This window comes from Lutjanus erythropterus, chromosome 19 (assembly GCF_056507025.1).
Source record: "Lutjanus erythropterus isolate fLutEry1 chromosome 19, fLutEry1.hap2, whole genome shotgun sequence".
Classification (NCBI taxonomy): Eukaryota; Metazoa; Chordata; class Actinopteri; order Lutjaniformes; family Lutjanidae; genus Lutjanus; species Lutjanus erythropterus.
In genome coordinates, this window is record NC_139335.1 from 29,252,432 (window position 1) to 29,370,041 (window position 117,610).

The 117,610-nt window shown below is 40.3% G+C and overlaps 5 protein-coding genes and 1 long non-coding RNA gene across 8 annotated transcripts; all 6 read left to right on the forward strand.

Annotated features, from left to right (window-relative positions):
* Nucleotides 1-430: 430 nt before the first annotated feature.
* Nucleotides 431-37,298, forward strand: trpm4a (transient receptor potential cation channel, subfamily M, member 4a). Of its 3 annotated transcripts, none has more exons than XM_084743644.1 (28): nt 432-577; nt 8,375-8,436; nt 9,180-9,357; nt 9,866-10,046; nt 11,850-12,019; nt 14,206-14,383; nt 16,045-16,109; nt 17,656-17,883; nt 18,964-19,066; nt 19,867-19,985; nt 20,141-20,443; nt 21,061-21,162; nt 21,803-21,931; nt 22,395-22,524; nt 22,690-22,835; nt 23,031-23,143; nt 23,449-23,556; nt 23,694-23,740; nt 25,387-25,619; nt 25,919-26,034; nt 26,236-26,368; nt 27,417-27,591; nt 29,307-29,472; nt 30,361-30,542; nt 32,521-32,653; nt 34,248-34,320; nt 35,220-35,313; nt 37,179-37,298. In XM_084743644.1, exons 1-28 carry the CDS (start codon nt 509-511, stop codon nt 37,202-37,204), a joined length of 3,762 nt encoding a protein of 1,253 aa, XP_084599770.1. In that variant the 5' UTR covers nt 432-508; the 3' UTR covers nt 37,205-37,298. The 3 variants fall into 3 exon arrangements, with proteins under 3 accessions (XP_084599771.1, XP_084599770.1, XP_084599769.1); XM_084743643.1 differs by having other exon boundaries at nt 35,220-35,348; nt 37,179-37,261; XM_084743645.1 differs by lacking the exons at nt 30,361-30,542; nt 32,521-32,653; nt 34,248-34,320; nt 35,220-35,313; nt 37,179-37,298 and adding an exon at nt 29,612-30,354 and having other exon boundaries at nt 431-577.
* Nucleotides 37,299-44,696: 7,398 nt separating this feature from the next.
* On the forward strand, nt 44,697-53,979 carry LOC146310075 (uncharacterized). Its single transcript, XM_084743785.1, has 6 exons — nt 44,697-45,352; nt 50,715-50,816; nt 50,995-51,063; nt 52,392-52,443; nt 53,564-53,600; nt 53,686-53,979. Exons 1-6 carry the CDS (start codon nt 45,146-45,148, stop codon nt 53,723-53,725), a joined length of 507 nt encoding a protein of 168 aa, XP_084599911.1. The 5' UTR covers nt 44,697-45,145; the 3' UTR covers nt 53,726-53,979.
* On the forward strand, nt 45,533-47,276 carry LOC146310076 (uncharacterized). The gene is made up of 2 exons (XR_014772409.1): nt 45,533-45,656; nt 46,144-47,276. It is a non-coding gene; the product is annotated as an uncharacterized LOC146310076 (long non-coding RNA).
* A 3,161-nt stretch (nt 53,980-57,140) lies between the features above and the next one.
* On the forward strand, nt 57,141-83,074 carry abcc1 (ATP binding cassette subfamily C member 1 (ABCC1 blood group)). Its single transcript, XM_084744578.1, has 31 exons — nt 57,141-57,330; nt 59,206-59,382; nt 61,051-61,179; nt 61,748-61,885; nt 62,099-62,224; nt 63,947-64,008; nt 64,256-64,387; nt 64,682-64,909; nt 65,232-65,409; nt 65,647-65,808; nt 66,667-66,759; nt 68,165-68,368; nt 68,632-68,778; nt 70,327-70,414; nt 70,562-70,631; nt 71,043-71,169; nt 72,163-72,339; nt 73,488-73,655; nt 73,820-73,994; nt 74,157-74,217; nt 74,470-74,593; nt 74,699-74,906; nt 75,864-76,174; nt 76,307-76,506; nt 76,658-76,784; nt 78,583-78,684; nt 79,750-79,896; nt 80,073-80,231; nt 80,988-81,154; nt 81,719-81,913; nt 82,819-83,074. The coding sequence occupies exons 1-31, from the start codon at nt 57,283-57,285 to the stop codon at nt 82,925-82,927; spliced, it is 4,539 nt and encodes a 1,512-aa protein (XP_084600704.1). The 5' UTR covers nt 57,141-57,282; the 3' UTR covers nt 82,928-83,074.
* Nucleotides 83,075-90,533: 7,459 nt separating this feature from the next.
* On the forward strand, nt 90,534-101,838 carry scaf1 (SR-related CTD-associated factor 1). The gene is made up of 6 exons (XM_084743913.1): nt 90,534-90,728; nt 93,373-96,928; nt 98,431-98,513; nt 99,836-100,144; nt 100,592-100,720; nt 100,947-101,838. Exons 2-6 carry the CDS (start codon nt 93,472-93,474, stop codon nt 101,103-101,105), a joined length of 4,137 nt encoding a protein of 1,378 aa, XP_084600039.1. The 5' UTR covers nt 90,534-90,728; nt 93,373-93,471; the 3' UTR covers nt 101,106-101,838.
* A 1,326-nt stretch (nt 101,839-103,164) lies between these two features.
* Nucleotides 103,165-112,048, forward strand: snrnp70 (small nuclear ribonucleoprotein 70 (U1)). Its single transcript, XM_084743805.1, has 10 exons — nt 103,165-103,369; nt 103,731-103,884; nt 103,983-104,045; nt 105,057-105,111; nt 105,201-105,265; nt 105,369-105,431; nt 105,938-106,019; nt 110,287-110,388; nt 110,592-110,691; nt 110,780-112,048. Exons 2-10 carry the CDS (start codon nt 103,738-103,740, stop codon nt 111,513-111,515), a joined length of 1,413 nt encoding a protein of 470 aa, XP_084599931.1. The 5' UTR covers nt 103,165-103,369; nt 103,731-103,737; the 3' UTR covers nt 111,516-112,048.
* The last annotated feature ends 5,562 nt before the right edge of the window (nt 112,049-117,610 follow it).

Below are 117,610 nucleotides of genomic sequence, written 5' to 3' on the forward strand. Positions count from 1 at the left end.
GAAATAGCTGAGAGCAGATAGCTGCAGTTACTTCCCATCCCTGTCAATCATTAACAATAATTGGGGAAGCAACTGATTAAAAAAAATAATGAAGTTGAATTTTCATGAAAAACTTGAGGTCAGCACGATGGTACCAGTATTTTTTGTTAAAGAGCTGCAACAATTGATCAATTAATCGATTCTTATTTTTGATTAATTGGTTTAAGTCCTTTTTTAAAAAAGGAAGAAAAGTCTGTGATTTCAGCTTTTTAAATGTGAATATTTCCTACTTTCCTCTCTGAAAGGAAACTGAATATTTTTGGGTTGTAGACAAATCAAGGTATTTTACATTTTACATTTAACTTTGTTTAGCTCTATAGTTCTCCCAGGAGTGACTGTCCGCCCGTCCCCCACGTTAGGGAACCATCAGTGAGCAGACTAGAGCCTGATGTGTGTGCGTCTGTGGGCGGGGCGGCAGGACGCACAGCTGATCCGGATCTGCGCTCAGTGTACCCGGCCGCAGCGCAGGATGAAGGAGCTGGAGAAGGAGAGAGACGGCGGAGGTGGAAAAGCTGGAAATAAGAAAGAGAGAGATCAGGTATGTGAGCACAGATGATGATGAATGTGGGGACAACAGAGCTGAGGGTAAACTTTGTAGGACACTGATCCGCAGTCTGGTGGCGGAGGATACAGACTGTGTCATGCAGCGAAAGGTTTCCTAATGTCTCACCGGGTGCTGACATTAAAATCAGAACATTTGGTTGTAAACGGGAGGTACTCTGGTCATGCTTAAGTTCCAGTTAAGACTTGTAGTGAGATGCCTCAGGCTGCTGTGCTGGTATGAAGTCTGAGGGGCTCTGACTGAGAGAAGACAAACTTCTGAGTCTCTCACTTAAACAAAAACAGTAGCTACACCCCCAAAAAAATGCATTTGATACTTATGAATAAAAATTAAAGAAGTAAAGGCAAAATCAGTGGCTCAAAACACAGTACTGGGACCTGTCATTGCTCTCAATAGGTAAGGTAAGGCTGTCAATTTTTGCCACGCACCAATGGGCACCCAGCCCTCATATCCCTGAGAACAAAACACAGCAGCAAAAGTATAAGACAAACAACCTCAAAACAAAACCAGACCTCAAACCTGCTTTGCCATAAATTGATTGAAGTGTAACAAACGTCTTATAATTACATCTAGCCTATTTATTAGGGTGTGTCTTCAACCATTTTCCTTAATCCATTCAACCTTTATTTAATCTTGTGAAATCATATATACTGTGATGTCTAGAGTACAAGTTGAACAGAAAAATACAAGAAAATATATGTATTAATCAATTAATACGATTAACAGACAACACAAACAAACATACAACAAACTATGGGCACTTTTAAGTCCCAGCAGTGAAATTTTGGATTTATGTAAAAATTTCTCATATGATGCCTGATAAATTTATACACAGTGTTATTTAACATATTGACAAAAAACAAAATAAGTAATGTGATTTAATGATGTGTTTAATTCATGTCCTTATCAAACAGTTTTCTATTTGTGTAGAAATTGTGTATTATGAACTACATTTTAAAAATAACTTGAATAATGGGGACAATAATTTTGAAAATTGGTCCGATATTGAGCTTGATTGCATTGTAGTCCAGCTATTGTCAAGAGTAGCTTAAAGGTCACATTATATAGTGTCTAAGTCATGCCTCTTCCAGTGGACCACCATGGGATCCAACTTCTACAAAAAAAGTATGAACTGTAGTCAATGGCAACAGACAAAAGTAGTTTTTGATCCTGTTTGAATTGTGCCATGAATCAACATGATGTTTGTCGATTTAAAAGATAAAATTTCAAGTCAGGACAGTCGCAGTTTGTCGTAAAACTGCTGATGTATCCGACTGTAAAGATAACGTAATTAGAAAAACTATGTACCCAGATGTTGTGTTCAGTTACGAATTTAGATCCCAAGAGGCACACTGGAAGAGGGTGTGTCTTAGTCTCTCTGTAACCATTAACAGTGTGTCATTACCAATACAAGTTGTCATTACTGCTTTATTTTAGTTATTAATATGATTTTTATTTGCAAACATTACTTTAATACTCAAGTAAAGATGATTTTCAGGTTAGAACCACAATGTCTGTCCTAAAAAGCAATACATTTTCTTTTGTAGCATCTAAGGTAAATTTTCTATTGAGAAAATCATGAAATCCCATTTTTTAAAATTGTATCAGTATTTACAATGATGCATAAAGTTTGATGAAAATGCATTCATATGTCTTAAAATTCAATAGAAATGCATTTTGTCCTTATCACATCATTATGTTGAAAAACCATGAAAATAATAAACATATTCCAGATTAAAATCTTAATGTCTGTATGCAATTTGCAAACTCTGATGCTCCTCAACCATTAATGCTTTAAAATATTAATAAATGCTTCTTTATAGCAGCTGACATTATGTTCAGTGGTGGAAGAGGTCCATCCATCTTTTGCTTAAGTAAGAGCAGTAATACCACAGTGTAAAAATACTGTTACGTGTAAAAGTCCTGCATTCAAAATCCTGCTTAAGTAAAAGTACAGAAGTATTAACATTAAAATATCTTGAAGTACCAAATGTAAAAGTATTCATTTTGAAGAATGGCCAATTTAAGAATAATATGCACTATATTACTGTTTTATAATTAATGATGCATTAATGTGTAATTAATGCAGCAAAAAGGTTCTGAGTTCTAGTCCCCCAGCTGGCTGGGCAGTTTGTGGCGGGGCAGGACCTTTAAATGGGTTAATTGGTCATTCTGAATTGTCCATAGGTGTGAATAGTTGTTTGTCTCTACTTGTCAGCCCTTCGAAGACCTGGCCTCTCGCCTAGTGTCAGCTGGGATAGGCTCCAGTCCCACCATGACCCCTCAAGGATAAGCGGTTACAGACAATGAATGAATAATGTGTTAATGTTGTCGTGGAGCTAATTTCAGCTGCTTTTTATACTGCAGGGTAGAAACCTTTCTGCAATAATAGATCATGTTTTATTAGTTGATTTATATGCTGCATTAATAATCCTAATCTGTAGGTAAAAAGTGCCTAGAGTTATTAAATAAGTGTAGTGAAGGAAAAAGTAGTACACAATGTAAATACTCAAAAAATAATCAAAATTGTACATACTGTAAGTACAACATGAGTTAATGTTCTTACTTATTTTCCATCATTTTAATGTTAACTGACACAGACCAAAGCAAGCCTGCATTTTAATTGTAAGCTCAAGGACAACAAGTTAGAAATATAATTCCTATCATGAAAGCGCCCTAGTGCATTTGTTATTATGGAAGGGAAAAGAAAAGTCAAAGCCTAAACACACCACCACACCACACCCTATACACCCATAAACAATTTCTTTTTTTTAAACGTATTAGAAACATGCAAAACAGAAGAACATTCAAAAAGGCAGGTAATAAATAGAAAAATAAAACCATCAATAATGACAAACTAAAACCTGAACAGGACAAAACTATATAGGACCATACATACCATACAAATAAGTCTACAGTAAACAGAAATATTTGTTTGGAAGTCAGTAAACATAACAGGTCATGTAAGGTTTCTGGGAGATGACCTTTAAGATTCCATGTGGTTTGTTGTGTGTCTAGAGATTATTAGTCTCAACTAGGCTTTACTTTAAACCCCTCTGTTTTTATAATAATAAATGGAACAGGGTGTGGAGCCTTCATGTTGCTGCAGAATATTCTCAATTATTCCAATGAAAAGGGTAACCGATATAGTTTCATTTTATTTTTGTGCTCTTAAAAGATCAAGCACATTTTGAGCGATGATCAGCCACAATTATCCTGGATTCACCACATAAGCTCTGCAGCAGCTCTGACTGCCACAAATGGCAGGCAAGACGGGGCAGGTTGGCTGGAAAACAGGTGTAAGGCAAAAACTGGCAGGCAGGCAAACATTAACATCAGGGAGGACAGGCAGGCGGATGTGGAAGACTACTGTGCTGGAAGTGTGGTATGCAACCATGTTTGACACACTGAACCGACTGGGACTAGCCTTTTGTCTAGGCATTTGCAGCTGAATTGTGTTGGCTTGTTTGCGGTCAGGTGTGCTGGCTGAGACTGATGATCAGGTCTGCAGCAGGAGCTGAGGAGGAGCTATGTCCGTAAACACAGACAGAGAGAGAAGACAAGCAAACAAACAGAAAAAACCCAACCTAAAATCAAAGGAATTCCTGGATGAGGGCGGGGTCCATGATATTGCAACAGGTTATCGAGCATCTCTTCTCCAGTCTATATCCCTCTCAGTCAATCAGGCATAACAGACCATGGCGGCGAGAGCCCATCAGATGATGGACAGTGAGGGTAACGTGGTCATGTATGATGCAGATCAATTAGCAGACTAAAGGAGACAGGTGTGGTTGATGATTTTCTCCAAAGGTAATCTTGGAGACAGTTTTTACAACTGTCTTTAAAGGAAGAGCTTGAGCTTGGACAGATGGAACTGAGGAAAAGCAAAAGTTCATATCCATATAGTTAGTGGGATGATGACATACATATAGCAGTGAGAGGCAAGGTATTATGGGCATATACTACCCAAGGGAGTTGGGATACCCAGGTGGATGGGCTGGGGTTGTGTGGGTTGTGAATGAAACCCAGAAGAAAGGCTGATGGTGGCACTGATGGCAGAGCGGAAGACTTTCCAGACAGCAGAGGTGAACTGGGGACCATGATCAGAAACAGTGTCACAGGGAAGACGGGATGCAGACCACTTCGCTCATAAGCAGATCCGTCATTTACTTGGCAGATGGCAGTTTGGAAGGCAGGAAATGGGCTAACTCACTGAAGTGCTCAACAACAGTTAAGATGACAATCTTTCCATCTGAGGCAGGCAGACCGGAGACTAAATCCAGAACCCAATGAGAACAAGGACAATGAGGGATGGGCAGTGGGTGCAGGGGGCTGGCACCAGGTGCTTATGGTCAGTTCAGATTACAAAAGATAGCTAATATCCTTCCAGCCAATGCTGCCATTCCTCCAAAGCCAGCTTTACAGCCAGGAGCTCACAATTGCCCACATTATAGTTTATTTCTGCAGGAGGGAGACGGTGAGACAGAAAAGCAGAAGGATGAATCTTACCATCCTCTGAGGAACATTACATTAGGACTGTCCTCACTCCAGTTTCAGACATCACGTTTTCGGCTGAATGATGATAACTCCAGAGGTGAAATGGTTCTTGAAAACCTGCTTCAGAAACTGTCTAGAGGCGGAGGTTAGAGCTGATACAGGGGCTGCCATGTGACTGCCATTTTTATTCAGACATGGGCCTGATGGATGAAACAAGTGCAGGCAGACTGGGCTTTGATTTAGTTAGTTAAGGTGTTTCACTTGGGAGAAACCTGTTGTAGAAGCTTTCTAATTTGTTACCATTACACAACACAGGGTTGTACAACGAAATATGAGTTGTAGATCCTTCATGCTACACATCAATACAACATGCATACATGTTACAAGTTTTGACATCTGTGAAACTGTGCTTCAACTTTGACTGCATTTGAGCACTAAGTATCACTTATAAACAGAGTCCTTCTTTCGTCCTGCCAGACTCTTGCATGTTACGTCTCTGGTAGGTCTCTATAAGACCTGGGCACAACAGCCTCTGGTTTTCCATTGCTTGTCCAGCCTTAGTCCCATTTCATCCGTTTCAGGAGTAGCAAGTCCCAACTGCAGCACAGCTCTTATTCCTTTCCTCCTCCTCTCTACCTGGGGTGGCCCCCGGTGGTGCATCCAGCCCATCTGGCAGGGTGTTTGAAACATCTGATTGTATTGTTGATCATCTCAGGGTCTGCAGCTCATTAGTACAAACCCTACACTTTCTTATCCAATGCTTACGTGTGTATTTCTGTCATGGATGATAAGTGTTTCAAGGTCGAAAAAATGACAATAAGAAGAGGAAGTTTGAAGGTGCTACTGGCCACAGCATCTACACAATGATTTGTAAGTCAGGGGTGCAAGTAGAGTTCTATTAAGTGTGTGAATGTGGACTGTGGAGATGTGAGTGTGTGGACAAGAGAGACAGTTAAAAGCACTCCCTGCAAATAACTCCATAACTGCCAATAGGCAGACAGGTTGAACCAGTTTTCGATCAATGAGTTAGCAGATTATTTTTAAACTTCATCCGCTCTCTATTGTAGTATCTTTCAGTTTGAGTTGGAGCATGATTTTTTCTTTTCCATAGTTGGAAAAGTAACGCTCTCTGATCTGCGGGCAGTTCAATAAACAGTGTTTACCATCAGCTTCATGGAGCGTAACCAGCGGTTTCACTTCATGCCTCAACTTGATTCTCTCGTCACTCATTCCTGACATTTCTCTCATGCTCTGCTCAGTTTTCATCTCGTGCCCGCTTCAGACTTCACCTCATTTGTGTCCTTTTGTTTCAAATTTCCTTGCCTGCTTCCCTCTCCCATGGGTTGCTCTTGTGTTTCCTGCTGCCTTAATCCTTTCTCATGATCTTAGAGTACATTCCACCCTAACCAGTTCCACATGGACGCACCGCAATGCCCTCACATTCTCACACACAGCTTCTGATGAAATTCCAAGGAAAAAGATCTAGAGATTGATGTTGAAAAATGTCCAAATTGCATCTTCCAAACACTAAAGCTGGTATCAAAGGACAGGTTCAGATTTTCATACCTCCATGCGGGCCATGGCCTGAGGCATAATGTTTTGTGGTTGTCAAAGGTAGGACTTAACTAAGTACAAATACTTTGTTACTGTACTTAAGTAAATTTTTTTTACTTTTACTCCCTATAGATATCTGGGCTTTCCACCCCTTACATTTTTAAAACAGGCTTGTTACTTTAGTTTGCATGCATTTTAAGTGAGTAATTAATTATTTTTATTTAGTATCATTTTGCGCCGCCTAAGACTGGTGTGTCCATCAGTGCATATCACGCACGACAGATGTGACAAGTTGACGTAAAAGACATGACAATATGAAAAATGACACATAAAAGTAACAAAATGAAAAATGATGTAAAAGATGAAAAAGATGCAGCAACACAGAAAATGATATAACGAGATGTAAAAAGATGAAAATGTCATAAAAGACATAACCAGACAAAAACAGACCCAATAAGATCAAACAGATAGAGAGACATGACAGTGGAGAAAAGGTGAGGTTGGTTAGCTTTGCACAGAAACATGAACACAGCATATTTCTCACTGGAAATTATTTAATAGAATCACACACATCAATATAGTGAACTCACATCTAGCCAAAAAAATATCCTTGACACCTGCTGCTAAAAATATGATTCAAAACAGACATGGATTCAAATTGCAGCTTGACTGGTTAGTGGAGGCATATAACCACAAGGAAGTAATGTGAGGTTTCAAGTTCGTCTTGATAAAACACCCTCAGGCTTATGAGCACATTAAAAGAGTTATTGTTCTTCCTCTTCATACTAGAGTGTAGACATCTTTTCCTGTTGTGATGACACTGGAGGCAATGGAAAAAAACAAAAACCATTCATTCTGTACAAAACTCATGAGTTCAGATGTGGCTAATATGAGTCAACTACACAGCAGTGTAAGTTAGGTTAACTGGTCTTGTTTTATTGGGGCTAAAAGCATGATCTACAGGTCATTTTTGTAATATATTTTTGCACAGTATGAGGACTATGGATTTTGTACTCCATTGGGCCTTTTCTCCATGCCGAGCCAAACCACACCGTGCCGAATTTCCATTGTCGCTTTCAGTGCGCTCAGCTGCGCCTAGCTGCCCCAAGCCACACCCGAGATGGACTTACTCTGGAGTGTGGCCAAAGCAAGCCTGACCCTCCTCCAAGAGGGCTGCAGGGACGTCTTGCCGGCCGCGGCCAACCTGTGATGAGCCTATATTTCTAGTCTCCACCTCTGGGTAACCAGCTTTCTTGGTCAGTATAGCAGCAGTTTAGCAGGAATTTAAAGCTTTAATGGACCACATTTACCATCAACCTGCAGTGGACATCCACATGAAAAGTGCCAAAGTTTCCCTGTAGTTGGCCGCTGGCTAGCTTCACAAACACAATCAGCTTCACTGGCCAAGTATGTGTACAGATTCAAGGAAGCCAACTCTGGTTTGTAATTGCTCTCAAAGTTATGCACAGTTCCAAGACCAATTATCAGGAACATAGAAATAGACAAAGCTAAAATAACAACAACAAAACTATAATGCACATACAGTAGTTGAAAAAAGATGATAACAGATGTAGATTATATACATGAACTGGGTGGTTATCTACAGTATATACATGTATACATGTCTCAAGTATATACAGTGGGCTTAGTTTAATCATAGTGACAATGTTTCCCATATGTCTTTTCATTTCTGCTTCTAATGAACTGTTTTCCTTCTCACAGAGCTGGGTTCCCAAGATCATCAAGAAGCGAGTGTGCACCACTTTTGTTGAAGACTCTTTCAGGTAATGTCTTCTACTCTTTATTTTCTAGAATGCAAAAATATTGGAGCCTGCCTGATTTTTTTTAACTTGAGTTCTGCATTTGATTTAGTAGATAACTGCAGCTTAATTTTTTGTTAAAAGACATTGGAGTTGCCGTCACCGCTCTCATATGGTTTATCTCCTACCTCTCAAACAAAAAGCTTACCATTACTTAGGGCTGGGTGACATGGCTGTTAAATAATATCTCAATTTGTTTGGGCTTATCCGCAATATACAATATATATCTCGACATACGCATTTTCTTTAAAATAAGACACTGTTGGGTACACCTGTAGCTTAGTTGGTAGAGCATATTCCCCATGTACTGAGACAGTCCTTCAGAGCAACCTACATTCCAAAGTAATGTAATCTTTATTTTCCTAAGTGGCAGTTACACAGACCACAGACTGAGAAACAGATAAGAGAGATCATATAATCTCAATTTTATCTTTACTGCATTGACTTCTATTGTTTTTTGAATAGAAAAGCACTGCATAATATGACTCCATCAAATAATTATGAGCCGTGTGTCATCTGTTCAAAGAGATGCTGGAGTGAGATCTGAAGATCCGATAATTACATGAGTCTGCATCTTGCACTTCTCACATGTGTGAACTGTATCATTGCCTCAGATGGCTCAGGGCATTAAAGATACTATCAGTCACAGAATAACAGGTTTGTTGGTGTGTGTGTGTGTGTGTGTGTGTGTGTGTGTTGCGTTTCAGTAATGGAGCATTGTGTCAGTGTGGCGGTGTGCAGGAGGTGCATGACTCGGTGGCAACAGGCGACTTCTTTGGAGCGGCTATCGTTACCCAGTGGGACAGCAGGCAGCACTCTTCAGAGTGTCCCACCGACGCCTTTGGAGAGCTGGAGTTTGCTGGCGCGGGACGTAGACACAGCCATGTGAGTGGCACTGCTAAACTCACACACAACACTCACTCACAGATACACCAGCATGCCATGTGGTGGAGGGGTTCAGCCTCAAGATTGATGAATAGGACCCACATGTCACCCAACAAAAAAATGAAATCATGAAATCGACTATAGCCCACTAACTGCCATTTAGAGGTTGTGTGTGCTGCTTTTTATTATGTATTTTGGTTGCTACATAGCACATGTAATGTGTGTTGCTACATCACACATCCACTTGGGTGTGTTAAGTGTGTGTTATGTCAGTGGTGTAGAAATCTGCATTGATTAAGTTGGAATTCAGAAAAGCAATGAAAGCGTAAAATGGCACTTTCTGAGCATCTTCGTAGAGCCCACTGCAGCTCCAGGTTTACCTCCCAGGTACACTGAAGTCAGACAGTATGAATGATCTCATGGTGTGTTTGCATCTTCGTTTGCAGTATTGAAGTAAAATCATTCTTTTTACTGTGAGACACTGCAATCCTGTCTTTGTCATCTCTAGTTCCTGCGGCTGTCATGTGACACGTCGCCTCAGATCGTCTACACCCTGATGACGGCTCACTGGGGCCTGCCATCACCCAACTTGGTGGTGTCCGTGGTCGGGGGCGAAGGCCATGAGAAGGTCAAAACGTGGGTGCGAGATGTCCTGAGAAACGGGCTGGTCAGGGCTGCGCAGAGCACAGGTAAGAAGCCCGTCAATAGAAACCACTGAGCATGCAATATAAAACTATTTTTTTGTTTTCAGCTAGATGATCAGCTCCTGAGATAACAGTGAGATTTTTTTTTTATTTGTTGTAAAGTTGTCTCAGTGGTCAAATTAAAGTCTTGTTGCTCCATACAGTTGTGTTTTGCTTGAAACCTCTGAGACACCTATGAGCTCAGCAAAAGATCTGCTTTTCTTTTATTTTGGTCCTTATTTCTCCTAAAGGGGGGTGGGGGGTGGGGGGGGTTACGAGAAACAGATGAGACTTTAGTAAGCTCAAAATAACTATTCATTTATTTCTCATGAGAGGAGAAAAAAGAGGGTGAGAAACAAAATTTTCCTCTGGGATGTCACTCTACTGTCAAATATTTTGCCTACCATGGCAAGACTGAAACCCCGCTCACCCACAGGAAAGCTTTTCCAAACCAAATAGTTACTTAATATTGTGTCTATTTGTACTCAGGTCATTTTCAGCCCACCATTTTTTCTCTCTGTTCATCTTGTCTTTTTTGTCTTACTCACATCTTCTACCCAGTACCCCTCACTGCAGTGTGACACTTCTCTAATAGAATTTTCCCAGAAGCCATTTATCACTTTATATGACCAAAAACATGTGACTGTGGTTTGCTATCTGCTCACTGCATTCTCTCCAAAGTTTCCTTTCTTTATACTTACTTTGTGGTGTCTTAAAGTATCAAATTAAAACCTTACATCAATATTCTCACCAAGAATTTGAGTTAGTTGTTTCATGTTTACTTTTGCACATTTGTTTCCTATCAGCTGAAGACACATACATGAAAGTTCATTTTCTTTTAACATTGACTGTAAGGGCCAATTCAAGAGGTGTATGTATATTTGTAGGATACTAAATTGTCCACTAGGTGTCACCATTGTACTTTAGGTCACAGGTCTACTTAGGTAGGAACTTTTCATCAGGCGACAGGTGTTGCTAGATGGAGGAACGCAAATAGTTTTTAGACTTGAATATAGCGGCTAAACCTAAAACTTTAGTTGACGCACTTGCTGTGCACCGCTTCATTGTGTCTTGTGAAATAACAACGTCCCAATTCATCGTCATTGATTTTTCTGGATAATTTATTGCTCACCGTATTGGTCTCAACAACACAAACCAGCATGGCGGCATGGCCAGCATAGCGGTCAAAAAGCTATTTGCGTTCCTAGCAACACCTGATGCCTGATGAAATGTTCCTACCGAAGTAGACATGTGACCCAAAGCACAATGATGACACCTAGCAGACAACTTAGTGTCCTACAAACATGCATACACCTGAAATGGCTCTTACATTGACATAGATTTGTTTATCTTGATGGTTATGTATAAATTTAGCCAGTTAGTTAGAGTGTTACTAACATTAGCTGTCAGGTCTAACCAGCGAATTTAGCTGGTTTGTGTTTTTCTACAGAGCAACACCCTAACTACCTAACAAGCAATATACTCTGGCTAGCTAGTTAGCAAGTGTTTTGCTAAGATTAGCTTAAGATGTGACCATGTAGCTTTTATGGGTCCCCAAGCAAAGTCTTTGAGCCATCTTCAGAATTCAGTTTTCTTTGCCACATAAAGTAAAGTACACAGGAAACAGGAAAGGAGATCGTTGACCAAGGTTCCAAAATTGTAAATTGTTCACAGGGTGTACTGAACCATGGGCAAACACTGTGTACAAAATACACGACACCCCTGGTATATATTGTACTGTAAGCTGAGTTACTGAAAACATCACCTTCTGTGTCGTACCTCACTACTTGTGTGACTCCTCTTGCCCAGGGGCCTGGATCTTGACCGGGGGTCTGAGGGAGGGCGTATCCCGCTGTGTGGGCGAGGCGGTGAGGGATCACAGTGCCGCGGCTCCAGCTGTCTCCCAGAAGAAAGTGATTGCTGTGGGACTGGCACCCTGGGGCCTGGTGCACAACAGGCAGCAGCTTGTCAATGCACAGGTACTCATTACACAGTATGCATACCATGAGCTTGTCCCTATATTCCCTGGGGTTGACCTCCTCTTGAGACTAGATGCAAATACTTAAATTTGTCACACTGGATTATACATTTTGCATAAAAAATCCACTGATTGATTTTTGTCCAGCAACACACGCCAGTAAACCCAAAAGGTGTAATGTTCCTGACAGTCGTGACAGTCCTTACAACTTCACAACTAGCCTTTGATTTTACTTTGCTCCGGCCAAAATAAAACGGGAAATTCTAGAAAGATGTGTCATTTTAAAAAGTGAACTACACTTTACTGTAAAGTTTCTGTTAACCTGATTGACTTTTGCATCTGTTGCACATGGCATATATGACAAGTATTTTATTTTTAAAAGAACAAAATCTTGTAAAAAAAAAAAAAACAAAAAACACAAAGTAAGAGTAACAAATCACAGTGTAGGCCCGAGTCTCAATTTGAACGGGCTCAAACTGAGACAACAACGTAGAACACGCCCACTAACTGACACAGCTGTGTGCCATATGTTTGAAACAGTGCTGGGTAAATATGTTATTCTGCATCTTTCCCTTGTCTGTGAAGCAAGGAGGCATGTTAGTTACACCAGCATGCTCCATGATCAAATTAGAGGTTGAAATACTTCCTCAAAATGTGTTCAGTGCAGTTAAAGGGACATTTTGGCACTTTCCAGGTGGATGTCAAGTGACTGTTTATGGTAAATGTAGGCTATTGTAGCAATGTTAAGAAAGGCAATCTCAGCTAGGATTGCTAGTCTCCTCCTGGGAAGCCTCACAAGTGTGCTAGATCAGTGTTTTGGCACCTAACACCATGTTTTGCAAAATAATAGCTATAGGCTAGGGTGGTGATTCTCAGCAACATGGGTGTGGGTGTCAAAAGCTTATACGCTTCATGGTACATGTAGGCACTGCTGCACGCCTCCACAAGCAGGAGAACTGAGCACTGAGGAATTTATTGCTTCAATTGACAACCACATCCACATGAAAAGTGACTAAATTTCCCTTAAGCATATGCTAGAGGAAACAGAGAATTAGACAAATTACTTTAGTTTTGACAATAATCTGAAATTTCAGACAAAAGTCTGCAGTCGAGTGCTAATTTATTCTCAAAATGTTTGAACTTTGTTTAAAAGGAAGACTTAATAACTGTTTCATTGTTACATTCCATGGTTGGAAGAATGTAAAAAATTTTCATAATGTAACTATTGCGAAAGGACTTTTTCTTTCTTTAGTTCAAACTGACTTGCTTGAAGAATTTGCCATAAATGAGTGTGTATGACTTGAAACTAGAAAGAACAAGGTGAATCACTGCACTGGGAAAAAAGACAAATGAAACTTGAAACCGCATTGGTCAATATTTTCACCTCTTTGTTAAGGTGAGAATAAGGGCTCACATTACAAAACAGACTTGATGATAGATAATAGAGATGTTTGCAGTGGTGATGTGGCAGTCAGAGCACAGAGAACACAGTGAAGTTGAGAGAAGAATAAGTGGATCATCACCTGTAAGCAAACACTGCAGCACCCCACCTTCTTCACACAGAGAACCTAAAGAACACAATGCAACCTAGTCAGTGTTATACAAGTTCAGACTTAAAAAGAGCGGCTCAAATTTCAGTTCACAGTCGCAAACATAGTCTAGTTCATGTTAATCTCTTCTTTCATGTTTTTTAAAATTTAATTTGAAACAGAACTTCCTCCTCCCTGGGACTCTGGAGTCTACATAATGATGTTATACTAAATGGTGCACAATATTCATGTTTTTCTTTTTATTTTATTAATAAGTGTAGAATTAGTTTGAACTCAATTCAAATAATTAAAATCATGTGACAGTAGCCCAGCATCTTTGAACACAGATGATGCCTGACATCTAAAAGAATTCAAACCACACACAAAAAACTTAAGTAGATTATTAGATACAGCAGTAATGTGATTACTTTGAGGTGTGCTTATATGAGATATGTAAAGTGTTTTTTCAATGTTTCAACGCCACTCTTTGAACGTGTTCATGCATAACACTGAACCTAGTAAACATACCAAACGTTCTGACTTAGAACATATTGTTGATTAGATGCTCCTTCGCTGAGGTCAGCAGAGCAGATTTCATTCCCTCCCTGGAGATGAACTCTCCCACATTCACCCTTTTTTTGTGTGTGTGTGTCTGAAGGGGAGTTTCCCCGCTCGTTACTACGTCCAGAACACAACCCGCGACTCCTGCTGCCTGGACAACAACTGCCAGGCTTTCCTCCTGGTGGATGATGGGAGCATTGGCCGCCGGGGCGGAGAGACAAGCTTTCGTGCTGGTCTGGAGGACTACATTTCCCATCAGCGCACTGGCATTTGGGGTGAGACAGAGACGTACAGAATGTAAACATGGAATCTGTGTTATTGCTGGTTGTTCCAACTGTTGAAATAATGTCTTTTGCATTAATAAGTTCAGTATTCAGTTAGTTCACACATGACAGAACCATTACAGGTAGAGGTAGGTAGGGACGCCATGTTGGCCTTTAGATGGCACGTCAACATCGCTGCCACATTGAAAGGGGCAAGACTGACCTGTAAACAAATACATGTAAACAGGGGAGTTGTAGTTTTTATGGTCACAGATTGCCTCAGCCATGAATTAAAAACATCATTTGCAATATTTTCCATGCCTTGATTTTCCAGTTGCACTACACTCTTGGAAATAAAGTTGCTAACTAGAAACATAAAGAGTTCTTCGGCTGGTACACATACCATTTTTTATGTTGGGTTCTAGGTAGAACTCTCTAGAACCTTTAAAAAAGGTAAAAAGTGCTGCCTTTCACAATGGCTGGAATCTTTATGTACCTAGAACCATCTGTGACAGGTTTCACCCAAAACCACCGCTGAGCGGTTCTGTAGAGATGGTGTAATGTTGCCCCCCAAAACCCTGGTGGTCCTATCCAGAACCTTTCTGCCTTCTAAGAACCCAACCAGAGGGTTCTGTAGAGAGCCGTTTTATATTCCAATGGTTTTATCTAAAGCTCACTAAGGGGGTTCTACCAAGAGCCCTTCTATGTTATGTGACAAAGACTTGACGAACCCTTGACAAACAAGTTTCAGAGGGTTCCTGGTTGAAAAGGACTCTTAACAGAACCCTTAGTCTTACAAGGAACATTTGACATTCAAAAATGGTTCTTCAGAAGCAAATGGGAGTGGGTAGAACCTCAGCCCCTCAGGAGGAACTCCTTTGGAACTCTTATTTCTAAGAGGAGTAGACTCACTCTTACCTCAATAATCCACCAGTTGTCTAAACAGTAGGGCTGCAAATTGTAAGAACTTTCCTTAAATAATCATTGGTAAAACTCAGGATTGATTAATCATTATTTTGAAAAAAACATAAAGATTTCATTAATACCAAACAATATTAAATGTGTTTATCTCCCTCATTCAAAGCTTTATTTCCGCAGAAACATATTGCATATTCTCACAGCATTATGAAACCTATAAAGACATAAAGGTCTAAATATTAAACACATCTATTTCTGTATCAGAAAACATGCAGAGCTCACTCATAGAAATAATCTGTTGTAGTTCAAATCTAGTTTTGATTAAGTAGTAGTTTGATTAAGTTTTACTCAATTTATCAAATTGTTATCGGCCAAGTAATCAATCATCATTTACTCTGTATCATCCCTCCTACATAACAAGGGTTAGGTTAGAGTTTCCATAAAGCTCACAGACTGAGATGTGTTTCCATGTTTATATTATGTTCAGCTAACTGTCAAACCTCCAAATCACGAAATCCCCTGACACTCTGAAGCTCAGCATGTGGTACATTATGATTGTTGTTAATGAGTGTAGTGCCATCAGAGCTATGGTATGTAGAGGCTGAGTGTCTTAATATTTGCCTGCCCCCCAGTGGTGAAAGTAATAGTTGTACAGCATTCCACACTGAATTTCAAACCAAGTTTCAGTTGTTTCAGTTGTCTTTGTCTTTTAAATTGTCTTTATCTTCTAACTTCTTATCTTGGTCCGACAACAGGTAGTGGCAGTATTGAAATCCCAGTGCTGTGCATGCTCATCTCTGGAGATGCCAACATGCTGGAGGTAAGGAAACCTGTCAAATACATTCTCACTGTACACACACCATAATAGATTTTTTGATTTTAGCTAACTATTGCAGCCATATTGTCATACCACAGGTCCTTTTTCCTGTTGTCATGGAGATAGTAAAAAATTAACCCGACACGCCAGATGGTTTGTTACACAGAACCATCTAGGAAGTCATCCTTAGAAACTGTTTGGAAAAGGGCAGGCACTTAAAAAAAAACACTTGGCAGGTGATTGGACCATCTGTCTGTTACGACTAACATGGGCTAAATTCAACCAATCAGATCAAACCCTTGCTGAAGCCGGTCGGGAGAAGAACGAAAAACATCTTTTCCGCAGAGACAAAACCTCCATACGCTGACCGTCAGTGTATCTGTGTATCTTTTGGTCAACTGATTTTTTCCTTTTAGAAACAAGTATTTAAAAAAAAAATAAAAAAGACAACAAGACGTTATTTTGTGATTCTATGCAATTACTTGCTAATATATTATATATGTCCAGTATAGCCAGTAATAAGTTGTTTTTTAAATAATGAAATAGAGAAATGCATTGAGTTACACTGTAGATTTCAGAACCTGACTGATATTTAAGGGAGAGTTGGGTACAGTATGTCAGAAACAGTGTCTACATTGTAACATAATATATATTTAATGCTTACCAATAACAGTTTTAGATTAGACTTGCTGTCATTTAGGATGGAAGAAACACGTAAACATACAGCAGCACACTGGCTGCATGACAGTTACAGTACAGACACATAACTAACTTTTTCACCATCTTTCCAAAACTCACAAGGCCCATCGTTCCACAGCAGCAACCCTGACAGATGTGTCAGAAGACATTATTGTTTTGTTTTTTAAGTCAAAAAGCCAGATAATCAGCCCCATTAATTGGCTGACCGATTAATCAGTCTATCACTGATTTACATGACAAGAGAATCAAATGTGCTTTTGTATGTTGCTTTTTTCTCTGCAAAACTACTCTGATATGATTTTAAGTATTGCATAACAAAGCCTGTCATCTGCAGAAATCTCACTGAGCTCATGTGAATCATTGTTTATCAAGCCAGTAACTCACAACAGGAAAAAGGGCCTTTTTTTCCTTTCTGTTTGCTTGTGATTTTATTTTTGTTATACAAAATAGAAAATTAATCATGTTTTTAAAATCCATTTCTGAAAGGAAACTCCAATGACCAAAAGCTACACTGACAGTCTAGTGGCATGCTACGCATGTTATAGAGTTAAGGCCAAGTTAAAAACTGAGATCAATGTCAAATTTCAGCAAAAAGATATTCTGAAATTAAAAAATTAGTACTGTGAATATGCAAATACAAAATGACAATAATACTGACTTTTGCTTGACAATGGACGTAACTTTTTTCTAACCAGCCCCTGAAACTGTACACTGATGACAAAGTCTTATTAAAATGTCTTATATTTCATGTCATATTATTTAGATGAAATACTTAACTTTCTGACTGTGTGACTCACTTGTGTGTCCATCTCACTGAGACCATTTTGTCTCCATATAATTCCCGGCTCAGAGATTAGACACTTCTCTGAAGAAAGCTACGCCCTGGCTGATTCTTGCTGGTTCTGGTCCAGCTGCAGACTTTATCACTGAGCTGCTGGTCAGTCTCCCCATCGTGCCCCTCAGTCCCACCTCTCCTGCAGCAGAGGGCGATGCTGATGCAGAGCTCCGTGACTGGGTCCGTGACAAGGTCCAGAGACACTTCTCAGCCGAAGCTGACCTGGAGAAACTGGTGGATAGTGTGAGTCAGACAGCACATTTTTGAGTCTGTGTGTGTGTGTTAATGTGTATGTTTCTTTACTTGTAGTGTAGCAAAGTGAGTGGTGTTGCAGTTGCTGTCTGGGTCACATGTGGTGCGTGCAAGGTAACAGGGTGGATCCAAATGCAGATGACAAGGGCAGATTCAATGATTTAACATTCTAACGGTGGAGATACATGAGCTTACAAGATCACGAGGCAGGAAAGATTTAAAAGCAGAAGGCAGCAGTCCAACACAGGCAAACAAATCCACAGGACACAACCAGGGTCAAACAGTCAGGCCGAACTTAACTCCTGCTGTCTTTCACCACTGCCCAGAGGAAAAAATTTGTTTCTCATTATCTTGTTTTCTTTGTCTTAGGAAAAATAAATGAGATTCTTATTTTGACCTTACTGAAGTCTCATCTGTTTGTCCTAACCCCCGCCGGAGAAAAAAGAAGCAACCCAAAAGCAAAGTAGGAGGTGTCTAAGAGGTTTCTCCACTCAACTGGAGCAACAGGGCTTAAATTTGACCATGGAGACTAATTTAAGAATTCACTTGAGACCACCAAGATTTTAGATCTCACTGTTATCTCAAGAGCTTATTATTTAAGACACTTCATATCAGTGCAGTGACACGCGGAAAAAAAACAACTTTTTTTTTAGATCTTAAATTGGGCTCAAATTAGTCTGAGATGAGACAAAGCACAGAATTTAAGAAATATGAGAAAATGGTCAGATTGGTCTTAAATTGAGCTCATTTCTGTCAAGGAGATGGAGGCTAGACAAATATGAGATCTCATTTTGAAGTTTTCCTTTCCTCTGGGTATTTCTGAGGAGCTGAATTTAAGAAGTAGGAGAATAAAACGTCTCATAATGGACTTATATTGAGCTCATTTATGTCTAGGAGACTGTTAATTAATTAATTAATAAGATGAAACCTGACAGCCTGATCCAACTCTACGAACGTTGCTAACCTACAGATCCATCAGCAGTGATGAGTGTAATTGTGGAAATGTTTGTGATGTATGAATGAAACGTATTCCAGCATTGATTTGCTGCCTCAACCTCTGTGTGCCTATAGGCTCTGAGTATTTATCAGAACAGAGAGCTCATCACTGTTTTCCACGGGGAACAAGAGGGTTCTGATGATTTTGATACAGTTCTCCTCAAAGCCCTTGTTAGAGGTAAGTTTATTTATATAGCACCTTGAAAGAGCAGAACATCACAAAGTGCTCTGCAGTAAGAAAATATAATTCAGACTAACATTGGGGTGCAGCACATCTCGAGTGTAGACAGCTGCTTGTCCGTGCAGCAAAAGGGAATTCGTAAGAACCTTGAACTAAAATCTGAATTTGTTGGAGTCAGCATGGAGATGTTAAGTTTTTGGACCACTTTTAAATGATACAAGGAGCTTTGCTGACACAGGTAAGGAGGCAATTGCAGTAGTTGAGAAGAGACAAAATAAATGTGTGAATAATCATATTCATCTCAGTTTGAGACACAGTAGGCCTGTATTTCGCAGTGTTTTTCTGTTTGGAGAGAAACAGGAACAAATCAAACCCTTAACGAAATAAAAATTCAGTCGTTATCTACTCACCCTCATCCCAATTGAAGGTCGGGTTTAGTTTTTCAGTCCACAAAAACACTGCTGGAGTTTCACAGAAAAAGAGAGTTGCAGAATCTCCAAAACAACTGAAGTGAATGGTGACCAGTTTTCAAACATAAAACAGAAAAACAGAAAATGTCTCAGTTCTGCTCATCTGGTGTAATCCAGGTCTCCTGAATCTCCACCAAGTTGACTTGAAAGACGTCATTTACATTAGGTTTTTGGCCTAAATCTTCAATCTAGATCTTTAGCTTGGAGCCATGTTCAGGTTCATGTCGTATGATGGTGTGAGCATGCAAGCATGCCATGCTGAGCATTATTTATCCAGTGTCCTTTGTTGTACCATACATGTTTCTGTGCGTGTTTGTGTGTGTTAAGCAAGCAAACGCGTGTCCAGTGACGCCAGTGAGTACACTGAGGAGCTGAAACTGGCCGTGGCCTGGAACCGAGTGGACATCGCCAAAGCTGAGCTCTTTAATGGAGACATACATTGGAAGGTCAGAGTCAGAGGGGACGTTAACTAAAAGTCTAAAGCCTCACCAGTCTGCAGAGGCCACAGTGTAGAGACCTGATCTTGTTTTTTCACTCATTGGACTGCAAAAGTACAGACAGTGATTACAAATGTATGCTGATGATGTGATCCTATTTTCAGTATGAGGACCTTGAAGACTCCATGACAGATGCACTGATCAACGACAAGCCCCACTTTGTGCGTCTCTTCTGCGAGAATGGTCTGAACATCCTGGACTACCTGACGTACCGCCGCTTGGAAAGCTTGTACCACTCGCTGTCAGACAGCTCACTGGCCTACACTCTGCTCCAGAGGCGGCTGAGCGAGAGACAGAGCCTGGCTGGATCCCTCCCAAACCTGGATGGAGCTTTGTCAGTACCTCCAAAGTGTCCCCAGAGTGCGCTAACTGGACCTGCATCAGCAATGGAGCTCAACCTGTATGAGGTGAGGAGGAAGAGGGGAGGATGGGCAAAAGGATAGCATGAGGGAACCTTTAAAATCTGTAAGACAGGATTGTATTTTGACCAGTTGTGTTAAATTGTTAGAATTAAAAGAAAAATAGAGCTGAGAGTCATCTGCATAAAAGTAGAAACTGATGTCGTACATAACGTATAAATTGAGAATAATAAAAGGACCAAAGACTGAGCCTTGAGGAACTCCATAAAAGGTGATATAGCAGATGCATCTTCTTGAAATACAGTGTAATGCATGTCAAGAATAAATTGAAATGCCATTTTTGCTAGAAAAAGCTGAAAAGCAAGCAATAAGGCACAGCAAGAGGAGACAAGATATACTAGTTCTTTAACGGCAGTGCCACCAAAAGCAGCATCACTTTGACATCACTCGATGCAGGAAGTATAGCAGATTTTTCTGTCAGTAAAAACACGCTTTTATGGCTTCAGTTGACTACATTTACCATCAACACTGACTGGATGAACACATAAAAAGTGCCAAATTTTCCCTGTAGTTGCTTTTGTTCGCCTGATTTATACTGAGTGTTACTATGTGAAAGCATCCTTGGTCTTCACGCAGTAGTTGTGATGTATGTGGTGATGCTGCAGGTATCCCGCCTGCTGTGGGACCTGTTAGGTGATGTCTGTCAGCCGTTCTACTGCGGACCTCTGGGCCTGGACCCCAGCACCAGCACCAGGAAGGCTATCAAGGTCAGTGAGCAGGGGACGTCAAAGTTTATTTACACGTCCTTGTATAACGTTGTATAAAGTCTTTTTTAATGTGAAAATGAAAAAAACCTTGGGGTGTCCTGTGTTTAACCCATTCATCTTTCATGTCTTCCTATTGCATGACTTCCTAAAGTCTGTCTTCTAGAAAGCTTTCTGGCACTTTTGCCAGAAAACTCTGGCAGGAAGGTCTGAAGACTAAATTCTCTCCATACTGCAAGAACAGCCAAAGTGGCCATTTTGACCATTTTCATGTTTTTTTATACATGTAATTACTTTGTTGAATTAAAAAATACAATGCTGCTGGCATTTGCGAGATTTTCCTTAAAGTGTCTGCATTTTCAGTAAAAAGTGCTAATGTTTCCAACTTTTTGGGGGTTTTATTTTTGTACTCATTTCCAGCCATAGGCTATGGTTATTTTTTGTGTTGTTCTAGGTGGAAATTTGTTATTATTCATGTTAAAACAATAAGATTATTTATATTAACATCTTTCACTGAGAACAACAGAAAAAGCTGCTGGCACAGTTTAAAATAGGTGTAATAATGGATGGTTGGATGTTTGTCATCAGTATGTTCAGACCTGACCGCCTCTCTGTCGGCTCTTGCATCTTGTCTTACCTTCAGCAAATCAATAAGATGCTGCTGGGGGACTGTACGTACCGGGACCAACGCTGCCTCTCACCATGGGCAGCCCTCTTCATCTGGGCCGTCCTGCAGAACCGCAGTGAAATGGCTATTTACTTCTGGGAGATGGTGAGAGTTAAACTGTTAATGTGCATTAAGAAACAGGCTGACCAGTATGTGCATAGTTTTTTAGGCAGACATTAAGATCTTCTGCAAGACAGGCCTAAGAACAAAAAATACTCACAAGACCTCAGTGAGCAAACAGAACACAAAAACTACACAATCACAAGAAATTAATAAAAACAGTTACAATCACAGAATCCTTTAAAATCTCCAAGAGGAATGTTAGATGTTAATTTGAGTTCTGTTCGCCATTCATTACATTTGAAATATGCATAATACCTGAAACCACTTCTGCCAGCATTGTCAGGTTGGGTTATTACTGGATCATGTAGTGTAGCTAATATTTATCAGGCAGATTGAAGATGGGTCAGGGTCTGGGCTGGGGTGGCACCTGGCATGTATAAAATTGTATCATCAGCGAAAGGATGGACTTTTATCTGCACACTGTGGTTCTGTGTTCCCTCGTCAGGCAGGGGAGTCAGTGCTGAGCGCTCTGGGTGGATGTAAGATGCTGAGGGAGCTTTCGAAGCTTGAGAGTGAGACTGAGACCAAACTTGCCATGAAGGAACTGGCACAGAAGTTTGAGAACCTGGCGCAGGGTGAGCCAGACCACAAGCTGCTCTGCTCCATACATGTGTGGACTCCTCCTTTAATTAGACCTTTAAAGGGATAGTTCATCCAAAAATGAAAATTTAGTCATTATCTAGAGAAGAAGAAAAAATACTAACATTACTGTTTGTGTTCTGTGTTGTTTGTGTGTCAAGATGTATTCGGTGAGTGTTATCAGAGCAGTGAGAACCGCTCCTTCACTCTCCTTATAAGGAAGTCTCCAGTGTGGGGCGGAGCTACGTGCCTTCAGATGGCCACAGCGGCTGATGCCCGACTGTTCTTCAGCCACGATGGAGTTCAGGTAGAGATGCTTCCCTCCTGCCAACTGTGGGGTTTAACAGACTGGTAAAATGTCAGAATCAAACAAATTTAAAAAAAGTCTAAAAGTTTTGGGTATAATGAATTGATATTGATTCAGTGAGTATAGATGAATGTCCTCAGTGAGTGTGATGTTGTTTGGGAGCTGTGGTGGTGATGGTACTGCTCTCTGCTATAGTCTCTGCTGTCTCAGATCTGGTGGGGTGACATGGACAGGAGTACTGAGGTTTGGAAACTGATTCTCACCTTCTTCTTGCCACCCCTCCTCTACATAGACCTTATCAACTTCAGGTCAGTGATGTCTTATTATTGTCTTATGCTGTGTGATTATACCGGTTTGAGTGTGGGTTTACAATATGATTCCATCCTGGTTTAAGGGCTTATTTTTTTTGTGTGTATGTGTCAGAGCAGAACACATTTTTGAGAATCTCCTCTGTGTTGTACCCAGATCCATTGATTTGACAGGAGCTGAGAATAACACATACAGTACTGCATCATCACAACAGAAAAAAACAAACAAATTAAAGTCAAGAACATTTTTTTCCTTTGAATTCATATTTTTTGAACATGGCAGGTTGTGTGCGTTCATGTTTCAGGGAACAAGAGGAGGAGGTGAAGTCTGTGGAGATCCACCACAGCAGAGACACTGAAAGTCTGGATGGGAATGATGTCACTGTCTTCTCCCTTGCTGACATCGTACAAAAGTAAATACAAAAATACAATATAAAATTATGAATATCAATATGTACACAAGTATACAAAAGTTATTAAGGTTGCATGATGGTTTTCCTTCTCAGTTTTAAACAAACAAACATTCCTGGTTCTTTGTTTGGGCTTGCAGTGAAGAAGATGCTGAAGAGTTAAGGGGTCTAAAAGAGAACTTGAAAGGTGGGTTTGGATCGCTGTTCTGCTATTGGTATTTGAACTCAGTGATTCAACTCTTAGGTACCACTGGCTTGCAGAAACTACACCCCTTATTCTAAAAAAGTGTATAAATGTATATATATAAATGTTAATAAAAACAGAATGCAATAATTTGCAAATCATTTTGACCCATATTCAATTTAATACAGTATAACAAGATATTGAGGGTTTTCTGAAGTGTTCCCAAGCCATGTAGTAATGGTCTCACTGAAAGTTAGAATACTAGTTGTGCTCCTCTACTCTACTGGAGCTTTTCCAGCTCTTTTGGCAGCACTTGACCAGGTTAATGAGCAGTGGTCAGTTTCGTTGATTGTTGACGCCTGGGTGAGCCCCAAAAATTTTAGCCCTACTGACCTTCTACTGGGAGTTCGTCTTGATCTGGGATGTAGTATATTTGTCTGCCTGGGGCATCTTGTGTGGGGTACTTAAGGAGAATGCGATGCTGGAGCTGTTGCAATTCATCATCTGGTGCTTGTATAACCTGTGGTTAGGGCCATGGTACTTAAACTGTGGACTGTCCTCATCAGGTTGAAAGTGAGTTTCTGCCCTAAGTGAAGAATGTCTCAAAGTCCTACTCATGAGTGAGGGTAAGATGGACTGGGAGATGAATAAACAGATTGAAGAGGGGGCAGAAGACACGATTTACTAGTTGATATTCACTGATCATCCACAACATTGATATATTAGCCAGCAAGTGAAGGTAGGTGAAGGTGTTTCCGGTATGCAGTGGTTAGAGCCTACCAAAACTGGTCTAAGGAAGGACAACTGGTGAACCAGTGACAGGGGCAGGGGCACCCAAAGGTCACTGATGCTTGTGGTCAGGCTAAGCAAGCCTGTATGGTCCGATTCCACAGAACAGCTACTGAGCTCAAACTGCTGGCCTGATGTTAAAAAGATGTTGCTTTGACTCAATCCAGTCAAGCATATGTGGAATAGCTGGAACAACAAGTCCCATCCATGGAGGCTCCACCTCACAACTAATAGGACTGGCGGCATAAGGGAGATCTCCAGAATATGAAACAGGTGGATTAAATGTTGTGGCTGACTGGTGTATGTTCCAACCAATGTTCATGAGCGTTGGGTAATTACTGATAGGATGGGATATGAGGGGATATTCATTTGCATCAGATTTGTTTGCAGGGTGCCACTCATAGGAACAGTTTAAGGAGCCTGGACAAGCAGAAGGATCTCGAAGTAGCCACTGCTCTTTGCACTGAAAGGAGCCAGTTTATGTGGCTTGGGCAACTGATCAGGATAACTCCTGGATACCTCTCACTGGAGGTTTTCCGGAGCACATCCACCCTTAATTAGCCTGCTGCCACCAAGACCTGGATTAGTGGGTGGATGGATGGATGGATGGATGGATGGATGGCATTATTTTCTGAACAGAATTGCAGGCCAGCTTTTCCTAAGATGCTCGAAGCATCACAAACAGTGACATACAGTCAGGCTGTGTGTCATAGTTTTCCCTTTTGGGCAGAAATGAATGTTTGCATGTTCTTTATCAGGCAAGTGCACCTAAAAATGTGGTCACTGAGTATATGTTATAATATATTTTGTATGATCTTTGAATCATTCCTGTTTCACTCTTTTACTTCTCTTCACTTCAGACTCTTCATTCTCCAGCTCCAAGAGACCATTTATTGTGTCACGGTGGAGACAGTTCTGGTTTGCCCCTGTCACCTCATTTCTCGGCAATGTGCTGATGTACTTCCTCTTCCTCTGCCTGTTTGCCTATGTCCTGCTGGTGGACTTCAAGGGCCCGCCCCCCCACGGCCCCACCACGCTGGAGTTTGTCCTTTACTTTTGGGTTTTCACATTAGTATGTGAAGAGCTTCGGCAGGTTGGTTGTTAAGACACTAGCATGCACATGCATTAATTTTACACCAATGTAAAATAAATAGTAGGTTTTTTCAAAAATAGGTGTGACACCACATGGTGACTGATAAACCTTCCAGCCCATTGATCTGTCACTCTAATTTACATGTCAACACACTTCACCACTTTTTTCAGCCTGATTGCTAATTAGTTGCAACATCACCTAAACTGCACATTTCTCTCAGTGACACAGACACAGTGTTCACTGTACAATGTGCAGATCCATCCACATACAGTACTGACTCTCATCTCTCTGGTTCACAGACCTTCTTTGTGGGCAGCACTTTTGTCCTCCAGAGGATGAGGAACTACATCCAGGATGTGTGGAACAAATGTGACCTCACAGCCATCACTCTCTTCACTTTGGCTGTGTGCTGCAGGTGACTCCTCTGACGCACTGACCACAGCACCAGAGGTTACCAAGGCAACTCTGGGGCCAGTTTTTCATGTATTTGTTCTGTTTGGCTCAAAAGCCATTAAATATTTTCTCTTATTTTTTCTTGTATTTTACTTTCTTATGTTTATGATGTAGATTAACATATTATGTGACCAGTGAGTGTTTGTACTGTTTTGTTTTACAGGATGTTTCCCTGGTCATATGAGTTTGGCCGAGCTGTGATGGCCATAGACTTTATGGTCTTTACGCTACGTCTGATCCATATCTTTGCCATCCACAAACAGCTCGGGCCCAAGATCATCATTCTTGGCAAAATGGTGAGTGCACACAAATCTCATAACCTGCAGACACACAAATGACTAAAAGTGTGAAACAGAAACATCGGTCATACCAAAGAGTTGTATAAAAGAAGGCTCAAATAACAGACAGTGGTGGTGGCAGGTCATATCACCAGTTGCTACTTAACATTAACTTTATGAGTCATTTATGTAAATATAAATACCAGAGTGGCCTTGTTAGAGGCACATGCCCAGTATTAAAGGGGAAGATCTGGATCAGCTCAGTAGAGCATTTGAGTCCTCTGCAACAGCCTTGGGTTTGACTCCCACCTGTGGCCCTTGCTGTATGTCATCCTCTCACTGGTTCTGGTTTCTTTACTTCTCTCTGGCAGCAAACTGAATATCTCTAGGTTGTGGGTAGAAGAAGACATTTAAAGACACCATCTTATGTTTAGTGAAACACTGATCGTCATTTTTTCACAATTTTCTGACATTTTATGGACCAAACAACTAATTGATTAATCAAGAAAATAATCGAGTGATTAATTGTCATGTGACATAGGCCCGCTAAATATGTCACTCAGGGCAGTTTATTGATACATATATTTCAATCAGGAGAGACTTCATAGTGTACAAAACTGTGAAATGTGAAAAGTCTTGAGTGATTAGACTCCATCATGACATTATCATGTACGAAGGGGGGAATGAAGCTGTGATTAGTGAAGAAAGCCTCCATCTCACCTGATGGAGTCTTGACACTGGTGGTGGTGGTGAAGGGATGGCTGATTGAACTTAGATTGAGCTTAATTATACAAAAGCACTTAAGACTTTTGGAAGTGATGAAGCCACACAAGTTTTATATTTCTATGATTTTTATTGCTTCATTTTCTTAAAATAATTTGATATGAAATGAGTAGCTTGTGAGTGGCAACATGTGCTGAGATGCTGGTTATATGATTCTGCAGTGCTACCTGTAAAATGTTCAAAGACGAGGTCAAGTCCTCATGTCATACTTAGTGCAGTAATATAGATAAAATAACAATCATTCCACATCATTCATCTCTGTTGTCTCTTTGCTTCCCCCCAGGTGAAGGATGTTTTCTTCTTCCTTTTTTTCCTGGCTGTGTGGCTTATGGCCTATGGAGTGGCCAATCAGGCGCTCCTCTACTCGTATGATCCCCGCCCTAATTGGATATTCCGTCGAGTGTTCTACAGACCATACCTGCACATTTTTGGACAAATACCCATAAACGAAATGGATGGTGAGTCTTTTGGTTCCCCCATTCTCCTCCATGTTTGAAGCAGGCAAAACTAATTTTATTTAAAGTCATTTCAAAATTCGAACCTCAGGACTGACAAAAATGCAATTTTACTTTTTATGACTTTTCAGTTTATTCATGTCAGTTGATTGAAGATGACCTTATACATTTGATGATATAAGATAAAATGGTGCATAAAATGGCACAAAATTAAAATTATACATAATTATTATCTAAAAATTTCCCTGCTTGAACATATAATGGATAAATGTTAGCAGGACACAATGTATATTTTACACATGCAGCCGGAGCGGATAGCTTTAATCATAAATGTACTCACTCACTCAGTTGCCAGATATAACAATAACAATTATTTGGTTAAATAAACAGTGGATTAATACATTACAAACCAGTCCGATACAATAATCCCTGAAGCCTGTGTTTGTAGTATAGGCTTGTATTGTGTGTTTTCAATGCAATCCACAGGGTGGCCATGTTGGAAACACTAAACATAAACCTTGCAACCAAACTTGCACCTTTTCCTGATTATTGTTGCTCAAAATGGTCAATTTTGGTCAGCCAAATATAAGGTTGTAAGAATAGCAAACTATTCTGTCATTGATTTACTTCCAAAAAGTCCAAGTCCAAATTCCAAAAACCTTACATATTCAAATGGCCAAAATGGTCATTAATGAGCTGATACTGAGCCTGTCTCACCATCCACACACTATGAAACCTTTGTAGCATTTAAGGTCTTCAGCTGTATATCGGGCTGGGATAGGCTAAAATAGAATTCAAAATTATCAGGTCCTCCTTCCAAGACGAAGGAGCCATCTTGTCCAGATCTTCATCAGCTATTAGTACCTCAGTTTCTCAAAATGTTGCGCCCTTTCTGGCTGACCAAGTCATTCTCTGTAAGTTTTAGAAGCTTCCACATATTTTCCTGTACTTTTCCTTGGTTTAGACATCCTTAAACTGGCTTAAAGTGATTTATTCTGTTGTTTACATCCTAGTATCTCCAACATAGCCTCACAAATGGTTACTGACCAAACAGTGACATTAGTCCAGACACACAATTGGCTAGAATCTTAAACTGTGGTATGAGGACCACTGGTGGTATGCAAGCTCCCTCTAGTGGTATGTGGAGGAATATCAGAGATACACATTTCTTAAATGAAAAAAAATAATTTAACAACATATAACGCTATAATATAATATAATGCTAAATTGTAAGGAGATTTGTCTCGAGTTACATTCAGTTGGAACAGAATTTATTAGGAAAAATACTGCTTTCTGAAAGAACGGCCCATAGCTGGACAAGGTTTGCCTCCACTGGCCTGTTTTTTCAACCATCATGGTGGTACTCAGAGAGCTAAATATTTTCTGAGGTGGTACGCAGTGTAAACAGTTTGAGAAATGCTGCTGTATTGCATGAAATGCAAAAGTGTGACTAACATTTGCCCATCGCTGGGAAACACATTAGAAATACATTTCAATATGATCTAGTACTGCAACAGCACCATGAACAACAGCGGTAAAATGACCACAGAATTGGATTAACGTAAAAGCACACTGTGTAGCAGTGGTGGATCATACAGTGTTTAATTTGGTTCAATTCACTGGCAAATCGGTGTGTAAGATCAGCTGTTGGTGTCATTCCTAGTTAAAATGGATGTTATTCTTTAAGGTGATTCTCACAAGTTGTTTCTTCTATCTAGCTGATAAATTGGGGGAAGTTAACTGTACGGACGACGCTGCACGGATTGAAGCAGGAGAGGAGCCCTGTATGAGCACCTACGCCAACTGGCTGGTCGTCATCCTCCTTGTCATCTACCTGCTCTTTACCAACATAGTACTGGTCAACCTACTCATTGCTATGTTCAGGTACACTTTGAGGGATTGAGAATAAATTGTTTGGTTCTAGTGCTGTTTTACTTGTTTAACAGAAGAAATTGTATGTATGAACACACACCGATGAGCCACAACATTAAAACAACCTACCTAATATTGTAATGTTGTGTAGGTCCCCTCGTGCCATCAAAACAGCTCTGAACTGTTGAGGGGTGGACTGCACAGACCTCTGAAGGTATCCTGTGGTGTCTGGCACCAAGATGGTAGCAGCAGATCCTTTAAGTCCTGTAAGCTGCGAGGTGGGGCCTCCATGGAGATCTGAGAAATTTGGACGCCAAGTCAATACCTTGTCAATACCAGGCCACCTCCATGGTTCAGTTCTGATGATCCTGTGTCCATAGTAAGCACTTTCAGCGGTGGACAGATCCCCATGATGCATTGTGTGTTCTGACACCTTTCTATCATAGTCATCATTCATTTTTTCAGCAGTTTGTGCTGCAGTAGCTCCTCTGTTGAATTGGACCTTCGCTCCTCAAGCCCATCAGTGAGCATAGACCCCGTCACCAGTTCCCAGCCTGTCCTTTCTTGGACCACTTTTTGTAGGTACTAACCACTGCATACTGGTAACACCCCAGAAGACCTGCTATATCTGTTCTGACCCAGTTGTCTAGCCATTACAATCTGTCCCTCACCAAAGTTGCCCAGATCTTCACACTGCCCATTTTTCATTCTTCAAACACATCAACTTGAAGAACTGACTGTTCACTTGCTGCCTAATGTATCCCACTCACGGACAGGTGCCATTGTAATAAGATAAGTGCTATTCACTTCACCTAGCTGTGGTTTTAATGTTGTGGCTGACTGGTGTTGGAGACCACCGCTGTCTACACACACAATGACATTTAAATCTACTGTCCACAGCTACACCTTCTCAAAAGTACAAGAGCGCAGTGACACCTACTGGAAGTTTCAGCGTTACAACCTGATTGTGGAGTACCATTCAAGGCCCTGCCTGGCACCGCCATTCATTATCATCTCACACCTCCACCTTTTCATCAAGAGATACATCCGTCAAATACCCTCAGCCAAGAGCAAGCACTTTGGTAAGAAGTTGTATGTGGAGCATGAAGATGGGATATGAATGAGAGGAGGACCAGAATTTAGCAGGGGAAGGAGGGAGCAGTAAATAAAAACTATGGTAAAAGGGTAAAAGACAATGACACAAGTAGGTGCTAAGTGATAAAAACACATTGTAGGAAAAACTAGGCATTGTGGCCCCTGGTTGTCAGACAACGAATTAGCTCTTGAGTTTGCCCAATCAGTCTAGATGTGTTTAGTGTGTGGTTGGGGTGTCAGGACAGTTGGTCCAATGGTCCATTTCTAACCAACAGTGAGCTGTCTCGGCATTCTTAGCAAGAAGTCAGCTGGTTGTCAGTTGATGTGGCACTCTGCAAAAGCTTCATTTTGTCAGCAGATTTGAACCTGTTTCTCGCCAGATTTTTGAGCCACACAACTCATTCTAGAGCTATGTCAACTTTGTTGGGCTTTGTTTGCTGTGCAACATCGAGGAGGGAGCGAGGAGGACTGATCAACTTTTATTGGACATTGAATTTCTTACATATCAGAAATTTTGGTCAGCTAACACACCACATCACCACTTGAGTCCATATATGCTATCCAGGGGCCAACGTGTTGTTATATATTGTTACAGTTTTTCATGCACAGTGTGAGCACGTAAATCGCAAGCTTTGGCTTTACATTGCAGTAGGAGTTGGAATTAAACAATGTTTCTAAAGTAGTACAGTGAATGTCTAACTTTAGTGATTTTTCTGTCATGGTTTAGGTTTTTTTGTTGTCCTGTTTTATTTTTTAGTCCTTGACTTTACTTCCTGTGTATGTCCTTTTGGATTAGCATTTATTTCACCTGTGTCTGGTCAGTTGCTATGTCACACACTGTGACAGTACTGTGAATTAAACAAGATGTCAGACCAAAAATTGCAGACAGGGGTGAAGCATAAGCAGTTCAAATGTAACCCAACTTTTAAATGTAATTTAACCGACTTGCTGAAAAGAGAAATAAAGGGAAAAAAAGAAGAAAGGGAGAGAAATATCAATCAAAGCACACAAGCATATGGACAGAAAGAGGTGAGCCTGTATACCTAACAATTATTGGATGTAATACAGTATGATTCTGTGGTTTATCAGTGAAGTGTATGAACTACACTGCAGACTGGAGTCACTAACAGTGTCAAGTGCAATGACAGCTTTTGTACAGTATGAATGGATCCAGTACAGGCTGAATGTGCCAGTCACCAATGGTCAAAAGCTTTGGGTAACCAACAAAGACTTGATTGCGGTTAAAATTAGTTTCTTTTGCAGGGTGTTTGTGTTTACTTTTAGGCCAGGGTCCTACTCAAATTTCTGTTGGAAAACACTTCACATCTCTGACATGATCTATTTCGATGTTAATGCAGTGTGCACACTTTAAGGGAAAACAACAACAAAGGGTAAAAATGAACAAAAATGTCCAGTGTGCCAGATTTAAGGGGATTTATTAGCAGAGTATGGTAGAAATTGAATATAATATTCAAAAGTATGTTGTCATTAGGGTATATTCACCTGAAAATAATAATTGTTGTGTTTTTCTTATCTTGGAATAAGTCTACTATGTTGTACTGCAGCCACTGTAGGTTTTCCTACATGTTAGGAAGGGGAGGGTGAGACAAGGTTTGTGCAATCTGCAGGCTTACCGGTGGATGCCACTAAATCATACACAATGGTCATTTTAGGCCTTTAGAATAACGATTGATATGACCCAGATATGTTCCAGGTGAGGTTACAAACTCAGGAACAGCAACTTGTTTTTTTGCGGGACTCAGTGGAGGTGGTCTGGGCATCTGTCCTGAATGCCTAACAGACTTACCTGCAGTACCTTCACTGATAAAAGTCTGTGTGTTTTTTTCTGGGCACCATGCTTCAACTCATGGATCTCTATGGATATTCATGTGCACATGCAACCATGTGCGATCATGTGCACTACTCTTCCTTTTCAATCTCTTTATTGATCATCTCTGTCCTCAGTTTTGGAGCTGCGGGGCAGAAAGGCCAGCCGCCTCAATACGTGGGAGGTTATCCAGAAAGAAAACCTCCTCTCGGCTCAGAATAAGCGACAGAGGGAGAGTGACACAGCGCGACTCAAATGTACATCTATCAAGTAAGTCGCCTCTGCTATTGTTGTGTCTTTATATAATGTGAAAAGATAAATATGTGCAAGAGCCATTTCTTTGTAAAGGTTAGAATTAACTGTTCACCAATTAAATTTTACTGACAAAAAGAAATGCAGAATATACAGCCCAGCCAAAAACATCAGCATAGAATTACATATTTTGGGATTTTGTTGATGTAGTACAGAAATTACTTTTAAAAGTACCTACATGACAAGATTACTGCCATCAAAAAGTAACTTGTTAGAGTACTTTAGTGTTACCAAAAAATGAAAAGCACTTCATGATTCCTTGTGTATGTTGGTTTGGTTGGTGAACTGGGCGGAGGCATGTCACACATATATCCTACAGTACAACATGTTTCAACCTGTAGCTAATGAACCAGTTAGCTCTTCAAAACAAATGTCTACATACAAACTATAAAATTGCACAGGCTTTTCGAATCACATAGACTCACCCAGCCAATGTTTTTCAGAAGGTATTTTGCATTGTCAGTTCCTGATGGGACCTGAAGGCTAGAGAGTCTCTCCACACGTGCACTAGTCTGGATGGAGTTGGAGTATTGACTCGAGGAATTTGTTAAATATATCCATCTTGAGACCTGACAGATCAGTAGCTATGTTTCCACCACAGGAATTTTCCCCAGGAACTAGGAGGAACTGCTGGTGCAATTCCACCGCTGTGACCAAACAAACCCTAAATTAAGTTTCAGGGCCATTATTTTACTCTCCAAAAAATCACTGCTTGGGGATGTAGTAGTAGAAGTAGAAGAACTTTGGGTGTGGGGCTTGCAGTGCTAAACATTTCTGAGGACAGAAGCTAACATTAGCTACATGCTAATGCCAACTGCTGATGTCAGCTACTAAGTGCTTTATATAGTGTCATTGTTGTTGTATAGTCACATGAAAAAATGACGTGTAAAAATGGCCAACACTTTTTCATACGTCAACGGACTAACTTGCCTTCTGACAGTGATGGAACCGCAGACAACAACAGGCTAAAAGAAAACTTTACTCTCTTGAAAAGTAGTTCCTGGGGCTAAAAGTTCCAAGTACTTTGGATGTAAACGTGGATAGTGATTTCAGTATCTACTGAGACTGTAGGCTGTCTGTCCTACAGACAGTCTCAAATGACAAAAGTCACCCTCAGAGTCTGCTCCTGTGACAGGTCCAGGCAGTGGTACTTCTTGCAGAGGTGAAAATGCAGTAAAATGACTACTGATTTGAAAATGTAACTAACTAAAAAGTAATCTGATTACTGTAAGACATTAACACTGAATGACATGTACTGTATGTTTGAGATACAGTGTTCCTTACATAGTCCAATGACGGTGACAAGTTATTTTCTCACCATAAAATATTGTGCTCACGACAAGCAATATCTTGTCCGTAATTGTTTTTTGTGAAAATGTTTCTATTAAATATTGGTGCTTTTCAGTTCAAATTTTCATTTGTTTCTATTCTATTTATATAAGTTTCTGAAGTCCTGAAGTTGAGCTTCAGGCTTGTTGAACTGAGCTGAACTCAGACTGACATTCTAGCTGAGGTTTGCAGCTGGTTTATTTATGTGTGTTTGTTTCTGCAGGGTGGACAGTGTGCTGAAGCAGATGGCAGAGATCCGTGACCATGACCGAAGGTTGCGGCTGCTGGAGGCAGAGGTCAGTAGTGCCTTAAAGCTGTGGTAGGCAGTTTATTTTTGGCGTCATTAGTAGGGCTGCAACTAACGATATTTTGTCGATTAATTGGCAGATTATGTTCTGGATTAATTGATTAACAGTTGTTTGTTTTGAAATGTCAGAAAAATGTTGATCAGTGATTCCCAAAGGCCAAGATGATATCCTCAAATTTCTTGTTTTACTCACAACCCAGAGATATTCAGTTTACTATGATAGAGAAGTAAAGAAACCAGAAAATATTGAGCTGAAATCAAAGAATTTTGACTTTTGACACAAACTTTAATAGATTATCAAAATTAATTCATTTAATTATCGATTAATAAGGTTTTTTTCGCTGCAGCCCTTGTCATTAGGCAAAAGTTGCTTCAAGCGTAATGTAATTCAAGTGGTCTGAGAGAAAAACAGAGCTCTGCTCCTCCTCTTGGATCTTTAAAAATATCTAGCCTGTGACGGGAGACTTTGGCCAATTTCACGAGACCATCTTTCTCCAGATTTGCTCATTGCACCTTTAATACGCATGCAAGATCTAGTGTCCTAATCTGTACTTGTAATTATTAGTTATATTGCAGCCTAGAACCACACGCCTTGTGCCACACGCTTCTTCAGCTGTGTGGCACAAATTCAACTCAACTCATCATTGCCTCTGACTTTGATTAGCTATAAATGACATTCTACTGGTCAAATAAAACCAACAAACATAGTTTGACAAAATACCGTAGGTGTCTCTCAGTTTCATTGTATCCAGTTGATGCAGACATGGGTGAACTGATATTGGTCTGTGGTATCTGGTATCTGTGTGTAGAGTGTGTCTGGTTTCTCTGCAGCTGTTGGTTCTGCCTGCTCAGCACTCATCCATCTCTGTCTGTGTACCTCTCTCTCAGATGGAGTACTGTTGTAGCGCTCTCTCCTGGATGACAGAAGCTCTGTCTCAGAGTAATCTGATACAGGCCAGCCGACCCCCTCCACTCCTCAGAGGTAAAGTCAGTGGAGAGCTAAACACACAGTAACAGGTTGCAGACAATTATTGAAGTTTTAAATATGATCAAATAAAAACATAGCACTACGTTATAATAATTTGTTGCATAATTAAATTGTCAGGCTGATAATAAGGTGTGTGGATGGCTCGATATCACTTCTTCATGTCTGATTCAATACAACAACCTTGAGTATCTGCTGATACAATACCTTCTTTTTCCCTCTCTTATTGAGAAAAGTTGTTAATGATACACTTGTATAGATGCATTTTGCATTTAGAGATCCGGAACCATGTTTTTGCCTCCCAATACTGATTCAGATACCTAAACTTTGCATATTGGCTATTTCAGAGTACCGATCCAATACAAAAAAATCTATTATATGTATATAACATCTACAATATTTTTTTAACAGCTGTAGATTAGTACTAACCCTGTATGGATATAATATGATTGCTGTTATTGTTGTATGGCCCGGCTCAGGTCAAAAAAACTGGTGTACAGGACACTGCTGGGAAGCAGCAGTCTTATGAAGGCGTTGTTGGAACAAAACAACTGAGCACCTGTAACAGACATGTGTATCAATAGATCTGAAGTTACAGAGAAAATGCGTCATGAGTTGTAAACTTGTAGAGTTTATTTCTCTCCCACAAACTCAACACTACAGTTTCACCTTTTCAAATTCTTCAGTGCAGGAAACACAAATTAGGAAACTCATATGCTGCAGTGAAATTGATGCAAAACACACTGCACCACAAATCAGTTTGTGAATTCTTGCAATGAGAGTTGCACACCTGTAGAATATTTTCTTACAAATAATTTGTCTTTTCTTGCGTATTTTTCCAGCACAAACACAGATCAATAAATACAGCTGCTTGAATCTGCTGCTACAAATCTCAAATTCTGTTTTTCGCTTAGAGACGACAAGTTCTGCACACTTTCACTTTTGCACCACATAACCTTAGTAAAATGTAGAGTAAAAGTGATTTGCCCACTTGTAGGGCCACGGATCAGAATTCAGAGGACCCGTTTAGAACCCATTTAGAAAGAGAGCCCTTAGAAAGAAAAGGGCAGGCACTTTCAAAAAACACTTGATTGGATGAACCATCTGTCTATCGCATCTAACATGGGCTAACTTCAACCAGTTAGATCAAAGTCATGCCAAAGCCAGTTTGGGAGAAGAGCGAAAACATCTTGTCCATGGAGAAAAGCCTTGCTGTTCTTTGCTCTTCTTTCAACGAAGAAATTCTGATGTAACGGATGCTATCACAGTATCTATGCTAACCTCTTTAGGAATTGCCAATGTTTGTTTAAGACAAGTCGCTTCCATGGATGTTTCTCACTGTCGTCACACCTAAAACCACGCCCACAGCTGCCAGTAGTTCCTCCTAGGGATACTGATGGGCTGCACCATTTTTGTGCGGACACAAACAGATAACTTGAAGCCTAGTGTGCCTGGGTCTAATCGATTATGTGGTATCAGATCAGTGTAAAGTCTCATACTCACAGATGCTGATACCAGCCTTTAAGCCAGTATATATGATGCATTTTCCATTACCAATATTGGAACAACCTCACTGAAAACAACCTGTTCAAACTGTGAAACAAATATTCTACTCCCAAGAAGGAAGAAATACACAGCCTAGAACATAATTCAGTCCTGCATAAATTCTTGGCTGTTTTGCTTTTCTCAAAATAGGTGTAGATACATATGCATTATTCTTCCAGCAGTGCAGTGTCTGTAGCATCTGGAGAAGCCTGTAGGCCTATTGTTTTTTTTTATTTTTGCTGCCATATTGAATTGATTTTTTGTCTCGATGAAGGATCCTATTTTGGATTAAGATTTTTTTTTTTCTTCTGTTGCAGATACAACTCCACTATCTCCAAGCTGACTCTGAACCACAGGATCATACACACATACACATTCACACACACACACACACACACACACACACACACACACACACACACACACACACACACACACACACACACACAGACTTGTGCCACTATATTTCTGCGGCCCCATTTTTGACATGATTTATTCCTTAGCACCTTAACCTAACTCTACCCATTACAACTAAGTGCCTAACCCTAACCCTAAAACCCTTCAAACACCCTTTTAAACTTGTGGGGGTCGACACTTTGGCCCCACAAAGCTGGTTGGACCCCACAAGTAAAGTAGTTAAACAAGCTCAGACACACACATTCAATTTACTCAGGGCCTTTGTGTCTATGTGCACCTTGTTTGCTCTTCTACAAACATTTCAGTTATTTTATTTTACTATATTGTTTAGTTAGAAAAATATTATGTTGAGTTAAAATTCAGAGCCTCAGGCTTCATGTGACCAAGGTGTAATATGTTTGTTAAGATGATTAAAGGTTCGATGTGTAAGATTTACAGCGATTTAATGGCAGAATATGGCACAAATGGAGTAGAATATTCAAAAGCATGTTTTCATTAGTGTGTAATCACTTTAAATAAGTTATATGTTGTGTTTTCCTTACCTTAGAATGAGCCTTTTATATCTACAGAGGTTTCTACAGTAGCCCAGAACAGACAAACCAAACACTGGCTCTAGATACAGTCTTATCACGTTTTGTGCAAGTAGGTTTTCCAACAAGCTTGGAAGGGGAGAGTGAGACAAGGTGTTAGCAATCTGCAAGTTTACCGCTAGATGCCACTAAATCCTACACAATAGTCCTTTAAGTAAGCCAGTTATCACCTGTTTATGAGATAAAATGCTATTGAATATTCAAAACCTTATGTGAGGAGTGCAACCTGCACTCATTAAAGCTGCACTTATCAATATTTTTATATCAACGATGGATAAAGTTACTATAATGTGAAAGGGGCCACTCATAATGACAAATCCACATTACATTACATTGCCAGTGCCTTAACAGTACCTTAAAACAGTGCCAGCTACAATGGTAGCTACAACAAAAAAGACAGAAAGCAGTGATGGCCACTGCACAGATGGACGCACACAAGACTGGATGTAACTCCTTGTTGGACAGTTGGCTCATTGTGTGCACAACAGCTCAGAAGGAATGCACAGCATCAGTCATGTATGCATTCACACTGAATAATAAAAAAAACTACTAAAGCACTGATTCTGGTGCTGTGACGGTGGGTGATGGGGTGGGCGGGTGGGGGGGGGGGGGGAGGGGGACTTGTGGAAAACCTGACAGCATTGCATTTTCTGAGATGTGATATTTTCATATTATGATTTTGTATGTACCTCTGTTTATGTATGTTTCAAGACAAACACTGTAGAGAAGTCTGATTTTTTTTCCAAGTCTTCAAAGTCTTAATAAACAGAGACTTTTATCAACACTGTAAAAGTGAGATCTATCTATCTATCTATCTATCTATCTATCTATCTATCTATCTATCTATCTATCTATCTATCATACTTTGGGTTTGTAGAGACTTGCATTTTTGAGTTAGGGTTAAATTCAAAAAGTGGGTAAGAGTGGTTAAAATCTAAAACTGATTAAAATGCACTTGGCTGCGATGTAGCTGTGTCTCTGTGTGTGTCTGTCTGAGGTCACCACCACAGTAATGGTAAAAATTGATGAAATTATTACTATTAGTAATACTAGTAGTAATGATAATAATAATCAACTTTGCTACTGGTGTCTTTTCCAGTTTTGATTCAGTGATCCCATTTGCAAAGCAATAAAGCACAATCAAGCACCAGCAGCATCTCCATGCTAACAGGCTAAAGCAAGATTTCTAATTCTGCACTGAACTTGCGCCATGGCCAGATGTGCATCTCCCCAGAAATGTAGCTACAGGTTGCAGCGCCACAGACTGCTGTGATTCATCTGCTTGGTCACTACGCATTCCATCCTGTGCATTTCTGGTTGCTGCTTGAATGTGAGCTGAACAACATTGATCAAATCAAGGAGAGGTTAATTGAAGATCTGCAGACTTCTTCAAGACTGCTGAATGGCAGCAAATTTAGGGAAAGATATTTCCATGAACATTGGGATATACACTGTGGAGTTTGCATAATCTTTGTGGGTCTTTAGGCCACAGTGATAACGCAGACAACAATGGGCCACAGGAACTTTTTAGTTCCTTGAAATTAAAGCCCCAGGGACTAAAAGTTCCAGGTACTTTTGGTGGAAATGGACCTCAAGAGTGATTTAAAGACCCCTATGAATCAGCCAGAGCAAAGCAGCCAAACCTCACCCAAGATGGGTAGACTGGGGCCCCGTACTGGAGCTAGACCTTGGAGGGGATCTCACCGTCAAGCGTCTGGTGGCTGAGCCTTGCCCAAAGCAGCTACATGGAGCTGCCACCCTGTGGGTTCACCACCCGCAAGGTCAAGCAATGGGGTCGGGTGCCTTGTAGACTGGCTTGCTGACACTTGGCATTGCAGACTGTTTGTAGGGATGTGGAATGTGACCTCTCTGGCAGGGAAGGAGCTGGAGCTGGTGCAGGAGGTGGAGTGATACCAACTAGATATAATTGGGCTCATCTCTATGCACAGCACTGATTCTAGAGGGGCGAGGGATCACAGTTTGGATTGGGTCATCTAAAGAGCAATTAACCTAGAATCACTGTAGCTTGTTACCTATCTGTCCCACACAGACACTCAACTTTCAAGAAACTGGCTGACTAGAGTTCTCCCTGGAGAATGAAAGGGTCACCTCTATCCGACTCCAAGTTGATGGGTGGAAGGGTCTGACTGTCGTGTTTCCTTATGCCCCAAACAGCTCAGAACAGTTCAAAGTACCCAGCCTTCTTGGAGTCTCTGGGTTGTGTCCTGGAAAGGGTGTTGTCTCATGGCTGTATAGTTCTGCTGGGAGGTACAGCCCACCTGATTGGAGCTAGTGGGGTGTCTTTTTGTCAGACCACTGTGATAGTCAAGGATTGCCCATAATAAACAAGCATAAGGCTGTTCATAAGCATACTTAACACATGATCACTACCTGGTGGTGAGCTGCATCAGATGGCAGGAGAGGCTGCCGGACAGACCAGCTAAACCCAAACATTAAGTCAGGGTGAACTGGTGGGCAGCGGAGTCTGCATGTTGAAGTGTCTTTGGGCCAAATACTGAACTCCAAATTTCTCAGAAAGGCATAGCCATCAATGTGGTAATGACTGTGGATGAGTACTAGTTAGTTTCTGATGAGCATCTCTCCCATCAACATATGAATTTTCTGTGTGAATGGATGAATGTGACATGTACTGTAAAGCACTTTTAGTGGTTTAGTGGTAGAGAAGCGCTATATAATCCATCCACAACTGGGAACGTCTTGTGGAGGACCCTGTCTTTGAGGTCTTCAACTCAAACTTCTTCAAGAATTTCTTGTGCATCCACGGGGTAGCTGGAAACATAGAATCCGAGTAGGCCACGTTCAAGGCCTCCATTGTAGAGACAATTGTCAGGATCTGTGGTCAGAAGGTCATGGGTGCCTGTTGCAATGGCAACCTAAGAGGAAGGAAGCCAGCAAGCTGAAGAAGGATGCCTTTTCAGGCTTCACTAGCCAGAGGGTGAATCAGCAGGCAAGTACCAGGAGGCCAGACAGGCTTCAAACTCAGTTGTGGGAGGATATAAAGTAGGACTTTCGGTTGGCCTTAAGGAAGCTCTGGCAAACTGTTTGATGACTAGGGAAAAGGCTAGGGCTCTGTTCAGCCAGGGAGGGGAACTGCTGACCTGCATGGGGTATATTTTTGAGTGGTGGAAAAAGCACTTTGAGGAACTCCCAAACCTGTTCTTTGAAGGCTGCAGTTAGTTTGGTAACATATAAAAGCAGAGAGCTTTTGTAAGGTTTGGATTTTACAGTCTGATCATATAGCTGTAGGCCTACATACCAGTACAGACTCCGTACAAAATTAACATTATTAATAGAAAAGAATAATTTGTTCATTTTTCAGCCAGCACTACATTAGAGCTTTAATTAATCTTCTGCTCCCCTTACACACACAAACATACACACACTCACACACACCATTCCCCTTAGGTAACTTTATCATGGAAAGTGATTTCCTACTTTAGACTGTCCTTACATGGAAAGAGCTTGGGTTGGATGTGGCACTGGATCAGATTCAGGGAGGCAAATGAATCCTGCTGGGGAATGTCAGATCTGGTTGATGAATGGGCTGATGCAGTGCATTTGCTGTCATCTCTTCACCTCACAACACCCTGTCCAACACCTTAAATAACACATATTCCTTTTCTTTTTACCCTGACAAGTTAGAGTTAAATGAGGTCCTGTGTCATGTCTTCGCACAGGTGCCAACAACTTCCCCAAGTTAAAGCAAAGCAAAGTGTCACATATGCATCAGCTATTATTCCAAGATGATGATAATTGACACATTTTCTTCGGAATTGTATGGAGAGGAGGAATTAAACAGTGGCAATAGTTAACTAAATGGGTCAAGTGGGTCAGTGCAGGCAGAGTCAGTGGTCCAAACTAAGAGAGAAGAAATGTCTTTGGCATGTCTGAGCTCATCTCCACTTTCAGCCACTTTGCAGTCTTCATCTCGATCTGATCTCCTCTCTCATTCTGTCCTTTGCTTTTTCTAACTCAGCTGTTTCTGACTGCCACTAGTCTATCACCATTAGATACTTCATTACGAACTATGCTATGCAAACCTATGCTGTTGTATCAAAGATGATATGCTGTCTAAAGCTTTAAATAGTGACTGATAATGGTGATGATGTAAATTATAGCATGCTAGTACAAGACTTAAGTCTCCCTTATGTTAAATGTGCTGGGCTTGGATTTGTTGGCAGTTTTATTTGATTTAGGGACTACATGAGTAGTGCATATTGTAGCACTTGGCCATAATAAGATTATGAACCCTCAACTAGCGCTGTTTTTTGCAGTATCATCACTGAGACTTTTATCAAAACTTGACCCAAATGACCAAAAAATCAAATGTAAGCTTAAACCCATGAAAAACTGAAACAAAAAGTAAAATCAACACTGAATCAACCGCATTTTTATTGGGCCTGAATAAAAAGAAATCCAAGTTTTAAAAAGCATTTTGTGTTTTTTTTTTTAGCATGTGTAAAAAATGGGGTTAGTGGAGTGAGGACACTGTTACTGACGTCACAGCAGTGTGCAAAACAAGTACATGTATGTATTGATTTATGTCAAGTTTGGTTTATGATGTGTTTCAGAGGCTCCTGTCATTGACCTCTTTTTCTTCGTGCATGTGTAGGTGAGAATTGACAGTGACTGTCGGATACTGTGCTGGTCCCACACAGACAGAGCCAGGGAAGCTCACATTACACTGACTCCGACAGTGTGGAGTTTTAAATAGAGTGGTTGTCAACTCCTCATTGCACAAATACGTCTATTTTCGGCACAGTGTGTAGGGGGAGGGACAAACAAGTAGATGGGCTAGAGATCAGTGTCTGGGTTTGGCCCACACCCCTGGTTGTGCATACACTGTGGCTGCATCAGCAGGGGGATATACTGGGGATACAAGTAAGAATTTATAAAAACATGGACTGAAAATGGTCCAGTAGTTCAAATATGATTATGAAGACTAACAGTCTGCCCCCTACATGCTTCAAAGTCCATTACATCTCATAGTATGATATTGTTGGACATAATGCACAACAAAATTATAATTTAGATAAAAATGTTTCTTTGATGGTTGCAAAAGGTCCTAGGGTCTTTGAAATCTACAGGATCTATCTCCTTAAGACCATTAATGTGCTCAGGAAATTTCATGGCAATCTACTCATAAGATCATGGGATATTTTAGGTCAGTGTCTCTAGGAATTAGGTGCCATTTGGATGGTCGTGCAGAGCACCACTGATGTTCGATTCCGACATTAAGTGCCAATGCAGGAAGTAAGGTATGCTTTGGCAAAGTTTACAGTATTGAGGTCAGTACGGCATAAGGAAAGTCTGTTTCATATTGTCCAACAATACAAAAAAGATTGTAAAAAGAACCAGCAGAAGAAGGCTCATGTCTGGGTCCATCAATTTGTATTGCTTTCCGAAAGTGACAGTCTGACATTCCAGGTGTGAAAGAAGGAAAAAAAGAGAGCTCCCCCAAGATCTCTTTTATCATTCTTTACACAACTTACTTCTGTCACTTTCCATGGCCTATGTACGAGCGACTGCGATGCCACGAATGTCTATGAGGAGGGACTGACTGAAATGAAATATTATCCTCCTTTGAACAATAATTATGTTTTGCCCCTCACTCTGACAGCTAGCTTTTCACCCCGCCTTTGACTGAAACCATTTGGGACAGCTATAAATACTTTTGCCTTTCGGCGTGGTTGGACGACACTTCATACGAAGTAGTTTGTTTCAGACATACCCCAGTGTTAAGGTCAGGGTCATGGATGGGCATGTAGGATCTCCAACTTAGCATACCTTTACAGATGAATGATTGATGTTGATTTTTCGTACCTTTGACTGTGTAACTATGTCTTATCCCTGGTGTTTTGGTTGTCTACACTAAGCATACCTTGGCCATAGGCATGACAATGAGGATCTTTCCCAAAAAATAAGACTGCTGGAGTTGCCATGCATGGATATTTTAAAATTTTAAAAAATGTTTGTATTTGGCATTTGGAATCTTTAAGAATCTTCTGATATCAATGCCCTGTCTGATAATATAAAGCTGGATGCCTCGTGTGTAAATTTGGCTACCATTTTAAACTGGGGGGTGGCAGTGCAAGAATGCTTCCAAAATGGAAAGGGTACATCCTCTAATGTGGCAGTGCATTCAGTGTATTCAACCATTAATACTCAACAAAAAAATCAGAGAAATCCGAAGATGTGTCAAGATACATCATCCTGGATTGGAAAGTTGGTCTAAGAGTAATGCTGGGTTCGAGGTACTCTCGAGGAAAAGGTCAGGGAGTCACTAAAATAATTAAGAATCACCCTCTGAGAGTATTAATATTCATACCAAATGTCATATAACTCTGGCCAGTTCATATTGAGATACCTTACTCTGGACCAAAGCACTGGACCGATGGACAATCTAACCCCCCAAATGATCTACCGATATCATTATCCCTGCTGCTAGTGGCCCAAACTGCTCAACCTCCCACTCCAAAAGGAAGATGTTGTAACAAATGATCAGTCCACACTGTGTACAACTGAACCTTCTGTCTCTCACAGTATATGGTCATCATTGCCTGGGTCTACCCCTGCTGTGGTCCTCTCTGAAGATAAGCTTGGACCCTTGTTCTAAAGTTAAACTTGAACATTTGATGACGATGAAAAAGCAAGTATGCTCCACTCGTTCCTTATACCCCCTCCAATCACTCCCCTCTACTCTGACTAGCTTAACTTATGGATAGCGCAGGCCTGCCCAGCAGCATGTGCCCCTGTCAGTCAGCTTGAATGCCCCCCCCCTTCTTCTTAGCTTACCCCATAGGTTGGTCAAACTCTTTTTCCGTCGCTCTCACATTAGTCCTGTCTCCAACGTTGACCAGTTACTGAGGGCTCTCCTCTCAGCTTCTTATTGCAGTCTTAACTGATCGCACAGGTGCTGCACTGGACTAAAAGACACACTGTCTTCTTGTGGTCCCACATTCAAAGGGAGGGCTGCCTACTTTTCTAAGGATAATTTTTGCCCGGACTTGGGAACAAGTGTCTGGATCTCAGCTTGGAATATCTTCACTGCGCTGGACCTTGTCTTTTGGATGCCATTATAACTGGTGTCCATTTCCTACTATAGCAATCTGTCTGAGTGTGTGTTCCTCTGAGTGGGTTTGAACTTGTGAGGCTGCGCGTGTGTGCGGGACAGATAGGCAACGAGCTGCAGTGCTGGACTCCTGCAGTGATTCCAGGTTAATTGCTAATTAGTTGGCCCGGCCCTGACTGTGATCATGGCATCGTTGAGAAGTTTGATTCTTGCGCTGCTGCTGGCGCTGCTCTGCTCCTTCCACACCCCACTGGCTCCCACTGCCAAGGCGCAGGATCTGCCATTCCGCTTCGAGGAAGGCCTGATGGCTGATGATGATGATGATGATGATGATGATGATGATGACGACGATGATGATGACGACGATGACGATGATGATGACGACGACGACGATGATGATGATGACGATGATGACGACGATGACGATGACGACGATGACGATGATGACGACGACGATGATGATGATGATGACGACGACGATGATGATGACGACGATGATGATGACGATGATGATGACGATGACGACGATGATGATGATGATGACGACGATGATGACGACGACGATGATGACGATGATGATGACGATGATGACGACGACGATGATGATGACGACGATGATGACGATGACGACGACGATGATGACGACGATGACGACGACGATGATGATGACGACGACGATGATGATGATCATGAAGGTCAGTCACTTTAAATGTTACGTTCTCATATCCCTTTGTCTCTTCTTGTGTTAGTGTAGACATCTACACCTGAAGAACATTTCAAACTGCGTCCTGTCAACGCTTCAGCTGTCACTGAATTTTTGTTTTGTTTGTTTGTTTGTTCTACATCAGGCTTGATTGGCCATTCAAATTGCCAAAACACGGCTTAACATATTTTACACTCAGGTATCAGTGAAGGCTGATGCTGTGACATGCAGCTGGTGATGTGTTTCAGATACAAATGTGTGCATGTACATTAGAGGACAGTATGCGAAAGGGGAGGAGCTAAGCCAAACATTAGCCACTCCCCTCTCGTTGACATTATTACAACCTCATCATCTCTTTGTCAGTTCTTATTTGAATGTCTCAGAGTTCGTAGGTAATCAAAGTCCCTCCTCCACCCCTTTCCAGCTGTCCATTTTCCCTTGCTGTCTCTGACACTCTGTTCTTTTCCCTGCTTAACTAGAGTTATGAGCACTCTGGGGAAATTGAACTGGCCCATCTGAAGTCCAACTGTCCGAAGTCCTTCGTACAGTACACTAGATATGAACTTGGGGACTGCAGAAGTGTTGATTTGAGAGAGAGAAAGAACAAAAAACCAATTTCACACAAACCAAGCCTGACTTGGAAATCGGTCATTGGGGTCACTAGTCTGAGATCGTTTGATTTTTGTTTCGTTTGAAAGAATGGTTCCTCCACTAGGATCTTACTTTCTCATTTGTTTTGGATCAGATTGACCTGCATTTGTGTCTTTATGTGAACCTACAGAGAAAGAAAGAGAGACAGTGATATTGGGGGTGGGTTAGGGGATCGGGGTGACAAGGAAACAAATAGAGGGAGAAAAAAGCGCGAGGGGAGGTGCAGGAGGGCCACTACCTAAATTCATTCATTTCAAAGCCTAGAGAACCAACAGATGTAAAGTTTCTCTCTTTCTCCATATCTTTTAATCTCTTTCTTTCTCTGTGGAGCATTTATACCGCTATCTGCTGAAGAAGCGTGTAATGCACAGAATGTATTTTTCAAGTCTGCTATGTGCACTTGTAAAATTGCTACAGATAAGATACTAGAATAACTTTCAGTGTTTCTATGAACAGTGTAATATCATACCTCTTTTTATTTTCTAAAACTCTGATGTTCTAAACCATTAGATACAATAATAACTTTTGATGCACATGTCAGTAGCTTACATTAATGATGAACATGTTTTAGGTTTTATGCAATATTCCCCTTACTGTTCAGTGCCTTATTTGGCACTGATATAATTGAATATAAATATTTAAGTCATTTGTGAGACTAAACTGAACAAATGTATAACTCCTCATTTGTTATGAAATGTTACAACAGTGGATTTGCTGATGATTTTTCAGACCTTTGGGGAGAAAGTGTTTGGGAAAAGAGAGAAACGTCTCTTTCTATAGAGGAAGTCAAAGAGTTAAATTGTCAAGAGATGAAATGGTTGTCTGCTTTTTCTCCTCTTGTTTGGAAAAATGTGATTTTATGATGACTGTAAACATTCATGTGTGGAAAATATGACAATCACCTCTGTCCATATGTCTTTAACCCTACTTTCATTCATTAAATAAATCAAATGATCATTAAGTGCCTAAATGCAAATCTGTTACCGAAGGCAGAGGACTTGTATTAGAGCTGTAAACATGCATGGAGAGCATTGCTTTTATCAGAGGCCTGTGAAATGTATTTGGCCATGTTACCTGTATGAGGACCTGAATGCTGAACTACACACATTTGAAACTTGTGAGTATTTGTTCTGACTAGAGCATTTTCTTCTGAACTGTGATTTTAAAAATGCCTGTCTGGGAGATTACAGTAGTGGGGGTGATACAACATGTAATATGCAACAGTCTTAATTAAAGTTAAGGGTTTGATACAGATTTTAACATCTGGGTGAAACATTTTTTGGTGATTTTGAAACCCAAGATGAACACTGTGCAAAAAGAACAATAAAAACTCACAGAGGTGTGGAACCAAATCACATGGCTCAAGTCAGATTTGAGTAACAAATCTGATGACTTGACTCGAGAAAATAATAAAAGACTTGGACTGTAACACCAGTGACTTGTGACTTCATTTGGACCACTGGAAATGTCAGAATTTCATAAAGTTACAACAGCCATAAGCATCATTTTGACCTTTGACTTCCAAACTCTAGTATCTTTCATGATAAAGACCAGACTAAGAGATGAATGTATTAATTCTGTTACTTTGATGAAATAACACAAAAATATGAATTCAGTAAAATTTATGTTTATCAATATGCATGCCATGCATGTGTGTGTAGTAAACTGCAATGAGTCTAATTAATTAATTATTTGTATTTTAATGTAACAAAAGTGGAAATCGACAGAGATATTGACAGAGACGATTGATGGTTGATAAGCAACCAAGATGCATCTCCAACTGTGCACGAAGTACCAATATAACGAGTGGTCAATATGACCGCCTATGGCCGCAATAGGTAAAAATGATCACATTTTCTTTGCATTTTGTGTAATTTATATGAAAAAACATGAAAATACCTACACTTTTAGGAAAAGTCAAGTACCAGCAGCATAGTGTTTTTTAATTAACAAAGTTAATTATTGCACATATAAATTTGAAAACACTCAAAAAGACAATACTTAATACCATCCCAACTCAACTTATATTGACACTATTCATTCTCAGCAAATTACACACAGCACACACATACACAATCAAGTTGCAGGAGAGAAACATGAAGAACTAACTTTATATTACTGAGCACCATTTGGAAAAAAGAATACCAAAGTTCATATAACACATGAAAACATCTGCATGACTGCTTGCAAGCAGGCCTTTTAACTGAATGGATACTGCACCTGCGTGTGCTACGAGACGTCCACAGTTTGATTCCCAGTCTGCACATCAATTGAGGTTTCGACCCTTGGCTCTTTGGGAAAGAACCTAACCAAGGTTGGACGTTACAATCATTGTGTTAACGTAGAAAACCAAAAAGTACAAAATTAACAAATGATAAATTGCAGTTTGCAAAATGTGCAGGTTGAAATTTACAGACTGAGACACAACAACTTCAAACTTGGTTCAACATTTGCAGCTGTACAAAGAACCTCCGTCTCGAGTCTCTGTTTTCAGTGCTGGATTTGTCACTCTTGACTTAGGACTCGACTTGGGACTTGCAGGTCTTGACTTGGGACTTGATTGCAAAGACATGACACTTACAACAATGATTTTGCCTCACCTCTGAAAACTGAACAGACAAACATTACTTTACATTTACAAAAGTATAATTGTTATTGGTGATATTACGAGGGTAATAACATGCTTATTGTGTTAATATGCCACAGTGGTTGAATATACTACAACTGAATGCATTTACTTAAATACTGCACAATTATGAGGTACTTGTACTGTAGTAGTTCCTTCTTTTGTTACATAATATTCCACTACATTTATCTAACAGTTATGTTAGTGGTCACATTACAAAAAATACTGTCAGGCTATATAAAATATAGTATTATAGATTAATCTACCCAGTAATTTGTAAGATAGATAAAATTATCTCACTACCCAGAACATTAAAATGCTGCTTAAAGGTTAATGCATAAGTAATAATATTCTATTCTGCTGCATACTTTCACTTTGATACTTCAAAAGTTCAGCATGTAACTTTTAGGGGGATCTATTGGCAGAATATGATAGAAATTAATATAATATACATGAGTATTTTTCATTAGTGTATAGTCTCCTGAAAATAGGATTTTTTGTGTTTTTGTTACCTTGGAATTAGGGCTGCCCTTGGCTAAAGATTTTCCTCATTAACCAGTAGTCTTTAATTCAAGTCGACTAGTCTTTGCACGTATATGATATTCATTTAATTATTTAAATATATATTTTTGAAAAATGAAGCGATTTGCCTGTTAAAGCAGTAACATTTAAGTAATGTTAATGGTAACAGTAAACTGGTTTTGCCCCTTTTCAGTGGCTCCCTTTGTATTTCTTTCATCATATTTTCTCCACTGAAATAGCACCCCTGAGTGCACTTTATCACATTGTCTTGGACTGGGCCATCCAAGAGGGCAGTTTTGTGTAATTTGTGTCAAGCATGGTGGCACCAGGGATAGGTAATTGTGCCTCCTGCCCTCCCACTGAGTCCACCAGTACTCCTCAGCCACTTCACACCTCCTGTCCCCGCCTGAACTCGCCTTGTCCTCATAGCTCCCAGAGTCAGAGTCCTGGTCAGACCCTGTAATCCACCTCAATACTGTATTCCCTGTTATCAAACTGGCCTCCGTTGGTCTTGGAGGCTATGTCACCGTCTAATGGCCTTTTCAGACAGTGAATAGCCTGGCTGGCATGTGCTTTGGAAGTAAACGGCAGGCGATCTATGCGTCGTAACCAGGGAAACGCCTCATACTACTGAGCCACGCTACTCATACCTGATATATCCAGTCTTGTCCCGATGCTCTGCCATGCAAAAGCCCTTCCATTTTATTACAACTATGTAAAAAAAACAATTCTAAATATCGGGAAACTCACCAACAAAGAGGGACAGCTCTCGTCTAGGCATCAGAAAAACTTCAGGAAAGGTGCACATGCATGAGACCAACACACCTCTCACTGAAAGAGAATTATGAGGTGCATCACCATGGAAAATGTTGCCTGTAGTATAAGAGAAACAGGGCTAATCTTAATATATAAAATTATTGTCATAATTCTGAGTAAAATGAGTGAAGACTGTAGTAACAGTATATAGTCTGAACTTAACTAAGGTTTTCAGTCACTCTGCATGAGTCCTGTGAAGCTCTAAATAAGACACACTGTAGTCTAAAGTGTAGTCTAAAGTGTAGTCTAAAAGTTACTCCAAAATTTACTTTATGCCCACACATTTTCACTGGGGTAACAACGTATGATGATGTTTCATGTTTCATGTAGAGTGTTCTATTCAAGTATTTTAGTTTAAAAGTCGTATCATCAATATTATGTGCAGATGATGATGATGACGACGACGACGATGATGATGATGATGATGATGATGATGATGATGATGATGATGATGATGATGATGATGATGATGATGACGACGACGACGACGATGATTATCACAAGGGCTCTGTGTGCTCATATTGTGAATTCTGTGAGGTATGTTTGCAATGAAATAAGAGAAATTAAATGCAGCCAAAGATAGATTGGGACTTGTTTCATTACGTGTTGAAATGGAAATAGTATGTACACCCATTCTTGCACCCTGCATGTTTCCTCTCTGTAGGTTCTGATCTGCTTTCTAGATCTCTTTTTAACGAAATGTGTTTTCTTCCAGCACTGTGACAAGTGTGACAAATGTCCTTGTAAAAAGGGAGACAAGTCAGAATACTGTGAACACTGCAAGGTGAGAAAATACACAAATCCACATTCTCCTTGAACCCCAGAGCATTTAAAAATCTTAATCAGCTTTATTTTTTTCATACATACATACATTATGGACTATCATTTCTAAATGTGGAAGTAAAAGAACTACTAACAACTACATGTGTGTGAAACTTAATGGCCCCGAGGTCAGCTGCACCAACAGGACTTACACCTGGTCTTAAGCTAAGTTGGTCTTTTAAGTCCAGCCTTTTAGTTATGACAGTAGCACCGTCTAGGCTTAAGTCTTTTTCTTGCTAAGACCAGGTGAAAATCTTACACCTAGTCAGGAGTAGGTGTAAAGTCAAAATCTTGGCTGATTTATACAGATATATACAGGCTCTAGTCACAGATACCTTCTGTTTTGTGCCATGGACACTCAAAGAGACAAGTCATTGAACAAAAACTGGTGTGAAATAAATATATTCAGACAAATTAATTAAGAATTTACCACAGCCAGTATAGTAAAACAAAGTTTATTAAGTTTCTCCTCACTCAACAACTCTCAAAACTGCACAATTTTAAGAGATTCTGGAGATATTGCAGTTTCTAGTTCAATGGTGAAATGGTGTTCTCATTAACATCTGTCCATCTGGACACTCTGGACAGCTCGGCACTCAGTGTTTCTTGCTCTGGCTGTACAGCTCTAGTAATTTTCTATCCCCAGTGCAAGACAAAACAGCCTTTTCTTTATCTTTGATCCTCCATAACATTGCAGCAAATTAGAAATGATTAGCTACAAAACCCGCAAGACAGCTAAACATTGTAAGACTAACTTAGAAGCTAGGGCTGGGCTTAGTAAAGATTAGTTGCTGCAACCCACAATCAGGTCAAAATTATTTTTGATCTGTGACACCATGTTTCACAATTTAATGGGCACGTTTTCATGAATGTTCATGTTTCCCAGCAGATGAATCTTATGACTTCCTCTTGTGCCACCATAATTTGGGTTAAAACAAGTATGTTATGTTATGTTTGGCTCCCTGGCTGAAAGGTCTGTATTTGTTTGACTCATCCATCCAACCCACATCCTCCATATGTTTATTTTCTCATCTACGTGACCTGACACGGATGAGTTTACATTGAAATTACTTAAAAAACAGTGCATCTCATACAGATGCTAGGGTACGTTGTGTGTCTATATGAGATGCAGTGGGGTGTGACAATGCAGTCTCACTTCGTACAGGAAGCAGGTTGGGAACGGACAACTTTAGGGTCAGACAAAGGGATTAGGCTTGTGATAGGTAGGCTACTATGTTTACATCTATGACTCCACTTTTCTGTATTAATTACTTTATATTTTGTTTACAGATGTGCAATTTCTGCTATGTGTGTCCTGTATGCGAAAATCTTTGCAAGCCTGGTGAGTGAGAAAAACACATTTTTATATTATCACATTAGAAAAGTAAAGTTTCATTATTGCTCATTTTAATTGGTCATCTCCATTATATAATATGAAAGGAAGAGAGCAGGATCTCCTGAACTACACTGATTGCTGAACGGGAGGCAGGATAACTACAGATGACTCAACAGAACCTCCTACACAGAATATAAATCTTAATAAATAATAAATAAAATCTTAACTAAAGTGGAGGATTTCACCATATAGCAGCAAAGACCAAACATAGCAATGTGGTGTATGAAAATTTATTACAATTTAATGTTTTTGCAACATTTTTAATTCCAAAGGAAATAAGACTTGATCAGTTCAATGTGTATGCTTATATTTCAACATTATTAGCCATTATTTATGATGGAGTGTGGTGGATGATTTCTATTTATCCTGCTTGGAAGATGCTTTCTACACATGTGCAGTAACTCAGCATCTATAGTGGCCATGTGGACAAGTCTATGGACCAGCCCACACGGCCTCAACAAATTGGGAGTATGACCACACCATCAACACAGTTATTGATGATTTCGACCAGAAATTTTGCTTGTGCCCTGGGTCCTTTAGAGGTTCTGGGCCCCTGTGCAATTGCCCCATTGCCCTAATGGTTAATTCAGCCCAGGTTCAGGGTATTGATTCTCTTGGCGGGGGTGTCGACATGCTGTTGGTATCTAGGTAAAACGGTTCTGAAGCGTGTTTGATTAAAATCACATGCTACAATAAAAATAGAATCCAGTTGTGATCATGTGACTGCTCATGACCTCATGCAGTTCTTGTAGTGGTTTGAGTTTGCATCCAAAAGAATGTAAACAGCAGCAACAAACTAAGATGATATCGCTGGTATCTTGACCTTAAAAACTCAACATCGTCCATCAACTTTGACCATGTATGAGCACCAAGCATCACTGATGTAAACACAGAGTGCGCCTCCCCTCGTCTTACCATGGTCTTGTGTTCTGTCGGCGGGGAACATGGTCCACCCATTGGGTGCAATAAGCTTGATCTAAAGAGTCTGTCTCTGATGAGATATGGTGGACTTTGCTGTTTGTTGACAGATGCCCCAGCTCACCCTTACTTTGTCTTTTCTCTACAGGAGGTTTTGTCGATGAAGTGACTGGTTCAATCTACGAGTAAGTCATGTTTACACTGAACTGAAACCTGTTCAGACATTTATGAGCTGCAGTCTGTAATCTCTGCTTTGCTCTCCATCCACAGGACTGTAGCCGATGTCTTTGATGAGGATGATGACAACTGAACCCAACCATATGTTGCCACCATGTGGCCAAACTAATGTTTCACCTTCACTTCTGATTTTCATTGTTATTTTTGTCTTTTCCTTGAGAACATTAAGTGTTTGCTCACCAATGACTGAATAGAATTTGTTTAAAGAATAACTTAATATATTTGTGTACTGTTATCTGACAAGTCTAAGTCATACTTGAAAAATGAAAATGAAATATTTGAAGTCATATTTGGGATATGTTAAATAAAAAAGAGGGGACATTTTCACTGATTGATTTATTGATTTTAAATTGCTCTAAACTGAATGCCTGAATTCTTTGAAATTCAATGAAAATAACATTTCTTGTTGATATAACAGCTGCCTGAAGTCAGTAAACAGGGCATTTGAGCAGTATACTAATAGATAGAGATATCCAGTTATGTGAGAAAGACATAAGTTATGAATCTAATGATGAATTAAGACTTTAGACTTAATTTGACTTTAACATCAATGATTTGTGACTTCACTTGGACTAGCTTTTTGACTTGGAATGATCAGCCCTAATCTCAAAGATTGCTGCAAATATGATGTTATAAAAAAGTGTGACTATGCTGCTATATGATGTAGCAAATGGTGGGTAGGTTGACTGATGGAAAAAAAAGGGTTCAGATATTTAAATATCAGTGTTTATGGTAAAAATGCACCTATCATTTCAAGCCACTTGGGGCTCTGGGGCCTAATTCCAGCTACCATGAAAACAACTCAGAGAACAAAGATGAGAGATTTGAAAATGAGTCACACTGATGTGACTATTCATTATTTAACTGGTTCTACAGATTGATCTAAAAACTTAAATAATAAACCTTCAGAAGCAGACACATAATTAGTCCAGGTGTTCTACCCTAAAGTTTGGGTCAACCTCACACAAATTGCAGCATAAACAAACTCGGTGTATTTTGTGTCCTCAATGTGTTATGAATGATTTTTTTTTAAAAAAGTCTTAAGGAATTATATGAAGGGAAAATTTTGAAAGTCACCTGAATGTGATTCTACCAAAAATGCCTTATTTAGAACAAGAATTTGTGAGGAAAAAAGGGCTGAACCTCACACAAATTACAACAGAAAATCTGACAAACATTTATTACTCATAAAAAAACAATCTCACAAAAAGTCAAAAGTTCAAATGTGTTTTTAACCATATTCTGGTATTGCTTTTATGCTTCCTAAAATAATAATTTAATCAAACATCACTATATTAGCATACAAGGCTATGCAAATTGGCACTAATCCATATAAACATTCAAAATATTCCTGACTGCCACACTGATACTAATCAACATAAATGATGATGAAATTATGAAAGTTAACAGATTTTGTAAGAAAACAAGAGTTAAGAATTTCCATTTGCACATACACTGTACTGCAAATCACTTCATGTCTCATGTAAAACACAATATCTGGCTGAATGTGGGCAGCACTGAATCCAAGACAAGAAGACATGCATAAATATTTTTTTAACATGGGTGGCAATGGGAAATCATGTCATTAACAATTTGAGTGGAAAACTGGTTTCCACTCACTAAGATTGTTTGGGAGATTCTGCAACGCTGTTTTCCTGTGAAACTCCAGCAATGATTTGGGGACTGAAAAACTAAACCCGACATTCAGTCAGTATGAGGGTGTGCAGATGATGACTGAATTTTCATTTTTGGTGAACCATCGCTTTAAACTACGAGTAGAGCAAAAAAAAAATCTGCAAGTAGCTGCTAGGATAATTTGTTTAATATAAAATTCCATAAGCATAATCTGAAGGAACCAACAAGCAAAGAAAAACTTTGACAGGTGTTGAGATAAATTTGATATTTTTGTCAAACGTTTTTGTTGTTCTTTTTTTTTTCTTTTATGGCCAAAAGCAGAAAAGAAAGAGGTGCAGTTTCTTCCTTGTTCTCATCAGTCACTTCTTCATCAGACGACGAAAAGAAGAACAAGGGCAAGAAGCAGAAGACCAACAACAACCTCAGACAAGACTTAGAAATAAAGAACAGTTTGAAATAAACAGTAGAATAAAAGTCATTCACATCCCACATGACTTGTTGTTTATGTGTCAGAGTAAGAACAAGAGGCATATAGTTCAACGTAAAATAGGAGAACAGTGGATACTCTATAATACAATCAGCAACCTTAATATTAACATGTAATTACAGGGTAACAAGTGAAGAATAGTCAAGAGAATAATCAGTAAGGTATATTTAAAATATCTTTATGCATTTAAGTAGTGGAAAGTTGTTTTAAATATGAGTTTCCGTCATATTAGTTGAGTACAGATCCATTATATTTAGTTGAGTGCAGACACTTCTTCATAAAAGGGTATATTTCAAATGTGTTTATACATTTAAATACAAGTTTCTGTTTTATTAGCTGAGTACAGATTAATTTTAATTATCTGAGTATAGATTCATATCTTGTACTAAATAAAAAATATATATTTAAAATATATTTATACATTTAATTAGTTGAAAGTTGTTTTGAATAAGTTCCCACTGTATAGTTGAGTACAGATTTGTATTTTGTGCTTTTCGCAGTCGTCCAGCAGATGGAACTGTTTGGCTTAGTAGGCTATCACAGGCTACGCCCCGCCCATCAGATACACAGCCCCGCCCATATCAAAACCATCCCCATTCCGCGTGCCGCAGTTACGCAGCGAGGGCCTTATTGGGTACGATAAGTTTCTTAAATTGCATCCCTGCGCCCCACTTGCGTCGTTCCCTTGCCTCATCATCCATCTACTACCACCATAACCATTTATTTTCTCAGATTTCAGAACAAAGTCTGCAGGTGATTTTTATTGTAAATTGTATTTAAGTCTGAGTGTTTTCTTTAATGATTTAGTTAAATGATTAGAGAAACTGCCACAGACGTTTCCCTGCGCGCGCTCCTGTGCCAAGTACGCAACTGCGCACCGTTTCTCTCCTGGGGGGAGAAATGCTTCCACCTGCGATCCATCCACTAATAATCATGAAGTTATTTATCTTATATTTTTTTTTAACTGACCGCCATATCTGCAGATAGACTGAAATCTGAACGTCGCAGACCAGGAGCTTACATATATTTTAACTGGATGGTGAGTCAGAGAACTAATAAACTATGAAAACTGGGATTGATACTTGTCTTCACTCAGCTGTGAAACTCCAGGGTATTGTATTTTATATTTTTGTAAGTTAGTCTGTTGTGTCAACTATTTTCGTTTGTATGTGTGTGCTTTCTTCACGAATTGTTGTATGTATGTAAATTTTGTTTAAAAAAATAAGATGAAATGAAATAAAATAAAATAAAATAAAAACATTGAAAAAGTGTGAGAAACCGGACATTGTAGGAGTTCACTTCGTCCAGAGGGTGGCAGTAATGCGATACTAACGATGCAAGTTGCCATTAAACCCCAAAGACGAAGAAGAAAAAGAAGAGTGACAGGAAGGAGAAGAAGAAGAAACTCCCCAGTCTTTGGCTCCGGCTGCTCAGTAAGTCAGGTTATAAAACCAAAGCTGAGCTCCACAAACACAGCCAGGACTTGAACTTCCATTGCGTCGCGGCGAATGGGGTTCGACAAGTTCTGCAGTGTGGACAGTTCCGACCCGTTCTGGGTGAGTTTGTCTCCACCAGCGTCATGTTTTTGTCCTTATCTCAAAGTCTGTGCAGTTGTTGTTATTAGCTACCGGCACATGCTAAGAGAGCTGAGCCCAGGTAACCTAAGTTACGTTTTGCAGCCGAGGCCGAATTCACAGCAACAGAAACGTCGGGCTGTTTTCACTAAACATCAGGTTTAAACACCGGTACGACTGTCCACCTGCCAGTGTCCCCATGTTGTCCTCACACTGGACACTATGGGGTCTGAGTCAGTCAGTGTTTGCCTTGTTTTCTGCGAAAATACAAACACTCTTTTGTTTTGAAGGCAAAAAAATCTTCTCTATCGTTATTGCTTACATACTTCAGCACTAATGTCATTACTTTGAAGTGTGCTTTTATTTAAGATACAGTGTATTAATACGACTTTTTAAAGTGTTTCATTTCCCCCCAACATTTGCTCTGATCTCTGTACTAGATTTAATATTATAGTCCTTACTAGTTAATTACTCAATGGTATTAATTCATTAGTACACATACTGTATATGTAAGTTTCTTACAGCAAAAGATGACATGTGTTTCAATTAGTCTGTGAGTTATAGAGGAAAATCTAAAAAATGTTACACTTGTCCCTGGTGTCCCCCTTTATGTTGGTGCATGATAAATATCGGCCGATAGTTGATTGGTCGATACTGGCCTATCAAAGCATATCGGTCTATGGGTCAGTGACAAAATGAAGGTTGGTAAGATGAGCAATTCAAAAATCTTTAAAAAAAAATTGTTTTAACAGCATGTACCAGGTTTGTTAAAATGTGTATTTTCTATTTATTTAGGCTTCATGTAATTGGAAATGACACCCACCCCACTTTTTGTTTTACAAACTGAATTTACCTGAAAATATCAATTGTGTTATTTTTTTAATTGTTTTTTTAAATGCATGAAAATAGATTTTATTTGGAGTATTGCTAAATTTAAATTTTATGTGTTTTTTGCAATATTGAGCAGAGGACATAAGCTGAAAACACCTCTGTTTTCAAAATATTATATCATCACACTGTGCATAAAAAGACCTTTAAAACAGCAGTATGATTTGCCATATCTTTGTGGATCTTAGCAAACAATGGAAAGAACCTTTTACTTCTGTAAAAATGGTTCCTGGGAGTTTGGGACCAAAAATTACTTTTGCTTGAAACTTTAAACATATACCTTGGTATACACTTCATGCAAGGTTTGGACATTATAGTCAAAGAGTTTTGTTGCTAATATGAATGCTGAATAGGGCTGAAAATAACAACTATTTTCATCATTGAATGATCTGTCAATTATTTTCATGATAAGTCTATTATTAGTTGATCTATAAAATGCCAGAAAATGGAGAAAAACAGTGAGCACTCTTTCCCAAAGTCCAAGATGACATGCTCATCTTGTTTTGCTCACAATGCAAAGATATTAAGTTTACTGTCAGGGAGGAGTAAAGAAACAAGAAAATATCCATATTTAATGAGCTGGAATCAGAGATTTTTGATTAAACTGATTAATAGTCAAATGCTGAATCAGCACCTGTGTATTTGTCCAATCATATTACACTCATAGTGTTGAAGTCAGTAATTATCAACAGCTTTACAATGATTATTTTTGATTTTATTTAGCTCATTATTTTGGTTTTACAGCCTGAACATGTCCTGTATGTTCCTGCCATATGACCAGCTGTAATAATTGTGTAATATGATTGTTGTGTAACTGTCACTGTTTTGGTGTTCCTCTGCCCCTAGTGGCTAAAGTAGATCATTGCAGTTTTAAATTTAACTGAAGCATAATGATTCCTTTTCAGGTGAAAAGGTTTATGTGTGGTTAGAAATGGGCTTCACCTTCTTCTTTCTTCTTGTCTCTACCAGGACTGGAACCGCACATGGTACACTGCCAATCCAGACCTCACCCACTGCTTCCAGAACACTGTCCTGGTGTGGGTGCCATGCCTCTACCTCTGGGTGTGTGCCCCCATTTACTTCATCTACCTCCGCAGCCACAACCGTGGCTACATATGTATGAGTCACCTTAACAAAGCTAAAACAGTGAGTGACCCTTGATTATTTTCACTCATCTTCCTAACTGTGCAGTTGTTACATAAGCTAAGTCACGCTGCAGCCAATTGTGGCTCAAATCAGATTTTTTTTTCCGCTCCAATGTGACCCAGATCTTTCTTTTTTCATTACAAAGGGTTCTTAAGGATGCTGGAAATCCTTAAAAACACCTAAATTTTACTGTAGTGTTTTCAAGGTTTGAAAAATGCTTGGATTTGGGATAAAATGCTTGAAATGTAATTAGATTACTTTCACAATAGCTGAAACCTGGGAATTTTCACTTTGTGTTTTTCTTCAAAAAATGACTCAAAATGATTAACTGATTAATTAATTCTGTCACAATCTTTCTCTCACTTGAAAAATATGTCCCTAGCACCTTTCTCACCTCCACACAGCTGACCATCATTGTGTGAAGTCGGGATAAATGTCAGATTATCAATTTCTGAAAGTTACAGGAATTGTCTGAAACAGGCCCCCAATTATAAATTGTAATGACAAGAGAGGTTTCTTGTTATAGCACAAGTTTGTATGTTATAACGTGAAAAACATCATGTTATAACATTAAAAATTCAATGTTATAACTTGATACTGATCTGTTTTTTTTCTGTTCTTGCAGCAGTTTGCTTCCACTGGGTGCAACAGTAACACTGTCACACATGTAAACCATGACTCTGTGTCTTTTTTCTTACAGGGCTCTTACAGGTGCAGGAAATTCTTGAAAATGCTTATTTTAGTGTTGTGTTTTCAAGGTTTGAAAAGTGCTTGTATTATGAATAAACTACTCTAAATTGTACTTGCTTTACTTTAACAATAAATGGCTATCTGACGAAATAGCTTGCTTTTTAGATAATTAAATAAAATAAGTTGGAGAGAGCCAAATTTAGTTTTGAAGAAAAACAGAAAATATTCATATTTAAGAAGCTGTAATTAGAGAAGTTGGACTGAACAATTAATTAGTTGATTAATCCTGTCACGATATTGTCACTTGAAAAAACTATTGTCACTTGTCACTTGTCTTTCCTGTAATTATTATTTTAGTATCTATTTTCTGTTGATCATTTTCTCCACTAATTGATTAGCTGTTGTCAGAAAAAGGTGAAAGATGTCGACCAGTGTTTTCCAAAGCTCAAGATGACGTCCTCAAAAACATGTTGTTTTGTCCACAGTTCAAAAATATTCAGTTTACTGTCAGAGAGGGGTAAAGAAACTAGAAAATATTCACATTTAAGAAGCTGGGACTTTATTTTCTCAAAAAATAGCTCAAACCAATCAATCAATTATCAAAATAGTTGGAGATTAATTTACTTATAGATTCATTGTTACAGCTCTAATAGGACACCAAGTCTGCTTACAGACAGGTGACACTTTTTGAAACATGAAACTTTGTTGTGTTTTCCTTTAATTTCTCTTCCTTCAGTAGAATTTTGCCATGAAACAATTTTGGTTGTTCATAGCACAGTAACATCTGTAAAGAGCTGGAAAACCTTGAAAGTGCTTGAATTTGACTTCAGAAAAGGTGTAGGAACCTTGCTTTTAGTTTCTAACTTTGGAAAGTGGAAAAAAAACACTCAATGTAACAGTAATGTATGGATTATATTGTGTTAGTAAAGGTTCCAGGTTTGACATATTACAGACTTGAGCTGTTCTTCTTCCTCACAGGCTGTTGGCCTTCTACTGTGGATTATCTGCTGGTCAGATGTTTTCTATTCTTTCTGGGAAAGAAGTCATGGCAGCAGTGTCCCCGCACCCGTCCTCCTCGTCAGCCCGACCTTACTGGGCCTCACCATGGTGAGACTCTCAATGATCAACGCACCACCAAGTAGAGCAGAGCTTAGTCTGCATTTATTTTTTGTAGTGTTTTGGATCTTAGATGTTCTTATGTAAAGTCATTATTCAGTCATTATCTGCTCCCTCTTACACTGATTGAACGTTGGATTCAGTTTAGTCCACAAAACACTGCTGGAGTTTGACAGGAAGAATGTGTTGCAGAATCTCCCAAACACTTTAAGTGAATGTGACCAGTTTTCAAACGTAAAATGCCTCCATACTGCTCATCCGGTGTAATCCAAGTTTCCTAAAGCCCCAACATGACAAGTTGACTTGAAAGACACAATTGACACCATGTTTTTAGCCTTAATCTTCTCTGTACATTCTTAGCTTGGAGTCACGTTCACGTGCACAGCGTCTGAACTGGGTGTGTGTGGTATGAAGAGAATCACTGAAAACATTTAGAGCTTGTGAAGAAAGTGGCAGCACCTTGAGGTGTTTTTTTTTCAAGTCATATTTGTATGTTTTGTCAAGTATGATATTGATGTGTGTGTGTGTGTGTGTGTATGTGTGTGTTTTCTCACTTTAGTTGCTGGCCACCCTGTTAATCCAGTATGAACGGATGAAAGGGGTTCAGTCGTCTGGAGTGATGCTGATCTTCTGGCTGCTGGCTCTCGTGTGTGCCACCGTCACCTTCAGGTCCAAGATCCTCCAGGCCCTGGACCAGGTCAGTCCTGATCCAGCAGCGCTCGACTAAATCTGGATGAATAAAGTTGTAATAAAGCTCGTCACATGTGAAAAGTAATTTCCAGGTTTACCAGGTTTACGGATCACATAATTCTGTTATATATATTACTCAGACATGCACCACTAACAAAATAATATCGTACACCAGCAACTTCCATGGGTTCTGAGCTTTATCTGTGTCTTTCATTTGAAGCTATCGACAGTGAGTGTGTGGAGGTACACCACCTTCTACATCTACTACGCTCTGCTGCTGGTTGCTCTGTTCCTGTCCTGCCTGACGGACCAGCCGCCTCTCTTCTCGCAGGCCGTGAAGGACTCGGTGAGACTCTTTAAATCTTTAACCCCTTTCAGACGTGCACTGCAACTCTGCAGCCATCTAGAAACGACCTGGAGGAGATGTACTGTACTGTATATGTGAGCACAGATGTTTGCATTTTTTGGCCCGGGCTGAACCCAGCCCTGTCCCAGTCCTGAGTCTGGCTGCTGTGCACCTGCTCACTTGTATCATTCTATTTTCGTGCAGACTGCCGATCAGTATCATCCTACATGAGTCTAATATTCTTTTCACTCATGTTTTTAATTCCTTTACTCATCTTTTGTGATGTGAAAACATCAGATTACAGTCAGAAAAGTAAAAAGCATGCGTCCTGCAGATTGCAGCGCACCATGTCACTGATCTCCACGTCTCCTCTTCCTTCACAGATTATTCATTTTGAGACACGGTTTGTATTGATATCAACACAAAACAGTCATCCAGGGTTTCTGTAGGTCCTTAAAAAGTCCAATAACCTGATTTTTAGGCCTTAAAATGTGTTAAATTCGATTTTGACAAGTCTTAAAATTGAAGTTAGCGTTACTTTTATAAAGCTAATTTCAGTCTTGCTTTTAAATGATTTTTTGTGGAAGTTGCAGACTGATTTTACTTTTTTGCCAGTATGGAATTGAAATAAGTCTTAAATTGCATTTGTAATGCTCTTAAAAAGTCTTGAAACCTGCAGAAACCCACTCATCATCATCACAGATGAGGCCTCCTCTTCTTCCTTCATGCTCTGCAGCTGCTCTGAACTATAGAGTGTTTCTAACATGCCTGACTCAGACAGTTTCACTGTCAGGGGTTACTGTAGTTTGGAGTGCAGCGGCGAAAACAGCTTTTGTCTTTCTCTCCATGCTCCTCTGTTTGAGGTTTCTCACTCTGCACTTGTTTATATTGAGAGGTGGAAACTTTTACATGTAATGTTTAGTTGTTGTTGGCAGTGCTCCAGCACAAAATGACAGTCGTCAAACTTGAATTCACAGTTTGCTGTTGCGTTAAGCCAAGCTTGATATTTATGTCCTGTCATTAAAGTTTTATGAACAGAGGTGGAGTCCTCTAATGTTAGCCTCACTTACTAGGAATCGCCAACTGGTTCAGACTGGCTTCATTTCATTAAGACAGTTGACAACAGCACTTGTAAAATGATCATTTCAAGTAACTATGACAGACTGTTGCTACAGCCAGCTCAACTCATGCATCAGTGGGCTAATGTAAATCAAACTCTTGCCAAGGCCGGTCAGGAGAAGAGCAAAAACATCTTTTCCATGGAGAAAAGCCTTCAGCACTGCTCTTTGCTCTTCTTTCAGTGAAGAAACACTCTCCAGTTCTGATCTAACTGATCAGGCTCATTCTAGATTCATAAGGAATGTCTTTTTTTCTGTAATTTCTATTTCTTCAATTTGTTTCTTTTTCTAATATGAATCAAATCTGTGTGTTCCAGTTTGACTGAGTTGTAACACTTATGAGAGGAAGTGTTTTGAGGCAAACTGTGGCAATCAGGTGTTAAGTGTCTCAAAGTAACTTAATCAGCTTAATGAGCTGTTTTTCACAGCTGCTGCAGCTCTAACTGCTGGCCGTGTTGTTTGGTGAGCGATCAAAATCAGCAGCCAAACTTCAACAATTAACGTCCTGTACCTGCACGCACATGTCCTCTTCACCTCAGTGTGATCACAGTGATTCCATCTAAACACTAATTAGCTGGTTGTACTCTTGTGTTGTTGTCTTCAGAATCCCTGCCCTGAGCCTGGAGCTTCATTCCTTTCCAGAATAACCTTCTGGTGGATCACCAGGTAAACAGTGGTGTGGATATTTGGTTTAATGAGGACATTATGCATGACAGCGTTTAACTCTTTAACATGAGATACACAAGTGTTTGTCTGAAAGTGAGTGCATTTGCTGTTTATAGCAGGCCAAGTTATCAAATGTGATAGAGGCGTGTGTTGTGTTCCTTTGGCCGGTGTGTCTCAGACTGGTCTTGTTTGTGGTTTATCACTGGACTTCAGTGCTTCTCTCCTCCTCCTCTGTCGTCTCTACCAGGATGATGGTGACAGGATTCAAGCGCCCATTGGAGGAAAAGGACCTGTGGTCTCTGAACTCCGAGGACCGCTCCCAGAGAGTGGTTCCACAGCTGGTGTGTCGCTGGAACAGAGAGTGCCAGAAGGTCAAAAGGTCAGGAGCTCAGTACAGCAGGGAATGCCTCTGCAAGGAAATGCTCATAAATTGTTTCCTTACCTGGGAGCAGCAATATTATAACTGAACTATTAAATACAACAACAAAAACCTGCCTGCACAAAGTTTAGGATAGAGTGTAAGTCTCAGCCAGCCTCTAAGAACTACACGTGAAACTCATCGTTTTCACTTCCTAGTCCTTTTTGCAATAAGACTGATGTTTAATGTCTGAACAAACTTATTTAGAATGTTTAATCGCAGCAGTTTGCCTCTCCTGCCATTCTCTCTTCCCAGGATAGAGCAGAAGACTTTGTACTCCCCCAAGCGGGCCCTGCACAACGAGGCCAAAGAGGGCCGAGCTGTGGAAGAGTCTGAAATCTTGATTGTGAAAAACCCCCAGAAAACGAAGGAGCCCTCACTTTTTTGGGCGCTGTGCCTGACATTTGGGCCCTACTTCCTCATATCCTGCCTCTACAAGATCATCCAGGACATCCTCATGTTCGTTGGGCCTGAGATCCTCCGGTGAGAAACCTTTCTTTTTCTCTGACATGTGTAACTGCTGCTAAGTGTGTTAAGCCTTTAGAATTTTCTGTATTTCTACACTAATATCAGAAATATGATCAGACTTACATTCAAGTCAATTTTAGTAACTGCATAGCTGCCCGGACGCTGATTGGCTGCACCACAAACGGATAACTTAGCCAGGCCAGATTTGGAGGCCCACTGCCTTTTGAAAGAGGCAAAGACCTTGTTTGGAGTTAAACTATTAAAATAAATCAATACACAGATTGTTGGCGATTCAATTCTGTCTTGCCGTAAACTCTCTTCGCTCGATCCCGTCCAGGCTGCTGATCCAGTTTGTCAACAACTCCAGCGCCCCCTCCTGGCAGGGCTACTTCTACACCGCTCTGCTCTTCATATGTACCTGTGTGCAGTCCCTCATCCTCCAGAGATACTTTCACGTCTGCTTTGTGTCAGGCATGCGTCTGCGCACTGCCATCATCGGAGCCGTCTACAGGAAGGTACGGGCACATTTAAGAGTGATTTTGGAATTTCTCTTTTTCTGCTTTTTGCAAAGACGATGGAAGACAGAAAAGAATATAGGTACTGTTCACTTCCTGTTTTCAGGTCATTACTTGATTAATTTAGCCATCATGATATTTGAAGGGAACTTGCATTAAAACTAGAGTAACATTAATCCATCCATGGTTTGATTATGCTCACGGTCAGTTGTGTGCATGTGCGCTGTGCTCTTTCAGGCCTTGGTTATAAGCAGCGCAGCACGCCGCACCTCCACAGTGGGAGAGATCGTCAACCTGATGTCAGTGGACGCTCAGCGCTTCATGGACCTCATCACCTACATCAACATGATATGGTCGGCCCCTCTGCAGGTGGTGCTGGCCCTCTACTTTCTCTGGCAGGTAGGATTACAGAGCAGCCGCAGGCGGCTCCAAGTTCCCCATCGCTCAAAGTTCAGTTCTCAGGGATTAAAATAAACTAGTTCACATTTTTAAGTTCTGATCTTAGTTCACAGTCCCAAAAATGAACTAATTCACTCTAATTTCTTTTTTGTTTTTGGATTAATCAATCAATATAAAATATGGTGAAATACTTTCGCCTAATATAGTACTTTTAGTCCTGTAACTGACAGTTAAGTTCATCATCGATTAATCAATGATTTTCTCAATGAATCAGTTTGGTGTTTGGTCCATAAAATGGTGAAAAATGTTAATCAAAGTCCAAGATGACGTCCTCAAATGTCTTGTTTTGTCCACAACTCAAAGATATTCAGTTTACTGTCAGAGAGGAGAAAAGAAACCAGAAAATATTCACATTTAAGAAGCTGAAATCAGAATTTTCATTTATTTTTGAATTAAAAATTGACTCACAGTGGTGATTTGATTATCAAAATAAATGCATGTTAATTTATTATTTGATTAATTGTTGTAGATCTAAGTGTTTTATGTTTATTGTTAGGTTTATTAGTTTGTCCAGCTGTTCCTTCATTTATCAATTAATTGATTGTTTGATTCATTTAAAGACAAAAAAAATGTAATTTCTACCCAGTGAAGCATTTTTAGGACACAATATCTGATCAAAGAATATGAATTCATTGCTAACTTTCAGTACTTGACAGTTTGTGATGCTTGATGCCATGGACACATTTTGCTGTGTATTAAAATAATATCTGTACCATTTTGTGGACAGCCAATGAGAGGAGAACACTTGGAAATGATGATGATCGCTTTATGTGTTGTTCTTTTGCTGTTGCTGTGCAGAATCTGGGTCCATCCGTGTTGGCTGGAGTTGCTGTGATGGTTCTGATGGTTCCTGTTAATGCCGTCATCGCCATGAAAACTAAGACCTACCAGGTGGGACATCTACACAGACAGGCTGTAAAAAAACTTAATGACTAGGTTCACTTCTTGGTCTTTCTCATCCTTTTCACATGCCTCAAAGACTTGTCCATTCTGTTCAATCATGTCTGCAGGTTTAGTCTGGTTTGTCTTTAACCACTTTGCAACATGATTACTTTTAGGGAATGCACTTTGCTTTGCGTGATTATCTTGAATTCAGGTATTTCTATTAGGGATGCATGACCGGCCCTGACCAGTGACCGGTCAAACCAGTCAAACAGCCTGTGCTGATGTGTCTCCTCAAACATTTTCTCATCCAGACTTGTTTAACTTCTGCTTCAGTTTTTCACACCGCAAAGTTTTACCGCATCAATCTCCAGTTTGTTTACATCTGCTTCCACATGAGATCACGTGAAGTTGTGCCCCACGAAATCCTGTTCCCTCTTGTATATAATATTAATATAAAACCATAATAAGGCCTGGCTGTAACCTGGAGGACTTTTGGAGAAAATGTGAAATAGTATTTAATGAATATTTAGTCACTGTTTTATTATGAAGATCCAATTTCATTTTACAAGAAAAGTTGCAAAAATGTTTGTGATGCTGCCAATTATAGTTCTTAGAAAGACTGAAAATCGGAATCTGCAGGTTGGGCCCTTAAAAAATTGAAAATCAGAATTGGCCAAGGAAATTGGTATTGATGCATCTCTGATTTCTATTTAATACAATTATTTTACTTTTTTGCATCTACTTGCTAGCTAACTAGTATTGTTGCCTGTATCTGTTGTTATGTGGAACAATCTGTTGATTATTCCTAAATCAATGTAAAGAATTGTTGCGGCAGTAATACAGGACTCACTTTAGTCACTTTAGTTTTAATGCAAGATGAAAGAATTATCGTGCTGATAACACAGGAGCAGTCCATTGTTTATTGAAGAATGTAAGTGTATATATAAAGCGAGTGTGTTTTGTGGCTAAAAAAAGCTAAACCTGACCAGGGGTGAGTGACTAAATTTTCAATTTTGGATGAACTGTCATTTTAATGTGGCAAAACGCAGATTAGAAAAGTGACTAGTTGTAATGAAGGTGTACGAAAATGTGGCAAAGTTGGGCACAAAAATTCTGGAGTAAAAAGTAATTGGATAGTTTTAAAAAGGAATGTGAAAAGTTAGTGTTTGTAAAGCGCATTTGATAAGTGCATATCCAGTGGAGCACTTAATATTTTCATTCATACACAGATGAAACACACACAAAGGTCCCACTCTGAGGATCCACACTTCACCTTGTGTCAGCGTGAAGCTTTGTGTATTTTGTATTTGTTTTGATGAATCTCTTGTGTGTGTGTGTGTGTGTGTGTGTGTGTGTGTGTGTGTGTGTGTGTGTGTGTGTGTGTGTGTGTGTGTGTGTGTGTGTCGAGCAGGTGGCTCAGATGAAGAGCAAGGACAATCGCATCAAGCTGATGAATGAGATGCTGAACGGCATCAAGGTGCTGAAGCTGTACGCCTGGGAGCTGGCCTTCAAGGACAAAGTGTCAGAGATCCGTGAGAGTGAGCTGAAGGTCCTGAAGAAGGCCGCCTACCTGGGCGCAATGTCCACCTTCACCTGGGTCTGTGCACCTTTCTTGGTGAGTCCAGCACAGCGGGACAGATGTGGACCACAGTGTACAAATGAAATGACACAGGACCTCAAAGAGTCTTCATTTACTGTCATAAATGACAAAGAAAAGCAGCAAATCTTCACATTGAGGAAGCTGGAGCCATGTTTGACAAATGTTTGATATTTTGTCTTGAAAAATGACTGAATTGATTAACTGATTTTCAACAAAGTTGGCAACTAATTTTCTTGTCTCTCTGTCGTCTTACTCCACCCTGCTGGCTCACTGTACAGGTTGCCTTGTCCACCTTCAGCGTGTATGTGCTGATCGACGAACATAACGTTCTCGATGCCCAGAAGGCTTTCGTGTCACTGGCGCTCTTCAACATCCTCCGATTTCCTCTCAACATGCTGCCGATGGTCATCAGCAGTATGGTGCAGGTTAGTGTGTCTTTTATTCACACGCTGAGCATGCACTCAGTCTCACCAGTCGTCTCCATTGTTCCACTGGACAGCAGCGCCTGTCCTGTTTGATTTTCACAAGGTAAGAAGAAAACCCATTATTTGACTTGGCTCATAGAACTCAGCCTTCGCCTCGCTTACAGTGAGAGCATTAAAGTCTGAGCAACAACGGAAGAGCAGTCCTCAATCCAGGGAAGAACTCAGAATGTCTTAAAGGACCAGTTCACCTAAATTACAAAAGAAAAAACAACTTGCTTCCCTCTGGTGGCATCTCGCCATGCTGATAGTTCTGAGATCTGTCTCTGAGATTTCTGCAACACAGTGGAGGTGACTGGAATGAGGTTTGTGCTCAAAGTTCACTCTTAAAAAGAGTAGAATAGACCCTTCCTCCTACCAAGGACGCTGGACACTGGGTGCACCTTCACCTGTGTCTGTGTACCTTTCTTGGTGAGTCCAGCACGGTTGGACAGATGTGGACCACAATGTACAAATGAAATGACACAGGAGCTCATCATTCAGCTAGGACAGATGTCAAAGCTAGCACCAGCATCTGTGCAGACTGGACAAGGTAACAGAAGGACAAGATCACAAATGTCACAGCGTCCAAAATTCAAAACAAGCTGCACTTCATTTGTCGGGAAACTTCATTTTCATATCTCAATTTGTGCAAATAAAAACATTTGGAAGATCATTTTCTTAAACAATTAATCCACTGACAGTGTTCAGAGTTCACATTTTTTTAATTTTGAACCAAGTTCACCAAGTTAAAAATTGTTTTTTCTGTTTTTTTTCTATTTAATTTGAATTAGAACTTAGAACTCCTATCAGGGACACTGGAGTCATACCAAATAGTATTCATGTTTTTGTTTGTATCTTACTATCTGTAAATGTAAAATTACTTTTAACTCAATTCAAATAATTAAAATATTAGTAGCCTAAAAAGTTACTTAACATTATTCGATACTACAGCTGTAATGTGATTATTTTGAGGCGTACTTTAATTTGAGACACAGTGGGTTAATATTACTTATTTTTAGTGATTCAACAACCTCAACCACTGTAACAATTCCCCCACCAAGGGGGCAATTATCAGTTCTATTATTAATTATTGCGCATATATGTTTCTCATATCAAAAGATGACTAATGTCTCTCAAATGCTCTATCAGACTTTTCCCTCAGATTCCCAACTGATATTTTTAAACAGAGTGAACTGTTGAACTGTCAGCCCATGTCAACTAATGGCTGTGAACAAAGATCTCCACTTCTTCTCATTTTACGAAACTGAAGCCAAAATATCACAGATACGAGTGCTGGTGATGTCATCTGGGGCCAGAGTCTGCACAGTAGCGATCAGTGTTTGAGCCGGGCATCAAAATGTATTTGATGTGCACTTAGATGTTTGATGACCTGCACTGCAGAGTGTGACCAAAGATGCTTTGGCCTCACTTCTGAGGAGTTGTGAACCTGATCAACTCTAATATATGTCATTGATGTCAACCTCCCACTCCTCTCTGTGCCGCCTGCAGGCCAGTGTGTCCTTGAAGCGGCTCAGAGTGTTTCTGTCACACGAGGAGCTGCAGGAAGACAGCGTGGAGCACAAACCAGTAGCAAACTGTGAGTGTCTGTTTTCTGTTGCTCTGTCTGATGTGCCCTCCCTCTTTTCTCAGTTGTGTGCACATCTTCTTTGTGTGTTTTCTCTGTATGTATATGGAGGTATTTCACATACAGCACATTAATACATCTTTTCCTCCTCCCTCCCAGCCCCTCACAGTATCTCCATAGTGGATGGAGTTTTCAGCTGGTCCAGAACTGAAGCACCAACACTGAAGAGGTATGAATCATCTTTCCTCAGCATGCTTCAGTGCCTTCACATCAGATAAATAGATTATTCAATTTATCGCCAGTTATTTTGATAAGCGATTAATCAGATTGAGTCATTTTTTAAGAAAAAATTTCAGAATTTTCTGATTTCAGCTTCCTAAATGTGAATATTTTTTGGCTTCTTCACTGCTTTATGACAGTAACTAAATATCTTTGGGTTGTGGACATCATCCTGTGCTGACTTTTTACTATTTTCTGATATTTTATAGACCAAGCAACTATTAATTGAGACAGTAATCAGCTGATTAATGGATTATGAAAATAATTGTCAGTTGCAGCCCTGTTAAACATTGATTTAAAAGTATGTAATTAACTGTTTTGTAAGACATGAACCTGGTCCTTTCTCTCTGTTTGTCTGCAGTCTGAATGTGCGTATCCCAGAAGGCTCTCTGGTGGCCGTGGTGGGACACGTGGGTTCAGGAAAGTCCTCGCTGCTCTCTGCCCTTCTTGGAGAGATGGACAAACTGGAAGGAACTGTGGCTGTCAAGGTGGCTAACTCGCTCACACAAATACACTGACACAGTCACTCTCACACTGCATCGATTCAGACAGCCTTAGTAAAAACTATCAGGATTTCTTCTTGCAGCTAATTGTACTCTACAGATCTAGCATTTATAGAATCAAAATGTAAAGATTCACACATTGTATTGTCTCGTCTTGCATCTTGGCAGGGCTGAATCATATTGCACTGAATCATTTGCTTTTCAAAAAAATTCAAAGATGCGTCGTATCGTTGAACATGTATCAAGATGTATCTTGAATCGTCTATAGTCAGTCAGATGCACACGCCCAGTGCAAAGTTTAATAAAATCCCTCTTGAAATATTACATTCACAAGAATGGGGTGGCATGAAAACAAAATGCCTGTGGCCATAAAACCATAAAGGCATTACAGTCATAAACAAGGTTTTCAAGGTTTTTCAAAAATTGTGAATCACATAGGTCCTTCAGCGTACAGTCATGAATGCGCACAAAAAATTAGGTTGCAGACAACCTGTAGGTCCAGTGATCACACACACAGTCACTAACTCATGCACACACACACACACACACACACACACACACACACACACACGAAGGTGGAGAGGATAATCAAGCAAGAAAATGTACACACATGAAACACCTGATTTTGACACTTGTTCTGGCCTTGTGTGACTAAAACAGTTTAGTCAACTTTTCAGGAGAGATGAAAAGCAGCCATGTTTTCAGCTTTATGGCCGCACATTTTTCAGATGATACAGTCGCTCTATAAGTGTTTTGTTTGGCATAAGAAACAGGACAAATATCTCAAGGAGGACTCCCTCTTTCAGTTGTTCAAAAAATTCAAAATCACCAAATTTGAAGATTAGTGGTTTTTACAGGACAGCGATTATACTGTAGTTTTCCTCTAAGACATGTCTGTCTAAAAACAATAGTGCACAGCAGGACAGAGGGAGCAGGACTGTTCTTCATCACATTTACAACCTGTGTGTGGCTCTGCAGGGTTGGGTGGCTTACGTTCCACAGCAGGCCTGGATCCAGAACTCCACGCTGAAAAACAACATCATATTTGGTCAGGAGAGAAGAGAGAGCTGGTATCAGCGTGTGGTGGAAGCGTGTGCCCTCCAGCCTGACCTGGAGATCCTTCCTGCTGGAGATGAGACCGAGATTGGAGAGAAGGTATCAGATCAGATCTGTTTATCTGCAGAGGGCTACAAACGTGTGACATGCTTCTCTTGAATTAACAGGTAGAAAGCTTCACAGCTGGCTGCAGCTGGAAGCTCCTCGACTGTGACTTTATTGTATTTTGTTCTTATGACACCTGATATCATGTTTATTGTTTTGATTGTTTAGTTTAAAGGGACAGTTCACCCCAGAATCAAAAATACGTATTTTTCTCCAGGCCTGCAGCGCCATTTATCCACCTAGATAGTTTTGGTATGAGTTGCAGAGTTTTGTAGATTTCAGCTGTAGAGATGTCTGCCTTTTCTCTGACATAATGGGACTAAATTGCACTCTGCTTGTGGTGCACAAAGCTCCAAAAAATACATTTGAAAAATTCAAAACCAATGTCTCCTTCCAAAAATCATGACTTGGTTACTAATTCTAATTCACAGGCCGTGTAATGAACAGTTTCATGTAGGAACTACTTTATTTCTGCAGTAGAATCTAAAAGAACTACTTTAGAATCCACTGGAACTAATTTCTTCTACTAGAATTGGTGCACTGAGGATTCAGTTGAGTCACAGCATGTTGGCATTTCCATAATTTAATAAAAAAGCTTTTATTGTCAGTACACTGGATGGTCAATCTTTGTTTTGTTTTCATCTAATTTTTGGCCCCGTCCTTTAAGAGCAACTGTTTTTTTATGTTTTGTTTTGTTTTGGTTTTTGTTTTTTTCATATTTTTGCATTGCCAGTAGCACTTACCCTTACCTTGCGAGGCAGCTGGATTTGTGCGATCACGTGAGAATCCATCTCTCCATGGATGGGTTATCCATTTGTGTCCGCACTAAAAGTGGTGCAGCCAGTCAGCGTCCTAGGAGGGACTACTGGCAGTCACAGGTGTGGTTTTAGGTGTGACGACAGTGACAGCAGATGGAGCTTCAGCTCACCATGTCCCCTCTGTTTTCAACCCACAGAGGAGATGACCCCACGATCAATTTTTCAGTTATACTCCTCACAGGAGAGACTTCAGGGACATTTTTATAAAATTCTGGTGTTATGCAGTTTTAAAACATAAGCAGACAAGGCACAGCAGCTTCTAAGTAATAAAGCAGCTTTGGCTTGTCTCTATCTCTGTCTTTATCTGTGTGTGTCTCTGTGCAGGGCGTGAATCTATCTGGAGGTCAGAAGCAGAGGGTGAGCCTGGCCAGGGCGGTCTACTGTGACCGTGCTGTGTACCTGCTGGATGACCCGCTGTCTGCCGTGGACGCGCATGTAGGAAAACACATCTTTGATCAAGTCATCGGCCCACAGGGACTGCTGAAGGAAAAGGTGTGTGTGATCACAAGCCTAACCAGCCTAAAGCACCTTATATAGCTTCATTGTATGGTAGCATCTCATTATATGAAGTTATATCATCATAACAGGCAGGTGCAGTGTGATCTTAGGCAGATGAAACAACAAAAAGTGTGATAAAGTTTGCCTAATGTGTGCAGACTCGTGTGCTGGTGACCCACGGGCTGAGCTACCTGCCCCAAGCCGACCTGATCCTGGTCATGGTGGATGGAGAGATCACGGAGATGGGCTCCTACCAGCAGCTCATGGCCACAGAGGGAGCCTTCGCTGAGTTTCTGAAAACGTACAGTGCTGTCGATCCCACTGATGACAACGGTAAAACACACTGCACACGCACTACACTTTACACCATGACTATATGTCTTGGCTTCCAGGTGGAATTTTATATGAGCTGTTTTGGATCTTACTGTAGTGGTTGTAGATCATATTTAGGGATCAATCTTTTGCCATAAAAACTTAATTTTTTGTTTTCTTTAGAACCTTTACCAAAGAGTGGAACCAAAGCACTAGAGAACGGCAGTGCGGCTGCTCTTGTTGGGTGAGTGAAACTAAACAACAGTGGCACAGAGAAATAAGATACAGACAGTACATGCTAGAGAGTTTGTCTTGTTTATTGTTGGTTTGGCTCTGCGCATGACAGTTGGTAACAGTAAGAATAAAACAGAATGGACCTCATGCAAAAACTTTGTTGTATTCTTATCCTAACCCTTAACCATTGTCATAGTCACGCTTGAATCCCTAATCCCATCTTGTGTGTGTTTCTTTGTATTCCTGCATGTGTAAATTGCAGTCCGGGTGTTGGCAGTGTGTCCAAACTGTCCCAGACAGGCAAAGAGGACAAGGTGGAGAGCAAGAAGGCGAAGAATCCTGATGTGGGCAAGCTGACAGAAGCTGACAAGGCCAGCACTGGACGGGTGGGTAGAGGCTTGACATGATCAGCCACATCAGAGTGAAGAATTCATCGTCATGTGTCCATGTGCAGTGTGTGATGGTGGTGTCCTGCACCCCTTCCCCCTCAGGTCAAGCTGTCTGTGTTCTGGGCCTATATGAAGGCCATCGGAGTGCTTCTGTCCTTCATCAGTCTGCTGCTCTTCCTCGCCCACCACCTGCTTTCCCTCTTCTCCAACTATTGGCTGAGCCTGTGGACCGACGACCCCGTGGTGAACGGCACTCAGCCCAACAGACTGATGAGACTCGGGGTGTACGGCGGCCTCGGCCTGTCCCAGGGTGAGGCGGGGTGAGGGAGGGAGGAGGAGATAGGCAATACAGAAATAAAGCAAGAACAAAACTATGCGGTGAGCCAAGAGGCTCCGAGATAGTTCACCCAATAATCAAAATTCTACTCACCATCATTGAGGGTCGGGTTTAGTTTTTTATTCCACAAAACAGGAAGCAATTTAAGTGAAAAAACAACTGAAAGAAAAGCCTCCATACTGCTGGTCTGGTGTAATCCAAGTCACCTTAAGCCCCGACATGCCGTCCTCATGCACAAGCACACAGTCACACCGCACACACCCAGTTCAGATGATGTGTGCGTGGCTCCAATCTAACAATCTACAGTGAAGACTCAGACTAAAAACATGATGTAAATGACGTCAGGGCTTTAGGAGACTTGAATTACACCAGACAAGCAGTATGGGGGCATCTTATGGGGTTGATTTTTTTGGTTGTTTCCTCTGTTTGAAAACAGGTCAGCATTCACTTTAATTGTTTGAGAGATTCTACCATACTGTTTTCCTGTGAAACACCAGCAGTGTTTTGTGGACTAAAAAATTCAGCCTGACCTTAAATCAGCATGAGGGTGAGTAGACAATGATTGAATTTGAATTTGAAAACACATAAAAATAACACATTTTCTCTGCAGGATAGGAGAGGACACAAGATCAGTGTAATTCTATTCTTGTGTGAGAATGAATGTTCAGAATGTTTGCAGGGATTAAGAAAACTGTTCTTTGCAGTGCTCTGTGGTGGAGTCAATCTAGTGACCATAGACGCCACTTTAATTAAAGAAAAGACTTGCAACTCAACTTCAACAACAGTGACTCGTAGCTACACTTGGACTTTAACCTGAATGCAAATGATTTGATATCCTCTTTAAACCAAAAGATTAAATATGATGTGGGGACAGTAACCTTTTATTTTCCTGACAACTGATATACTTTGAACCCTACTGCTCTCTTGCAGGTGTGGCAGTGTTTGGTTACTCCCTCTCCATGTCCATCGGGGGCATCCTGGCGTCCCGCTTCCTGCACCAGTCCATGCTGTATGACGTCCTGCGTTCGCCCATGTCCTTCTTTGAGCGAACCCCCAGCGGCAACCTGGTCAACCGCTTTGCCAAGGAGATGGACACCATCGACTCAGTGATCCCCAGCATTATTAAGATGTTCATGGGCTCTATGTTCAATGTGGTGGGTTCCTGTGTCATCATCCTGATCGCCACCCCGCTGGTAGCCATCATCATCCCTGTTCTTGGCCTGCTCTACTTCTTTGTGCAGGTCAGTTGGAAGTTTTTAGAAGGGGAAACGGCTACTTCTTTCCTTTTTTCCTGTGTGGGAAATTCACGTGTATTGACCTGATGTGGATATAAAAAAAAATGTGTCACTGTTGTCTGTCTTTCCACTGTCCAGAGGTTTTATGTGGCGTCTTCTCGCCAGCTGAAGCGTCTGGAGTCTGTCAGCCGTTCACCGATCTACACCCACTTTAATGAAACGCTGCTGGGCACCTCTGTCATCCGCGCCTTTGGTGAACAGGAGCGCTTCATTCGTGAGAGTGACCAGCGGGTGGATCACAATCAGAAGGCTTACTACCCCAGCATAGTAGCAAACAGGTCAGGGGCACTACTATTACTATGTTTACTACCTGCTGCAGCAGTGTGCATTGTGCACAGATTTTTAGATCTTTAGTTGCTCTGAATGCGCCACTTTGTTCCTACAACAGTCTTCTCTCCTCAATGTTTCAATGAATCTGTGTTTTTGTAGGTGGCTGGCAATTCGTCTGGAATTTGTAGGAAACGTCATCGTGTCCTGTGCCGCTTTGTTTGCTGTCATAGCCAGAGAGAGCCTCAGTCCGGGCATCATGGGGCTGTCTATCTCCTACGCCCTGCAGGTGAACACTCAGTCACACATGTGTTAAACTGTTCCAGCTCACATTTTCTTCAAGTGCAGAGAGAAGTGACAGGTTAGAAACCAGTCCATCCAATAGGATGCTTTGTATATGGTTTGACTTTTTATCAGATCAGCACCTTCTAATTCATATTCATACCGAGACACGCTGAACTACGTATTTCTACTTACAGCAAAGTGAATGGAAAGAAGTAACCATTAGTATCTTTATTTCATGACTAAATTGTTGCGACATAAATTAAAAAAAGTTGATGTCAAAAATTATGACAAAATATCTGTTTATTATGCTCTGATGATTAAAGACGAGACAAAATAGTTGGCTCTGTTGGGGCAGGCAACCTAATTGGATTACAGTAGTCAGCATTTCAAAGCACTAATAAGTCTGACAAAGTGCTTTATTTTCACTAATGGCCTGTGGACACTTTTCTCTTGTATTCTAACCGAAAGTCAGACTGACATATTGTTTCCAAGTAAGACAAGAGCCTTGAGGGTTAAAGCAAAAACACAACACAAAAGACACACACCGTCTTGCAGTGTCTGTCAAGGTAATTATAACATAAGTTGATTAATTTGATAATGTATGTTAATTCCCTTTTAGAATTAAACATAGGCTAATGTTAAGTGTAGCTCAAGTTCTGTGTGGGTTCAGGGTGCATTGCTGCACTCTGTTAAAATACTGTTACATTTAACAGACCTGAACTCACAGTAAAACATCTCCTCCTTCTAAAAGTTAATCTAGAATTTCTTACGGCTCATTAACAGACACTATCTCATTCAGTGAACATTTAACATCATTCAGAACATGACCTTTCCCAGATAATATTCATCTGCCTTACATACATTTTTACTGCTGATTTATTAAAACAGAGTTCTAGTGAAACATGACACTGAAGTTAGCAGAAGTAAGATATATAATAAAGTCTGTTTTACCAGGTATTAAACATGATCATGTCTGATAACCAATGATGAGGCATCAGTAATGACTTATGCATTCATTCTTATATGATAGGGGAGACCTGGGATGGTAGTAACAATTTTTGTTTGAGCATCAGTAGCTCAGTAGTTGTCTGCGAGAGATCTCTCAACCTTTAATACACAGTACCCATATTTGTCTGCTACAAATAAAACTCTACTAGATGTCTGTTACACAATCACATATTATGTGAGTTAATGTCAAATACAAGGAGTTACATTGTTACTGCCTACCCCACTACAGGGTTGCGTTGGAAACATTAGCTGGGGGTAGAGGTATGCATCAACGAGAGGCAATTTGCTGATTTAAAGATTCACACTATACAGTTTATGAAATAACTTTAAGGATAAAGAAGAAACAGGTTTGAATAATACAAACAATTTAAAGTGATCTTAAAAGAAAGATTATGCCTAAAACATGACTAAAACTAGAGACTGAAATTGTGACTAAAGCATTGACAAAAATTATGATGAAAACTAGTTCCACTGACTAAAACAAAAAAAACTCTAATATGTGACTAAAACTCACTTAAATTTTCAGTAAGCAGTAAAACTAAATTAAAAATTCTTGTCAAAATTGACGCTGCAAGGAGTTTAGAGTAGCTGCCTCAACAGTAACTGTGTTCTCTTTATTATTTATGATGTGTTATGATATTCATCAAAAACTCATATGATTTCAAAAGAAAAAAAGAGAAAAAGTTGTATCTGAATTCTATTGTGAGATTTGGCAGTAGTATTTATACACATGAAATTAAAGAAAACTGTTCAGTGAGGTGAGCTCATGTTGTGTTCCTCTGTCCCGTGTGCAGCTGACTGCCTCTCTGACCTGGCTGGTGAGGATGTCCTCTGACGTGGAGACCAACATCGTTGCTGTGGAGAAAGTGAAAGAGTACTGCGACACAGAGAAAGAGGTACAAAGAAACAAAAATTCATTGATGGTAGTCCAGTTGGCAGGTGTAGTTTGGTAGAAGGAAATCTTCTTCCTTCATGAAACTGCTCACAACATGGTGTGTGGATTATCTTAAGTTACTGAGTCATGACATTGCTGTTGAATTTTTCAAATGTATTTTAATGGCATCTTTGTACTGTGTATCACTGTAGCTCTCTCAGTAGTGGAATCTAACCTCGGTAGTCAAGGATAATATTGAGGTACTTGTACTTGTACTTGACTTGAGTATTTTAGTTTTCTGACCCATTTTGAATGAAATTATTGTGCTTTTTACTACACATTTATTTTTCAGCTATTTTGCCAGTTACTTTTCAGAGTAAGATCTTTCAAGCAAATCATGATCACCTTAAACATTAAAATGCTTCCTAATCATAATGCATCAGTAATAATAACTCTAAAATAATGTATAATAATGTTACACTGACCCATAATAATGACTCTTACATGTGATACTTTAAAGACATTTTGCTGATTATACCTTCAACACAGTAAGAATTTTACATGTATTGAAGTATTTTTACATAGTTGCATATACCTTTACCTTGCATGGCAGCTGGATTCATGAGATCCGTCTTGCTAGGCTTCAAGTCGAGTTTGTGTCCGCCCTAGGAGGGACTATTGGCAGCTATGGGTGTGGTTTTAGGTGTGACAGCAGCGGTTTATCTCGGATTAACGGTGGCGGCTCCTGAAGAGGTTAGCGTAGATACTGTGAAAGCATCAGTTACATCAGAACTGGAGAATATTTCTTTATTGAAAGAAGAGCAGAGAACGACACTGAAGACTTTTCTCCATGGAAAAGATATTTGTTGAGGACGACTTCCCACACCGTTCTGTGTGACAAACCATCAGGTGTGTCAGGCTAATGTACCTTTGCTGAAGTCAAAGATGTGGATACTTCCACCATGTATCTGAATACAAGACAGGAGTTCCATAGAAGTCAAAGTGTGTGAGAGTGCTGGGTGGGCAGTGGAGTTGTGGCAGATGTTCATAGTCTTATTTAAAAGTGCGCCTGTCTTCTGACCACCAGGCAGAGTGGAAACATGAGCCCTCTGGCCTCCCCGCAGGGTGGCCCACTGATGGCTGCATAGAGTTCAGAGGCTTCAGCCTGCGCTACCGCCACGACCTGGACCCCGCCATTCGCAACATCAGCATCAAGATTAATGGAGGAGAGAAGGTCTGTCTTTACACCACTACACTGAAGCCAGGGGTCTGTTCTTTGATTGTGGATGAACTGATGAGGGGTTGTGTGTACTGTGTGTGACTGTGTATCTGTATTGCATCTGAGTCAATGTATGTATGTGCACAGTATGTCTATGACTGGTGACAGTTTCTTTTATATCTCTCCATAAGGTGGGGATCGTGGGGCGCACTGGAGCAGGGAAGTCGTCCCTGACGCTGGGCCTGTTCCGGATCATCGAGGCGGCCGAGGGCCACATCTTCATCGATGGAATGGACATCGCTCAGCTGGGCCTCCACGAGCTCCGCTCCAGAATCACCATCATACCACAGGTCAGTGCAGAGAGGAGTTCAGTGACTCCTGAATGGTCTGCCAGGTAATATGCTGGACGCCAGTTATTCAGCCTGTTATTATTATTTCCCAGCTAAAGAAACAACAACAGCTTGTGTCCCAAAAGAAAGGTGACATTGTATTTTTAGACTCTGGCTTGAGAGGTCACCAGGGTCGGGAGGGTTACTTTAAAAATGTATTCCAATACAATTACTAATTACCTGTTAAAGATTGTAGTCAGTAATGTAATCTAAGTACCACCATGTTATTTTTGCAGTGTAAAATATGGTGAAATATCATAAAATGGTAAAAAAAAAAAAAAAAAAAGATCAGAGTCCAAGATGACATGCTCAGATGTCTTGTTTCATCCACAACTCAAAAGTAGTGTTAACTGTCAGAGAGGAGTAAAGAGACGAGAAATTATTCTCATTTAAGAAGCTGAAATCAGAGAAATGTTTGTATTTGTAATCTGATTTCATCATTTTAATCTGTAACTGTAATGGAATCTGTTACTCCACAAGCCTGACTGTAACTCTCGTGAAGTTTTAGTTGATGAGGAGAATCGGTTAACCTTTAAATAGTTTGCTGTGTTGCAGAGTTTCTGTGACCAATATGCAGCAGAGCAGCTTCAGTCCCTCTGAGCGGTTTGTAGGTGGGACCAAATGGGGCACAGCTAACTTATCTGAGAAATACAGATGACAAAACCTATGGCCCCATGACTTGATGCAAAGACTTAAGACCCTCTCCCCCCTCCACAGGACCCGGTGCTGTTTTCAGGCTCTCTGAGGATGAACCTGGATCCTTTTGATAGCTACTCTGATGAGGAGATCTGGAGGGCTCTCGAGTATTCCCACCTCAAGAGCTTTGTGTCCGGCCTGCCGGACAAACTCAGCCATGAGTGCAGTGAAGGAGGAGAGAACCTCAGGTACAACTGCTTTATACAGCTGCGTACCATTCAATTAAAGTGAATGGTGACTTGGTTTCAAATGGAAAAAAATAACAGAAAAAAAAATAAAATGCCTCCATACTGCTCGTCTGCTGTAATCCAAGTCTCATAAAGCCCGGACATGCCAAGTTGCATTGAAAGACGTCATTTACACCATGTTTTTAGCCTAAATCTTCACTGTAGATCCTTAACCTGGAGCCACGTTCGTGCGTGTGCGTGCACACCGTCTGAAGTGGGTGTGTGTGGTGTGACAGTACGTGGTTGAAAATGAATGGCAAGGTGGAGGTTCTGGAGGCTTTGGTTACACCAGATGAGCAGTATGGAGGCTCTTTTCTTTTTTGTAAACATTCGTGAGCAGGCGGACAGCCGAGTGTTTCAGGTCTGATAAAATGAACCAGAGCCCCTGTGATGTAACCTGACCCTCAAATGGGGCCCATCCATTCAAAAACCTGGTCCTTAGCCCAAACACACCATCAAGATGAAATGTGGCCCTTGTTGGCTGATGCTGTCTCTTTTCAGCATGTCTCTGTGCTCTCCCTCCAGTGTGGGTCAGAGGCAGCTGCTGTGTCTGGCTCGAGCCCTGCTGAGGAAGACCAAGATCCTGGTTCTGGATGAGGCCACAGCAGCTGTGGACATGGAGACAGACAACCTGATCCAGTCCACTATCCGTTCTCAGTTTGAGGACTGCACCGTCCTGACAATTGCTCATCGCCTTAACACCATCATGGACTATACAAGGTACTGTACGCTACACATTACTAACCATTACAGAATGCTTTAAAGGGAAAGTTTGTCTTATTTATAATAATAATAATGATGATAGTAATTCCATCTCATCCCACCCCACCAAAGTGGTGAAGTGTGGTTGTAGGAGGGACTTTTCCATAGTGTATTACCTACAGTAGATGGAGGTTGGCACGTCCCCAGGTTGGAGAAGCAGCAGGAGTACTGGTGTAGGAAGGTAAAATTAGTGATTTCACCAAAGGAGTCTGGTTGATTTGGGGAAAGCAATATTTGGCAGCGGTTTCCCATCAGAAAAGGCTGTGTGACAGCAAAATAAAGTGGTGAAGATATTCTAAATATAGCGTACACTTAAAACCTCTGGAAACTTGGACTGAAATAGTAAAAATGCATATATAATGTCAGAGTTTACTTTGTCATTGAGCATCCATAAAGGTCTAAAATGAAAATAAATAGCCCAAACACATTGTCAACATATGATTCCAAATTATATGGTTTGCTTCTCCAAACCAGGGGTGTATCGACTGCCATAATACATTGACTGTGTATAAGTACCACATCTGGTCTATCCTTTTAATATGCTACTACTTACCTATATTGTCTGTGTGTGTAGCAGCATTGGTCATGGTCTCCAGTTATTTTGCTAGCATCTTATTATCATGGCATTGTCATCTCAGTATCTCAAGTTATTTATGTAATCTAAAGATAATGGATGGATTCTAATGTCACGTTAATAATGTCACGTTAATGACACACTGATGTTTGACAGGTGAGATGAGGTGTGTGCATGTTCACCTTCAAGTGCATGAGGCAGAGATAGTTATTTTATAAGAAGCAGCTGTGGTACAGCTACTTCTCTGTGCTACTGAAAGAATTTCATCAGTGTTCTCTCGCTCCTCTAGGGTCCTGGTGTTGGACAAGGGAGAGACAAAAGAGTTTGACTCCCCCTCCACACTCATCGCTCAAAGAGGAGCCTTTTACAAGATGGCCAAGGACGCCGGGCTGGTCTGAGAGGAGGACACGATTCACTTTGTCCAGCTGCTCCTCCCAGCTCCTCCGGCTCTCTGCTGTGGAGCTCCTCAGTCAGAAGGAGATCAAGAAGCGGGGTTTTAAGGTTTAGAGTGTTTGACTATAAGAATGTTGATGAGAAGGGTTCAGTCTGACACTTCCGTCCTCATTTAACTAGACAATATTATGCTGCCTGTCTTCTCCCTGTAAGCCCACACCTGGTCTCTATCCCTTCTGTTTCCTCCCTTCTTTTCATGTTCTTTCACTGCCGTTTCTGCAATGGAAAAGGGGGTGACAAGTTTGAACACGGGACATACTTTGTATGTCTTTTATTTTGACAGAACATTGTTCTCGTGCTGAGCAAGGAAGGGGAGTATAAATTTCATGCAGAGTGTATCATCGATAGTTCAGTCCTGGTTGTGGTAACCAGTGCTGAGTTCAGTGGAAGAAGAAAGTACCAAATTATATAGTGCCAAATACTGCTCTCAAATATAGCAGTTGTTTTGGAATGCAGATGTTAAACATCAGCTTTAACATTGGGATGTGGGACACCAACTACTTACAGACAGCACATTACAATGGGCTTATAACTCCCCCCATTGTGCTGACAAGCAGAGTAGCAAAGATTAAATGAGGTATTTCTTCCTCACACAACTTGGTGTCCCTAGTTCATACTACATGCTATTTGTATACATTATGATCTATATACTAGGGATGTCACAGAAACCTATCCCTCTGCTCCAGATAGATGCCAACATTTTGAAAATGTGACCGTACTCCCCATAAACGCTTACAAGTGCTGTAGTCTGCTCGAGGAAGGAGAAGAATACCTACCAGCACTGAACAACAACAACTACAGCAACACGTGCAGCTGCAGCAACAGCACCGCTTCAACTCGTCCAAAAGAAAAAGTAGCGATGTGCAGATTGACCCAGGTAACCCACGGGGGGCAAGCAGGATCAGATTTTTTCTAGAAAATACCATGAATTATGGCAGCAGGTCAAGTGACAAAGCAGTGACTGGAGTAAGTATTAATGACTTCCAGAAAGACTGCATGCAGTAGTCCTCTTTCTGCCTTCCTCTCCCCCTCCCTGTGTCCCTGTCAGTCAAACACACATGCTGGCTGCAGCCGTGCACACAGCAGCTCATCCAATGCACTCGATCAGCTCAGCCGATTGATGCTCAAAGCATGACAGAATAGGTTAAATCTCAAAACTGTGGACTAAAAATACATCATAGACCTACAGATGTGATCTACTATTATGTTAAAATTAACTGTTAAAATATGAAGGGAGAAAGAGGGCAAGAATGACAGAGAAAAAGCAACTGACATGACAACATGCTCTCCTGACTCCTGATTTGTGGCAGCCTCAGTAAATCTCCCCCTCAGTCTTTTGTCCTAGAAGCTCAGAAAAGTTTTTATTTCAGGTGGCAAAGGAAAACAACAATGGCTGATTTTTATCCTTGTTTTGTTTTTTTGTTTTTTTCTGCTGTATGAAATTAGGTCAAGCTCAAGAATCACAGAAATTCACCAGTATTGGTATCAACCACTAAATTTCTGGTATTGTGACATCCCTACTATATACTCATTTTTGTAGTATCTTTACAGTTAGCATTTAAGAAATCAGCATACTGTATGTTACAGGTTTATACTAACACAGACTGATACAATCTGCATCCTTGACTCAATCTAAAAGATGAGAGTGGTATCATTGTATATTCTTTTTTTATATATATTCTTATTCTAAGAATGAGTGAACAGGATGGAGCTGGGACACAACTGATGTTTTCAGTGTTGACTGTATGTAATGATAGACAACATGTCAACTCCCTAGAAGTGAAGCCAAAACATCTGGATGGCCCCCTGGTGGCAGGCTGCAGTATAGATCATAAACCCCGCCTCCTGCACAGTTAGCAGATGGGACATACACAAAAAATAAATGATTCTCAAATGTGGTTTCTGTCATTTTGGGTAGTTCTTATCATGCTGATGTTCATTTTTCTCATCAGTTTGCTTTTATAATTAGTTATGTGATGCTATGAAAGGGGGGTTTCACATCATGATTGACACCTGAGCTCTGCTCACCATTGAGTCAGTTGGGTATTTGGGTGGGACCTCAATACTGCAGCTCCAACCCTGATCCTTACCTCACAGACTCTGGCTCCACTTGTCACCACCAGTGCTTGTATCAGGATATGTTGGCTTCACTTTTGTACAGTGGGAGGAGGAGGAGGCATGGTGTCCATCTTTATTTATAGTCTTTGGTTCTGACCTTGTAGCTAGCAAAGCTAGCTGATAGAGGTTCCCTGTGTTGAGCTGGATGTAAGTTAATCAGGAGTGATTCTTCTGAAACATGAGTGTTTGCTGTTTACCATTTTTCTTTCAGAGCATCATTAAGAAGACATATAGGTGTTAATGGCAACAGCAGGTATGCCTGCTGATTGGTCAGAAGGAGGTACGCTGGTGATGCCAGAGTCCCAGGCAGTTGTGGTCTGTTAAACTGAACATCAACACATACAAATCTACCAACGCACAAACTCACAGAATCTGTGGGATCGATTGTTGACTTGACTGTTACTTTTCATGCAGCACTGATTGTTTATTTATTGTGTCTTTGTGTTTTTTCAGCTTTAAATTGATGTATTCATGCAAGTTGCTGCTTTTGTTTTTTGGTTAGAGGCTTTACTCTGTAATAACTGCTGTGGAGTTGAAGTATTGTGATTTTGTAAAACAACACATTGCTGTTCCAATGACTGCAGCGTCACATGTTTTAGAGTCTTAAAAGGAAACTTCTAGACTTTCAGGTTAAACTCAGTTCTATTCTTTGCTAATCCTCCGTCTTGGTATGAACCCTTGGATGGCTGCAGTAGAACAAAACATGGTTTCAAAAAATGAACCACAAAACATCATAACGACCACTTTGTACTTATGACCTCATTAGAGTTGATCTAAAATATAAAATGTACATGTAACATATCTTTGACTTGTTTAAAGTTAATAATTCATGCTTCACACAACAAATGGATGCATGCCAGCAAGTTAAAAAAATGTCATGGTATCAAAGTCTCCTTCAGCTCTGACAGCATTATTACAAACTGACATGCATTGTTCTATTTCTTTGCATTGCTGTATCTGTGTTAGTGAGTTAATATGATATTTTTTAGTGAATAAAGAGATATTCAATTGAATGGGAGTTTTGATAAGCCACTGAATATATGGAGCTCCTGAAAATACATGCAGGAAGAAATCCCACAGAAAAGTTTAGCACACAGTATATTCAAATAGAAGACGTTGATTTTTTTTTTTTTTTTTTTTTTTTTGCAAAATACGTGCAAATACCTGAATGATCCTGATTCATGAATATGCATTTAGCCCCTGCCCTCTCCACACACCCCACAAGTGCACATTGTGTCTTTCTTTTTTGTAATTTTCTTTTTTCCTATTTTTTTTTTTTTACTTTTTTTTACATACACACACATATATAAATGTATGTGTGAGTGAGTATATATGTATGTATATAAGGTGACTTACCTCAATAATATCTAAAGCCTCAATCAAATGTGGTGAAACTGTTCAGCTGAATAAAGTGTTTATAGGGCTGCAACTAATGATAGTTTTCATCATCAGTTTATCAGTTGATGATTTTCTCAATTAATTGATTAGTTGTTTGGTCCATGAAATGTCCGAAAATGGTGAAAACTGTTGATCAAAGCTCGAGATGACGTCCTCAATGTCTTGTTTTGTTTGTTTAAGTCAAAACTATTCCGTTTACTGTCAGAGGAGTAAAGAAACTGGAAAATATTCACACATTAGAAGTTTAGAATCTGGACATTTTTGTTAAAAATGACTCAAGGTTATTAATTGACTATCAGAATAGATGAAGGTTAATTTAATAGTTAATTAATAATGGATTAATCATTGCAGCACTAAGTGTTTTCTGTTCATTGTTAGTTTTTTTAGTTTGTCCAGCTGTTCCTTCCTTCTTCCTGTTCCAGTCTGTCCTGTATTTCACATCTGGATCTAAACCTGCAGTTGTCACACTTGTACTAAAATACAACTCTGTCGCTGCATGTACTTCCAAATTTCACTATATACCCCAATATAATTAATTCCTAATTTCACCCATCCAGTCCATATTTTTCTTTCTTTTTCTCTCTTTTTTTTTCCGGTTACATATTTTAAGGGTTGTTTTATTCCAATATGTTTTATTTTGTAAAATTGGGATTTTAGCCCACAATCTTGTGTGAGGTTCTCCAGCTTTGTGGTATTTCTTTTGTGCATATAACTTCAGGAGCTCCGAAGAAATTTTATTATATTTATTCAAAGTGGAATGAATTTTCCAATGCTGTCGGATTTGTTCAGTCATCATCAGTATCGCACGAGGTGAATGTTTTTCTTTTCATCCCTTCTTTTTTCTGGAACTTGAGTGGATTATTTTTTTTATTTTTTTTTTTACAGAAGATAAGAACCAAATGGGAAAAAAACTTCTGTGAGTGGAGAATTCTGCAAAATGCCAGCATTTTTAGATTAATTAGTAGGTTAGCTGAAGTTGCATTCATTGAAAAAACAAAGTTTTAGTAGTAATTTGACAGTGTGCACAGATGGTGTCAGGTACTGTGTGTGATTTCATCGCCATCTTTTCTCTTCGGGGCGGGGACAGAACAGAATGTCTCCTTCAAGACTCCTTGTGTCACTGCTGGTCAGACTGGTTGGTTGGTGTGAGGGTGATGGAATTACTGGATGGTAGGACCTGTGTATATCCACAGGCTGTATGATGTAACTGAGGGATGTTTGGGCCAAATAAAGACTCCCTGCCCTGTTAAAAAGCTGACAGTAGCTTCTGCCAAACTTCTTCGGCAACATGATGTCTTCGCTGTAAAACTTCTGCTTTTGTTTGTTGACTGTGTACAAATTAGTGAGAAAAGCTTTGGTTGTGTTTTAGCGCAATCTTCAGATTGAATAAAGTATACTTGTGACATATTTATGAATATTTGATGTTTTATATGCGCACAACCTGGTTTGTGTCAATCAAGTTTTTAAATAAACAATTTGTGTTGAAAAACAATCTTATGTTTTGTTAACACTTCTATTGCAATAAATTAATATAAAGTTGTGTTTTAAAAAAATAGAAATGTTGACCCACCAGGGTAAATGATATATTGAATTCATATTCAATTCATATTGAAAATGTATATTGAATTCACTTAACTAGATATGACAAATTAGCAGGTCTTGTTTTTTGTTTTGGCTCACTTCCTCCACATCGCAGGAGAGATCTTTAAGCTCAGACAGTCCTTTATTGGTCCCACAATCAGGATATTTGCAGTGTAACAGCTGCAAAGTTGATAGAAAAAAATAGAGGAAGCATCAACAAATAATAACTAAACAAGAAGAAACTATATTTAAAAAATGAACAATTTAAAAAGGAGAAACTATAAAAATATGGACAATTTAAACAAGAGCAAATATAAAAATGGGAACAATATAAACAATAAACAGACTCAGCAGTTAAATTTACATAGTTGCACAAAGTGAATATTGATATTCCACAGTGGAATGATGATACAACTGATTGAAATATTGGTGTTGTACTGAAATGAAATTTCACCTGAGTGAAATATTGCACGGCATGAAATGAAGTTACACCTGAGTAAGTGAGATTTAAATTACAACGTCAGTAAGAGAGATTCCTGACAAACCTGTTGTATCAATATAAGGGCTTGTCTTCTGCCCTCTGGAGGATCATCAGTGCACTGCAGGCAGCAGCAAAATCCAACATGGCTGCCTTCATATAATGAGTTTCACGTTGTTGTTGGTACTAATATTTCACTGTGAATATTTACTTAAGTGAAACAGCCTGTAATTATTAAATATTTTGTACCTTATTTTACAGTAAAATCATGTTGAAAATGTGTATCAAAAATGATACAGCTGGTACATAAGATTATTTGTCATTATTCTGTTGAATTTCATGATACAATCTGCATTATTCCACCACAAATACTCTCTAAAACAAAACAAACTAATTCAAGAATGAAATGTCAACTTAAGATAAGTTTTTTATACATGCAACCTGCTGTCACTATAATCACCTGTGTTGCAAACGGTTTTGAGCAAGTGAGCACTTAATAACTGTCTTTTTCATTGATTTTCTGTAAAACAATCCCTGGGCTGTCATAATTGTATCTTAAATTGAACAATTCAGTTTACACTGACCAATCTGTTTTCTGAACAAAATGTGAAATAAAGTTTCCTGTTTGAAAAAAGAAGAACCAGACTAATTGAAGTGTGCCAATTCTTCCAAGTCAGTGAACAATATTTGTTATTATTACTACTAAAATAAAAACTATTGTGGTCAGTGAATTTCCATAGTATCAAATATGATACCAAAAAATATCATACATGTAAACGTTATGCAATTTCATGTAGATGTTTTCAAAAGGTCCCATAAACACTCAATAAAAAAAAAAAAAAAAAAAAGATTTTTTAGCCAATTATTTCATATCTCAGGCTTTACAGAGTTAAATACAAATTTGATGTACTTTGCTTATGTATTTAAAGCTTATTTTCTACTTCTTTTACTTTGCAGATTTAGATGATTAATACAAAATAGAAATCAACTACTGACTAAGCTACCCAGCAGTATATAATACAAATTTAAAATGAGCTACACCTTTACCAGCTGCAACATACAGTGATGAACACATTAATACATCAACCTTTTTCACTGCAGTTATCATGATATAAAATAGGAGTAATAAGGACAGGTGTTACCGATGATTCTAACTAACGTCCTGTTCCATTTAGTGTAGCAGAGCCTTTCCAGTGAGCCAGCATAGCAGTGCTCTGACCCTGTTTGACCTGAATGGAACGGGACCTTAATTAGTGTCACTGATGACACCTGTGTTTACATGACTAGTTCATGCCAAAGTGTCTGCTGTGAAAAAAGACTATTATTGGTAATATAATGCATATCAATCTACATGAGTACTTTTAGCTTTAGTATTTAGACAATCCTATATTTTACAAGACAGGCGGCAACCCCAGACCTGAGACAGGGGATTAAAATGCTGTGCTGTTCCACACAAAGTGGGACACCTGGTCACTCTACTTTGGACAGACCTTTTTCATGTATTTGGTGTAGTCTGACGTTATGTCAAACTAAATATTTGACTATCTTGGCTCAACTGTTGAGTGTCTATGGGAGCAAATAAACTAATCATGATCCCATACACAACCAGGAACTGAGAGAAACTAAGCAAATAATCTAAATCTCTTCGAAATCTCTTTTTCCAAGCTTTGTCTGAGGTAGGGGCCATAGTCTCAGACTTTGAAAACCCCTGATCAGTGTTGCCAGATTGGGTGGTTTTCTGCCCAACTGTCTTTTTTTAAAAAAAATACATTAAATTGACGGTATATATTCATAAATTCCTAAATTATTTTGTGATTTGAGTTGTCCCTTTACCCTTTCTTTTCTTTCCCTGTGTATCATAGATAATATCATCATTTGGGGCGGATTGTGGGTAATTATCGGGCTGGAAAACAAACCAATCTGAGAAATCAGTGGAAGACACGGACCAGTGATGACTGCGCACAAAACTATGTTTCCCATCATCCTTTGTCGTCCGGTTTCAGGGGAAGGAAGATGGCGGCGATTGATGGAAAGGGACTGCTGTTGCGGTTTTAAAATGGCAAAAAGCAGTCGATGGTCTATTTTAACGTTTGCTTTAATGCGGTAAAAACAGAAAGCAGTAAATGAAAAACGGAGGCTTTGACGTGAGAGTGCACATCAGCGGACTGAAGGTAACTCATCAGCCTACATATACTGCTGCTGCCTTTAGCCAACAGCTAGCTAGCGAGCTACTGTAAGCTAAATTAGCTAGCTAGCCAGTTGCCTGCTGCCGACACATCTTTACAGAGGGGGTCCGTCTTTTAATAAAACGAGTGCAGTTCATGAATAGTGACAAAACCGGGATGAAATACTCCAAGTGACGTCTTAGCAACCATTAGCCATAGAGATACTCAGTTAGAGAGCCGGCGGCGTTACATCAACGCTGATGTGAGGCTAACATTGGCTAGCAGTGAGCCCAAATAACCGACAGCTCAGTCTCACACCAACACAAAACGAGCATCATCCCATCAGCAAGAGTCAGAAAAAATAGTCAATAAATAGCACAGAAAATGACCAGTCATTGGCAGAACAGCAACATAGACAAACAAAGAGTTGTAGATACTTAAAGGGACAGTTCACCCCAAAATCAAGACATTTTTTTCTCTTACCTGTTGTGCTTTTTGTTTTGATCAGTTATTTATGGTTTATGTAGTGAGAGAGACAACAACACAGTCACAAATGTGACACGATGCAAGGCAGGACAAAATGTAACATAATAGTGTCTTCGTCCCCCCCCCCCCCAGTTACTTTCGTTTCCTTTACCCCACCGCACCCCACCCTCGGACCCTGGCATGGTGAACCACAGCAGTGGAGGTGCCAGTGTTACTTACTTAATCGAACAGTTGATTCGGAAAAGATCAATCACCAACCACCTGACAACTGATCAATCAAAACTTTTCCAAATAGACATGTCAAGCATCTGCTAGCTTCAGCTTCTTAAGTATAAGAATTTGCTGCCCTTCCTTGTCATCTATGATAACAAATGAGGAGAGGTTGAAGAGTGAGCTTCAGACTCGAACCTGGACAAAAGAAGCAAATCAAAGACATCACCTTACACTCAAGGAAATTGTTTGCATTTGATAGACTGAACAGTTGATCAACCAATCATGACAATAATCAGTAAAATTAATAAATAAAAACTATACTTCTACTACTACTACCACTATTATTATTATTATTATTATTATTATTATTATTATTATTGATTTCAGCTCTACAAGACAAGCACACAAACAAAAAAGAATATCATAGCACAAAAAAATAATAATAAGTAAAGTAATAATAACGTCATAAAATCATCCCTTTGCCAGCTAGGAATTAAATGACCTGTAATGCCATTTATCCATCTAGATAGTTTTGGTGTGACTTGCAGTTATCGGCCATAGAGATGTCTGTCTTTTCTACAATATAATGGTTTGCAGTCTAATTTTTCTTTTATGTATATTTAGGAATTTGCCTTAATTTACCATTTAATGTTGCTTTTAGCTGGACAGGAGTCGTGTTAAGTTACTGTTGATGAAAACCAAACATTTCCTGATTTTGCTTCTTCATAAGCTTTTAGATAACAATATCAGGGACTTTTATTGTGAAGAATTTATCGGAAATGAAATGTGGTTAACCAGGGAATTGTAGCCACTCAGCAGGTGGCACACCTTCAAACCAGGCCAGCACATATGTATGAAAAAGGGCTGTATGAGAGTAAGCACCTACAATTGATACAAATAGATAATAAAAACAAAAGGAGTGACACAAGGCTATAATAACAGCTGTCATAGGAATTTTCTACATATTGTTGTCATAGAGTCAAACCCATCCCCCTGCCAAGTTTAAAAAAAACCCTATATATACACAGGTCCTTTGTAAACATTCTCAGCCACACTATCTACACCTTTTCTTTTCAAACTGGGTCGCTGACTCCAACATTATCCGATATCGATAGTGTGGTTGCAAATGTCTTTTTGTAAGTCTGTTTTTTTTTTATTCTAGCAGCACAATAGTTATGTGAAACATATTCAGATAGAAATAAGATTTACTTAACAATTGTTTGTCACTAAGATATGTACTGACAAGTAGAGCTGCAACAACTAATTGATAAATCCATTATAACCACATTTTTAAATAATTGCCAGCTATTTTGATAATTGATGAATTGATTTTCTAAACTCTTTGATTTCAGCATCTTAAATGTGAAAATTTTCTGGGGGTTTTTGTACTCCTCTCTGACAGTAAACTGAATATCTTTGGGTTGTGTGCTAACCAAGATGTTTGAGTATGTCATCTTAGGTTTTGGGGAACACTGACATTTTTCACCACTTTCTGACTATCGACTCATCGACTAGTTAATTGACTATGAAAATAATGTATCCCTAGATAACATCATGGATCACAGTCATATCTGAAATACATTTGAATATGATATTTCAACCATAAAAACCCAAACATAAAACTTCATTATAAAAAAAACACTGCAAGTCTCAGTCAGGCTCTGTATTCCTCATTCAGACTAACAGAAATCTGAAGAGGAAAGTTGCAGTAGTGAAATTTGGTGCAATCACTTTAACAGACCTATAGGTTGTGTATAGGGTACATGGACATCCATAAGATGGTGTGATAAATGTGGGCAACTCATTTCATGATTAGTAGGTGCTCTCTGACAAAGAGCAGAAGAATGATAATATGGATTTTGTTGCTTAATCTTGCTAAATTTACCATCTTATGTCCTTGCAAAACCATTCTTGCTCATAAAGAATGCATGTATCCTGCTCTTTCTCCTAGATTTATTCCTGGATTCCATTTTTCCAGTGTGGCCTTGCCAGTCGCTACCAACCTCCAGGTCCCACTGTCTGACATCTGCATCACCAGTTTTCCTGGCCCATGGACTTGACTCCAGCATCAGGCTTCAAAAGGAGGCCTGCTGCCTCCTCTTCCCCAAGTGGTGTTAGAGAGATCGCCAGGAGCCCTCCTCCCTGCTCACCCTCTTTGTCTGTGTCATCTCCCTCGTCGGAGCCATCTTCACCGTTGTCGACATCCTCCTCTGTCTGTGCCAACTATCAGAACCATGTAAAAGGACAGACCCAGGGGACAGAGGTGGCTAGGGTGTCCTCCACTTCTGCCTCTCTGGCAGCGCAGTCTCTCTCCACACCTACATCCAACACCACCTCATCAGTTTCCTTGCCAGACACTTCAGTGCATCCAAGTCTTGATTGTGAAGAAGAGGGAAGGGAAAGAGAGATGTATGATCCTTTTCATCCAACTGAGGGAGCGAAAGGGGAAGAGGGGGAAGGGGAAAAATATGACCCCTTTGACCCCACTGGTTCTCCAGCATCAGATGCTGACGACAGGAGTGGCAAAGTGAGGGCTGTGAAGAGAAACGCTGAGCAGGGAGATGAGGAGGAGAAAGAGGAAGAACCTCCTGATTCCACTGACACTTTGACTGACCTGCCCAGCCCCTGTCCAGCCACCCAGCTCCCTCTGAGGAGGAGAGTGGACTGTAGTACCACCAAAGCTGTAGAGCAGAGGGATAGTGCTGACTCTGATCACTCTGAGATAGAGGAGGGCGAGATCGTTGGTGCTGCTGACAGAGATGGAAGCAATAAGAGACCAGCAGGAGAAATCCTCCCTCTTAATTCTCCCAGCGTCTCTTTCTTTGGTTCCAAGCCAGAGCGAATCCTCCGGGTGCTGGACGGGGACGGATTTGTGTCTGTGCGTACAGAGGGCAGCTGGGAGGTGGACAGGGACCCTGAGGATGAGCCTGTTGTAGGAGTGGAGGATCTGAGAAGGAAGCTGGTCAGCAGGCGTAAGGAGAGGTACCTCTCCTTTCCTGCTTCCTCCCCACTCTCTCCTCAGCCACCGCCTCCTCCCTCCCATCCTCCAGCTTCTGCACCCTCTTCCCCTCTCACGCCTCCGGTAGAGCAAGGCAGTAAGAACCGCAAGTCCTCCAAGAGTTCCAAGGACCGAGACAGACAGAAAAGCAAGGATAGAAAGACTGGGGAGAAGGAGGAGAGAAGAAAAAAGAGAAGGAAGGACAAGGAGGGAGGTAGGGAGAGGAGCAAAGAAAAAGAGCGAGGGCACAAGGATGTTAAAGGAACGAGGAGCAGCAGGAGCAGTAGCCGGAAGATGAAGAAAAGACGTCACAGTAGCCCAGAGGCCTCACGATCCTGTAACTCTTCAGGAAGAGGGGGCCACACTAGACACTCCTTTTCAAGCCTATCTGAAGAAAGACACAGAGAGAGGGAAAGAGATAAAGACAGGGACAGAATTAGAGATAGAGACAGGACTAGAGATAGAGAGAGGGATAGAGACAGAGGAAGAGAGAGAGATAGGGACAGAGACAGAGACCGAAATCGTACCAGTAGCCGTAGAAGGGATGACCGAGATCGGGATTCTAGCTCACAAAAGAAGGAAAGGGAAAGGAAGGGAAGACAACTTTCAAGCAGCAGAGAACATGGCCTTTCAAAGAGGTCCAAAAGAAGCAGAGAAAAGAGGGAGGGTGATAGAGATAGAGACAGGCAGCGTGAGAGGGAACGGCGGCGGGATGGTCGCCCGGTTGTCCCGCCATCTATCCAAGACCTCAATGGGTCAGACCTCTTTGCCATCAAGCGAACCATCACAGTCACCACCACCACAACCACCACCACCGTACCCGGCTCCCCAAGACTCGCCCCACCCTCTCCCTGTCGGCCCACACAGGAGTCTGACAAGCCCCACAAGAGGAAGAAGAAGAGGAAATGGCACTCAGCTGGAGAGGTGGAGGATCGAGGAAGTTGTCACAGCCGATCCCAATCACTCTCACCACCGAGGTATCACAGCTATGAATCAGACCACTATTCAGACAAATTGGAGATTGACGTCTTGTCTTTGGATGGTGAAGCTTTGGACTCGGACTACCCATCCTTGGAGGACACACCACCTGCTGCCCTGCCCCCAGAGCCTCCTGTCCCCAGCCCCAAAACTAAAACTACACCTAAGGCTGGACGACATCACCCGAAAAAGAAATCTCGCGCATTAAAGAAAGTTGGCCAGTCTGAGTCCTCCTCCTCCTCTTCCAATAGAACTAAAAGTAAATGCCTCTCCTCACTCACAGTCACGTCAGGCTCTGCTTCTGTCTCCTCTGGCCTGCCCTCAGCAAAGCGAGCTAGGAAGATAGGAAAGGACAAAGACCGGGACAAAAGCAGCCGAAAGGATTTGGGTCGATCTGGAAAATCCAAGAAAGAGAGTGGTGGCAGTCGGAAAGGCAAGCTGCAGTCCAAAGTGTCTGTGCTGGTCCGAGAGGGTGTGAGCAGCACTACCGGGGCTTCAGTTGGCTCTGGAAAGCTGGGCATGGACCTCTTAGGACCAGGAGGTACAGGGGGAGGTTCTGGGGGCTCTGTGGTGGGAGGCTCAATTGCAGTAGTCTTCTGCAGGGACAATGAGAGCAGGTCTCCATTCCTCAAACCTTGCTCAGAGCCACTGTCACTGGGCAGCCGCAGCAAAGATTTGTCTAGTATTGGAAAGCGAAGCAGCCTGGCTGCACCACCATCCTCCTTAACAAGTCCTGCAGGACTGAAATCCAAGAAAACAAAACCAAGCTCCATCACATCCACCTCCTCCTCTGCCTCATCCCCTTCATCATCTCTGGCAACCAAGCGCCGCCGTCGCCTGGCCAAGAAGACAAGAGAGAAAGGTGGAGCTGCAGGGTTGACGTCTGGAGACAACAGCCAAACAAAAGCCACATCCGAGGGCTGGGGTGGAGCCTCCTTAGATGTTCAGTCAGCTGGTGGAGATGGTAGCAAGTCAGTCAGTCCCCATACTGGCCAAGCAGGTCCTGCACCCTGCTCTTCGTCGTCTTCTTCCTCCTCATCCTCCTCTACCAGTGTCCTCCCACCTTCCTCCTCGCCGCCCCACACGCCTCCACCCTCTGTCGCTCCTTTGCGAGACACCAGAGAGTCTTCTCCTGACTCTCAGACTGTGGACAGCAGCTGTAAGACTCCAGACCCTTCTTTCCTTGCTGAGGACTGCCCAACTCAGACCAGCCCCACACTCCCAGCATCCAGTCCGTCCAGCCTGTCCACCCCTCAGGGAGCTGGCCTTGGCATCACCTTGTCCACACCCACTGCCAAGCCGCCTCCTCCAGATGATGCACCCAAATCTCCTCCCTGCTCATCCTCTTCGGCAGGCTGTGGTCTCACTTCCCTCTCGCTGCCTCTGTCTTCATCGGACCCCTCTTCTTCCTCCTCTGTGTCCTCTTCGTCTGCTAGCAAGCCTCCTCCACCACCTCCCCCTCCAGCAGCGCCCGCCCTCCCCTGGAGTCTGCAGACTGGGGTGGACTGCACAACAGGAGGAGTTCTAGCATGTGAGTCTATTTTATCACGAAACAATCACACCTTAAAGATGCATACAAATACCTACACTATTAAGTTAAATACACCTGATTTTACAGACTGCTACCATTTTTATTAACTTAAAAAACAACTTTTAGAGACACGACACACTAGATTCCAACCTTACTTGTGACCGGAACTCCATCAGTCAACATATTGTTGACTATCGAGGAGTATCTCTGTGGTAACATAACGCAGTCATGCACAGAGGTGACAAAAGTACACACATTCTGTACTCAAGTAGAAGTAGAGATTCTTGTCTATAAAGAGACTGTGATAAAAGTAGAAGTACTGATTTAACTTCTTTACTTGAGTTAAAGTAAAAAAGTACAGTCTTAAAAATGTACTCAAATTAAGTATGAAAGTGAAACATTTCTACTGGCTGTTTGAGTGCAAAGCTAACCTAATCTTTTTATTGCAGTCGAGTCTACGTCCTGTCTGTACCATCTTGTTGTGTCGTCTTCGTCATTTTTGTCTCGTTATGCCAGTTATCTCTTTTATCTTACGTTTTTTACGTAGTTTTCTTCTTGTTACATCTTTTACATCATTTTTGTCTTGTCACATCTTGTTATGTCTGTTGTGTCTTGTTGCGTCTTTTGTCATATTTGTCTTGTTGCATTATTTTTGTCTTGTCAAGTACTGTTACATTGTTTTGCTGTATTATGTCATTTTTCTCTTATCTTTTACGTAATTTTTGTCTTGTTATGTATTCTTACATTATATATTGTCAAGTCTTTTGCTTGTTTCCATCTTGTTAGGCTGTTTTCATATTGTTACGTCATTTACATCTTGTTACATGTTTTTACATTGTTGTTAAGGAGTAGAAAGTAGAGATATTTGTTTTAAAATGTAGGAAGTAAAAGTAAAAAGTTGTCAGAAAAATAACTTCTACTGAAGTACAGTAACAGAGTATTTGTACTTAGTTACTTTTCATCTGTAATCACACATAACTGTAGCTTAATTTTAAATATAATCAAAGAAGACATGGTTTAACTAATAAAAGCAAGATTTGAAGTGACTGCGAATTGTGGAGTGAAATGAGTTAAAACCAGTGTCTGACTGAGAATTAAGAATTCAGAAAAAGCACTACAGCATGTTTTTTAAACACTTTGACAATAATGTGACTGTATTGATTGATTAAATTACTTTTGTACTTTTGTCACTTTTGTGCAATATCACTTGATCCCTAACAGCAGTCTGTAGTGTTGATTCTTCCTGACGATCACAGATGGTGGAAATCCAGATATTACATGTTGTCTCAAGGGGTCCCCTATAATTAGTATTATATTATAGTTTATTGCACAGTTATTTGCATAGGCACATACAACCCGTTTGAAGTCACGTTCAGTTATCCCAGCTATTCAAATTAAAACAATTTTGATAAAATGTACATATTACATGTTGCATTGTTGTGTATTATTTGAATGTATAGCCCTTAGAAGTATATTTCATGAAATCTATCGTTTCCTCTCAGTGACTGCTCTACTCTTCAAAATGGAGGAGGCCAATATTGCCAGCAGAGCGAAAGCACAAGAGTTCATTCAAGCAACCAGTCAGGTGAGACAACCGTGGTGACTCACTGTCTCTGTCCTATGCCCGGTCCACACTGCCTACCTCTACTGTGTGTGACAGCGACCTTGCTGACCTGCTGTGGCTCGTACACTCGTGGTGCCCACACAGACAGCGTTGCTGCTGCAGCGCTGCTGCTGCCAGTCCTGTCTTTCTACATTGAATCTGCAGATGAGATGTGAAGAGAAGATAATCACTGTAACCAGGAAACAGTTGGATCATTCAGAGAGCTGGAGAGAGAGGGCGAGCAGATGCCCTTCACCCAGTTTTTGTTGCATGTATTCTACAAATATAACCATTCAAACTCTAAGGTGGCATGGTGTTGATAGACAGGCTTGGGAGGGTTACTTAAAAATTGTATTCTGATACAGTTACTAATTACCAGTTTAAAAAATGTAGCAGTAACAAAAGTACATCAGTAACGTAGTATCACAATATGAAAGTAATGTAACTTTAATGTTAAGACTCAAGATGACGTCCTCAAATGTCTTGTTTTGTCCATAACTCAAAAATATTCAGTTTACTGTCAGAAGAGTAAAGAAACCAGAAAATATTCACATTTAAGAAGCTGAGATCAAAAGATAACTTTTTTTTTTATTAAAAAATGACTCAAAATGAGGGTCATTCAGATTAATTTGATAGTCGATTAATAATAGATTCATCCTTGCAGCTCTTAGGTGTTTTCTGTACTTTGTCAGGTTTATTAGTTTGTCCAGCTGTTCCTTCATTTGTAATGTGCAGCAATTTACCGATTGATTGGTTGGTTGGTTGATTGATTGATTGATTATTTTAGAGACAAAACTGGTTAAATTTCCACCCAAGTGAAGCATTTTTTCAAAAGAGACTGTGATAATGAACCGTGTGTGCACTGCGCATGGTAGTGTATCGTTCTTTATTTTAAAATTGTATTATGTAGTCCTGTTACTCTATAAGCCTGTTGGTAGGATGTCAACATGACCATCAACACATCATTTTCATTGTCTATTTTTGCTGAGAACTGTACGCATCATGGAAAAAAATAAGTGACTCGCAGAATGTCTAGATGATGCGGCACTGCAGTCACACATGAGCCACTCCCACAGGCTGTGTGACTGCTCTTTTTACATAAAAAACAAGACGTTCTGCAACATACATGTGCTGCTCAGGTAGGCAGTGCATCATTCTCCTCAGACTTTTTATGTCAAAGTTCAGTCAGTTTGAAGGAGATGGGTCAGACTGAGATCGCAAGCAAATGATAGCACACCTTGTTACACATAGAAATGAAATCCGGTCTGACTGAACCGTTACTTTGCTTCATGTCTCTCGTGCAGATCCTGTCACAAGCCAATCAGAACCAGTCCCAGCAGCACGCTCCTCCCTCCTCAGCCTCCTCCTCCTCCTCACAGATCCCTCCCCCTCCTGCCCTCCCTCCTCCTCCTGGTCTGAGCCCAGCCCAGTTCATCCTCCACAGCTCCCTCCCGTTGGTTGGCTGCACCAAAACTCCACCATCCCTCCTGCACCCTTCCATAGGAGGTGGATGTGCGCAGACGCCGCCCTCCATCATGCCTGTGGTGCTGTCAGGAGTGACTGGGAGCTCTGGTGACTCTGGCTGGGACAACGAGAGCAAAGACCCTGATAAGGTAATGCTGAAGTTCATGAACAGATTAGGTCAGTTTGTTCTCCTTTATATAATATTATATGATCTGTGTGACAGTTTATCAGCTTCAACCCATGTGGCCACAACTTTCTCAGCCCAAAACATTTCAGTCTACAATCTGATTCCCTTAATCAGTTGAATAAAACTGAAATATTCTTGCAGTTTTTAAACATGCATTCTTTACAGGAGGGGTAATGAAGCAACTGTTTTCAGAAGTAAAAGTAAACATGAGACAAATAAAGTAGGCCTAGAACACAAAACAACACAGAAAATCACCTCACCTGGTTACAAAGAACTGAAAATGTACATTATGCTAAATTTATTAAGACAACAGGTAAATGGGGCAGGTGTAGAGTTTGCATTAACTGGGGAACATTATTACTGTTATTGCATCATTAATTTAACATGTATTGTTATCTGAACTTCCCAGTACCTGAAGAAGCTGCACACCCAGGAGCGGGCAGTAGAGGAGGTGAAGCTTGCCATCAAACCCTACTATCAGCGCAAGGACATCAACAAGGACGAATACAAAGACATCCTCAGGAAAGCTGTGCATAAGGTCAGCCTCAGCAAACTGATTAGTTAAAGAAGTGTGTATCTCAATACACATCTTCACAATTATTTAGTGTTACTGTGTGGAGTATGCTTAAAAACAAGTCAGTCTGTCTGATAAAGCAGCAGTGTTTTTTATTTTTTATTCCTACAATGAAAGCACATGCACAAGAAGTAAACTAATGTCCTTGGATTGAAACAGGCTATCTAATCATACTGTGTCATTGTTTCAGATCTGCCACAGCCGCACTGGAGAAATCAACCCCGTCAAAGTCAGCAACCTCGTGAAGCTGTACGTCCAGCGCTACAAATACTTCCGGAAACATGGACGCAAAATGGACGAGGAAGAGAGGGATGACAGAGAGCCAGGAGCGCTGCATTCCTCCGCTTGATAAGAGACTTTTTAAAAATGTTTCCCCATGCCGCATTCTGCTCAAGATCTGGGCCATCCATCGATTGTTTTTGTCTAATCTTTTTATCGTTTTCATAGCCCACCTTGACTATGCTTTTATGTGATCTTATGGAAGTCTCTCCCCTTATCTCCGTGATCTCACTCTAAATATGTCTTGCATAGAAAATGTATCATATATACAATGTTCAGGAAGTGTGTGCTATCATGCACAGCTGTGTGAAGTCCAGTACACCAACCTTGCAATAAATACCAACTTTGTGAAGCTTATAGTTTTTAGTTTTTGTTTACAGTGTCCATTAGTAGCTTCACAACGGTGGTACTAATTGCAAGGCTATTTTTTCAATAGCATCGGATTAGGTGATTATGCTACTTTGTCTACCACATACCCATGTGTATCATAATCCAAGCAGAGGAGAGATGTAATATCCAGTTGCATACACACAAATATGTTGTACTATACTGTAAGGACACTACGCCACATGTCCCCTCCCCCTTCTGTCTCTGTGTCTTTGCAGACAGTATGCAAGCTGGAGCTGTCAGTGAGTTGGACAGCTGAATGATGACGGTTCAAATACACTGACACTTGACCTCTGAGTTCTTTGATTCTGCTGTCTGTGTTTTGTGTGCATGTGTTACTGAGGTTGAGAAAGTTGCTAAATATCTTTATAAAATGACTAGACCAACAAAATATAAATGTTGCTTGAAAACCTGTACACAGTAGAATGGACCTATTTATTTAGCCTGTTTCTGTATTTGCATAACTTGTCCTCCAGTGCTTCCTGGATAAAACCTGTATGCTTAGTAAATAATCATCACTGGCAGAGAAAGCAAAGGGTTGGCCTTTGTTGCTGACACTCAGTGATGGAAAGACTAGTAAAAATCTGTGCCCAGACAAAAGTACTGTTAGATTATTGAAGGAGTACTTGACTCCAAGCAAAACTATTGCTGCTTAAAAAAATACTTAAGGAAAGGTACAAAGTATTCTTCTCAAAACTACTCAGAGTAGTATGTCTTAGTTTTCATTGGCCATATTGGCTACAGAATGCAGGTGAAAGGTTGGGATATTAATTCAAATTGTAGACCTACTCAGTAGTGAATTATGATTTTAAAAGTAACTAAGTTTACATAGTGTAATACAGACTTAAGTACAAGTAAAATTACAGACTTAAGAAGTACTCATGAAAGTACAAATATGCCAAAAAATGACTTAATTACAGTGATGTGTTACTTCCACCTTTGCTGACACTAAGCAGAAAGCCGCACTTGCAGTTAGACTTAATTATTTGTAGTAATCTGAAAAGATCAACACAAGTTGGTTTCACTGGACTATTTCAACAGAATGTATTGCAAATTAAAACAGCTAATAATAATTTTGAGTTATGCCTGCAGCCTCATAGTTAAAAGTATTTTTTCACCATTTATTCAGTTTACATTAAAAGGAATGGAACTGGCAAAAAGATATTAGGTGCAGGTTTCCGAAGGATAATTAAATGTTTTTGGATATTATATCACTTGTTACAAAATAGCAGAGGCTAAGTGGTTGTATAATTTATCCTTAATTTCACACTGCACTTTGATTCAGACCCACAGTGATACATTCAATTCAGTGTACCTTAATGGCATGTCAGGTTAACAATATTGCCAAATCGTTAAGGACAATAATAACACAATACAAAGGCAAATACAATTCGTTGGAATTTTTTTTTCCATTTCAAAATGTCGACACAATGTAAAAAAAAAAACACTTAAGCATTGTACTGACAGCAACAAAAAGACAGAAATAACAAATCTAACGAAGTAAATAAAATAAAGATGAAATTCAACAACAGAAATAAAAAAAAAATGAAATCGTGAAAATGTTCACTTGAAGCTATCAAAACTATTGCAAATATTCATACTTTTGATGGCTTTCTTGTTTTCCTGAGGACTCAATTACAGCTTCACATCGTCACCAACGCGGTGATGGCGCGCATGCGTACCTGATTGATTCGCAGCCGGCGCTGTTTACGTCAGGCGTCTGCGATTTACGGCATCCCGCCATTTTATTTTTGGAGAACTGTAGTAGCTCGTACACATTCAACTATTGTCGCCGTACGGTCTGAGTACCTGCGTGGTCCGTTTTAATTTCAAGTCGCTGGTTGTTCGCTTTCGCCAGAATAATTAGGTCCAGGAGACGTGGACATATCACACGCTTGTACCTGTGGTCCATGGTCTGACAGTGGTCAAGACATTGGAGGAGAGACGGTAAGAGTCGTGCTCGAGGTTCCTTGTTAGCATAGTGTTAGTTAGCATGATGGCTAGCGTGAACGCAGGGGGCTTCACTTAAGTATCTGCGGTAAGCTAACGTTTTGCTGTTGAGAGTAAAGTCTGAGCGACTCATACTTTATCTCTACAGTATCCACGCTGTTTGTATATGAATGTTAATGTGTGTCCAGTGGGCAAGTCTTCAGTAAGATCCACAGTTAGCCCAAGTTCATGTTAGCACGTCGAGGTATGCGTGAGCCTGATGTTGGCCTGCTCTCCATTGCTGGACTTAAGCAGTGGGTCAGGTTGTAGTCATTGTAATAATGGTACGTGTTTTTTGTGTTTGTTTTTGTTTTTTTAGGTGAAAGATGACGCAGTTTTTACCCCCCAACCTGCTTGCCCTCTTTGCTCCGCGGGACCCCATACCCTTCCTGCCCCAGCTGGAGAAGTTGCCCCATGAGAAACATCACAACCAGCCTTACAGTGGCATTGCACCGTTCATCAGGCACTTCGAGGTGAATATTTACTTTTCTTTTGTATTCATATGCCTTGATTTATGCACATCTTATCTGGTTCCATATTTCTGATGTATTCATTTCCTCTTTATGATCAGGACCCAAGAGATGCCCCTCCACCAACAAGGGCAGAGACCCGTGAGGAGCGTCTGGAGAGAAAGGTGAGATATGAAATGATATTTCCACTGGTTCTGACTTCAGATGCTACACAAATATGTGTACGAGTATGACACATGATTGACTGGCTGCCTATAACAGTGTTTCTTATTCTGGGGCTCGCAACCCCCAAGGGGATCATAACATAATTTCTGGTGTTTGCCAGATGTTTGGGGAGAATAAAATATCATATTGTGGTAAGCAGCATAACATGATAAGCAGAAAGCTGCTTTTTACATTACATCATCTCAACAAGTGGTGAAAGTGAGTTTGGTCTTCTTCATGTGTTATACAGTAAATCCCAAGTAGTCTCAGGCAGATGGGAGGTGGGGTTGGGGGTAGGGGGGTGTGTGATCACCAACTTGATTTTTCAGGTGGTGTCGCAACTCCAAAAGGTTGAGAACCACTGGTTTGTTCTTGCAATCACTAATGTTAGTGCTAAGGTTAGTCTGTAATAGTATAGTTGTATAGTAGTTATACTAGTGTAGTTGACTGTTCTCTCATGTCGGCCATTTGGGGGGATGGCAATGATCCTCAGTCAGCAATTAAATGCAACTTTTGCCAGGAGTTTTATTACATTCTTAATTATATTGCAGGGGAGAACATGTTAAGATTACTTTTTACATTTTAAATTATGTTGGCCAGAAAATACCATATTTGATCAAATAATTAAGTGTTTATTATCTGGTTAGTGCTCCACTATCATCCATAGAACTCAGTTTTGCCCCTTTTTTCCCTTCTGTTTTTGGATAAGATCTAGCTTATGTATGCATTAGCTTGTGACCAGCATTAGAGTAATCCTTGTAGTAACTAAAAATAAGCATTTAATAGCTTTTTTTTTTTTTTTTTTTTTAAAGCACTTCCCGCCTAGCTGCTCTGTGTTATCTGCCTACACAGGCTTCCCTCCCTCCTGGCCCTTTCATGCCTGATACCCTCTATTTAGCACATTGCCATTCATAAAGAGCTCTTCCTGAGTGATTGTTGAGCATTGACAATTTCTTACAAATCTTTTGCAGAGGCGAGAGAAGATTGAGAGGAGACAGGCAGTGGTGGAGACAGAACTCAAGCTGTGTAAGTTGTCACAGTAATATTCAAGCTCTTTTCACTGTGTGTGGTTTCTTGGCTTAAACTAATTCTGCTTTCCTATCTGCATATTTCAGGGGATCCACATAATGACCCCAACGCACAAGGGGATGCCTTCAAGACATTGTTTGTGGCGCGAGTGGTGAGTATGTTAGAATCGCACATTTACCAAGTCTGTGGATGAAGCAAACATGGTTATTGTCTGATAACCGTTAACGTCTAACCATTTTCTGTCTCTGCTGTAGAACTATGATACTACAGAGTCCAAGCTTCGCCGTGAGTTTGAGGTCTATGGCCCCATCAAACGGGTACGTTAAGCTGTTTCTCACTTGTGTAGACCTGTACACAAGTGTACAAACTACATTTCAATTACACCAACTGTAACTTCTAAATCTGTTACAGGGTTTGTTGGATAAAAAGGCTGTCACAGCAGTTTTGATATTTTCAAAACTTGACCTGAAACTCCAAGAACAGATATGAAACAACTGTCTTTCATTCGTCATTGTAAATAGAAATTTGTTGTGCCATGTCAGTGTAATTGAAATTCTACATTGTTATTGTTGTAGTAACTGAAATTAAAAGTGTGTATACAGTATATTTATAAACTAGTATACAATCTGAGCAAACTCGAGGATGAATGGGGAAAAATAATGCAAGAAATATGCTTAGTCGTTGGGGATGGAATGGAGCAGTGTAACTCTAAATGCATTAAATGATTTAGGAAGGTTGATTTGTTTTTGTTTGTCAGGTAGAGTCGCTTTGTGTAATGATGAACCCCACAGCCAACCATTTTCTCCATGTGTGTTTGTTCCAGATTTACATAGTCTACAACAAGAGGACGGGGAAGCCTCGGGGCTATGCTTTCATTGAATATGAGCATGAACGAGACATGCACTGTGAGTACCAAAGAGCACTGAGCCAAAACCTTTTTTTTAGATGATCACATGCTCATAAAGACTGATCTTTGTGACATGCATGGCGGTTCTTCAGTTGAACCCCCTTTCCTTTAGTCTATGTGGATGTTTTTGTAGTGATACTGGGGTGGCAGCTGTCTCTAACACCTAGGGAAGGTGACCACTACCTAATGAGCAAATTGATGGTTATGGCATCAAAGGAATCAGAGTACTTCTTACAGACGTATCCTCTACAGTTTGCATGTTGAAATCTGAGTCTGGTGGTGTGTGTGTGTATGTGTTTGATGGGTGTCATCGGTTGACTAATAGTCTGGTTGAGGATGTGAATTGCACCATAGGAAAGTGGGAGGACCAAGAGGTAGAAGTTTGTCTTTCATCTGTGAACTTGAACATCTTTGCCTGTCAAAGGGCACATTGTCTTTTAACTGTTAGGCATGGTAGCTCTGTGGAAGAGCAGCTCTCCTGGTTGGACTCTAATGGTAAGCACAAGGTCAGACTGGTCACCAAGCAGTGAATGTTTTTTTTGTTATTATTTATTTTTTAAACCTCAAATGTGTCAAGGACTGTATGGAAACCCATCTTTTGTATGACTAGGTATTGAGCTTAAAGGTTTTATTGGTGGTCTTCAACCCTGGTCATGGTGAGATTAGTTAAATTTCAACACACTAGTAAGATTTTAAGCTGGTGGTGATGACTTAGTCAATAATGGAGTCCTGTCTCATTAGACAAGTGAATGGTGCCATCTAACACAATGACACTATTCAAGGACATTGGTGTAAACAGCTCTTCAAGACCAGAGTTGCTGAATCACAGCAAGCATGTAGTCACAGCAGGGGGTGAACTGAGGGGGGATGTGGGGCTAAACAGTATATTAACTGTGTGTTGTTCTCATTGCCACTGCAGCCGCCAATCTGTGATGGCTATTGGCCAGAGCTGGCTGGCAGATGATGATGGTTATGATACATCTACACCCTACTACCACAGCTCAGTATATGGTTGGTATAATGGGTTTGTATGATGGGTAAGATTTCTTTCCACCCTCCATCTCCTACATAGGGAAGAGGAGCTACGTTCAATGGGTAAAGCATCTTTCTTTGCAAGCCCCAAAGAGTTTTCAGTACAATTACTACTACTTAGATCTCGGGCTTTGACCATTGAACGCACCCCTGACAATTAGTTTATTTATTGTTGCCCAATGATTCTGCCCTTTATGTGAAAGCCACCTCAGGTCACTGAGGGCAATGACTCGTATATTGAGGGACACAAAGTCAGTAAGCATGTGCATTGTTGCACAGCTGTCAGTCCCATCAGTGTCTTGTGGAGTTTGTGAATAACGCTTTGCAGATTAACTGAATTTATTGCGTTTTGTCAGTGATTCAATTTTCAAGCTTTGTTGTTGCGCAGGGATTAATAACATTAATAAAATATAAATATAGCTCAGCAGGGACGGAACTTGAATTCAGCAGTTATCAGAATAAATAATTATTTTCAATACAAGTGGAAAGAATGCTCATGGGTAGCTAGCTTATTGGTAAATTCAGAAACAAATGTGGTAGGTTCATTAGTATTGTGTAACTGTGTAACCTACCTTCACTCTGTCACTGGTAAAGTTGGAAAATTTTAACGCCTTGTCAAGTCTGTCTGGCCCAAGCATTCTGATAAATACCAGTGCTAATTAAAAAGGCATGGCAAGATGTATATAATGGAAGCTGGGTTTTAAAGGTCCAGTGCGTAAGATTTAGGAGGCTTTATTGTTTTAAGTATTTTGATTAGTGTATGATCACCTGAAAATCAGAATTGTTACCTTAGAATGAGCTCTATCTACAGAAGACACAGGGCCTCTTCTCTGGAGTCTCCCATGTTGCACTGCCATGTTTCTACAGTGGCTCAGACTTGCTTGTTTATGGAAGTCCATCTTATCTGATGATGACTTTTTGTTCTGTTTAATTTGGTGAGTTTTGGTTTGACTGAAGTCCAGAACAGATACACCAACCACAAGTTTGTTAAAGTTTCATTGCGACCATAGTTTCTTCTAGTCATTTGGAAGCGATGAGGTGTTAGTAACCTGCAAACTCTCAGCTAGATGCCACTAGGCCTAAGTCCTACACAATGGTCCTTTAACTCAGCTGTTTTGCTCAGCAGCCTGTGCATGTAAGTCCATGCTGTTAACATTATTAATACCGTTTTCTGCGCCCACATTCTTAACTACTAATTTTCTCAGCAAAACCTTCTGTGACCAGCTGGTCGTACAGCCTCATTAGCTAAGTATAGTTCACAACCCTGTTTTAAATTGAAAATGCTCTTGCCTGTGAGATTGATGCATCATGTTATTCGAACTAATTAGTCTGAGCTGGCTTTGATAGAAAAGGCAGATGAGGGGAAATTTCTTTAATTCTGCTAAATGGGCTATTCATACATTATTTATTCACTACATAACTAAAGGTAGATACTAATTATTGTAGCATTACAGATTAATTCATACAAATAATATGGCCAAGATTTTCAAAGTAATGGTTCCTGCAGTTTCAGCACACGACATGCAAAAAAGTTAGACACTGGATGCCCTGAACCAGTGTGATATTTCAGGTCACTTTAGATCTAAGACATATCAGCATCAGGAACATAACTTCATTTAAATTTTAGTACAATAAAGTTTCTTTTTCATTAGTTGGTTGGGGTTGTGATAAGGCAACTCCTGCAAGGAAGGTAGCCCCGTTTTTTTGTTTCTGTTTGTTTTTTTGTTTTCTTCTTTCAGTTGGTCAGTTTTGGTAGGACTGGTGGGGGTTTGGTAAGGCCCTGTCATTGGATGGGATGTTGTCATCCTTAGTGAACACAGGAAGTGGAGGGGTTCTGGTAAGGCCCCTGATAGAGTTGTTGTGACAGTATGTGTACTCTGGTGCTGAGGGATTTTGGTAAGGCCCTAAGACTGGGGCAGAGACTTTCATGAGGCCCATGAGTGAGTGCTAAAGATAAGGTCATGAACTGTATAGTATGAGTGAGGGAGTTTGGTAAGGCTCTCAGAAGGTATATGTGAGGTTTTGGTAAGGCCCTCAGACTGTATGCTATAACTGATGGGTTTTGGTAAGGCCCTCTTTTTGGACTTGAGTTATCCCGTCAGAGATCATCACATCAGACCAGTGTGGCAGCCAGGATGATCCGCCTGGATTTCACCAAGCCCATCCATCATACAGGATGGATTGGAAGACTGTTGTGTGGTATAAATGGGATGAGATGTCTGAATGTACATCAAATATGCCAAACGGAGACTTCTTGTTGATGAAATGTTCTTAATCTTGGTTGCTTCCATCATGTTGCTCTGTTGTAAAGCTTGTAAAGGGTTTCAGCAGATGAAAGCCACTGCAACAGAACAGTCTACTGCCATATCATAATATTTTCTTCAAAATCTTGTACTGTCAATAGTGCAGTTTGCCTTAGCAGTGATGTGCTGCTGTATTTGTACAGTCACTGATTCATTCCCAAGTATTTGTAGGATATTAAAAGTCAAAGTGTTACAGCACTGTACAAACAGATTTCAATTATTCAGAAACCTGAATCAGAACATGATAGAATTTTGTTAGTTTCTGAGACCACTTAGCAAATTGGAAAATCAGATTTATCAGAGGTAGGTAGCGATTACACTACATACGATTATGATAAGATATAGTATAAGCTTTTAATTGTACATTTACTGTTAACTTTGCCAGCAGGTTGGGTTAAATTTAGCAAATGCACTGAAACAATTACAGAATGACAACCTGTTTTAAGACTGTCAGTAACTGAGGTTTTAAGTGATCTAGTTTGCCACAGTCAAACCTGAGAGGTTCAGCATTTATTAAAATATGAGGAGTCACTTGTCACTCTGATTGTTCAGTAGTAATTCATGTATTTAAAGCAGCAGTACCCCCCAAAAAGGAAGGTAACCCCACACGATTATCCTTAAAACACCCTGAACATCTTAAAATGACCATATACATTTTTCAACACCACTGTTACTTAATGTAAACAGTGAAAGAACTGAATGCTGGGTAGCTAAATGATGCAGTTAAAAGTGAAACATATCAATCACTCATCGGGTGGAAGGAAGTCTACTCCCATTATCCTTCGGCTTTTACCCAGAGAGCAGCCATCTCGGCCTCGCCTGCTCCTGGTCAGTATAATGATGCACTGTTTGTTTGTTTCCTTGGCCACATTGATGCAGTCGTATTCCTATCTCACCTGCAACTTTCCTCTCCCCATTCCTCCTCTCCAGCCGCCTACAAGCATGCAGATGGGAAGAAGATTGATGGTAGAAGGGTGTTGGTGGACGTGGAACGAGGGCGCACTGTCAAAGGATGGCATCCTCGCAGGCTAGGTCAGCTGCCTTTTTTATACTGGACTTCAAAGATCATAAAATACTTGAATGCACTTTGCAAATTCTGCAGTTTAGCTTCATGTGCAAATTATTTGCTGCTATGAGAGCTTTTTGGACTTGATAACCCGTGTCATCAAGTCTGAGGATCCTTACCTAACACACATTTATCTTTCTCTTATGTTTGGCTTCTTTTCCTTAACTAGGTGGTGGATTGGGTGGCACTAGGAGAGGTGGAGCAGATGTCAACATCAAGCACTCTGGCCGTGATGATGCATCACGCTATGATGATCGCCCCCTGGGAGGGTGAGTACGGTCAGGGAAGACCTGTCATGTGGCATAAAATAATGTAATGCTTTGTATAACAGTCTTTCCTTTGTCCCGATCGCCATAGTGATCGAGACCGTGGGGACCGGAGGGAGCGTAGCCGGGATCGCGACCGGGACAAGGACAGAGACCGCCGGAGGTCCCGATCTCGCGAACGACGCCGACGCACCCGTTCAAGGGAGCGAGACAGGGAGAGAGACAGGCAGATCGGAGGAGATGAAGGCAGCGGCAGTAGCCGGCGTCGAGAGCGAGAAAGGGAGCGCGGGGGGGCAGTGGGAGGAGACAGCAGGAGCAGGGAGAGGAGTAGGGAACGGAAGAGAAGGAGCAGGAGCCGGGATCGCAAGAGAGACAGGGAGAGAGGCAAGGGGCTGGATGGAGAGGAGGTTGCTCCAGGAGACGGTGTGCCTGAGGGTGGCGATCGGATGCTGGAGGAACATGAAGGAGAAATGGGTGAGGGCATGGAGGAGCGGAGAGACAGGGACAGAGAAAGGGACAGGGACCGCAGGCGCAGCCACAGGGACAGAGACAGACGCAGGGGAGACCGTGACAGAGACAGGGAGCACAAGAGGGAGCGGGGAGATAGAGACAGGGGGGACCGCAGAGAAGACCGCCACAGCTCCCTACGAGATGACATGGGATCCCAAGATGACATGGGCAACGAGGATGAGGGAGGAGCACCACCACACATGGAGGAGTACAGTCAGGACGGGATGATGATGGACCAGCAGTCAGTGCCATCGGCTGACGGCTACGGCTCCAGTGAGAACGGCTACAAGATGGAGGCACCGGGAGACGAGTACTGAGGTGGCCCCTCTCCCAACAAATAAGTCGTTTTCATATTTTTCTTTATCATGGCCCATAACTGTCTGGCAAGCCACAGGACACCTTCCTCAGTATCACACCCAGCTAGCTTTCGCTTCTCTGTCAAGAATCCGTTGAAATATTACACTTTCTCTTTGCACGCACAGTTGATGCATAAAACAGATTTTTGATCTTACTGAAGTTGCAGTTTTCCTGCATTGCCCGACTAATCCGTGCCACTAAATGTTATCAGATTACCTTAGTGATTCAAGCTAGGTATTTTTTCGTTTTTGTTTTTTTTTCCCACTTGGCTTGGGATGAACTGTAAAAACACGAGCTCTATTCGTTTTTTTTTTTTTAGATGGGTAGATTGTGATGACTTATTTCTGGGTTCCTAAAGCAGGTAGATTGTATCTTCATTTGGACCCAGTGACCAATTCCTGCTCAGTGTATGTGAAGTTGAATGACATGTAGTATTGTGAGAATTGAGGGCTGTTCTGTTTATTCATTCTGGAATAAAACATTTTTAAATAAATTCTGTCCTCTCTGTGTGTTATATTTGCATGGTAAACTTATGTCAAAGTCTCCAGTCTAATTTTTATACTGGATGAATGAAAACCAGTGACCTGGACGTACCCAATACCCATGCAAACTCTAAGTATGTGAGAATACACCATTCATATTAATATAACAATGATTGTTAAATGTGTTTCAGACAGATTGCCATCATTGGTCTTTCACTTGCCAATTCATGCTCCCAGTTCTGTTTTTGTTTTGCATTATATTTGGTTACAGTCCATACACATCCACACTCTGCTTAAAGTAACAGACAAGTATAGTTACGTTATTATTTATTGGTTAAGTTTTGGGTTTCATTAGTCATTTTCTTTCTTCCTACTTACTATAGTTACCATGTGCTCAGACACTAAAGGAGGAAGAAGAATCACTTCCTGTTTTTTTTTTTTTGCAACTTTTCCTCTAACCATCTCTTCCTGGATCTGACACAGGCTCGTTCTGTCTTATGCTGATATACAGTGTGTCATCTAATTTATTGTGAAGGTCTGTCAAATTTAGCTTTCATAGATTTCATCAGGGGGTCTTTGATAAAATGAGAAGATTTTAGTAATCATTCTTGTGGACTTGGTGATTAAACTCCCATATCTTCTGAAAAATTTACCTGCCTGTAAAAATGTATCTGCTAGCTGGGCTAGTTTAAATTCTCTATTTAAAGTCATTACACCTTGGAAATTACTTTATTTAATATGTGTAGCCACAATTTGTGTGACAAGAAGAAATAAGAAGGGGTTAAGTGGCCTGCCTTGTCTTATCTACAACAATTATCAAACCTAGGATTCATACCTTGTGCTAGTTTAACTGAGCTGTTGCAACTTTCATATAAAATGCTGACCGCTTTCAAAAGTTGCTTTCCAAATTCAAAACATTTCATGACTTTAATCATAAATTGGTGGCTTATTGTATCAAATGCTTTATAAAAATCCACAAACAATATACACCGATCAAGCATAACATTATGACCACTGACAGGTGAAGTGAATCACACTGATTATCTCTTCATCATGGCGCCTGTTAGTGGGTGGGATATATTAGGCAGCAAGTGAACATTTTGTCCTCAAAGTTGATGTGTTAGAAGCAGGAAAAATAGACAAGTGTAAGGATTTGAGTGAGTTTGACAAGAGCCAAATGGTGATGGCTAGATGACTGGATCAGAGCATCTCCAAAACTGCAGCTCTTGTGGGGTGTTCCTGGTCTGCAGTGGTCAGTATCTATCAAAAGTGGTCCAAGGAAAGAACAGTGGAGAACCAGTGACAGGGTCATGGGCGGCCAAGGATCATTGATGCATGTGGGGAGTGAAGACTGGTGTGTGTGGTCCGATCCAGCAGACGAGTTACTGTTGCTCAAATTACTGAAGAATTAATGCTGGTTCTGATAGAAAGGTGTCAGAACACACAGTACATCACAGTTTGTTGTGTATGGGGCTGCATAGCTGCAGACCAGTCAGGGTGTCCATGTTGACCCCTGTGCACCACTGAAAGCACCAACAATGAGCACATGAGCATCAGAACTGGACCACGGAGCAATGGAAGAAGGTGGCCTGGTCTGATGAATCACGTTTTCTTTTACATCACGTGGATGGCTGGGTATGTGTGTGCATCGCTTACCTGGGGAACACATGTCACCAGGATGCACTATGGGAAGAAAGCAAGCCAGCGGAGGCAGTGTGATGCTTTGGTCAATGTTCTGCTGGGAATCCTTGGGTTCTGCCATCCCTGTGGATGTTACTTTGACATGTACCACCCATCTTAGCATTGTTGCAGACCATGTACACCCATGGAAACGATATTCCCTGATGGCTGTGGCCTCTTTCAGCAGGATAATGCTCCGTGCCATAAAGCATAAATGGTTCAGGAATGATTTGAGGATTTGAGAAGTTTGAGGTGTTGACTTGGCCTCCAGATTCCCCAGATCTCAATCCAACTGAGCATCTGTGGGATGTGCTGAACAAACAAGTCTGATCCATGGAGGCTCCACCTCACAACTTACAGGACTTAAAGGATCTGCTGCTAACATCTTGGTGCCAGATACCACAGCACACCTTCAGGGGTCTAGTGGAGTCCATGCCTCGATGGGTCAGGACTGTTTTGGCAGCAAAAGGGGGACCAACACAATATTAGGCAGGTGATCACAATGTTATGCCTGATCGGTGTATACTCACTGTAATAAATCATATCCAATATTAGTCATATATTATTACATATGTTTCTTCCCGTCATAAATCCAGATTGTGCTTTGTCAACATCCAATGTCATCCAATCCTAATTTTAATCGTTTAGCAAAGACCAATGCAAATATCTCAGCATTGTTATTAACTAATTTACCTCCAATTGACGGTAATTCTTCTTTAACTATGGCTTCTTTGAACATTGCAACTAAAAATGGGGCTAATACCTTAATGAAGACTTTTTAAAACTCACTTATTAATCCATCATTCCCAGGAGATTTGTTGTCTTTGAGACAGCCAATACATTTCTGCACCTCTGTTAGACTAAACTTTTTGATCACAACCTGATTTAAAACTGTCACCAATACCTTTAATGTGCTTTTCTATATTGTTAAGAAACATGTCAATATTGTCTTCATTTTCATAATCAGCAGTATATAATTTCTGATAGAGGTAAGCTATACATTGTGAGATGTTTTTTTCATCTTCAGATGTTTGATCATTAATTCTAAGTTGACAGAGGAAGGATTGCTCATAGTTTCTCTTTTCTAAAGTAACACTTGACAAAGGCACCTCTGGCCTTTTCCTCATATATTTCATCTAATTTTCCAATTCAAAGTTCTTCCCCAAATATGTCAACTTTCTCAGATAGTTCTATTATGTTACATTTATTGATACTTAAGTATGCATTACACTATGTAATGTACTTAGTTACTTTAAAATCATAATTGAGTAATGAGTACAATTTGAATTAAACCTTTCTTTTCCATTTTTGTAGCTAACAAGGTAATCGCATATATCATTGAAAGCAGTGACATGGATAAAAAAAAAAAAAAAACAGTGCAGCAGCACAGGTTTGGAGTGAGGATGTTAATTATTAATTGATTAATTTCCATTAAGAATTTAAATTTAAATGGCAGTAATTGCTCTTCATTGAACACTGTTTTTGTTAATTATTAATGATAAAACAGTTGTCAGCATTTTCAACTACTGATTGAGAAAAGTGCACAAAATGTGTAACCCTTAAAGAAAGTCAAGTCTACTTACAGACAGGTGACACATTTTAAAACCTGAAACCTTTTTCCTTGAATTAATCAACCATCTGCTATGTCACAAAATGTCACTTTGATTGATAATAGCACAATAATATCTAGTTTAATGTGATGAAGAGGTGAATTCATCATTTTGGATGTAAATATGTTATTTACCAGCTGTAAGGTGCCGGAAAAGCTTGAAAAAGCACCTAGAAAATGTTTGAAAGGTACTCGACTTTGACTTTGGAAAAAGTGTACAAACCCTGAAATTGTGATTTTAGTTGACAAGTGCAAATCTGATTTTAGGGACCTCAGAACAGACAAAGTCTTGGGGACCCCTGTTTGGTTTGGCCCGGACCCCAGGTTGTGAACCAGTGTTATGAAGTATTAACGATTAATCGATTGTTCGTGTTTTCAAATATTGGTAAAGGAAAATGCAAAAAATTGCAACCATAGTTTGGAGAGGTGACTGACCACTGAGCAGAAGACAGCAGGAGTTGGGACTAATTTAGACTGAAGATCTGGAGAAACAGAAACTCCTACTGATAATGCATTAAACATCAATGGTTAAAAAGTAACTAATTGTAACTACTTTAATGGCTAATGGCTAGTTTAATCTACAGCAATGCATCATGGTCTATGAGACCATCAAATGTCTGTAGCATCACTGTCCTGTCAGAGCCATGTATCTCTAAAAAGTCAGGAAAAAAATGTTGAATTTAAAATCAGTTATCTTACTAATTACCAGGCAGCAGAGTCAAAGCTCAGGGTTATGTTTTACTGTTTTCAATGTCTTATTTATGTTAATATCAATATTCACTTTTCTTATGATTCTACACAAAATATTATGACATGTCATGTAAGTGGCGAGGTGGGGCCTACATGGATCGGACTTGTTTAGACACATGACATGTCCTCTCTGACAGACACATGCTTGATCATTTTGAGATCAGGAAAATTTGGAGGCCAAGTCAAAATCATGTCAACACCAGACCACCATCGCTCCATGGTCCACTTCTAACTAGGGCGACCAGGTGTCCCACTTTATGTGGGACTGCATATTGTGACCGTGTCCCACTTTTTGATTGGCTCTATTTTTTAAAAGTCAAGCCACTGCAGGACAGACAGTTCACAGACAGATTCTAAAATCTGTCTGTGTTGTGAAGATAGAAAAGCAGGCTGTAATAACAGGGCTGTGTTTGATTTCAATTAAGCTGTGTACTCGTGGTTCATGTGCTGGTGACCTACAACCATTTTTGGTGCTCAACGTGGACCACTAACCACTGCAAACACCACACAGCAGCTGCTGTTCTGGAGGGCTGTGCTGTGTGGAAAACAAGAGTGAAAGAGGAGTAGAGGGTTAGGCAGGTATTTATACCTGAAGAAGTTTGGTTGACCTGTGGTCCTTCTTCTGAAACTCTGCTAGACAGCTTCAATCAATGTGGTTCACTTTATCTAAAGAGTGTTTCCAGACTTTTTGACATAAAAAGACAAAAAGGGCATAAAATACAGAACAAGATAAAAACATTTGACGAAAACGACTGAAAGATGTAACAAGTCGAAAACAATATCAAATATTCAACAATACAAAAATGACATAATAAGATGTAACAATATAAAAAAACATGTAACAAGATGCAACAACACAAAAAGATGTAAACGATGTAACAAGATGACAATGACATAAAAGATGTCATAACAAAAAGGAGATAAAAGACGCAACAGGACATAAGACAAAAACAATGTAGTAATGACTACAACAGCATAGAAGATGCAACAAGATGAAAATGACACAAAAGATGTAACAATACAAAAATGACATAAGATACCAATACAAAAAAGACGTAACAAGACAATGACAAAAGATGTCACAACAAAGACATTACAGAATGTAACAAGACGAAAACGACGTAAAACGACGTAATGACTAAAACAGCATAGAAGACGCAACAAGATGAAAATGACACAAAAGATACATCAAAACAAAAATGCCATTTATTATTCCGTTTTCAACTTATGTCATTTTCACTCAGTACATAATTTCCCCCCTTGTTACATCTTTTACATATTTTTGTTGTTACGTCATAGCCATATTGTCACGTCTTACATCATTTTTGTATTATTACATCTTTAACATAATTTTCATCTTGTTATGTATTATGCCGTTTTATCTTCTTGCATCATTTTCGTCTTGTTAAATCTTCTGTCATTTTTGTCTTGTTATGTATTACATTATTACTGCATCTTTTACGTCATATTCGTCTTATTACACTTTACATTGTTTTTGCTTTGTTATGTCTTGAAGTCTGATGTTGTTTTCATC

Excerpts from the sequence above, each read along its gene's own strand:
- snrnp70 (XM_084743805.1), top strand. The coding sequence starts at position 103,738 with ATGACGCAGTTTTTACCCCCCAACCTGCTTGCCCTCTTTGCTCCGCGG. Across the intron at positions 105,112-105,200 it reads GGAGACAGAACTCAAGCTGT|GGGATCCACATAATGACCCC; the intron begins GTAAGTTGTCAC and ends TGCATATTTCAG. Across the intron at positions 110,692-110,779 it reads GATGATCGCCCCCTGGGAGG|TGATCGAGACCGTGGGGACC; the intron begins GTGAGTACGGTC and ends CGATCGCCATAG.
- trpm4a (XM_084743643.1), top strand. The coding sequence starts at position 509 with ATGAAGGAGCTGGAGAAGGAGAGAGACGGCGGAGGTGGAAAAGCTGGA. Across the intron at positions 19,067-19,866 it reads CCTCAAAGCCCTTGTTAGAG|CAAGCAAACGCGTGTCCAGT; the intron begins GTAAGTTTATTT and ends GTGTGTGTTAAG. Across the intron at positions 26,369-27,416 it reads TCATCATTCTTGGCAAAATG|GTGAAGGATGTTTTCTTCTT; the intron begins GTGAGTGCACAC and ends GCTTCCCCCCAG.
- LOC146310075 (XM_084743785.1), top strand. The coding sequence starts at position 45,146 with ATGGCATCGTTGAGAAGTTTGATTCTTGCGCTGCTGCTGGCGCTGCTC. Across the intron at positions 45,353-50,714 it reads ATGATGATGACGACGACGAC|GATGATGATGATGATGATGA; the intron begins GATGATGATGAT and ends GATGATGATGAT. Across the intron at positions 51,064-52,391 it reads AATACTGTGAACACTGCAAG|ATGTGCAATTTCTGCTATGT; the intron begins GTGAGAAAATAC and ends TTTTGTTTACAG.
- abcc1 (XM_084744578.1), top strand. The coding sequence starts at position 57,283 with ATGGGGTTCGACAAGTTCTGCAGTGTGGACAGTTCCGACCCGTTCTGG. Across the intron at positions 73,656-73,819 it reads AGGGACTGCTGAAGGAAAAG|ACTCGTGTGCTGGTGACCCA; the intron begins GTGTGTGTGATC and ends TAATGTGTGCAG. Across the intron at positions 81,155-81,718 it reads GAAGGAGGAGAGAACCTCAG|TGTGGGTCAGAGGCAGCTGC; the intron begins GTACAACTGCTT and ends CTCTCCCTCCAG.
- scaf1 (XM_084743913.1), top strand. The coding sequence starts at position 93,472 with ATGGACTTGACTCCAGCATCAGGCTTCAAAAGGAGGCCTGCTGCCTCC. Across the intron at positions 98,514-99,835 it reads TCATTCAAGCAACCAGTCAG|ATCCTGTCACAAGCCAATCA; the intron begins GTGAGACAACCG and ends TCTCTCGTGCAG. Across the intron at positions 100,721-100,946 it reads TCAGGAAAGCTGTGCATAAG|ATCTGCCACAGCCGCACTGG; the intron begins GTCAGCCTCAGC and ends TCATTGTTTCAG.